The sequence below is a fragment of the Hippoglossus stenolepis genome, chromosome 5, assembly GCF_022539355.2.
Source record: "Hippoglossus stenolepis isolate QCI-W04-F060 chromosome 5, HSTE1.2, whole genome shotgun sequence".
In the NCBI taxonomy this organism is placed as follows: domain Eukaryota; kingdom Metazoa; phylum Chordata; class Actinopteri; order Pleuronectiformes; family Pleuronectidae; genus Hippoglossus; species Hippoglossus stenolepis.
Genome location: NC_061487.1, coordinates 5307234 through 5414317, shown reverse-complemented (window position 1 = coordinate 5414317; position 107084 = coordinate 5307234). Strand labels below are relative to the sequence as shown.

Genomic DNA, 107084 nt, shown 5'->3' with positions numbered 1-107084 from the left:
CGGAAATGAACTTTACAGCTATTTGCAGTGTGGACTTTTTTCCACCCATGTAATATAAGCTGTAAATAATTAGGAGCTGAATTTCCTTTTCCAATTTATGTTGTATTGATTTATTATTACCATGCTATACATTATATGCACACAATATTAAACTGACTAATTGTTAAGTGTTTTTTTTTCTTTTTTATAAAACACAAACTCTTTCACTGAATAATGTTGCATGAATATTCAAAACAATAAAATATTCCTACACAAGGTCCCTGGTATTTGTATAGAATCCATTTGAACATTAATTTGAAATTATTGGACATTTCGTTTTCCTGCTACACCTCTACAGTGTGAGACTGAGGACATGTGAGCTCCAGTGAAGAAATTCTGTCCGTTTCCATTGAGCTGGAGGAAAATCCACTGCATCGTTCTGTCAGAGCATATAATTAAATGTGTAGTCTGCCATCTTGTGCAAAAAGTGGGTATTACACCTACACCCCTGCTGCTTTAATCGCATCTGCAACGTTATAACGAAAATAACTCCTCTCTCTCCCATCGGGATCAATACAGGATTGTTTTGTCTCATCTTAATCAGTAGAAGTGGACATTTTTAAATTCCTTGGCTCCATGTTTGTCTTTGTCTTACACATTCTTGGAGCTATGGCATTCAGCACCTGGTTTGGTATAGATTCTGCTGTTTACTCTCCCTGGTTCGGGCAGTCCTGTGGGGAAAAGGGACAAAGATGACAACAGAATGAGACACATGTTATCTTTGGTCAGATAAAATCTATAAATCTTGGTCGTTATACCCAGTCTATAACCCTAACCCTCTGCCTGGACAGTTACCAGGACAAGCTTCCTGCTCAGACGGACTATATTAAGACACGAGTCAATACAAATTTCATCAAGTGAACAAATAAAGGATAACTAGATTAATATTTTTGGTTAATCCCTTTTGTTGACCACTTGTTGTATTTTGGACCCGCTAAGTATCAACACAGGTCTTTCATAAAAGTGCATCATGCTGTCAGTTGACCAGCAGATGGCAGAGCAGCACCACTGATCACCTCTGAACAGTTCTCTGAAGATGAACAGTGACAGTTTGTATAGAAAGTGAAAACTTACCTTAAAACTCTCACAGCAGAAATGGTCTGATCCACCAGAGGCGAATATGTCCCTCTATACCGAAGTCAAGAAGTCATATTATATAGACTTCATCTGTCCATCCATTCAGGGTGTAATAATCCATCCATTATGTATACCACTTTTACTTAGAGGACTGCAGGACATTGGCTAAGAAGGGGGTACACCCTGGACAGGTGGCCAGGGTATTGCATGACCAACATACATAGACAAACAGCCATTCACACTCACACCTATATGGATAATTTAGAGTCTCCACTTAACCCAACCCCAATCTGCACGTTTTTGGACAGAAGCTAGAGTATCCGAGAAAAACTCCTACAGACACGAGGAGAACATGAAAACAGAAAGACCCGTGGGAACCTTCTTGCTGGTGGCGACAGTGCTAACACCGCACTGCCGCTGTAGCAAAATATCTGTTTACTTCAATGGTACCTAAAGCAACCCCCCACCTGTGAACCCCTGCATTTGTTTAACACAAAATTGTTCCAGTCTGAATACCCACTAATGATTGAGGAGCAAATATGAAAAAAATCAAAGATTTGGTTCCATCCACACATCCTGATTTCAGCTCAGAAATACAATAAATCCTGAATTCAGAAATCTAGATAAACTGAGCCTGGTTTCTCCCCATCTCAGCACAGATGACGCAGGTTATGAAAGTGGTTTGTTGCCAGGAGCAAGTAGTGGTGGTGAAGGTTGTTTGTCAAGAGCTTCAGATGTTTTAATACGTCTTCTTAGCAGAGCTAAATGGATCAGATATCGATAAACCCATAAACCCAGACCAGGGCTAGCAGCAAAGTAGTGAGTTTACATTGTTGTTGTGTTCCACCACTGGAGACAGAACTTGCAGAGTAAGGAAGAGCGGTAAATTAACAGCTGTTGATTCTAACGCTGGCAATATAGCTCCTATAACAGCCCATGACCTGTACTGATATTGAGAATTGCAACCTGAATGTGTGCCAAACAGAATTCACTTCATGTATTGTTTGCGTCCATATACATTTCAACACTTAGTCACTTTTTAGTCTTTTATTTTGAAAAATTACTTTTAGTAAAAGTACCCTCACATGTCAGTCAGCAGGTCTCTAAACGTTTGTAGCAACATTTTATTTACATTTATTATCCCTCTACAATATATAAATAATACAAAAATATAAAAAAAAACTGTTCTTGCAGGACACTGGTTTGACGGTGACCTCCGACCTGCAGGGGCTCAGGCGGGGTCAGGTTCAGACCATGTGGAGGGTCTGATGACGGCGGTGTTGCAGATCTGGTAGCAGGTTTGGTTCTGTCCCTCGTCATCCGTTGCTTGGTACGCTGTCAGACACAAATTGAGCCACGGACGCCCACCTGATGACACACAAACACAAGAGTCACCCACACCACTCAACACTAACATCTGCAAAAAACACAAACACAAAAACACTTTCCAGCCAGACGCTGCGTTATAACCATTAGAGATTCAGATCCGAGGTTCTGGAACACGGTACCCAAGGGAAATATGGCAGGCTGAGTCGGTAGCTTCTTTTAAATCAAAACTTAAAACTTACTTTTATCGTGCCGCATTCCCTGATTTTACCAAACTCTAGGTTTGATTCTAGTAATGGGTGGTCATACTTTTCTGTCACATGTTTTGTCTTCTCATTGTTTTATTCCTGTGTTTTTGTGTTATTTTCTCCGAGTTTTACTTGAGGAAATATTTTAAATTATTTAAGCACTCTGTAACTTGTGCAATATATTATCATTATTATTCACTTCAGCTGAAGTCGTAGCAGAGAATAAAAACTGCTGCTGTTCATTCTGGTTTCTTCTTATTTCTATTTTTATTGTTGTTTTCAGAATATTTATTTTCTTAACCCACAGAAATGATGTGTAACAAGTAACTGGATGTTACAACTGTGTGTGAAGCTGCTGTTGCACTTAAGTTTTACACCTTTAAACTCTGTGAGAGTTTGTCAGAGGTACCTTCACTGCCCCCTGGTGGACAAAGGGCATCCATGGTTTGATGGATGCTTTTCTGAGCCTCCTGATTGGCTGCTGCTTCCTCCGCTTTCACGCTGAAGAACAACTCCTAATAATACACACAAGACATGAGAATAGAACAAAAGTGAACCAGTCAGACCATTAGCACACATTAAGTTTGTTAACATTTTACCTTGAAAATCACCTGCTCTTTATTTGTTCGTATGGTGAGTTCGTAGGAATATGACTCATCAGATTCAAGATATGCTACTATCTTAGAAATATGTGTAAAAGACGTGCATAAACATGATGGATGTTTTCTACTGGTGCTGGATCAGAATATGGAAAGCCCTTGATCCAATGCTTTTGATCCAATAATTATACAATATGCTGTATGTTAAAATATTTTAACATGTCCTAACAATAATTACATAATTATGAGAAGTAATTTATATAATTATTTATATATTGCTTCAAAGTAATGAAATATATGATCCATTAGTGTAAAACTTGATTTGAAAAGCAGCAGACTAATTTCTCGCCTCTCCTATGACAGGTCTGGACCAAACGTAAATTCTGTTCGTACCTGTAAGGTAACTCAAAGTACCATTGGTGAATGAGACAAATTCTCCAAAATCCAGATCTTGCATAGGGACACATTATGTCCTCTCTGATCCAAAAGTTTCAGATTCTTTTCTTTTCTGAGAGTTTAATGATGAAAACTAGTTTCTTTTCTCTGAATTCCTGACGGTATTTGAATATAGCCTGTGTCTTCAGTAAGAACGGATGGCTGGTGCCAACACAGCCGTTACTCATCATTACATAACTTTTCTTCTTCTTTTGTTTCATCTGCTGTTCTGTGAACTTTCCCTTAATTTTAGAGAACTTTAGAACTTTAGAACAAAGCAGACGACATATTACAGAAGTAACATGAACACAAACTGTACTAAAATGCTTATGTGACACATTTTAGTTAAAGTGCAGACAGAGGAGCTAGGAAAATCTTCTCCCTTCTCCTTGTGATGTGATTCGGAGCATGCAGGATGCTTAATGTGATCTGAAACTCACGGCGTCTCTCCACAGGAAGACCTCCAGCGTGTCAGTGGCGTCCTGCAGCTTGAGCTTCATCAGCAGGACGTACTGGAGCAGCTGGACACCAAGAGCTGCAGAGCAGAGACATTAACACGGTGTGATTTATTTCAGAGAGAGAGCTGCAGCTCCAACAGACCTGAGATCAGCCAGGAGCCTTTGAGAACTTTTATAACCTGCTGAATCAGGGAAAAAAGTCAAACGACACAAATATAAAACTCAGAGTGAGGGTGAAAAAAGGGTCACACACATTAATCTTGTGGTTCCTGCAGATATGAGCTGTGACTGTCTCAGTTGCAGAATGATAATGTCTTAGGGCTGCACTTAACAAGCATTTTTACTCATTATTATTAAACACAATTTACCATCAGTCTAAGGGGGCATCTTTAAATGACTGGTTTTGTCTGTCCAGACCAAAACCTAAAGATATTCAGTTTACGATGATATAAAACAGAAGAGCTGAAAATCCTTCAAATAAAATAGCTGCAACCAGAGGATCGATTTTAGATTTGGCTTCATTTGACAAAAGTGTTGCTGTTTCAATTTGTTTTATTTGTGAAAAGTATCATCTGAACATGACGTTTACTTTCGTTAAAGTTACAATAATTAGATTTTTTTGTTCCTTTAGGGAAGAGAGAACAAACTGAAAACACAACATCGGCATGACTGGGAGTGAGGGCTGCTTCCTGTGTGTCCAGAGATTCTGACCAAACTCTGTCTCACCTTCTGCGATGATCTTCTCATCGATCGCCTCGACTCCTTCAGCAAACGGCTCCCTCACTGTTGCCCTCGAGCACCGCTCACACCTGAAACACAGACAGGACCTAATGAAGAATGAGCTGGAAACCTTTCAGGCCTCTGCATCGTCTCTGGTTCACAACAGAAACTCTACTTTGGCTTTAGAACAAACTTTATCTCAACAACATCCCAACAGATTGAACAAAGACCCTGCAGCTCAGTTTGTTGTATCATACGTAAGAGATCTTCTCTTTGTGATGAAGCTGTTTCCACGAACTGCTTTCTCAAAGGTCAAGAATCCACTATCAATGTCTACTTCTGAACATGGAAGAGAAGTCACCATGTGCTCAGAAAATTTCACGAGGACTGGGAGAAATCTTTGACCTGAAAGCTGCTCAACAACAACGGTGAGTTACTGGTGGTGAGACAGTTCTTGTCGGTCTCTGAAGAGAATAATTAACTTTCAAGCTTTCAAGTGCACTTTCTATAGCCCGACGCGAATCGCAAGTGTCTTTGTTAGTTTCGGTCGGGATAATCGGGAATGGGAAATTCACGAGAATACCATCTCAAGTTGGAACAACAAATCGGAAAGTCAGTGAAAATATTACTTACACGAGTTGCCGAGTAGTCATTGCTTATGAACCAGAAAACATTATTTTACAATCAGAATTAAATAGTAGCCTGTAATGTGGACTTTTTAAATGTTACGCTTTTGTCATTTGCAAACTGCACGTCCATCTCTCACAAGCCCAAACACGAAACCTTTTAGCCAATGCAGACTTCTCTATACAACAGTCATACATTGTTTATCAAGATGTTGTTAAAACACTCTTAATACATAAATGCAATACATATTGTTTACAGCATCCATGTTTTTTCTTCCACATGGTGGAAAATTTGCTGTTTTGAGTAAGTGGAAAGTGAAGTCAGTAGCTCGGTATTTTAAGGTTCATTATTAACACAGTAATTTACACCTATGCTGGCAGGTGTATAATGAGTGTTCTCTCTGCTTGTTAGTAAGATGAGCTGCTTGTGCATTGAGTGACGCACTTCCCACCATTATAACAACAATCCAACAAGATGCTAAAGGGAAAAGGAGACGAAGTACAACCGCTCGGAACCACGCAACTGTGTCAGTGACCGTTTTTTCCCACAGTGAAGCTAACAAAATGGATTTAGACACTTGGACACAAATGCACGTGCATCATGAACTTAAATCTCAATGTGTGTTGTTCAACCCCCAGAGTCCTTTATTTATCTTGGTCAAAACTACTTGTGTTTCTGCCACACAATTACTCACAGATCATATTATCTGATTATACAGATCTTGAGTCAATAGTAAACATGAAGGTAACTGCAGTCAGTGTGATCACAGACAGCAATCCCTTCAACAGTGAGTCATGCACAGGGTTCTGCAGGTAAGCCAAGATAACAGAGGTTCATAATGTGCTGAGCAGAGGGGGGAAGTAACAACGTACAAATACTTTACTTGGGTATTTATTTTTCTGATGACCCTTTCCTTCTATTCCCTAAATTTTAAACTCAAATATCAGCACTTTCTACCTCTTACATTTTCAAAACTGGCTTGTTGCTTTCGTTTTAATGCATTTGATGGAGATTATAAATTAATTGAAAATATTTAAAGGGATCCCTATCCAACAATCTATTTTCCACAGATTTATCTTGAATGGAGTTTTTAACTTAGTTAATATATATAAAAATCAGTCATCTTCAACAAGAAAAAAACAAAGATGGCTGACATAGCTCCTCATTAATGATTTGTTTAGCAGTGGAAACCAAATAAAACAAATGTCATTGAAGCTCGTCTCTGACCCGTAGTATCTCTTTCTGCCCCTGAACAGGAAAGGTGCAGACATGTCAAGCAGAGCCAGGTGACCGCCTGACGGCCTCACGGGGATGATGTTCTTGTACCCGACTGCCAGTCGACATGTTTCCTCCAGAGTCGAACCTGCAAAACACCACGTCTGTCACCAGGTGCCTGCTACGGGATAAAAACCTGACTGTCTTGTGTCTTTTTGTGAGTTTGATGGCAGCACAAAAAATAGACCATCTTCTTTCATCTGATTAAACATCAAATGTTTTATATGCAGAACTGTTAATTAAAAAACACCAAATCAAGGCAAATAAAAGTAGTTAACGATTCAATGATACCCCTGAGGAAGATGAGCTCTTTGGTTTTGCCCTCAGACATGAGCTGGGTGGACAGGTGAACACTCAGAGCTCGCTTCTGAGATCCTGCAGAGTCTGCGGGGACGTCAACCTTCCCAGAGAGCAAGCACGGTGGGGGACTCCAGGATTCAGGGTTCCTGGAAGCCTTCGAAAAGACACCAGCTACCAGTTCATCATCTGGGACGTCCAGCCTGAGAGCAGAGTGTAGAATCAGAGGGAAATCTGATATTTACACACTTAGAATGGTTAAAAGGTTTGTATATATACAAATATTCGATAAACCTCAAAACTTCTGGAACATAATTACTGGCTGCTACAAATGTCTACATGTTTGTACTATATATTAAAATTAATGTGACTGTTTCATCTAACTGAGCAGAGCTGCACCAGTGGATCAGGGAAAAATAGCTTTTTAAATGGCTGCATATGCACAGGAAACAATTAACTGATACTGTGATACTCAGTGACTCTGTGTGTGTGTGTGTGTGTGTGTGTGTGTGTGTGTGTGTGTGTGTGTGTGTGTGTGTGTGTGCTCTTGCGTACATAGATGTGCATTTGCTGCAGTAGAGTTTCAGAGCCTGGTGGAGTCTGTGCGGCTCGTAGGATCTCAGCTGGACTGTGACGTGGTGAATTTGACCCGGATCAGACCGGTTCAGCTCGGACAGCGTCACTGGCTGCAAGTCGTGACTGCAGCTTCTCTCTGACCAGGACACCAAAAACCATCCAGTTAATAGACATATAGACACAAACAGAGTGAAAGTTTTATGAAGTTTTTGATGCCATGTGGAAAGGTACACCTGGGAAACACAGCCTGTAACGACGGCCCATGTTACACTTCTAAAACAAACATGTTCGAGGCTAAAATTATAATTTACCATACAACAAAGGGAAATGGTTTGGATGATGCACTGATGTAAAATTACACAATTAGCAGTAAAAGGCAAAACATCTTTCAAACTACTTTTAGAAGTAACCACAATGTTGTCTAAAATTATGGTTTCAGTTTGACTGAGTGAAGTTAATGTTAAATATAAGTTAAATAATTCTTAAAGGTGACATGTTTGTTAAAATGTTTAAATTTATACTTATAAGGTTGTGAACTTGGGTCTCAAGACGTAAAGAAACAGAAAAAAATAAAATGCCTCCATACTGCTACTATGGTGTCATCCAAGTGTTTGTAAGCCCCGACATTCAAATTAGACTCGAAACGAGGTCATTAACACCAAGTTTTCAGCCTAAATGTCCTCTGTTATCCTCCTGAAACCGCGATCACGTGTGGATCACAGCTGACATTTAGGCATTTTAAGTTTTTTTCTTCTGTTTAATAAGTAGTCACCATTTACTTCCATTTTATTGGATTTGGCTGCAACACAGTTTACCCCTGAAACTCCAAAAGTGTTATGCTGACATTTTACCCAACCCTCCATCGGCATAGTGGTGAGTAAATAATGAGTGAATTTTCATTTTTGGGTGAACTATCTATGTTATATATAAGCCATTGATTACTATAGCCTAAATTATCAGAAATATTGCGTAGCTGTATGTAAAGTCGACTGCTGCTCTCTTTTCTCTCTCTCTCTGTCTCTCTCTTGTGAACACACATCACACAGAGATACAGAAAACCGACTCAGCTGACCCGCTACAGTTTGGATTTTTGATTTGATTTGTTGAAATAACGCCACAATATCAACACTGATCACCACATAATAATCAATATTTTTCTTAAATCAGTCAAATCTTTCGTCATACCTGGGGAATCATTCATAAATCAGCCTGTCTCTCGTGCTGACACACACCCACACACGCACTCAACACAAACAAACAGTGTTGACGAACACATGTGTTAAACTAGCTTGGGTAAAAACAAAATAATTAGTCAATTTAGTTAATGTGTGGAGATTCAGTGAGCAGTGCGTGATCACAGATATAGTGATAAACCGTTTAAATGAATCAAAAAGCTTGGAACAGAATCGCTCCTATACAAATGCTAATTTGGTCATAGTGCTAACAGTGTTCATTTTTCAGTCTTTTCAAGATTGGACTGTAAAAAAAATATGTGTTTACCGGCTCTGTCAGTAATGCTCCTCTGCACTGTACAAGTATTCCTGATCTCCAGGAGTTGCACATAGCTGTCCTTGGGCAAATGGATTTCAACAACGTGCTGCTTGTTTAACACAATGCTCTCAGGTAATGACCCATGTGGAATCAAATATTGATTCTACTTCACTATGTGTTGAGTATTGTTTATTTCTTGTGTCATTTTTAATTGTTCCACCATGTCTTTTGCTTCCCTGTGTTGTCTGGTGTTTAAGATTATACTTTTAGGGAGTGCTGCATACAAGATTTGGCTTCTTTCCTCCCTATTTATGCTCTGCTATTGGATGTCTAGAATATTGAATTTGTTAAGCATCATTAAAGTCCCTCAAATCTATAAACTCTGAGAAACAACTGTATGCACACAGATAAAATGTTACAAGTGCAGTTTACTATCAGTGCATTGATCTACACAGGCTATTAATGTGTCTGCAGAGGAGGTCGGCACTTTAAATATATTCTAAACTGAAAGAAAAAGACAATAAGTGACACTTAATCAGATTAAATATGAACAAACCACTAATCCTCAAAAGCTTCTCACACTTTGTCTATTTGTTGAGTAAGACATTGAGCGTCTGCATTGTTGTTTCTTACCTGTGCTGCACTCGGCTCTTTCACCTTCTGAAAACACAAACAGACAAACCATAAAGGACTGAACCAGACACACAAATATACAAATCAATAAGCAATAATAAATAATAAACACACTGTCTACCATTGAGTTGCTCATGTTGAGGGAAAAATATTTTTGTATCACTTGATCTTCATATAGGAAGGCTTAATACAAGGACAGCTGGCTCTGCTGTTTAACTCTGAAAGTAAAAAGTAGAAACGTCTTCTTCCTTGTTAAAATATTATTTTACATCGAGGATGTAATAATCAAAGCAGATGAAGGCAAACATATATCAAAGCCATATGCAAAACCAAAAATCTGAGAATATGTAAGTAAATAAATAATTCTGAAATTAGATCTCTTTGAATCTGAGATGTGAGAAAGAATTCTTGAAATCTCAAAATAACAACAACAATAATAATGACACAGCTTGATTTCATTCATTCAAATCTTTTTTAAATCCTTTTCTTCACATAACGACTCTGGTATCTTAGATTTTAAGTAGGTTTTAAAAAAGAAGAACATTTGTACACTGCCCCCGAAGAAACTGTGTCACAAATATTTTGTCTTCTCAGAGTTACACAACAACAACAACAGACATGTGGCCTGCAGGTCTGGACACAGAGCTTTTTAAAAAAGAGTAGTTTTTAAAGCTACAGCTATTTGTACGTGGAAACCTTCAGGTCACGCATTTAATGGATGCAGCTCCCTGCTGATTCAGTACATCCATCTTTTATTCCACCCATCTCTCCATCCATCCTTTCTTCAGCAGAGAGACTGGTTGTCTCTTGTCTCCTGCTTTACCTCTTCAGCTCCTGCACATCAGGCTGTTTTCTGGCTTCTGGCAAAGATGCTTTTCATTTCATCAAAGACTTTTGAGCAGCCACTACTCTCATCATTATTTCACGTTATTATTTTCGTCACGCAGTCAAAATATTTAGGTTTTTCTTCCAGTCATCTGTAAGAAGACACTATGAAAGAGAGTCATTGTAGAAAACTAGACTTTTCAGCAGCCATACTGGCAGCTCTGTGAGGTTGTACAACTACACCGGTGCTTTGGGATAATTGCACAGTGCTATTGTAATAGAGCTCAGCAGTGGAGCAGATTCTCTGAACTTTCTCCGAAGGTGGTGCATATGTGAACGCAAATGTCCGAATCAGAGCCTCCAGATTATCTGCAGACTTTCTGCACCTGACCCCATAGTATAATAATGATGTGAGTACTCAACAGGGGATCCCCCGCTGGAAAAAAAAGAAAGAAAACAAATATCTGCCGGTGAAAAAGCGGAGCCACACTCGTAGAATAACCAAGTGATCTCAGCAGAAGAATCAATATGTTACTTCCTGCCTCTGCCTGCTGCACCTGGCTGCTCAACCTTTCACCTGAATAATGCGGGGGATTTGTTGCTGTTCTGAATGCTTCTTTGCAGAGAACTTCCCACTGCATTGTGCATGTGTGAAAATCAAACTGCGGATAAAGTCCGGAGCGAACTCTCAGGACTTTATTCGCAGGTCATGTCTAAAAACGGCTAGAGAGAGAGAGAGAAGAGGAGGAAAACTGTCTGTACCTATACAGTGCTCTGTCAAACCTAGAGACTCTGGCGGAGTGCTCCAGATCTCCAACAACTCCGAGTCGCTCAGTGCACCCTCGTCGTTGTCGCTTGGGAAGGCCTCAAGGGCTCTACACATACATTAGGAAGGAGAACAAAATGATGTCATGTTATGGGAGCACCACTCACATTCCAGTAAACTGAATCAAATACTTTGGTACGTTTCCATCAAAATATCGCCATTAAAAATGTATTATTTCACTATACTTCAAACCAAAAGTTTTAAACTGTTGATTTTTCAAATCCAAATCTATAATCTTCAAAAACAAAAGCATTCTTTTAGAGTCAGGTTTGAAATTTGTGCCAGGTAAAATACACTTTTTTATATTATATTGAAACAAATCTTTTCTCCAATAATCACTGAGTGCATTCTGACAAAATGTGTCAACTCGCACACGCCTGGTCTACACCAACAGCTGGATGAAGTCATTTTCTACAATGACTTGATTTTTAGCCTCAGTAAAATACTGAATGTCCCTGTTGTACCTCTTCAGCTCCTGCACGTCGGTGCTGTTTTCTGGAAGGACCCGAATCCCCCTTCCGTACGCCGTCCCACCGTGCAGATGAAAAGCCAGGTGATCCACCTCCTCTGATTGGCTGCTGGTGAGGCCAGGTACCTTACTGGACCCTGAAATTGCTCGCAGGTTGTAGATCCTCAGAAAGTCTCCGGGCTGATGGGACAAACAATAAAGTTAAAGACACAAAATAAATCTACAAAAAAGTTAAGAAATTAAAGGTAAATCAATCTGACAGTTCAAGTTTCGCGCTGAAAAAATATAATTTTAGTGCCTAAAAGATCAAGTTAAATAAAATTGAATGTGCATTATGACATAATGGAGTATTATTTCAAAGAGTGGTTCAACCCAGGTTTACAAAGCGCTTCCCAAATTGTCTCTCATTCAATCAGCACAGCTGCCATGTAAGCTGCCAGTAGCCATCAGCAACAATTTGTGGCTCAGTGTCTCGCTCACTGATCCTGACGTGTCCCACATTAACCGCAGGTCGAACCTCTAACCCTGCGTTTAATGGAGCACCTGCTCAACCCCCCCCCACCCGTCGCCACCACCACAGTGAGACACAACAGATGAATGTGTTGTCTGGCCCTCGGTGTTTTCAGACTGTTGCAAAGGTAATGGAGGAAAAAACCTTTTATTGTGATAAACTGTGTACAAGAGTACACCATTCATTTTCTATCAAACTTTCATGAAGTTGGAGGACATTTGAGAAATAGATTTTTTTGTTTACATTTTGAGGAGAGAGCGCAAACTGTCGAAACAACCCCAAAATGTTGTGTTTCTCATTTGTCTCGAATGTCTCCCTTTTCTCTCACTCAGGTCATATCCTTTTGTCTTATTCATCCCACGTAAGATGAAAGGAGGAGCTGTGAGGAGAAGATGCAAAGTGAAAGGAAATGAGACGAACTTTCCTCCGACTGAAGCAACTGAAGTCTGTTTCTTGTGAAGTGAGCTGGATCGGTCTGCAGGTGTTAAGAGCTTGTTATGCATTGTGGTTTATATTTGCACAGCTAATGTGAGGTAAGTAATAATGATGCAGCAGTGCAGTGATGGCCTCAAATGACAAAAGTGAATCTAAATTAAATAAACATGTATACATTCATTAAAAATGTAAAATGCATTTGTATTGTGAACAGATCCTTTAAACCACAGTTTGACAACCTCGACAATGAAAGCCAACAAGGCTTTATTGATTTTTCAATTAACTGCATTTGCATTTATTGATCCTCTTTGTAAATGTACAATGTAATTATCCAGTTGATAATGAGAATGTTTCATAATTTATTACTTTGGGCTATTTGACTTTGCAGAACTTTTACAGGTGAAAAACCTACACAACACACTAGAGGAAAGAAAAACTGAAAAAAACACAATATGTCTACATAAAATCATTATGAAGTTTCATGACATAATTGGTTTTCAAGACGGAGTCCGGAAACAAAAGGATTACAGATGGATGGAAATACCAATCAGTATATCCTGCAGCATTATATGCCATGGGATGAAAATTGTGACAGAATCATACATTTTGTGCCATAAAGGGAGCATGAAGACATAACAAGGAACGCCTTTCACATTACACTTGTAGTTATAGTTTAAATAAATCTCTAATATTTTGGACCCCCATGTATGTGAAAAACAAAACCAGCAGCTCCTGAAATCAGCTCCTCTCTGACACAGTGGGAGCAACTGAACATGCTGCAGACAGATTTATCCCAAAACTCCATCACACTGTTGCAGGTGTTCCTATTTTTCTGCTTGGTCCATATGAACATCATCAGGTTTTAATGAATCAGCAGATGGCGATGTTGCACCAAACCTACAGTCAGCGCTGTGACAATGATTCAGAGGCTGCTCAAAGGACTTGGTTTTGAGGTTTTGTCATTTTCATTATTTTTTTCCAGCCTGTCAGTTCTCCGTCACGACGAGCCTGCAGCCCAGAGAAATCTGTTCTCACTCTCATCATCAGCGAACGCTTCACTGAACTGTCAGAGGGACTCACTCTGTTCGCTGAGGCCTTTATACTGTTTTTACATGGCAGGGTTTAGTCAATACGAGCCATAGATATACACATATATATATGACCTTTAATTGCATTATGGATGGAGAGCAGAGGAATGTCACAGAAAGAGAATCCTCTATAAGCTGCGGCTTCTTGTAAATCAATTTTCTCAGTTAACCGTGGTGAACTTTGAGTCAGTGTCAGGGTGGATTAACTAGCTCAGCTGCTGAGGCCTGTGCTCCTCTTACGGTCCACATGAAAAGCGGCGAAATGAACTGGGAGGACTGGAGAGCCGCAAACACTTCCATGGAAGCATTTTATTATCTGGAATTATCCTTTAAACTGGAAAGATTTCCACATAACTGGATGTTACTTTGGAACTGACAGAGAAGAGAGGTTCTGAAATTTAAATCAGTTCAATAACTGAAAAAATGAAGAAATTAACCTAGTTTTGCTTCTCCTCTGTGCCGTGATCTGAGAACAAAATATAAAACAATGGACAGATCGCCAGGTTATTTAGACAAAGCTCCTGAACTCAAATGAAATGTTACCGTTGCTCTAGCCATTTTCAGACATGAACGCCAGAAAAATTCCAGACAATGGGGTGCAGACTCATTTTCATCCCGAGATATTTGGAATGTGTGTATGTATGTAACATACAATTCTTTTTGTTTTTTCAGTTTAGCATTCTTTACGTGTTCGAAACATCATCAACACACCCACTCAATCGCAGTGAATCCTCCGGAGAATCCCCTGCTGTTTCCTCACATGGGCTCACTTGGACATTACACAGTGTTTTCACAAGGGGGCTGGCACAAGAATGGAGAATGTCACGAGCCTGAGATTTGATGATTTGTGTTCTCATATGTACATATGTAAGTGAGTATAAACACAAGAACTGACATGTGGGCAGCGCACATCCACAGTTGAACATGTCTAAACTCAAGCGACTAAATAAACACATCGGCAAAACATTTTCCAAAAAGGAGGGAAAATAAAGAAATATAAAACTCAAGAATGTCAGGAAATGAAGCAGCCTCAGTCAGCCACTCCATCCCTCAGCCGCACACACACACATCACCTATCATTTCAAAACATCCCACCGTGTCTACTCAATCCAGTCAAAAGAGAGGAGGATTTTTGTCATGCAAGATTTAAATATTTTGACCCTTGAAGGGAATATCTGATTAATAACTCCTTCATTCTCATTTAAACTAGGATTAACGAATTATGGTTGTATGCTTCTGCAAACAATGCAAAGTTTCGGGCAAAGTTGCAGAAATTCCCTTTAGGCATTTGTAAGAGAATTGTGTATTACTTATATTATGCAAGACCCAAGTTATGTTTCACAGATGGTTGAAATGAGAGGTCTTAAAGCCTCTACAAAAATGCTTTACGTCCGAAGTTGCCATCCTGTCTGTGGTGCTGTGATAAGGTGAACCTTCAGTCTCCACTCTCATGAGGATAATGGGCAATTTGACGTGACTAGACCGCGTTCTGTTCCCACCCATTTAGTATAATACTGAAATACTTCTATTGTACTTTAAGTATTTTGGTTTGACTGTACGTTAGACCAAGAAACTTCTCTGTTAACAGATCCATGTTGCTCTCCAACTGAGACTCATCAATATCATTCTTTAAATCATCCCTTTTAAACACTGATTAGTAATCAAGCCATCTTTTTTGCAAGAGACGTGGAGTTGGCGAGGAACAGACTTGGGAGCGGTGGTCTGTTAAGGTTAGTCTTCAGCCTAGTGCGTAGCCTGGCTTGTTTCCTCTCACTCCGCCTAAACAGAGACTTTCCCAACCTGACATAAATCGTTGCTCTGACTTCGCAGATAATCTGTCCCGGTGACCGACATTGAGAATAGTTTATTTTAAAAAAGGCAGCAATATAAAAATAAGACTGTTTCATAACCAGTTAAATTCTCCTTGCAGGGGCTTTAATTTATTTAAGTGTATATATGCTTTCATTTGAGCTCCCTTCATCTTCAGCAGCCCTTCCTAAGTACATGGGGAAACATTCTAATTGAATATGAATCATTAAATCTGCAATTTTAACTGCGGCAGGAAGCACACAATGAGGCCAAACAGACAATATTTTTTGTTTTTAGAATCCCAGTCCCTGCCTGGATATATTTAGTCTCTGGAGAACTGGATGTTTAGCAGAATGAGACAGGAGAAATCCACTCTGAGTACCTCGAGTCTGGCTGTGTTTCACGGAGCTACACAAGAGTTTAGCTGTATTCATGGTTTGAGTTTGGGTACACAGGTGTAGGGAGAACTGAGAGAGTGACTAATGCTTAAAGATGGTGAGAAAACAGAGGACAGACGGCAGGGGCAAATAAAGGCGGTGCCATGTGGCGTTGGCTCTGGCCAAGCGTGATTATAGCGAAGAGACATTCAGCCGTATGAAGCAGCTCTAAGTTTAAATCAGAACGTGACTCATCTGAACAGAGTCGCTTTCTGAGGATGATTTTGTAAAGAACAAATTGGAGCATCTTTGTTTTCAGTGATTTGTATAAGATGAGTTGGGAAGATCATTAAACACAGCCTGCTACTGTTTTAATAGTGAGTGGACATGACATGAGAGACAAACTGGACTCCCAGGTCTCCATGTACAGACAGAAACAGATTCCCTGGTGTTCAGACAGTTTCCTTCATCAATTCACCTACAAAGTTAATGAAATTGTGCTAGAAATGTCTACTCTGCTTCAAGACGATAACACACTCTCAGATGTCCACATAGAGATGATAATGGACTACCAGATGTCCACACATGGAGGTCTTTTCCAAAACGAAATGGGTTTCTCACTGCTCACATCAACGGAACCGATGTTTAATGTTGGGCTAATTGAAGAACACTTCTGCAGGATGAGTCCAAGTTAATGTTTGTGCAAAATGTGAAAGGATTCCCCCAAGGCATTCACAAGGCAAATTAGCTTTGTACTGTCACAGTGACCTTGACCTTTGACCACTAAAATCTAATCGGTTCATTCTCGAGTCCAAGTGAATGTTTGTAACAAATTTGAGGAAATTCTTTCAAGGTGCTCTTGAGATATCATGTTCACAAGAATGGGACAGATGAACAAACAGAAGGATTGATTGACAACATAAAAACATAATGCTTGCAGGCTCTGGCTATCGCTGGCCCGGAGGCATAGCCATGAACTGTACATAAAGATGGACGACATGATTGCTCCCCAAAAGATAAAACAAAGCGCCCCGATTGCCCCCTAGTGGTTGGCTGTAGTACAGGTCATAAACATAGCCTCCTCCATGTTAGCAGATGGGACATGGACCAAATTAAAACGTCCATGTACACCTCAAAACAATTTAAAGTGCTTATTTATCCAGTAAGTGTTGTTGTAATTACTTATTTTATACTATGAAAACAGGGTGAAATATTATGATTGACAGCTGAGATTGACTCGTGACTGGTCGACCATGTGTATTGGTTGGACAAGTCATTATGAGTGTAAATTAACGAGAGCAGGTTAATACTGTTTTGGATAAAGAGGAATGTGACCATGGCTGTCTATACCAAATTATGTATACTTTTCACTGCTGGTGGCAACTTTGCCAAAGCTCAGAAGTCAGTGTGTCCTAGGTACATCAGGAGGTGGTGTGAAAATGTGTTTTTCAGTCAGCCAGCCCTATCTCGATGACAGCTGGTTCATCCACACTGGTACAAAGAAGCGAGACAACATCTCTGCTGTACTGGCCTCTCTTCACAGGTTATCACTGACTCTATATATATAGATATATATATGTTTTTACAGAACTGCATGGACTGGCAGCCGCTCACGTCTCTAAACTGCTCTACCCCTGTTCCACCTCCAGACCCATCATCTGCTGAACAATCACTGCTCTACATTACATGCACCAAGGTAAAATCAATAAGGGTTTTCACTTGTTGGCCCAAGTCACGACAGAGGAGATTATGTTTTAACCCGTGTCTGTTTGTTTATGTTGGTTGGTTGATGTTCGTGTCTGTTTGTTTGCAAGATTACACACAAAGAATTTAAAGATTACCTGGAAACTTGGTGGAAGGAGGCGGTTTGGGTCAGGGATGACACCATTAGACCATTTGATGGGAATCCAGATAAGGGGCCGATCCAGGAATCTTTTTTCCACTTTCTTTAACATTGTGAGATAGGGTACCTTTCAAACATTTGACCATTTCCCAAGGGACCAAATCATTGATCTTGGTGAAGAAAATCATGGAACATTTATGGAACTTACATCTATGAGGCTGTGAAATTTAGTGCAGCTTGATTTGAGGGGACTGTTGGGCCTCGGCGGAATAGTTTGCTATTGACTATTAGATAATCCCTCTCATCCGATAACATTAAAACCAGTCAAAATAATTTGTATCCTTTCAACAGCCAACATGTTAACATGTCTGACAACTTTAATTGTTAGTATTCTATTTGTTCTCTGTGCAGTGCTATTTGGTTAGGAATTTGTTTAGATTTTATAGGCTTTTATTAGTTAATCCATATCTTCTTATTTTTCTCTGTTTATATGATTTATTTGAATGTATTATCAATTCACTTATCCCATGATTTAATCTGTAAAGCACTTCAGTAAAAAACATTTGGTTAATGTTTATTGGTTTTAAATGTAAACCTATAAACTGACTTGACTTAAGGTATCACAAATAACATTTATTTGGTATCAACAAGTAGACATAGGTGACATATTGACAGTTTTTAATATGTAACTGCATGTGATTGGAGCCACTAAATCCATCTACAGTCCATATACAAAAATCCATCTACAGTAGGGCTTGGTATTTGTATATCAACTGTCAATTTCTTGACTTCCTGTCTTACTAATGTAAAATGAATTTACACTCTGTATTACCTAGCTCAGGAGAAAAGAGAAAATCACCACGTCTCCATCATTACCACGTTGACATAGCAACCAGCAGTAGGGGAATCAGTGATATTGTTACAGCTTTGTGACTCTTCGACCAATCAGATCATTCAGCTGAAACTACACTTTGTATAATGGGCCATTGTTACTATCAGCATGTGCACAGGGTGCGTCCAGGGGCCGTAGGACACAACTCAGAGAGCAATCAGCCTGTATGACAGAAAATGGCTCCCTGCAGCTTCCCCTGAAAATAAAAAATATATTTTTTAAAAGAGATGGAGGGAGCAAAGTGGAGCAGCCTGTGGCGGCTTCTGTAAGTACTTGATCTGTATGAAAACTAAACACTCCACCGTCCACCCTCCGCCCGACAGCCAAGACGCTGCTGTCTCATGGTATTAGTGCTGCTTGGCTGCTCAGTGAAAAGAGATTCCTTAAAATTCTGAAGATTGCCTTTGGGCTTCCACGGCTTCTCGTTGAGCTGAGGCTCAATAAAGTCACCAAAAAACTTGTGCTCTCGCTGAGAAGAAGAAACATTCATTTCACAGCAGAGTCTTTATGGAGCAGCAGGAAATGGGCTTTAAAAGGCAGACATATACAGACTTATTCAACAGGCGGGCACTTTGTACAGGAAAAATCTACTTGATGGGGAAGAAGGGATGTGACTGGCGGAAATACACAAAATTTCAGATTAAAAACCTCAACTACACTCTCAGATATTAAAATACTTTGAACTCTTTTCAAAGAGTCTAAAATACTGTGTATTTCTAAAGCAAAATTTTATTCTGAGAAGGTCCTTTACATTATCTTAATTTGGTGTTTTAGCAGTAAATTGTATATCAATTTTACCCAAAACAAACAAAAGTTTAACACGTTTTTTTAAGCTGGGGCCATTAAATGAGTTGTTTTCTTCTTAAATGTATGATACTTCAACTATCATTGGCATTCAGTGAAACATGACATGATATGTATATCATATACACTCACCGGCCACTTTATTAGCCACATCTGTTCAATTGCTTGTTAACACAAATAGCTAATCAGCCAATCACATGGCAGCAACTCAATACATTTAGGCATCTAGACGTGGTGAAGACGACTTGCTTAAGTTCAAACCGAGCATCAGAATGGGGAAGAAAGGGGATTTAAGTGACTTTGAACGTGGCATGGTTGTTCGTGCCAGACGGGCTGGTCTGAGTATTTCCAAAACTGCTGATCTACTGGGATTTTCACGCACAACCATCTCTAGGGAATGGTCCGAAAAAGAGAAAATACCAAAAATGCCCTTTTGATGTCAGAGGTCAGAGGAGAATGGGCAGAGTGGTTCGAGATGATAGAAAGGCAACAGTAACTCAAATAACCACTCGTTACAACCAAGGTTTGCAGAATACCATCTCTGAATGCACAACACGTCGAACCTTGAAGCAGATGGGCTACAGCAGCAGAAGACCACACCGGGTGCCACTCCTGTCAGCTAAGAACAGGAAACTGAGGCTACAATTCACACAGGCTCACCAAAATTGGACAATAGAAGATTGGAAAAACGTTTCCTGGTCTGATGAGTCTCAATTTCAGCTGCGACATTCAGATGGTAGGGTCAGAATTTGGCGTAAACAACATGAAAGCATGGATCCATCCTGCCTTGTATCAACGGTTCAGGCTGGTGGTGGTGGTGTAATGGTGTGGGGGATATTTTCTTGGCACACTTTGGGCCCTGAGTACCAATTGAGCATCGTTTAAACGCCACGCCGTGTTGAATCTATGCTACGAAGAATTAAGGCAGTTCTGAAGGCAAAAGGGTGTCCAACCCGGTGCTAGCAAGGTGTACCTAATAAAGTGGCTGGTGAGTGTATATAACACTAATACTTCCTGCTTTTAATTTTAGCAGCTTTTAGCGTTACTGGCTACCACTAAATATATGTTATGTTATAATGTATAGAATAATACAGTTGAATGATCTTGCTTCTGACAGAGTTTAGCCCACTCTCCCTTAAACATCAGTCACTTATTTAATCTATGCAAGTATTGTTCTATTTCACTGATTAATGACAATTTCATCTAAAGCAAATTACTGGATTATCATGTACAATAGATAGCAATTTGCAAAAAATATTTTTTTAAGTTTAAACAACATGAAACCAGCTTTATATATCGGCCATTTGGCTCAAACTAATATCGGCCATAGAAAAACTCACCTCGGCCGACCACTACTCAATATGGCTTAGCCCCTGGTTTATGCGAGACTGTTCAGAGAGGATCTGTGTTGCTCCTTTTCCCTCTTCATGAATAAAAGGCTGCCAGAGAAACCCAAGCCCTTCAGCGAGGTTGAAACTGGTGAACAAACTTTGACCATTTGATTGTACACGAGCATAACATTCATTTTCTTGTTCAAAAGGTTATTCAAAGTAAGACGCATCTGACCCAGGAAAATGCTGGAAAATAAAACCCAAAAAATGTGTAAACTCTGCTCCTCAGATTAGACACCCCACTCCCACTCCCACCCATAAATCTGTCGAAAGCTGTATCATCTAAATAAATGATCTGTACATAGGACGAAGACAGACGAGAGCTGTGTAATGAAGCGTCAGTGTGAATGTGGATCTGATCTCTCGCTTGTGTGAGTGAGGCTTTGCTGCCTTTTCAAGCGCCAGGAGAAGCAGCGTTTCTGTTGCGGTCGGCGGTTATCGGGTGGGGGAGGGCGTTTCAGGCCTGCGGCCCGGTATAAAGTCTCATTTTCCTCATAGCTTTTTTCACTAAACAGGAAACCGTGTGGGAGTAAAGAGCATGCCACATTAGAGCTGGACCCTCCCCCAAAAAACATTCAATGACATGAAAATGTGCACTTGGTCGACCGTGAGTGTTAAAAATGAGATAATGAGCGGAAGCTGTCGGAGCTAAGCACAGACTGAGGAGATCACGGGGACATCGTGAATATAATAATAATGGTTCAAACTTCCTTCACAATGTTTCTGGATGTATCCATTTAAGAAAAATAAAAATAATCAGCTCTGAACTAGAAGGATGCTGTTCGAGCACATACCTCTAATGCCCTATCTCGCCATGTCAAAGGAGCGTTTCCCATATTCTAATTTGTCCTGCCACAGTTTCATAATGAAGAAAAGAAAAGGAAATTCCCATACGCGAGATTGCTAACTTGATCTTTTGCTCCACTTCTGCATCGTATAGCTGTGTGCACTGTTATTTGCAGCACTATTTGCCGCATACTCGCTTACGCTATCATCCATGAAGTTATAACTGTCCATGCAGACAGTCGGACCTCATAGTTTCAGTATAATAATAAAAACAATAGTAATACTGTTTAAGCTATTTTTTGTTAGTTTATGCTTCTGTTATGAAGGTTCTGAGCACCAGGTGATATTATGGTTAGGGGGGCATAGGCAGCCAGATACCGGGAGAGGTTCATGGTTCATGGTAAAAACGTGATGCCTGTCTGGACAATGGACTTATTCCCTCCATAAGATTTACTCCATTGGCTTTTTGAATTTGAATTTTTATTCTTTAGTTTTTTCTAATCAAGTTAAAGGACAAATCACCATTATGGTAACATTTTAACATGCTTACAATATGAGGACATTAGAAGAAATGTTTCAAATATACATTTACTTTACACACAAACACACATAATATACACAAAGACACAAACGTGTATGTTATTTTTGTTGTTATATTATTATTAGTCTGTTTGTTGTACAATGTTATGGTCATGTCTGCCGATAAAGCTTCATTGACTTGAACATAAAACTGGTTTTTGATCACATAACTATTATGTTGATAAGTGCTCACTTATCATTCACCTCACGACCGCACAAGAAAGTTCTGATTTGCCACAGAGGGCAGGAGGGATACACACAGGCTACCTACCAGAAGTGCCAAGGTAACATTAGTGTCCATAAAAGCTGGCCAGCATTACTCGTGTGCTAACTTTAGCATCTGTGCGCTGCCTGCAACAGGCAGATCTTTTCCTCCTGTGTAACGGTTGTGTTTTCTCTAAAGCTACAGTGCAGTCTAAAGGAATATAAATGATACATCACTGTGTCTGACTGCTTCACACGGCTTCTTTCTTAAAGTTGCAGTCGTGTGTTAAGAAACTCTGCTGTTAAATGGTTCACATACTACACCTGACATGGATAGACATTGCTGTCAGGCATCACAGGGTACGGGGACCCTGTCCTCAGTGGAGGTAGACCCAAACTTCCTCTATGGACATGTAGACTAAGCCCTCACAGGATTCAAGCATAGAATGGACTGTGTTTATATGGTGCTTTTCTCGTTTTAACAACCCCTTTACAATAGGTGTGACCTAGACCCATTCATACCGTGCTTTTATATTCAGCGCTTTTCTATCATATATCATTCACACACTGCCAGCCCAGCCAACAGGGGCATATTAGGTTAGGTGTGTTTCCCAAGGACAAATAGGCATTATATCAAGTAGTATTATGTTACTTACTGCCATTGGTAATTTATGCATTACATTATACTCGATAATGGGCGATACAAATTTTACAACTTTACTTTTATTGAATAACACTTAAGTCATATTCAAATCCTTGGCCGAGGTTCTCTACATTGCACAAGGTCACATTTTTCAAAACCAACCTTTGCCTGTAACTCTCTAGATTGAACGGCTTCACTCTGACAGTGGAAGCAAAAGTGTTTGGATTAATCACAGTTGAAAATTCAGAGCAGCCTGCTTGAAGGTAGAAGTTATTCCAAATATGAAAACACTTCTTTTGGATATGTTGCTTTTTTCCAAATTATTTTTCTAATCATTAGCGGAATGAAACCAGCTTGCATTGCATGCTAGCTAATGCACTGTAAGAAGAAAACATCTTCATGTTTAATAAAGCACCACCAATATACAGAAAAAATATCTAATGGAGATTTAATTTAATTAAAGATATGTTTTTCATGGAGCAGAAGCTGTGGAATGTGGATTTTAGTTTTGGCTTTATTTTAAAGTGTAAATTTACTGTTGAAAAAGTGATTAATCGATGTATTCTTTCTATTATTTTATATAATTTATTTTAAAACCATGCAATACGAATATGTGTTATTGTGTGTACCCCTGAGGTTAAATAAAGATGCTGAATGTATTTCCTTCATGGTATTAGATCTAAATATTTAAAATAAAGAAAATGTTATGACAATACTTTTGTCCATATTGCTAGGCCCGGCTGGGATTCAGACTAAACACGTGCAGGTTCAGAAGGAAGAGAAAGTTAGATGAGTGCAGAGGTAACCAGGTAAACATTTGAGTGCAAACAGTCTTCTGAGACAGAAAGAGAATAACTGCAGGAGGGATGGAGGGGAAGATAAATGGATAAATGAGAAATGGTAGAGTCAAGAGAAACTGAAAATGAGAGATGGATAAATCAATGGGCAGAGACAGGGAAAGTTAGGGAGACACAGTGTGGGGGCGAATAATGGCAAGACACTCTGAAGCCTGAAACAGGCGAGGGGAAGAAAGACCCCAGAAACCAGGATTTCATCTGAGTTAAGTTTACAGGCCAAAGATACTCAAATCAGAATTCAGGTCTTTGGGGTAGAAAGACTGCCGGGGTCACCCACTACTTCTGATTTCCTCTGTCAGGAAAAGGTCTAATTGTGATCTTAAAACTAATCGGTGAAGCTCTGAGGCCTGTGACATTAAAAGCTCAGTAAAATGATACAGTGTGAAATGCCCACAGAGTATTCTGAACCTTCAGGGCCTATGCAGAGAAAAAAAATGTTAAGTGGATAGTGGGAGATAATGATGTCAGAGATTAATCGATTATCACTTCAATTCCACTAAGAATTGAATTAATTAAAAACATTTACTGGCAGTAGCAAAGATGAGGACATGCAGAGTAAAGCTTATAGTTTATGCTGGCCATGTGTGTCCTTGTGTGCTGCAGTGTGCGTCAGAGATGACGTCACTTCGGCACGTGGCATCGTTTCCGCTGGTCATGCACCTCAAGATATAAACAGCACAACATGGATTGAGCAAGAGGCAAGTCTACCTCGGTCTCTCTATTCAGAAGAGAGGCAAAACGCTCGTACAAGCCACCTGGCATTAAAATGTTGGCCTAAATGCGTCATGTGATCAGATCTCATCTACTCATACATTTCTGTTCACGAAGACCAAGTTATGTTTTTTTTACCCTGACTACGTGTGTGTGTGTGTGTGTGTGTGTGTGTGTGTGTGTGTGTGTGTCGGCACGAGCGAGCGAAAGAGAGGTAGAGAGACGAGTCAAGAGAGTCTGAATGAATCTTGTGCAGCTGTGAAGAAAGATTTAACCAATTTCAGGAAAGTATTGATCGTTATGTGGTGATCAGTATTGAAAGTGTGGCGGTGGTCCCAAACAAATCAACAAGAAGAGAAACTCGTGAAACTGCAGCAGGTCAGAGGACGTCAGCTGAGTAGGGGGTTCTATGTGGCCTGGGATATGAGTTCACACTGCTAAAAGAATGTGGACACATATGGCCTAGACCACATTCCTTTAGCAGTGTGAACACAAATCCGTCCCCTCTTTTCCACCCACCTCTCCTCTCTTCTCTATTTTACCAACCGGTCGAGGCAGATGGTCGCCCAAATTGTTTCTGCAAGAGGTTTATTCCAGTTAAAGTGTTTAGTCGTTGTGGGAACTCTTGGGTTGCTGTATAATTTTCAAGGTCTCTGCCTTACTATGTAAAGTGCCTTGAGATAATGTATGTTAGGATTTGGCGCTATACAAATAAAGTTGAATTGTATTTAATTGTTCAGTCTCTTTTTAAAGCACGCCACGCATAGTTTTTTTTTAAAAATTTTTCACGAGTTCCCTGCCGCAAAGGTTAGAAAAGTGGAACTTCTTAAACTAGAAATCGTCAAGGTCCGGATATGATGATGTATTTTTATTCTTTCTCTCCTGATGATGTCTGTGCACAGATCTGCACCTCGGTCTGCCCCTAAGTGACCCCTATCATAGACTGTATGGTGGTTACACATGCATTTGCTGGCTAGCAGTAAGGGCCGCGCAGAATATAAAACGAAAAGACGTCCCTCAATTTTTAGTTTATTCTGAACCATCAGTAATGTGATTCAAATCATCTTTTGTAGTTTCAATTACTTTCCTGAATAATTGTGTGGGGTGTCTGGTGGATGGTTATAGTTAAAATGTTATAAAAAGCCAACATGACAAGGCTCAGTTAGAAAGTTGTTTGACCATTGGACCCAGGAAAATGGAAAATTCTGGATTTGCTACAATATTAAAAGCAGTGGCGAGTTTTGATGCTGCAGTTGATCTGCGTATTTCTGTAACTTCATTGAATCCATTGATGCAAAATAACAACTATGAGATGAACAAACTGTTCATGTGCACGGGGCCTCACAGCGCACAGTACAGTATTATCTACATGCTTTTCATCGGTTTCTAGGAGGAGTGACAGACTGACAGCTGAATGTGACATTTCGTTGCTTTGATTAAGTCTGCAGAAGTTTTCCTTCTCTCTTATGTACTATTCAAACAACTGTTTTATCCTGTGTGTTAAGTGTTTACTGAAGGAATCAATGACGGAGGAAGCAAGACACACTGACTGCAGTCCTCCTCCTCATGTTCTCAGCTTCTCTTTTCATCATAATGGGCTTCTTTCTCTGCTGATGGTCTTCTTCTCACAGAAACGCCTCATCCAATTTCACACAATATCACTGATGCATCATCGCAGGGGCCTGGTAATTGGGGGAAGTATTCCTATTCAAACAGTTCTTCAGTGGAGAGGCTTGCAGTGCATGTCACTGTGTGACTGTGAGGTGAATTGACAGATGCTTGTCAAACTAAATCCAATCAAAGTGACACTTCACCAATGATGTATCATCCTGAGCAGTAAGTGTTTTGAATGGATTCTTCTTTAGCATTTACAGTTCAGGTTAGCGTTTATGTGACCGTGTGGACCCTCCTGTCGGCCAAATGTGATCATAGTACTCTGAAAAAGGATCAGAACCACTGTGAGAAAAAAAAACTTGGTAAGTGAGCTGACTTAAACTAATATGATGATTCTAAATGCACAAAAAGACCGACGATAAGCTGAATATAACAGAGAGCTACTGTAGTATCAGTCAGGCTCCATTTTGCTTTGCGCTTCAGGCTAATGTTAGAATAGAGGCTAATATAAATATCTTACCATGCCCTCAGTAGCCATGGTGATCATTCATTAACATGCTGGAATCTAGCATGCAACATTTAGCATTTTCACATTTTAATGCTTTGAATAAATAATTAGCATGTGAGCTCTTTGGATAATAACAATTTATTATTATAAAATTTCAAATAATTGCCAATCCAATTGTAATAAAATGTAAAAAGTCATTTGATGTTAAAATAATAGATTTAGAAAACCTTTTCAACGTGAAGCTAGGGTGACTCTGCATTGTACTTCATGGGAGTGAAATTCATAGCAAGTAGGGTTGGGCACTGAAGTCATGTCTACTAACTTTAGTACTTTGGTTCTACAGAGTACTGATTCATGTTAAACTGTGCCAAATTTTGCCAGCTGAGCATAAAACTGGGTAAGAGTGTAAAAGAACATGGAGGGAAAGAGCGACACTAATGCCTGCTACACACTAGAGAATTATCAGCCTGATATCAGATCCGATTAGGCCCTACTGAAGATCGCGTTCCCGATTTGAGGCTAATCTGAACAGATTATCTGGCCGAATAGTCCTGCAGTGTGAGGCTTAATGTTACTGACTAAATCCCAGATTTTGACAAATACAAGTACACACAACACAAGCCTTTCTGCTTTGTATTGAGGAGCAGCAATTAAATCTAAATTTAACCTGACTTTATTATAATCTTGACACCTCAACTGACAGTTTTCACACACCTGGCAAATATTTTGCATCTCAATTGTCTCATGCTAGTATATTTCCTGTTTTCCCTTTTTTAGTTCACACAAAGCTCATTGGGTTTAACAGCTGTATATACGTGATCACAGGTCAAACCCACTGGTAACATATTCGGAGGAGAATGAGGAAAGATACTTAATGTAGAGTGGTTAACTGACCACATTACAGGACAATCCTCTTTGATGTGTTTCCCACAACAGACCTTTCACAAAGCTCATCAATCCAAGTGAGGATTTCCATGCGCTCCAGCTGACACGTTTGTCCCTGAGGGTCAAAAAACATATGGAGTCTGTAGAACACACAGTATATCTCTTTGGTGTAATTGGAATCAGTCAAGTCAAGTTGCACTTATACGCTGACGTGAGACGTCTTTTAGATCAAACCATATGAAAATCGATCCAGAACAAGATGTTACAATATATGGCCAACATCCTGATCCAGATACAAGCTTATCTACAAAAACCTACTCCTCACTGGTACACTCAAAAGACCTGATTCAAACAGTGATATTAAATAGGGTACTACAAGACGTGATCCTTAACAGAATACTCAAAAACCAGATCCCATCCCAAAACCAGATCTTAAATTGATGGTCCATCTGTCTATATGTGGAACGCATATCTCACAAACCGTTGTGTTGTTGACTTCACACATGCATGTGTATTCTTGGTGGTCATGGGAAGTGCAGTGCTGAGGTCTGGGTGATTGCGACCAGCACTCTGTAGCAGTCAGTGTGTTATGTGTAAATATTATGAACCAGTGTTCACTGTAATTAATTTCATTGAAAAACATTAATGTAATTGAAAGAAAAAATGTATTGGCTTATTGTCAAGTTCAATTAACACTGGTGAATCTATGAAGAAACATAATTACAACACATAAAACTACTTAGAATTCTATTTTTAATCAAATTGATTACTAATTTGCACTTCAAAAGGTTCAGTGTGTAAGATTAAGGTGAAAGGGATCTATTGGCAGAAATGAATATAAAATAATCCTAGTGATGTTTTCACTAGTGTGTTTCATCTAAATTATACAAATTGTTGTTTTCTATACCTGAGAATTGGCCCTTTATATTTAAATACTTTATATTTACATCGGGAGCGGGGCCTCTCTACGGACGCCACCATGTTTTTTACAGTAGCCCAGACTGGACAAACTAAACACCTTTTGAGTTTTTATAACAACTGAAGGCTACCACAGGCTTTCTTTCATGTTTGGAAGGGGAGGGTGAGAAGTATTCAGCTGCAACATGCAACTTCACCACTAGATGTCACTAAATTCTGCACACTGAACCTTTAATTTGTAGGGTATAATCTGGTTTCAGTTTCAACAAATTTCGGTGAGGATGTTGGGTCATAATAATATTATGATGCCTCAGTCTGTTCTGAAGACTCAGATCATGTAGACCAGGAAGGTGGTAAATCAGTCATAGACTTGTGCTGCTGCTCGTCAGTCTTGTGCAAGTTCACACTTAAAAAGAGCCAGCTCAAAGTTCAGTTCATAAAGATCAAAATGAACTAGTAATCAATCAATCATACTTTATTTGTATAGCCCACATTCACAGTTTATATAATATATAGAATTTGTCTTATAGGGCCAAACAAGGTGCAACATCCTCTGTCCTTAACCCTCAGCAAGAGTAAGGACAAAAAACTACCAACAAATCCTTTTAACAGGGAAGAAAACATGGAAACCTCAGAGAGAGCAACATGAAGGGGATCCCTCTCCCAGGACGGACAGGAGAGCAATATGTCACGTCTCGACATGTGGTATATATACAACATTCATGAGAAAAGACAGTGTCTAACATGAATGGAGAGGTGCATCATTGTTTAAAGTATTTATACAAAAGAAATGTTGGTTAGAGAGGAAGGGACCAGATATGACAATTGTAATGATAGAGGTATTGCCAATAATAGAGATGTACATGAGTAGGCATATTTTATTTTTAAGCAATCTAATTGCAATCTATCAATATAATTGACAAACCACCACAATCACGATCCATAACTCCATAATTTAGAATATTTTAATAAGTTCACAGTCCTAAAAATGAACAAGTTCAGTCCCACGAGAGAGCATAACACTCATGTTTATGTTCTGCAGCTGCAAACTAATCCAATCCTTCCAGAAATATGAGCATGTTCAATGAACGGCCAACTTTTGATTATATATAACACTGCTGCTCGATCTCTGCCTGGTTTGTCATGTTTCAGAACATTTCTTTTATCAGATTTCATCAAACAGAGGTACATATTTGATTTGCAACTCTTTTCCCAGAGCAATTTCCAAACAACACTATCAAAGTCAGCCTCACTTGTGTAACACAGTACAATACACATCTCTCCTCCAGCTTGGAGGCTTAAGTCAAGGTCAAGATATGTTTTGCTTTGCTCATAACATTTTACTGAGCTGTATTTGAACCACTGACCTCCAGATAATCTCGTTCAGTATTAGACTTAATTCTCATTACCTTGATTATTGTTTTAAGTGAAATAATGTCTTGATGAGGTGTATTTAAAGCATTTAGAAGTAGTTGAAGGTGGTTTGAGTAATGAAGCAGCTCTGTGTCATTATTTAGAGCTCTTTGATGCCTGGAGTGCTGGGGGCAGATGTGTCACGAGCACAGGGCACTTAAACAAGTAACAACAACTGACAGATAATCACTTCATACAGTGGTAATTAGACAATTAATGAGAAGAAACTAACTTCAATCAGGCAAATGTGAGGTTAATGAAGCAAATACTAAACAATACCAGTCATTTTCTATCAGCATTAAAAATGCAAACTTCACTGACAAATTCTCCACAGAAAGAAGAAGCTCCTGTTGTCTGTTCTCAAAACATTAAACTGAGCTATTAATATAAAAAAAAACTGAAATCCCTCCAGAATATTTCTCTTTGGTTTTGTGGATTTATGAGATGGGCTGTGTACAAACAAACAAAACACACACAAACAAAACACACACACACAAACGTTTGTACTTCTGTCTTAGTGAGGACACTCATTACATAATACATTCCCTAGACCCTTACCCTAACTATTCAAATGTATGTCCTCAGTTTCAGAAAAAGGCCCCACTCTGTAGGGCCTATGCTCAAAATGGTCCTCACAAATATACAGTGAGGACCAGGCCACGCACACACACACACACACACACACACACACACACACACACACACACACACACAGATAAGATGAACTAGGGCATTTGTTATGACATACATCAGCTTCAGTCAAGGAATGGTGAGCCAGGATGTGCTGAGATGTACAGTTCCCCATCAGTTCAAAAAGCATTGCCCGAGATTTCAAGCTATAAATTAAGTTATAGTTAAGACACAGACTTATGGAGAATTAGTCATAAAATGATAAATTGTTCTCATTTCTAATTTGTCATTCTTTCCAATTTGTTCAATTATGTCTGAAATATGATAACTCTTATGGGAGCATCTTTATGGGGATGAGCTGAAGTAAGTGCTGCTGGACTGGTGGAGGAAAATCCTCTTTATTTAAATGCTGTATATTTACACCGTTTACTATCCATTCATTTTTAATTTGGAACATAGCTGAATTTTGTAAATTTAGCCATGAAGAAACAAAAAGAGAGTTTGAAAGGCTGATTCAGTTACATTATTGAGTTGAATGGAGTTTATGGTCAAACTATATGTACAAATGCTGCATGGTAACAACAATGAATCTAGTACACACACACACACTAAAAATTCCCGACTCATTCTGGTGATATCCTAGGAGAGAGACTCAGCAATGTGTGGGTTAACATGAAAAAGGAAGAGCATCAGATAATATAATGTGTGTCACGGCACCAGTGTGTGCAGTCCTATAGCGCATGAGTCTTGCCCATAGCAGCCAATGCTTGCAATAAACAAAATCTGCCGTTTGTTGGAACTGATTTTGGCAGAATAACCAATATTGTTACTTTTGGACTAAAGACCCCATCTAATAACTGGCACAAAGTCATTGTGTCATCAAAGGTCTTTGCCATTCAACTGTCTTTGCTAGTTTCAAACAGACGGTTGTCGTTTTCTCATGCAGCACCCCCACGGTTTGAACAGCAATTGGGCCCATCTCGGTTCCCTTGGGAGTGTTGGTCATAAAATGATGCGTGGTCAGGCGCAATGTTGGTGCATTGATGTCGTTGGTGAACGAGGCGGGATATGTCCAACAGTGGTCACAAAAAGTGCGAATACAGTTTCTTTTTTTACGATGGACCGCTAATACAAAAAGATTAGCACAGCTGCTTCAGGATCAGAGCAGAGGAAGAGGTTGTTTTGTTGCGTGTCAGAGTCTCTATCCAATTGTGACCTGACCAGACTCCTGCTGACCTGCGCTCACTTTACACTTTAACAATAAAGAACACTAATCTGAAGTTTTTAGGACTTGAACAGTACTGAAGTTTACTTTGCGTTTGTTTGATTTGCTCCAGAGTTCATGAGACACGTTTTTATAAACATTGAAAAAAAGTCGAACATTTTGGGTGAACTGCTGAGCGCAAAAACACACAAATGCAGACAAACAAAATCCTAGGTGAAACACTGGAATATTAACCTAATACAATAGAAAGCTAAAAGCGTATCTAAATTATAATCATCCGATCCTGTTTACTGAGCTGGTAATATGTATCCTGTGCCAAATGTTAAATATTTATTCAAGAGCAATTTTTGTTAAGAGAGCCAGAGAGTCAATTTTATTTTTCATTAATTTAGGATATTTAATAATTTTAATTCTATTGAAATGTCAGACTGAATATTCTTTAGAATTAAGTTAATTGCTCTTTGACAGGGTGTACTTGCATGATTATGTTATAATATTATCACTATACCAGTTTTAAAATGGTTTCACACTAATGACAATATAATTTATTAATTTTTGCGTATTGCATCTTTTAAGAATGCAGAAGTTTGAGGTTTCCTTGTTCAGTTTACAGCTTTACTTCTCTGAGAATTTATTACATATGTAGGCAAAGTTGGTATTGTACAATGAGATATCCTGAACTGAATCAATATTCAAACAAATCAAATCGAACACAGCCCTAGCTAAGAAATTACCATTGCATATGGGAACTGTAAAGAAAACTTATAATAGGTGTATTTTTGCAGTGCCGAAAAAGTTCAGTAAAACATTTTGGGTGCACCTAAATTATGTGCTGGTGCACCTAAAGGAAAAAGAAGGGTTCCCCGGTAAAACCAATTTAAAAAGTTAGACTGGAGCCCTGTGTAGGGAGCTTCTTTTTTCCATTGTTAAACTAACAAAGTTAGATTCTGGTTGGACCCTTTCACGTATGGTTCCATGGTGTAACATTTTACGATGGGTTCTTGGTAAAACCCTTTGAATGGTTTCCAAATCAAACCTATAAAAAGGTTCAACTAAGAACCAAAAAGGGTTGTCCTATCGGAAAAAAACACTTTTATTTCTAGCACTGTAGTTTTAATTTTTTGCAAAGTTCTGAGATTTCCACCAATAGGGTGGGGGCCTTTTCCATCACCCTATCTCAAATTTGATTCAAAACAATGCTATGGCTTGTATTCAGCTAACTCAGACGCCTGCTGTGTTATTGTGGTTAATGCACTCAACAATCCTACATGAGCATCATATTTTTGTTTGTAAATAACAGAAAGGGATTGATCCATTGACTATTTTACATGTTGACCAACATTTTCTGTCATTCTCTGCTTCCAATGTAAAAATGTATGACAGTTGGTTGGGGGAAAAAAAATGTGAAGACACAGTGAGGGGTTTTCCCCTAAATTTGCAGATATTGAATAGACATAAAAAGCTATAAAAGGTACTTACTTCCAGAAAAACCTAAAGACAAAGAAAAGAATCCAAAGGTGGATCTCTAAAAAACATATCCCACTGCCCTTGACTGCATTATACACTGCTGTTGTAGCCACAATATCACAATGTTATGTTGCTCAGAGCATCTCTTGTAGTTCTGCATTGAGAAATACACTGACAAATAGACACACCTGAAAACATTGACTGAGATCTTCTGCTGAAGTCTGAGAGCTGGGCTGAAACCAAATATACCAAAAACCTCCTGCTTGCAAACACCCTAAACCTTGAGACCTCGAAGATCTGAGGCTGTTATAAACTGTCAGTGATGTAATATTATTATTTGATTATGTTATGTTATCTCTCTGTTCAAGTCAGGAGTGTCATGGCCCTTCAGTCAGCACTGGTAAAATAGATGGGCACTGAAACTGCTCAGAGGTCAATACACACTAGTTTATTATTAAACATATTCAGTCGTGTGTGAAAGAAAGAGAGCTGCTGAGGCTGTGTGGGATTAACTCTGCAGCAGGAGGTCAGGGAACATGGTCTCTATAGATGTAAGTTAGTCATTCCTCCAGTTACAGCACTGCTATTTGTGATTATTACAGGGGGGACGTCCTTGTAGGAAGAACTGAAAAGGACAAATAAGCTCCTGCTTTCCTGCCTCCGTCGACACAGCTCCACAGGCCACTCTGTACTGATTACCAACATATAAAAAATAGAAGGACAAAGACCTCAGACACCAAGAGCGACATAAAGAAAGACGAAAAGGCATTTATGGCTGTGAACGGAAGAATGCTTAGACATAATACTCTATCATTTGCAGTAAGAGAGCTTTTGTGCCGGAGGAGAAATTTGTAAAGACGATTTATTTGATGAACTGATGCAAGTGAGAGAATCATTCAATCAATGCGCTCTGTTTTTCTCTCTTCTTGTAGAAAAGGAGCTGACATTGGATAGAAATATTTCAAAAAAGAAAACACACTTAGTATTTCATACTTTGACAATTGACAATAACAGTGGGTTTGCATGGAACGGATGTTGGTCAAGTGTAACCTGTTCTTTGTTTGGGTTTTGGTTTGATTTCCCCTCTGCCAAATGGCAATAAATCAAAGACTGCATTTCAGCCAACTGTGTGTTCACGTTGTATAATGGTGAATCATGATGCAGATTTCAGTGCCTAAGTTCTGTACTGAAATAGTTGTCCTGCTTACCAGCAACATTAACTTCATTACACGTGGCTTGTTAACATAACTCTGGTGGCAACACACTCTCTACATTACTCTGACAGCACATAACGTTTGCCTGCAGTTAGCTAATAGCTACCTCAAATTTCAGCAGAAACGACAACAAAATGCCTAAAGCTAAATGGTAGAAAAGTGTGGCTGTATTTCACGTAGGGATTCCAACACTGATTCGAACATTTGCTGCACGTCCAAATGTTTGAATGCAAAGGAACACGACAAACGTAATGAAGCACCTGGTGACACACCAGATATTTGAAAACAGAGGGATGCTCTGTATTTGACTGGTTGCGTGACTCCATGACAAGCATATTATCCAGTAACATTGTAATAGTACTGATCTAACACAAGTATTGGAAAAAACCTGAAAAATATTCAACCCTATTGGACAAACTTCCAACTTAAATAATTTTATTATTGAGAATTGAGTGTAAATATTACAAAAGCTGCAAAATAACTGTGAAAAAAGTGTAGTGGCATAAATATGTTTAGAATGTAGTGTTTGTGTGTGTGTGTGTATGCTCTTGTAATTCAATGTGACTTTGTGACCGACGTAGTGTAATTTATGTCTCAGATACCTAGATACCTGATTAAAGATGCCTGTGCTTCCTTGCTACAGTCTCTTATACACACATGCACGGACACACAAACGCATTTCACAGCAAATTGAGAAAAATCATTCAAAATTGGTGTTAGATCCAATCTCACAGAAGCTGGTTGAATCTGAATCCCAGTGCAGAGATTCCTGACCAACACACACACGGTGGTTATTTAAAGTTATTATACATGTCCTGTGCAGAGAATAAAGTCAAACTCCCTCTGAGAGTATGTGCTGGGATCAGATTTGTTTTGATAGGTGGTCCAGGTTCGTGTTCTTGTTAGTGGATGTGTTTCCTTCTCTGTGAATCAGTTGTCTCTCCCCATGTTTATAGAGCCATATTGATTCATTCGCCAGACAGGCCAAAACTCATCCAGTGATTCAACCAGAGCAAACAAAGTAGTGAAAGTACAGGTTTGAACATGGTCTTAGGGATGTCACAGTGTTCCCTGAGCTCAGATAATAACTCGGTGAGTAGGATGTTATTAATTAAGACCAAAATGATGAACAAACGTATAAAAAGACAGACAGGGCTGAACAATTCTGCAGATACACGTTACAAACATAACTGTCGAATTTACCCCTGTAGCACCGCCCAGATACAGTTTGATGTGTGTGTGGGCATGTATTTGAAATACAGACACTTGTGTGTGTGTGTGTGTTTGTGTGTGTACTTGCTTGTGTGTGTCGGTAGTTGAATACATTTAGCCGTTCTACTTGGTAATTGCAATCTGTCGTGAGAGTAACCAGGTCCTCATCTGCGCAGAGTCCTTTCATCAAACTAAAAATCCCACAATTCCTACCAAACAGTCTACCTAGCTCTGTCAGAGACGTTACATATATATAGTCCCTGCTATAATGACAATGTTTATCCAAAAACATTACTTATTAATGTTTGGTATTTGTGTGCCTTGAGTGGAACAAGTCATTTGCTTGTCACATACCTGTTTAAGTGATTGAAATAGATATGATACAGGTTGTGGCCTGATATAAACTGTAAAGCCAAACCGCCATGAGGTGGAAGTGCATGATCACAGAATAAGTCAACAACATAATGTCTCAGACCTGGCATTTGATAATTATTTAGCAAAACTATTATGACGACAGCAATTATGCATCACACCAGAACACTAATACTCATAATAAATAACAAAGGTCCCGCATACTCACAGTTTGACTGACAGGGGAAGTGCAGCATGCACGGAAACAATGAGCACTGAGTTTGAAAAAAAACTTTTCACACACTGTGGCGAAAGTGATGTTTAGTGTGGAGAGGGTCTGTCTGTCCCCTACTCTACTGAGAGTGGAGTCAGCCAGTGCTAATTACTGTCTGAGCTGTAGCTGTACACAAGCTGAAGCAGCCTGAGGTTTGTGTTAACAGTCAGTGACATCCGGCCCTGCTCCTCTACATTTGATTGTTCGCAGGCTAGTGGAAAGTACTAACCTCCGAGCAGGGACTTCTTTTGGGACAGGACTGTAGTTTCTCCAGTCAAAACACCTAGTTTCTTGGAAAGGCCTTTGACCACTGAAATCTAACCAGTTCATCTTTAAATCCAAGTGACAACTGGTCAATATTTGAAGAATTTTAATAAAGGTAGACTTTTGCAAGATCATCGTGACCTTGACCTTTGACCACCAAAATCAAATCAGTTAATCTTTGAGTTGTTTGTAGATGTTTGTACCAAAATTAAAGAAATTCTCTCATGGAATTCTGGGATATTATGTTCACAAAAATGGGAAGGACAGAAGGACTGAAAACCCCAAAACATAATGCCTCCTGCCCCTGGCTGTCGCAAGCGGGATTGCATACAGATGCAGATAAATAAGAATATGATGTAGGGGGTTTTCCCTCTCTTTATTCAAGAGCATGCAGTGTTTCCCCGAGGATCGAGTTGTAGCAGCGGAGGTAAAGCACGCTTGCAAGCGAAAAAATTTGCTAACCCATTAAAAAAAATGAGAATAAAATTATTACCTATACATTACAGCATATTGCTAGCAAAGAACACACAAATAAAACCAAATTGCAAAAATCCTCCTTGTGTATCATACAAATACACAAATAGAACACACTATTGTAAGATAGAAAACTGATCACGCAAATGTTAACGTTCCTTTTTTCTGCGAGCGCCCCGTGCCGCCCCCGTCATGATGCCCATGTTGATCTTCGGTAATGGGGTTTTCCCTTCACCTGTGGCTGCTTCACTGTTTGTGTCGTTCAGTGTGAGTGATTGTGGGCAGGGCCGGCCCAGGGCGTGTGTGTGTGTGTGTGTGTGTGTGTGTGTGTGTGTGTGTGTGTGTGTGTGTGTGTGAGAGTGTAAACTCTGCCACGCTCTCAGACACAGAGAGGAGCGGCACAACTCGCTAAATGTCAGTGACAATGCGCAATTTATCGAGGTCCCCAAATTGTATGTACCAAACCAGAGTTATTATTTATATATTATATGATAGGTCGATATAGTAATAATTGCAACAGGTCTACTCTGTGCTTGTTATTATGAAAAAAGAAAAAAAGGTCAGCAGCGCCGGTCGTAATTCAGCACCGCCGCTGCTAAATGCATGTAGGGGAAACACTGGCATGGTCTTTCAGTTTGACAGCAGGACTTGTGTAAGGCTCTTTCTCAAAACCCTGAGCTCACACTCAATGATACCCAATTTGTGCTTCGATTTGCTCAGCTTGTGCTCAAACTGTGCTTCTGCACTCAGATGTTCAGTGCTCCAGCTTTACTTCTTCACCTCACACTTGTGCAAATTTTGACAGACTTGTTGCACAAAAGAGGTCAGAGGACAGAAGAAAAATCCAAGAGCAGTGGAGAAATCGGAGAGCAGACACATGCGCAGAGAAGCAGAGTGAGGAGAGGACCTGAAGCTGGAGCTTTGGAAGTGCAAGCAATAAAATATCTGAGTGCCAGCACACAGTTTGAGCACAAGGAGAGCAAATCTAAGCACAAGCAGGGGCTATTTGAGTGCCAGTGCAGGGTTTTAAGTGAAAGCATTTCAAAATTCAAACGTTAAGTCCTGCTCTCAAACTATAAGAATGCACCCATGAAGAAAGATAGAAAAAAAATGTATTTTAAAGTCTTATATAGATGCTTTTCTGTTGATATCACCTGAATTCACCTAATTTCTAATAGCAGGTGGTTCAAAGTGGGAATATATAACAAGACACAAACAAATTCAAAGTATGTGAATTTGGAGAAACTCTAAAGTCTGAGCCTTTCTCTCAATAAAGAGTCTTTTTTTTTGTATCTCTGCAGACGTTACAACAGAACTCTGAGTACACGTCTATATTAAACTCAGCATAGAGACAATCCTCTGAGCGATTGTGTAACTGACTGAGAGCCACCATCCATCACTGCAGCAGGTTCAAACAAACATCCAACAGAAAACCTGACTGTGTTGTGTTCCGGACTGATTCCTATCAGGGATGATTCTGTGTGCTGTCAGCAACTTTTAAATCAGGAACAATCCCTCCGTCTCACTCTGTAATCTGAGAAACCTCAGCAGACACGACCTGTTTTTATCCTTTATTGACTCAGAAAAGCTCAGAGCTTTCTTTCCCCACTTCTTACTTATCTACTTTAGTTTTTTACTTTAAAACTGTATTTTCGAGTTCATGACACAGTCACTACATGTCTGATACACGTTGAAATTCCATATACACTATTCTTATTTAAATATCTTTCAGCATTTCCATTTCAAATTCATTGGCAAGAAATTAACATCCCTTTAATACCAAGATATGAGCAAATGGGTTTCGTCTGAAATTAATGAGTATTTAACCCATGAAATCTGTGTCTGTCTGATTACATTTACTTCTTAGTGAACAATCAGTTATCAGAATTATTGTCTGAAATCCAATGCACGTGGACAGATGTTGACATTGTGATCTGACGCCAATTTTCCCTTGACGACGACTAGGTTTAGACCCTATGGTCTTCATCTGTGATTAAAGTATGACTTTGAAGTTGATCAAAGGAATCCTCCTTTGATCAACTTCAAAGTCATACTAGTGTTGTAGAATGAAACAGATCATAGCAAATTAGCTCACCTATTTAAGAGAAACATTTGTCAGTGGAACCAGACACGACGACCGTGAGCCAACGTCAGACACACGAGAAACTTCTCTCCAGTGACTTTCGACCATCACAAGACAAGAGAATACTCTACAAAAACTTTTGTACACAGCTACAGAAGAAAGTACTCTACAGAAACCTTCTTGCTACACTGCAGCACCTGTTAATCGACATGGAGGATCAAAAGCTCAGGAGATGACAACACAAGTGCAGCATGAAGAAAAGGCTCCGCCGAGCCCTCCAGGACTCGCAGAGGGAGAACCAGGAGCTGGCGGCTGAAAACGCCCGTCTGAAGGAGCTGGAGGCTGAAAACGCCTGGCTGAAGGAGGTGGAGGTACTAAACGGCCGACTGGAGGCTGAAAATGCCTTGCTGGAGGCTGAAAATGCCTTGCTGAGGGCTGAAAGCGCCCGTCTGGAGGAGCTAGAGGCTGAAAACGCCTGGCTGAAGGAGCTGGAGGTACTAAACGGCCGACTGGAGGCTGAAAATGCCTTGCTGAAGGCTGAAAATGCCCGGGTGAAAGACCTGGAGGCTGAAAACCAACGGCTGGAGAAGCTGAGGGCTGAAAACGCTGCTCTCAAAAAGCAGATCACCATGGAAAATATTTCCTGGGGAGAAGAGAGGAAGAAGGTGGTCGAGAAGTTGGAGTCTTCTGCCTCACTTCTGTTGAAGTCCAAAGACGACCTGACCGGCTTGATTCAGCTCATGGAGTCTGAAAAAGCCAAAAAGAAGGAGCTGGAGAAGGAGCTCAGAAACATGAACATGAGCTTTAAAGTAAAAGAGGAAGAGGTCGTCTCCCTCTTTAAAGTAGAAGAGGAAGAGGTCGTCTCCCCGAATGCAGACCTGAAGCTCCAGCAGGACAAGCTGCAGCACTACATCCTCAAAAATGAGGGCAGGTCCGAGGAAATAGAGGAGTCCCTAGAAAGGAAATCAAGCTGGAGGACGCCATAAAACTCCTGATCCAGCAGAACATTGTGCTTCAGGTACATTACACCAACTCATTCTGATTGAATAATATTGGATTGTTGATTTGTTTCCGATTCAGACTTTGAAAAAGAAAAGAGTGAAACTTATGTTGTCTCTGTGTTTTCAGGAACAGGCCTTGAAGACTGACAGCTACAAAGAGAGGGTCAAGAAGGAGAAAGAGGAGAAGAAAGAAAGGAAGAAGAGCGAGAAGGAGGAGAAGAAAGAAAGGAAGAAGGAGGAGAAGATGAAAAAGAAAAAAAGGAAGAAGGAGGAGAAGATGAAAAAGAAAGAAAGGAAGAAGAGAGAGAAGGAGAAGGAGGGAACGACGAGGAGGAGGTTCCCCTGTTTTCTCTTCAACTTCAAACCCTCCTAATCTCCTCTCCCATCCTTTCTCTCCCTCTGCCCTGTCAATCATCCCCTCATCCCAGCTCCCCCCACTCCCTTACACCTTAACCCCCTACCCTCCTTACCCTCTTCCCTCCCCTCCATCTACCTGTATGTGTTAGAAAATGAAAAAGAACGATCTATCAATAACAGTGACCTTTCCTCTGTCTAGTGATTCCAGAAAGCTCTGTCAGTATGTGACTTGTATATCTCAAGAACTGTTCTTCTTATCAGCTACACACATGTTTATTCAAAGGCCGATTGAAGACCAGTGTTTGTGATTGTTATGATTTTTATTTTAATAAACTTTGAATAAACAGACAACCAGCGCTGTGGCTGATGTTTGGTCCACAATCATCAACCCTGTACACCAGGGGGCCAGGGGGAGAATGTCCACCCACTCTGGAGGCTCTCACTGTGACATGTTCACAAATACACCACTTCTGGAGAAACTGCGGAGATCAGCAGCTAAGGAGATCCTAAAATTGTTTTTAGGCATCAGAAAAACTCAAAAAGGTTTTTGCTACTGTAGAGACATGGTGGTGCAACATAGCAGCCTTAGTGGGAGAGGACCAGCTCCCGATGAAATTATAACATCTTACACACTGGACCCTTTTAATAGTATTAAGTATTAGTAATTTTGTTTTTTAAACAACACACTGGACCTTTAAGGGCTGTGAGTGAGGAGCAGGACCTAGTTGCCTGGGTTAATGTGGGCGTGTCCTTGTTATTGCCACATCATCACGTGGTTTGAAGATGCTGGGCAGATGGTTAGGTGAAGCTTCTGTTTGTGATGATGATCATATAATCCACGTTCTCAGGGGGCTTTACTCACTCCTATAGAGGAACATGTTCTGTTTGTACACCTGCCTTTACACATCAAATAAAGAACATGGTTCCATCTACAGTATCTGTTTCATATAAAACATGATTAAATCCATGTTACATATAAAACATGATTAAATCCATGTGTTTATATAAACAGCCTCTCCTGCTGAAAACGCCCGTCTGGCGGAGCTGGAGGCTGATAACGCCTGGCTGAAGGAGCTTGAGAGAGTAAAGGCCCGACTGAAGGAGCTGGAGACTGAAAGGGCCTGTCTGGAGGAGCTACAGGCTGATAACGCCTGGATGAAGGAGCTTGACAGAATAAAGGCCCATCTGGAGGAGCTGGAGGCTGAAAATGTCCGTCGGAAGGAGCTAGAGGCTGAAAACGCCTGGCTGAAGGAGCTGAAGGAGCTGGAGGCTGAAAACGACCGTCTAGAGGACCTGGAGGTAGTAAGCGTCTGTCTGAAGGAGCTGGAGGCTGAAAGCGCTTGTCTGGAGGAGCTGGAGAAGAAAGAAAGGAAAAAGAGAGAGAAGGAGGAGAAGATGGAGACGAAAGAAAGGAAGAAGAAAGAGAAGGAGGAGAAGATGGAGAAGAAAGAAAGGGAGAAGGAGAAGAAGATGGAGAAGAAAGAAAGGAAGAAGGAGGAGAAGATGAAAAAGAAAGAAAGGAAGAAGATAGAGAAGGAGAGCGAGGGGACGACGGACAGGAGGCTCCCCTGTTTTCTCTTCAACTTCAACTCCTCCTAATCTCCTCTCCCATCCTTCGTCTCCCTCTGCCCTGTCAATCATCCCCTCATCCCAGCTCCCCTCACTCCCTTACACCTTAACCCCCTACCCTCCTTACCCTCTTCCCTCCCCTCCATCTACCTGTATGTGTAAGAAAATGAAAAAGAACGATCTATCAACAGTGACCTTTCCTCTGTCTAGTGATTCCAGAAAGCTCTGTCAGTATGTGACTTGTATATCTCAAGAACTGTTATCAGCTACACACGTTTATTCAAAGGCCGATTGAAGAGCAGTTTTTGTGACTGTTGTGATTTATTTTTTAATAAACTTTGAATAAACAGACAACCAGCGCTGTGGCTGATGTTTGGTCCACAATCAAAATGATGAAAACCAAACATTTATATGTAAAAAAAACTAAATATCTATTTATATTTTATTCCTTTGTATTTTAGCTGGAAAACACACCTTCTCTGCAGCACTATCCTTTTATTAGATTTAATTATATTATTTTTAAAGACACTGACAGACTATGTATCTACTTAACTAAGGTATGTTTACTTAGTTTTTCTGCTTATTATTCTGCATCAAAATATACAGAGGCTGTACATCACGTAATAACTCCGCTGCAGAGATCACATGGTTTTGTTGACACCTCATCGACACCGGTGTCGGCTATCCTCACAACAAACTCTCTTTACGTCTTCATACAGTCTATGGTTTAGACGTATATTCAAACTTTTTTTTTACGTTGAAATGTTTGCTGGGTAACTGATCTGTTTTCTCACACTGTGTGCACCGCTAAGTCTGGAAGAAGAAGGTTCTGCTTATTCCAGCACTATGTATCTGTTGTTTCTCCGCTCATATGTGACTGAAGTATGACTGAGAATTAGGAGATGTGACGTTTGATGCAAAATGAGTCAAGTGCACAGGTAGTAATTTGTACCTTGAGCATTACCATGGTGATAAAACATCTTTTTGGAAAATTTTGTTTTTCTAAGAGATCTCTGACCTTCAGCTGACTGGCGACCTCCACGTGGTTGTCGTAGACGAAAATGTTGGCGATGAGGTCCTCTTTCTTCTTGGAGAAGACGGTCGGCCCCTCTGTGACATTTGCCTCCAGTATCACCTTCAGCAGAGTGCGAGGACACTTGGTCCCGTCCCACACCTGACAAACACAAAACAGATGACTGGTGAGAATGTGCTGATCAGAACAGGAGACAGAGCTTATCAAACACTTGTACGTGATGGTCAAAAGCAAACTAGTGTGCAGGACCACACAGGTTGTGTTGGATCCACATGCTGCCAAAGTAAACAAATAAACAGGAAGCTGGAGCAATGGGACGTAAGAGACATTGTCAATGACGACAAGAGAGTGTTCATAACAACAGGCGCCTTTATGATAAAGACAAGGACAACTCATTCTCCAGTTGAGGATTCTCTGTACCGAGTGGAGCTTCACCGAACTTTGAACAAACAGGTGAACAGCTCTCAGTGCAGCAGCGGGGCGTGGCTTCAGGGTTCTGTGATCTTTACTTGCTGCAGCTCAAGTAGTGCAGGTCACTTTAGAAGTCCCCCAAAAGAAAGATGCAACCAGCATTACCACAGGTCAATCAAACATCTCATTCAACAAGTAGGTTTAGTTAATGCACTAGTATTCCTACTTCTAAAATACACACAGTGACCAGCAACACCTCCATTGTGTGGATGCAGAGAGAGACAGATACAGATCAGTCTGACGCAACATGAGAAAAGGAGAATAGTGATCATCTTGTGTTTTATTAATGCATATAATACAAAAACAACATTATCTGACTGGAAAGATCTCAGTAGAAGAAAATCTAAAATATGATTTGTATTTCTAAAAACTTGTCAGTTCATTCACTCAACAGAATAAAGACTGACGAAAAATGTTTTAGTGCTGTAATTTAGGGTTATTTTCATTGCTTAATGTGCTTTATTATTTTTAATTTATTTATTATTAATTATGTACAATGTTAAATAAGGATGAAAAGTTCAGATTAGTGACATCCTCAAATGTCTATCACAATAAAATAAAAACAGTTAAAAGTAGCAAATACTCCCTTTGGAGAAGATGAAACAATTTTCTTTTTCTGTTTTTGAATAAAAATAATAATTAAAAGGATTAATTTATCTACTTGAACTGTTTGACATTATTAGTGCGGTTATATCTGAGCATTGTAGTCACATTTGTTGTCACAAGTGAAATTGGGCTGATGTAAAGCAGTCGAGAGCAGGGCAGGTGGGGTGGGGTGCTTGAGTTGGGGGTATAACAATCTCTTCTCAATCTAAAAGCTTGTTATGATTTGGACAACACCCTCTCCTGGTTGTACGAGTGGTTGTGCAGCAGCCTGTTACAGCTCAGCCCAGCTTTAGGAATCAGTGAGAACAGCCTGGCAGCAGACCAGCAGATTCGCTGCCAAACCCTGTTCAAATTTATCTACTCTATCAGCCTCACTGGCAGGAACCCAGCCGTCACTTACAGCCTCATTTCTGTTTTCATCACTGAGGTAGAAGGTAAGATACACTGATACACAAGGTACCGAGATAAAATACACGAGTCCAAATCCCATTGAGGCCGTCAGACTGAAGTAGATTTACTACAAGACTGATGAAGACTGAAGGCAAACAGCTCCATTATTACGAAGGAAAAAATAATATCGACTTCTTTAGTTTCAAATCAAAGTAAGTGGAAATTTGCTTTAACAGGGAGCGTAGTCGGAGGAACAAGGAGAAACGTGGCAGCTACCTAAAAAGACAAGTTTCATTAACATCCACAATAAGAACAAAAACAGGTGAGAGTGGCTAATAAAAGAAGACAGGAGGAACAAATGGATGCAATCTGACAGTAAACAGCCTCCTGGGAAGCTTCTGGGATTCCCTTTTCTTTTTGTGTGTGTATGTTAGAAATGTCTCAGCATCACCACCATCACTGATGATGTTAACAGCGGCACTGCTGTCACATCATGTGGATGTAACCTCACGCTTTTTCAAGGAGGGTTAAGGGTTTGCATTTCCCATTAAACTGGGAACAAGTCCATTTATCAGCTTTTGACTTTGTCTTTCTGTCTGCATGTGGAATGCATATCTCCCGAACCATTCATATAATCAACTTTAATCTTGGCATGTCCATTCTTAGTCATCATGGGAAGTGCAGGGACAAGTTTGGTGCGATTTGGACATGCAATAGGTTCAATATTATAAAAGTGAATACATAAGCGCCCAGTGCTCTGTAACGATCTGTATGTGAGAGCTCTACAGCAGTAGAGCTTTTATTTTAAATGGTGGAATGAGTTCCCCATTGACATCCGGACAGCAGAAAGTTTACACATCTTCCGCCGCAAACTAAAAACACACCTCTTCCGACTATACCTTGAATAACATTTTTAAAACTAACAATTTAGTAGCACTTAAAATGGCACTTACTTATAGCACTTTGTAGTTTTGCTCTTTTGAAGAAATTGTACTTTCTCTATTCTTGTTGTTCTGGGTTTGTACCCTCATGGTTGAATGCACTTATTGTAAGTTGCTTTGGATAAAAGCGTCAGCTAAATGAAATGTAATGTAATGTAATTTTGAAAAGTTGTGAACTTGGGTCTGAAAATTGTCTTGATTGCTTAACAGACCTGTATGAAAAAATTAACCACTGCAGTAAATCATTCAAGCTTATATACAAACCGCAAACAAGAACAGTAATAATCATTTCATGAAAAACATTAACTATAAAATCTTCACTGCAGATAAAGCAGGTACAATAAACGCAAAGTTCACTCTGCACCATAGACTGTTTATAAAGAGCTCTGCACACAACGTCCAGCACACAAACAATAAAAAAGTGACAGTATATTGTAGAACTGTTTGAGGAGGACTCACTACTGACAAGGAATAATTCTGAAGTAGCTCCGGAGCATCAACATAGGACAAACAAACAGCACATTCCAAACAGGCAGGTTTAGAATGGGCACTGCAATATATAATTCCTTCTTTTTCTACTGTATTTTGGCAGTCTACACGCCGACGCTGCACTTTTTCTGCGTGATGTTATGACGCCAATTGAACTTCCTGGCATAGCACAAATAGATCTCATTTAGTACCTCAATGTACTTCCATGTTTTTCAACGTACACTGCTCAAAAAATGAAGGGAGCATTTACATCACAGATCAGATCTTGACGAACAAATTATACAAGTGGAAAATCTTTACTGATGTACATTGTATCATTTTTTGAGAGCAACATTACATAACTAAGGTCAATAGAAACCAAAATCCATCAACCCATTGAGGGCTGGATTCAAAACCACACCAAAAATCGAAGTAAAAAATTGAAATTACAGGCTGATCCAACATGCGTGAATTTCATCACAGCAACTCATAATGTGACTCATTAGTTTGTATGGCTTCCAGGTGCCTGTATGCACTCCTGACAACGTCTGGGCACTCTCCTGAATTTTTTTTCTCTATGTCACAAATGGCTTTTTATAGGGTTTACCTGGGTTTATAAATCTGCGTATATCCACTAACCTTGGTGTAAAAGAGGTATAAGTATAAGAACCCCACAGCCACAGTGACTCCAAACCTGACTGTGTTCAACTGTGCTTTGTCCACCTCCGCCTGCTAGTTCTGCAGCATGACTCTGCTTTACCACAGCAGTTCTGCCAAAGTCTGTTCTCCCTTCAGATAGTGTTGTCATTGTGTTAGAATAATGTAATCTGTCGCACCCCTGTGGTTGTTGTTAAGGTGTGCATTAGGTTCAGATTAAGGTAAGGGGAAAAACATAACACAGAAACAGGCTATGGAGCATTTCCAATAATTTGAAAAAAATATTTTGAACTATAGTGACCAACTCTGTACAGACATAGAAATACACAGATTCAGAAAACTCTGACATTAAATATCATCATCATAGCAAACATTGGTGAGAAACCATTCAGCAAGCAGACGGGCTGGAATCTTCTGCTCGACTGGTAGATCGATGGGACCTCATCTCATTTGTCATTCGTAACTTTCATAAGAATAAAAAACGCAACCTCAGCAGCTGTCCAGGATTAATCTATTATTATTAACAGTGAGAGTGCAGGGGGTGACCTGTTGTGTTCGTTAAAGGGATTTGAACTTAGACTCAGTTATCATTTTGCCTAGTAGAATTTCTTCAAGCACAATGATAAACTGTAACCCCACATAACATTATAAAAACAAATCTGTTTGTATATGTATACGTTACCCTCAGCAGGGTGCAGGTGGTGTCGATGGGGGCTTTGGCCAGCAGCTGGCAGGTCAAGTCGAAGTAAGCCTTGGGCTCAACGGCAGACAGTGGGATTGTGGGCACCGTGGGCAGGAGAGTCTGGCTGGCTGCCCAAGATCGCAGCCCCTCCACAGTGCTACGGACCTCCTGGTCAAAGTGGAAGGAGCGGCTGGACGTCCGTGGCTCCACAGCTGCACCCACTCCCCCGTCAAACGTCAAGACAGAGAAGCCGAACGTGTTGACGAGCGTGATGGAGTTGTTGAAGCACTGAGCCTGCAGAGAGACGTGGGATCATTTATAAGTGATCACTTTTCAGCTGGAATGTATACAATCAAGTTTGTTAAATTTCAAGGTAACAGGATATGGTGACTGAAGAAGCAGGCTGCACCTTGACTCTGTGCATGCGGACAATGTCTCCGATTTGAAAGATTTTGGGATGGTCGTCCAGCTTCTCACAGAAGAGTGTGCAGCCAATCTTCTCGTTGGACTGATCGGTGATTTTCAGGCTGGAGCAGTAGTCTGTGGGGAGAAAATCGAAATCAACAAAATAAATAGAAGCACAAGTCATAATATATTTTGTTGATAGTAATGAAGTAAAAATAAAAACTTTGGGAATACGTTGAGGAGCAGATCTGTGGTTGTCAATTGGATATACATATAGACTATAGGTCACAAGCTGGTTATATGTTTGCAAAACATCAGAACATATTTAAACTTGAAAATCTTTCCCCCCTTTCTAATCTTACTTTCTGACATAACCCAACTTGAATGGTTTTAGAAGATCTTGATTTTCAGGCAGTAAATATAATGTGTTAAAGACTGGTAGTACCACTACTTATACTACTACTACTAATACCACAGTAGAGTAACAGCACAATGTCATGAGAGAAATGTCAAAGATATGCACGGAAAAATTATCTCGGCCATGATTTCTTAATGACACAATTTCATTGATCCTGATAAATGTACATCGAAATTTTAAAGATTTTAAGAGTTTTTATGCATATGTGGCAATTGACGATGCCAATGGGGTCTCCCACACATCCAGAAACAAACATATTGCTTTTCAGTATGTTTTTATTCTTACCACATGTGAGAAAACATAACCCGAACTCTACTTAAACTTGCCAGCTTATTTCAGCTGGCACCTCGGCTTTGCAGCTCCGCTCAGTCTCTGTCTCATGTGTCTGTCTCCATGTGTCTCTCATGCTTATCCCTCTGGCAGCTCTGCTGCTGCCTTGTGAACCAGAGGATCAATCAGCCAACAGCCCTCAGCTACTCTGATTATTCCTCTGGTCCAGGTGGATGTGCTCTCTGAGCCTCCTCCATGCCCACAGTATAATTCATACTTTTTGTTTAACTATACCACCGTCAAAGATCTAGCATTGATTAGTCCCTAGTCCTCACAAATAACGCCAAAATAAACAAGTATGAATTTTCACATACACATCACAGCACGTGATGTGTATGTGAAAATTCCTTCTCGCAGCAAAACATTTTTGCTCATTAGCCAAATCAGTAAATATAAGGGCTTTTTTGATGGTTAAGATTAGGTTTAGAGGCAAGAGAATACATTATTTCACTGATTGCCTTCACTGTGCTTGTGAGTGTTTGGGTTTCCCCTTATGTCTGATCAGATGGATTTTTCTAATATCTCTGTTTACTTTAAGACGCCCGAGGGTCCCGAAAGACCAGGATGATGAAGTTTGGACAGTTTCCACATGAGACACTGCTTTCTCTTTATTACCTCCCCAACACGTACACACACAGTACACACTTCATCATCCTGTCCTGCATGGCTGCAGGTCAGCTCAGACTGAGCAGTCTGTTTAATGTCTTATCCTTTTGCTCTTTTGAGTGTTAACAGCTCACCACCTCCTGTTCCTCAGGTCAAACTGCTTCCTCTGCACTTCATGCTGATGTCAGAGTCAGTGTGTTCACAGGTAAATAAAGATAATGACTAAACAATGTTCTGGTGGTCCCTTTAGTTTAGGTCAGTGCAGTTTCTTCTTTAATGCTGACAGGTACTGACAAGTGGCCTGTTCCAACAAAAAGTCCATTATAACACCCAAACACCAGCATCTGACTTGGGTTTCTTGGGGGAATACATATAGGAGCAGTAGTTATTTGTAAGAAATCACAGCAAAGGTTGTTGTTTTTCACAGCACACTCAGTCATCATCAAGGTGAGAGGTAAAACATATGCTTTCTGAGGATGTGAGCTATATACCCTTCACATACTTGTAAGTGATCACACTGTACAACTAAACAAAATAATACTGGTAAAACAAGACTGTGGTGAAATGATTTGAACTGCAATTTTCTGATTCTCTCATAGGAATGTCACAGATGGCTCGCTGTCCCAGTGGCCACTACTCAGCTGAGTCCCTGTAGGGAGATCATTCCTCTCTCACTCCCGTTCCTCTCCCAGAACCATTTTCTTTGACAGTTTTCAGACTGTATTATTTGAACCCATCATATGTGACAGCTGTAATTTTGACAGATTTTCTCCCTTGTTCATTTCTGCTGTAAGACTTTGGGAGACTTGAAGACACTCATCTTGGATTTATTTCCTCTGTGGCCTCAAAACATGTCAGAGCAGCATCAAGAGACTCCTGCAAGTTATACTGGACTAAACAAACACAATTAAGGTTGATTGACTCAGAAAGAATCACACTAAGAAACACTGAGGCTACAATCCAGAATGCAACACACTGTAAGACAAACTGTGCTCTAGCGGTTATGCTGGTACTCACTCCATTTATAATGAATAGACTGTTTATTATAGAGAAGAAGATAAGATAATTTATTGTTATTTATTAGTCCCACAATGGGGAAATGTGCAGTATTACAGCAGCAAGAGTCAAAAATACATCAGCAAGTAATAAGTAACATGCAATACTTAAGTGTAAGGAATATAAAAAATAAATAGAAATATAGAAACATATGAATGTAATTAAACTAGGATATGCAGTGTAAAGACAGGACAGTGCAATGACAGGTAATTGATATATGTAATTGTTTAGTTTTGAATATCAGAAAAATCGTATTATATATTATTATTCAAAAAATATATATATTAAACAAAAAAATGTTGATTCATCAAAACAAACCTCTGATGCACACTGTGTGTGTGTGTGTGTGTGTGTGTGTGTGTGTGTGTGTGTGTGTGTGTGTTCTGACTCAGCACTGATCACTTCATGAAAGGTTCTCTATTCTTTTCTGCCAATCACATGTGACTCAAAGGAGGTGAAGTGGTTTATGTTTTATGTTCCAGGATGCATTTTCCAATAATAAGAATAATAAGATTAATAATAGTATCAATCATTCGTACATTTTTAAAAGCTTGCCCCGCAAAAAAATCTGTAACACTGCTGCAGAAGGTCTTAATGTCTCTGTCCGTGGTGCTGAAACGGTTGAAATGTTTTACTCTGTTTGGTTTGAACTGCTTTTCACATACTAACAAACTTGTTGCTATTTTAAGCAATATGAGAAGAAGACAATATTGAGAATATTGTTATTGAAATATGACATATTTTGTATTTTAGTTGTTGTAATATTTCATTTACACAGTTTCTTGGTTTAAAATAGTTTTTATACTGTTGACATTTTATTCAATGTATGTCTGACTTGCCTACTAAATATCAGCATTTTAGCATAGCTTTTGTGAGCATGTTAGCATGCCGATGTTTTGTTTTGTTTTTCTGGACTCTTTATTCTTTGGTCACATATTTTGACTATCCTTTGGGCTGAGGCTCACACTGACCTGTTCCCCTGCTCTTGAATGGCTGTTTGAAGAAGACCACCACTCCGTACACGTTGACGACTGATCCAGCCTTCAGGTCGCCCAGTCCCACATATGTATATTTGGGGGTCTTGGTATTCCTGGAAACCTAAGGATAACAAAAAAAGAATTTACAAAAAAGACTAGCAGTCGATGTCAGCATGCTATGCTACATGATGTATGCATTTGTATAAGAAGCGAAAAAGCAGTCTGGGGATGGGAGCAGACTATGATGGAGGACAGATCTAAAGTTTTACCTACTTGCTGAGTGACAATAAACATTTTTATGAGAGTTTTCTATTTAACCTTGGCGTCCAAACAAGCGTCATTTCTTGAAACCACTGAACAAAGCAACAGATTTTTCTATTGAGCCTTCTCAACCTCTTTCACCATTTCGTCAATCAGATGTGATTTTTGAAGAGAATAGCGATGATCTGAAAAATGAACATTTGCTCAAACAGCAGAAAACCGGAGAAAAAGTCTATCCAAACATTTATTTAAGAGAATTTTTTCTAGAGTACAGATCAAACTCACACGAGTCTTAAAACTTTCATCACAAGCTTATGAAAAACTCAAATCTCCTATATATTCTCAAACAATGTGTGTTCTTCTGTCTGTTGTGTCCGTTAATTTATTCTGTTTGAAAATGTTAAATCATAGCTACACCTCACTGGTGCTCCATATTATTAATCTGTTATTAACTTAATATTCTACTTCCTAGGGTTGTAAAGCAATTTGTATGCATATTTTATTATACAACTGAATTTTTAACAGATCATCTCTGCAGTGTCCTTACCCAGAATTCCGAGCTGACTTCCATGTTCGCTGCAAGCTGACAGTCAGACAGGCTTTAATAATCGATCATGTTTTTTTTACAGTTTTGCTTGACATGTGTAGACATTTTTTATTTGTGGAAACTGTCTACACAGTTATGATCTGTGTAAAGGAGTTTTTGACCATCCTTGGACATTACATCTGTACACTATTAGGAGAATTGAGCATGCCTCATTTCACAGATACTCCCTTCTCTCTTCACAGAACCTAAGGTCAGGTTATAGATAAAGGACCAACCAACAGTACATTGTAGTGTCTACGCTCATGGACTTTCATATCCTATTCAGATGCCCCAGACAGAGAGGCACCAACTCAACTCTTTTCTGCATTACATCAGTAGCAAGACATAAGGACCCAATGTGATTTAGGAATGCATACTTTAGGCTTAACTATCCAATAGGATGTGAACACCTACATGTAACATAGAGAGTGACAGCAATACTAGCCTTTCATGGATCTGCTGTTAGAATGGGGGATGCAAGTAGAGGGAGATATATGGGGATGCTGAGGGAGACATCTTCAGACTTGGAGGTGACAATAGCTCATGTTACTCTGTTAGCGTTTGCTTCACCTTCTGGTCTCCACTATATAAAATATAATTTTCACTATATTTCACCCATTCAAATCTAACCTTTTGCAACATTTAGTATTCAGGATTGTCCATAAGCTTTTATTTCAATCCAAAAAATGGAAGCTAGTAGCTTTATAACTTTAGCATGTTCCCACTCAACATTATTTCAAAACCTGCTGAGGTATGGGCAGTTCTCGAAAAAAAACACTGTTTGTCCATTAAAAAGGTTTTAGCGAGCATTGCTCGTTTCTCTCATGGGTCTCAAAATGACCAGACTGTCAAAACTGACAGGAGGGAGAAGGCCTGAAACCTCAGCAGCATGCATGTTACCTGTGGTTTGAGTCAGCAGGATACAGTAGGATCATTTGTACCAAAAAACTCATGGGACGAACACCTCTGATGTAATAAACTGGTGCCTACAGGGAGTTCATAACAAACATTGTGTGATTCTGGTATTTATTTGTGGAAAATGTCTACTAATAATTCAGTTTGATGTATCTCATCTAAAAACACAGCTTAAACCCTGTTGCTAGCATCATTTGTTTGAAACAGGAAATCAGCTCTTATTCTGTATCATAATATCAGTTTTAGCTCTAGGGGACTGAGTGTTGGAATTCTGCACTTTGGTTTAGTCCTGTTTGATTCGGCTTCTGTTTTTATCAAATGAATCAAATTTTTCTGTGATCTGATTTAATGAATAGGACAACCCTGATTTCAATAAAACCATGAGACATGATTGTGACGAGTCTTAGGCCAAATGTCAAGAATCAGCACAAAACAGTCAAGTGAATTACAAACCGTTGATGTTTCAATTTGTAATTGATATGACAAAGTTGTTATGTGATGTCAAAAAATATTTTATGAGGAAATAAAAAGCCAGAAATGTATGGGATATTTTCCCTCTCTTAATGCAAGTGTGTGGTCTTTTAGTTTAAGAGCAGGACTTATTGATTTCACATTCAGATTTTGTAATGCTTTCACTCAAAATACTGCGCTTACACTCAATACATTGCTTGTGCTAAGATTTGCTCTTCCTTTATTCAAACTATGTGCTTGCACTAAACTCTCCTTTTCATGCTCAAGCTGCTTCTTTGTGCACGTCTGCGCTCAGATTTCTACTCTGCTCTTTTTGTTTTTAATATTTCTAGTTTGTTTTTCTGTATGCAAATGTTTTGTGCAATATGTCTGTCAGATTCCCAAACCAATAGCGTACCAAGTGTAGTGTCCTGCCCTTGTTGAGGGTAATTTTGCTGTTCGTAATATTCCCATAAAATACAGGGAAAAGATTTGTACGTAAAAGTACTACACTGGTCAAAGGACAAAAACCCTGAGGATAAAATATAAGCTTCTGCACTTATAAGAGTAACTGAACAGCACATGTGGACACTAAGCAAATGCTAAAGTATCTTAATTTGATCTATTCGTATCATTGCATGGAACTTTCTTTTGTAGTACTATAGTATTGTAAACTATTCTCATAACACCTTTTTTTTCCACTTAGCTTCTACATGTCCTGCACATGCGGCTGATTTAGATTTCTACATTACAAAAACTATGAATATTATTAACTATGTATTTATAGAGGTTTGGAGACCCAAGTGTCAAACACTGTCGTGACTCCTCGCCTCATCATCACCACTGCAGAGACCAGGGGGTCTTGTGAGACCCTGATCCAGCCGAGGTGACTCTGGGACAGTCAGCCACTGACAAAAAGCGTCCTGACAGATACAAGACCTCAACAGCCCTACTCCCAGCAGCCTCTGCAGTTAACCAAGCCTCTAAATCTGACCTCAGAGGAGAGTGTGGCGCTTCTCTTTTTGGCCAAAGGGGATCTGGGGTCAGGAGGAGGCGACAGGCGGGACACCTGAGGGATGGAGACAGAGATGTGAACAAAAGTCTCAATGATGTGTTTTCAGTCAACAGTCACCGCAGCAGACAGACTGCAGATTCTACTGCTGCTGGAGGAAAAGCAGAAAAATTAAAAAGAAACAAAGGAGGAAGGAGAGTGGAATTATATTAGTAACATATGACTTTCTGATGAATATAATCAAAAACAATGTAGAACGACGGAGTTAAATCTAATCTGTCAACACAGATAATTTGTCACATGAGGCACTGGCTATCCTTAGCCTCTTAACCATTCAATTCAATTTTATTTGTATGGTGCCAAATCATAATATACATTAACCCAAGGCCCTTTAAATTGAAGGTCCAGACCTTAAAACTTTTTTACAGAGAAACCCAACAGTTCCCACAATGAGCAGCACTTTGGCGACTGTGGAGATAAAAGACTCCCTCATTAAATGGAAGAAACCTCTAACAGAACCAGTCTCAATTTGGGCGGCCATCTGCCTCGACCAGTTGGGGTGAGCTAGATGAACTCGATGAGTCTAAAACAAACCATTCAGGCTTGGTTTCTTATCCTTGGTATCCAGGATGATTTGATGTGAATTTATTCCACGCCAATACTTTTCTTATATCTAATAATCAGCATGGTAGTTGTTCTGAACCAATCAGACAAACTGTATATACATTGTAAATAATGTTTTTCGAAAAAACTTGTGACATGTAAAATGTCCAGAAATCAACAGATAAGTTCGTCTTTCTCGATTTGAGAAAACGTATTGTAGATGTAGTGATGGCTGAGCCTGCAGGTAAAACATGAGGAGGCTGTAAAATTCATCAGACGTGTCTCCAGTGGTGGAATGTAACAAAGTACATTTACTTTGTTACTGTACTTCAGTACATTTTAATGATATCGGTACTTTAGGTAGATTTATTTTCAGGTACTTTTCACTTTTACACCAAGACATATATCAGCAAATATCTGTACTTTCTACTCCACTACATTTTTATAATGCATTGTCTTACATTATTTTTTTAATTTTTAGAAGTAATCAACGAAGAGAGGGGAATTGGTTGACTGATCTAATCAGAATGGGCAGGTAACGTTAGACCCCACTTTCTGCAGCAGCAGTACTGCTGAAGAAACACCTCAAATAGACTTGAAAGAGGCACCGCCAACACTGATTTAAAATTATGTAGTAGCCCGTTTCATTAGGGAACAGGCTTCACTCAACAAGTACTTTTAATTTGAATACTTAAAGTATATTTAATGGACAGGGTGAAAGCATAACTTCCTTGGCAGAGGAAGTAACATCCAGGCAGTATTAATGTCTGTTCAAAGTGATGCTAAGTTTACCTTCTTTCCTTATTGTTGAGTAGTTTTAATTCGTCATTTTATGAACTCATCATAAATTATTGGTCTGAAAAGAGTCAAATCTTAATTTGAATCCTAACAAGCAGCTACAACTGTCAGATAAATGAAGTTGTAAAGTAAAATATTTCCCTCTAAAATTCAGCAGAGTAAAAATATAAAAGGGACATTTACTTCAGTAAAACACTAGTGCCTCAAAGTTGTACTTGAGTAGTCCTAGAGTAGACTACTAAAGCAGGGATCCTGTTCAAACTGTATATGCATACGTACTGTACATACATCAAACATAACTTGGATGTATACAAAAGTGCTCACATAAAGACAGGCTTCATCTCCTGACAGCAGCAGATTACAGTGGTGCAGGTTGTCCTCATGACCTGTGGAAGATTTGGCCACAGTGAAGCCAGAGGCCACCACCACGTCCTGAAGGAAAACACAAGATAATCAACAACAAGCTGAGAAACCACGGATTAAAACTGAGAGAACAAACACTGATAAATATACATTCTACTCCCCAGAGGGAGGACAGATTGAAGCAGCAGATGTTGCATCTGGGGAGACGTTAAATAAGACTTCACAACAAACCACTACTGGTGTGAAAAGTGGAGATTTCTTTTTGTTTGGCGTGCCAGCTGCCCCCAAGATGGCTTTAAAGCCTCCGCTCAGGGCTGACAAAGAGACAGCAGATAGTCTGAATAATCATGTTACGGAGACACAGCCTGACGAGACCTCTGTGATCTACAGCAAAGCACGGCGGCTCAGACAGCGATGACTTCCCTGCCCTCACCAAGGTTTATGGGGCTTTGGGTTCCATCAAGACAGCACTGTGGGGACACCAAAAACACCATGAGATGCTGCTGAGAGGAGGATTATCCCTGATGTGCTCACTGTCCCCACACAGATCACAGACAAAGTCACGGCTCTGTAAACAGCATCCTAGGTGCTGCTGTGTTCAGCTGAGACAGTATCAGAGCAGACCGAATCCAAACCGTGACAGCGAGCTGGAGCAACCACCATTCTGAGTCACTTTGTGTCAAACAACAGACCTGATGCATGAAGGAGCAAATTAACAAAGTGTGGAGCAGCACAAGCTCAGAATCTTCTTTCAAACTGTGACAGTGGAAACAAGTTGTGACCATGACACTGACACTGACCATAATCACCTTTTAAGGTTAACATAAGCTGCTTTCAGACATGCACTGAACTCCGGAGATACTCCTGACATTCTCAAGAAGGGCTGTATGTGTGCACACAAATGTCGGAGTGAGAGTCTCCGGACTTTCTGCAGACTTTCTCCAGCCAGGCCCCTTGTAAAAAGAGAGTTTTTGGTGATAATGGCCGATGCCAGTGTTGATGTGTCTGCCTGCTGCATCAACCCTCGCCAGATTTCTGTGTTGTTGTGAACGTGTCTGACCGGAGAACCTCCTGCGTTTTTCAAGTGTGAAAGGCAAAGTCCGGATCCAATTCTCCAGACATCCTCCGGAGGTCATGTCTGAAAACGACTATGGTGAACTTGTAAGCAAAAATGCTTAATTACACATCCAGCATTTACAAAGCAACAGTGTCAGTAACATAGAGTGGTGTTTGTGTCCACCTGATGAGTATTAGTCCAATAATCACTCTTGTTTAGCTCTGTTTATGATCTCCACCACTTTCTGAGGAAACTGTATGACTCTTAAGCAAGTAACTGCTCCATGATGTTTAACAACTTGACTGTGTCTGTTGTTTACAGAATATCTGCAAACTGGCAGTAAAATTGACACCAGGAGAGCAGTGAGAGTAAAAAACAACAGTAAATATACGGACCAGACAGCTGAACAATGAGCTGAAACTAAGAGAAACTATTTAAATAGAAACATGGTTTTCACATTGTCATTTGATAGACTCCTTATGTTAAATATTAAATAATATTTCACATCAAACTATAAAGCTGTAAACCTTAAAAGTTCAGTCCTGGTTGAGTTGGTGATACCTGTGGTTACCATGCCAACAGCGAGTGTGGTTTACTAGTTCAGGTCCCACAAGTCTTTGATTAGCTTGTTTCTCTCAGAAAAAAAGAACAGAATCTACTGGTGATGCCATATATTTCATTGCTTTTGTAAAGCTGCTCTGGTTGAACAAAGCAGTAACAGTAAGATGTTCCATTTGCATTAGAATTAACAGGGTTGTTACATTTCCCCTGAAACTAAAATATATGGTGTTTTTGCTCTTCAGGTTGTGGGTCCTCCTCCCTCTAGTGCTTGGCTGTATAAAAGAGGCAGAAGAATTTCAGGACCTCTTGGCAACTTTTGCATCCTGCTTACTTCCATAGTATTTGTGATTTTTTTGTCAGGGGCCAGATTAGTATAAGAAAGTCATCTATTTTGCTCTGACTCTGTTATTGTAAGTTACTTCCATCATTTGTATTTACTAGTAATTTGAACACACAGCCCACAAGCTCTTTTTGGGTGTGCACTGATGGGGAGGTTAAGGACTCAACTTTAATAATTTTTTATTAACTTATTTAAGTATTGTGGTTTAAGTTTTTATGGTTGGTTGGTTGGTTAGTTAGGGTTCATTGTTGTGGCATTTCTTTAAATTCAATTGTCTATATCTGCAAATAAAATAAAAAACATACAAAATAAATATTGTAAAATTGAACAAACACATTTCTCATAGTTCCACTTTAATCTGCTCTCTTCTAAACAAACTTGGGGCATAACACAATCGTGTTACATCTGTGACTTCAAGTTCTAGACCTTTACTGTCAATATACAACAATAATGCAATTACATTCTCATCGTTGTGTGACATGCACCCACATACGCACAAACATTCTTTAAACTGACAAAATCAGCTTTACTCATCCATGAGAATCACTGAATGTGTAGTTTCCTATGACGACCTCCTGCAAATAAAACCAATTTGAATCCAGCACAGGAACCATGACTATTCAAAAAATTTGATTTCATGAAAATCTCCAGGATTAGAACTTTATTTTCAGTGGATTATAGCTTGGAGTTTAATGTTGTTTCTTTCATTATTGTCCAACTCTACCTCCAAATAGAGTTATTTAGATTGTCTGCATAAACTGTCGGCATCAACTGGGCTCCTTTATTTTTTCAAATCACTTCCAATTCTTCAGGAGCTTAACACAGCACAGTGCATATTTTTTACAATACACAAAATGTAAATTAATTTAACGTTATGTAATTCTTCCTCCTTCTCCAGCTTCAAGGGACGTTTGTCTCTGACCTCCTCTCTTTAACAAGAACACTTTCTCTACATTCATATATTATGAAAAAATCTGGTAAATGGAAAATGAACTGTATTTATATAGGGTTTTTATAGTCTTATTGACCACTCAAAGCTATTTACACTAAATGCCATATATTCACCTATGCACATCCATACCGATGCCACAGCCATCAGGGGAATTTGGGTTCAGTATCTTGCACAAAGTAACTTCGACATGTGGACTAAAGGAGCTAGGGATTGAACCACCGCTCTACTTCCTGAGCTCAGTAAAAAATATAATATAATATAATATAATAATATAATACAAATTGTCCCAAGCTGGTTGTTTAGTTATGATAAGAAGCGAAATCGAAGCAGTGAGAAGGCAGTTAATTATACCTTGAAAAGAATTCAATTAAAATCCAAATTCACCTTTACACTCAAGGTGAATTGCTTCATTAAAAAAAATTATCCAATTAAAGCAAAAGAACCTTAAAAGACGTTTGTCTCGTAAGAAAGACACGTTTTGAAACTTAATCAGAATCATCATTATCTTCATCATACTGTAATCTTTCTCTCAATTCCTACTAAGTAAAACTGAATTTAGTTTCATATCTTTCAATTTAATTTCAAAATTTTGTTTCGCTCTGAAATGTAGAGTAAATAAAAACAAAAACTGAAAGTTTATCCTTAAACCGTCTACTTCTGGGAAATATTTGGCACATATATTCGATTTTCTCTCCTCTAAAATAAAATGGAGCTGTTTCGAAAATAATCATCTGTCCTGTTTCAGCAGTCGATAGCAGATGCACCACAAAAGCGAAATAAGAGAGGAAAATGTGATTTGGGGATTTTTTGGGATGTTATTTACTCAAAGATAAGCCTCAAATCAACTGAGGGTGGAATCACATTGAAAATCCAGGGTAATGTACAAGCATGTCATTTTCACTACTCTGTTTCTTTTATATTCATATTTACAGATCAACTTCTGTACATTTTCTCTTTTTTCTGCAAAGTCAAGGTCAATAACCAAAATTCTTCCAGTTTTCAAATTAAATTTTTCCAAGAAGAGGGATTATATTTGATTGAAATTAGTTGCAGTTATGTGCTCACCTTTGAAAAGTTCTTTGTGCTTTTTGCTTGAAAATTGCTCTATAAATTAAATTGTTATGATTATTATATCAGCGTTATGCAAGCGAAAGCGTCTATAGAGTATGTCGTAAACTACTGTTGCCCTCTTGGAATTACTGCTGTGGTAATTCATATTATACTAAATTTGTCAAGATAACAGGTAAACTTAGAGTTAGTATTAAACACAAATTGAAACCGAGATTGCTCAGCCAACGGGGGCCGTATTTATAAAGTATGATCAAATATATTCAATATAAAAAAGCCAGCTAATCCTGTCTCGAGCCTGAGCCTGTTTCAGATAAAAGACTGAGTCTGTCTGATGCTGAGAGAAGCAACCTTTTTTTAAATTGACAGTGCCAAGCAAACAAATTATTTACTGATTATTTACCCCTCTGCAAAGTATTGCGGGACATCGAAATTAAGTTGGAGTTGTCTGGGAAGGTGAAGACTGTGTAAACTTTAACACCAGCAGTGTTTGTTAACACTTAGGTGTCAGAGAAGAGAGTGAAAAAAACTTCTGACTGTAAATTAAGCTGCTTTCAGACGTGCACTGAACTCTAGAGATTCTCCGAGGCTTCTCCTGAAGACGATGTGCGAACGCAAATGTCCGGATTAGAGTCTCTGGATTATCTGCAGGCTTCCTACGCCTGGCCCCCTATTATAAAGTCCACAGAAAGTTGGGAGAATCCGATGTGAGAACAAAGTGGAGAATTCCCCACTGGATTTGCAGTGAGCGAGTGGTGACACTTCTAACACACATAACACTTGCATTAAGAGATGCTTTACACAACAACAAGTTCTTTACCGTCATTAAAATATCAGTTTATAAGTCGAACCTCATATATATATATAGTGACTGAGAGATCCTACCCCTTGACTGCCAGCTTTATCGAAGTCTTTGGCCAGTGATCCAAACAGAAGGATGTTAATGGACTGGTTCTGTAATGAGGTATTTTGCTGGGAGTCTTCTTCTGAAAAACAGATGCAAGAAAGGACAGGAGTCAGCATGGAGAATAAGATGAAGATCACGGGGTGCTGATCATGTATGCTAGATTCATATTTGTAACTACGGATTTGTTAACATTAACTCACAGAGATGGCACAAGACATGACAGGCAGTTCTGATGACCGTACAGTCCTACAGTAGGACTGAATCTAGATTGAAAACACATAACTGAGGCCTACGTAAGTCTACAAACACTACTCTGGGTATTTTTTTAAATATTTTGCTGTCCGGCTTTTTACAAAATATGACGATCAATAGAAACTCTGCAGAGTGTTGGCAAATCTTCACTTTGGAAGACCTTTGTAAACATCTCTGTTTAATGGCTGCCGCACACAAGAAAATGTTCAACTCTTGACCGATTTTAAAAACATGTGAGACCACAGACATGACAGATTTAACAGATTTTGAATCTTATAATGTTCAAAAAGCACACACTGGGCGATTTGGCCAGAACATCAGACCACACACTTGGGATCTCACAAAAACTTGCTAAATCTTCTTCTGCTTCTTCAGATTTTATAAAGCGGTATGCAAACAAATTTTAGGTGCATTAGCATGACCTTCTGACCTGGACTGTGGAACACTCGCGTGATTGAACGTGACTTCAGAAGGAAATAAAACAATAAAATCAAACATGTTTGATATTTATGATTCGGGATCGGGTAGGCTCTGACTAAATTGGTAGCATTATGATTATTTTGAGAACCCCTCACACTTTAGGATTATTTGGGCAGATAAACGGCACAGAGTGACCTCCAGTCAGGAACACCCCTGTATTTGTCGGGTCTAAAATTGGTCCGATTATCTTCTAGTGTGCAGTAGCATTTAGTGAAATAAAATACTGTTTGTGTGTGGACAAAAGGCCCAGACTCGGGAAAAGGTTACATCAAAATATCCCCATCAGTGTTTACAGGACACCAGTCCTATCTCCAGGAAAAAAACAACTCCATCTAATTTGGTAACAATGCATCGTAATGGACCAGCAGTTTTGTGTGGAGCTCCTCAAGGCTCAATTCTTGCATTTCTGTTAATTCATATTTACACACTTTAGTTATTTAATTAAAAAAAAAATCAGAATTGCCAAAATCATTTTAGTGGTTCTGTTTTGTTCTGACCACAGACAAAATACAGCATTTAGGGTATTCTCAATAACATACCAGCAAGTTAATGTAAGCATCTCTCTACAAAAACTTTAAAGACTTCAAAAATAGAAATAGCAGAAACTTTAGAGTGGGAGTCACAAACCTAACAAAGCACCAGGAGGTCAAGCCCTGTACTAAATCTGAAAGTGTCTATAACCCAATAATACAGATGAGGAGGACCTGTTCATCCTGCAGCTAAGGGACACAGCCAGGTGTCACAGAGTTTAAAGGAACACAAGGAAGAATGTCCCTGCCACAATAAGAGCATTGGTTCTCTGTGGCTCTTTAATCAGGCAGCTCAGAGATAAGAAAACCACAGACAAGACAACAATGAGACACACTAGCCTCCATCTGCTTCTACAATCCATACCAGCTTAAAAGCTTAACACACACACCGTTCTGACACATCCACACACACATAGCAAACACTATAAACTCTGCAGTAATGCAGAGCTTATAGTCTCTTAAGGCTACTAGTTTTACTGCAAATTTTCTATGTGACTGTATGATTGATCTCATTGTTTTCAGCAGCAACAGCCGACAATCCTTTATAAACCCACCGTACATGAGTAAGTGTTTTTATTAACTATCAAACGTTTCACTCTTAACCTAATGACAGCCCTGACTTTGAGAAAAAAAAATTATAATTAGACATGTCACCCTTCAGATTCATATAACCCCTCTCTAGTGTAAGTATAAACCAAAATAAGAGTTGTAATGCAATGTAACGCCATACAAAAAATAAGTGTCTAAATTAAACTGTGTTGATTTACTGTCTGAATAGTGATCAGGCCAAGTAGTAAACTGGGATTTAGGGCTATTGCGGATGGGTAGCACAAGCAGATTGGATTAGTTGTAAAAGAGAGCACAGGCCCAAATGTAGGCCGATGCAAAGGTCTAGGTTTGACCCTTAGGATCAAGTATTACGGACTTATATCCCTGACAATACAATTTAGACACATGAATATGTAAGAGATATTTTTTTAATTAGCCATCACAATATCAGAATTTCAAATATTATCGTGGCCAAAATAAATCACAATAATGATATTATCACATTATCTGAATGTTTGAAATAACGATAATAATAATAATGATAATAATAATAAGTCAGCTTCATCTTAAAATTGTTTATTGTACGTTTTATCTTTTGTGGCAGATGAATTAGGCTGAAAATGCAACAAAAGGCTAGTAAATACTAATACCTACTAGGGTTATGAGTGTACATGATGATGCCATTGATGATCAGAGCGATCATAGACCAAATTTTACATTCATTTATCAAATTATTTGTAATAGCAGTGTTAAATTGATATTCAAATTAATTTGGCCCGCTATAGTTTTTTGTCTACATCCTAAATACAACAGATGCGACTCCTGCACACACATGGACACACACGGCTATGATTGCTTAATTTGTGTATTAAAGTCGATATTACAAATACAGAGAGGAGAGAGGAGAAAGAAGATTGCTGGCAGTCAATATGGACTACTCATGTAAGTGGATAACTTCAATGTTAACTCTTACGCTTAATGTTTGCTCCCTCAATACACATTAATATTGAAAAATATTTCCATATGTATATCTCAGAATAGCTATCCAGTGAATTTGTTCATGCTTCAACACGTTCTGTTGTGGAAATGTTTCCAAATGTTTTACCTTTGATGATCATTTTCAAGATGAAGTCGTCAGCTGCTAACGACATCAGCTGGCCTTTACAAATCACTTTCCCCTGGAGAAAAACAAAACCAAAAACAATAAACTCAGAGGCAAACTGAGGAGCATTTAGTTCTGACTGAAGCTCTGCGCGGTTTGACTGTGAGCCTGTCACCGGATCAAAGCCACGTCAGAAAAGTGAGTCGTGCTGATGAGTGCCTCAGGGAAATGAGCTGCAAGACAGACGGTGGATTATTCTGCTGCTTTAGTTTTCATAAATATATACTGGCAGAAAACTAATCAAGAACAACAAAACAGCCTTACTTAATGGAAAAAATTAATTAGTTGGATGTAAACAGATGGTGGCAGGTGACAGATGAATAAAAAAAGGGAATAACTCATGAGCTCTACATGGTGAGCTACACAAAAAATGGTGAATGAAGATGTAAGTCATAAGTCTTTATAAATTCTATGCACAATGAGTATTTAGGCAAAAAGCCAAAACCAATAAAGAGAAAGATACCTGCCAGCTGAACCAGTAATCCAAAAAGACAATTTATTGCAAATTAACTTAATGGTATAATAAAACACACTCGGCTATTGCTCAATATAAGATGATCAAATTCAAACTATTAAAAATATTTGCAACATGAAACTCAGGTTACTAATTAATTCAATATTGCAATTAAGTGTTTTAACATCTGACAAAGGCGTAATGCTGAAAATGTTTTATTGTCCTGAAAGGGATAGTTCACCCAAAAAGATCCAAAGATTCCCTCATCATCTACTCACTACTATGCAGATGGATGGAGGGGTGGGTGAAGTGTTTGAGTCCATAAAACACTTTTGGAGTTTCAGGGGTAAACAGTTTTGCAGCCAAATACCATTGAAATAAATGGTGACCACTTCTTTAAAACAGAAAAAAATACAGAAAAAAATACAGAAAATGTCTCCATACTGCTTCTGTGGTCTCCGGAAGTCCCAACATTCAAATTTGTTTTTGGCCTAAATGTCCTCTGTTATCCTCAGCCCGAAGCCGCTTTGACGTTCACGCTCAAACTGCCCAACCTCTTGACTCAGTTTCATCTCTACAATGCTATCAGCGATGTCTGATTGTTCACTTTCCTCCATGTTGTTTCCCCTTGTTATTAGCAGATGTGCCTCTTCTCCACAGTTGAGTCTCACTCTCTTGTCTGTTTTGTCTTAATTTGTCTTTTCCGTTGTGTTACATATGTTTTGCGTTATATGCACTGATAGATATAAAACAAGGAATTATCTTTTCTGTGTTATTGTCCATTTAGGTTTAAATCTATCTTGATGTTGGGAGGGAGTAGAAAGTACAGATATTTGTGTTAAAATGTAGACAGTAAAGGTATTGTCAGAAAAATACAGTACATGCACCTGAAATATCTAATTAAGTACTGAAACAAAGTATTTATTCTTCTTTTACTTCCTACCTCTGTTTAATCGGATGAACAGACAACCCAAAAACATGAAAACTCAAGCTACTATCCCTGTTGCAGAGCCCTAATAATGAAAAGTCTCCGATCATAGTACTGCTGTGAGCAAACCTTGACTGATTTGTTGGAGTAGTCCGTCTTGGTGGTGATGAGTGGGATGGGAATCCTGGTTTGGTCTGTTGGTACCTGAGCGTGGGGCCCCGCCCTCTCTGACAGCACATAGACAGGCATGACGTCAAGGTGACCTGGAGAAGTGAATCAAAAAATGCAATTTAATTCTTTTCCAACAAAAGATGCAGACACATAAGCTGTATCTCAGTTCAGAGGCTGCATCCTTCAGAGTCCACATCCGAACACTGATTAAGTCACAGCGGTCCAACTAGACTGTCCCATTTCGAAGGGTGCTTCAAATAAAGCTGACAAATGCTACCTTCCTTCCCCGATAACTGAAAGCTCCAACGGATGGATCCTTCCCAGCCCGACCTATCCCAGGATTTATTGCACTTTGCTGACAAACCGTAGAGGAAATGGCGCTGGTAATTGAGACTTTAAATGCTTGAGTATTACCCTTCAACTCAACCAAACACCTACCATTATACATGGATTAAAACTTTCTTGTCATGTTAAACAGCTCTATTGCGAGGCAACAGCAAAAAGGGCGTGACAACCTGGTGATGCTGATCACTGCCGCTGTAGACCAGACGGTCTCATTTGGGTTTGGCCTTTCCAGTCCACGTGGCTCATGAAGAACACCTCATTCGTGGACTGACTAGACAGTGTACTCAGTAGGAGCATAGCAGGAGGGTTAAAGTCTTTGAGGCGTTTCAGAGAGAAACGTAGGAAAGCGTTGGCCATGTTCCCAGCAGGTAGAAAGTTGCTTCCTGTCAGAGCTCGTTAGTTTGATTTCGGGCAGATTTGACTGCCCGAGTCCCTCTGTGGTACCTCTTTGACCGAGGACGGCAGAGCAGGAACAGCCTGGGAGGCAGACGAGCTGTTCACTCTACCGTACAGTCAGCCGCTCAGTCAGGCAGAAAACCCAGCCAGAAAAAAAAGAAAAAAAAAGAATCAAACAAACCTCTCTGATTTAGACCAAAGGGGAGCAACCAGAGGCCTGAATTACAGCAGGTTGAGTGATTCATTCATGAGTTCAGAGCTGGCCTGTGTGAAGGTACCATATAATTTCTGGGTCTGACCTACAAGTCACATCGTCAACTCACTGTGGCTGAAAACTTCACAAACCTCACAGGTCTGCACCTACAACCTGCAGGCCATCACCCCAGACAATAGAGCTGCAGCCCAGATGGATTTCAACACTCTAAACATCAAAATATGTCTTTTCTGGTCAAACTGATTCATGTTGCACACAAATAAAAACAGACAAAAACAGCACATTCCTTTTAGCATCTGCACACAAATGTTCTACAAAAACTGCTGAGGATCAACATGTGATATTAATCATGACATATCAGATTCATAATGTGTTTGTTCAGTTAGTCAAATCTAATTTTGTCCATTCTCGACTGCATGTTACAGTAAAGAGTTAAACGCATCACAACTTAAGAAAAGCAGACAAAACCGACAAAATGCAAGCAAAAACTCTTGATGTTCATCTTTTTCACAATTTGTCACATTTAGGAATTTCAACCTGAAGAAATTCATAGATGCATTATAATAAATACTGAAAGTCACAAAAAATAAAAAAGGAAAAGAGTTACAACACAAAATATATAGTATATCATTAGGGTCAATAGGGTTAAGTTAAACTGATGAGAACATCCTAAAGTGTGTTTTCTGTAACCTATCAATGTAGACGGAAAATTGTGATAAATCTGACAACAATCAAGATTAATATTCTCTTTAATTTCTGATCTGATCTCTTTCTTTCTCTAAATGTTCTACTTAATATCAATCATGAATAGGTTATACTAAGCAGAGCCACACATTTCTACAAAGGGCTGGGCGATATGGAAAAAAATCTTATCACAATACTTTTTTTCACATCAAGCGATATCGATATATATATATATCGCGATATAAATCAAATGAGCGCCACTGCACTGAGGCGCATGAACAAGTGACTCTGCTCCTCTGATGTTTTCTAATCACTCACACGTAGAACTGATCTATATATAAACCTGCTGAATTTATATTTATGTTCCTGGATAAACGGGGCGTCGCTTTGAGTCATAATCTGCGGGAAAAACTTCTGTCTGCAGGAGTTTGTGGGTCAGTGTGAGTGTGTGTCTGCTCGTCTCTGTCTCTCCTCACACACGAACTGATAATCACATGTATTTAGTTATTAATCGATGATGTCGGATCATGACTCTGAATAGTTCTGGTCACTTGAACCCGGATGTCCTGACTGTGCGCGTCATGTTACGTCTCGGGTTGTGTAGTAGTTTTAAACGTGTCTCTCAAACTCTAGAGTGAATCAAACAAACTCAAAGTAAATGCCAGTCCTGTCTGTGTCCTAATAACTTGTGATCCGTGATGGTGTTTAGTGTAACAGTGTAAAGTGAGCGCAGGTCAGAGGGGGAGTGAGGAGGAAACAGACTCCGACAGAGACTCTGAAACAGGACGAGCGGACCTTTAATGAGCGTCTGTCCAGAAGCAGATGTGGTTATAATTATTCAGCGGTGGAAAACCACTAAAACAATGAACGTAGTGGAAAACAAGAATTGATTATGTTCTGTCACTGCATCGATGCAGAGTCGTCCACCTCTCTGCAGGAGCCCAAACATTAACATGTGTGCTGCTGCTCCTACACTCTGTGCTGTGTGTGCGTCAACCAACTTGATGTGGCTGTAACTCTATTCCAGCCACGTGATTGGTTCGCGCTGCACTATACTCATTATTATTGACTGTTCGTGTTGTCTGTCAAAACATGGATGGAATGAGTTCTGTCAAAGTTATATCGACCATGTCTTATATTTCTATAGAGGAAAAGTTATATCGCAATAACTATCTTTATCGTTTTTTTAATCACCCAGCCCTATTTTTACATGGATAGAATCAGATAAATCTAAAAGCATCAGAGGGGCAATGCATATCCTACATGTATTATATTTACATCAATCATGCAGTGCTAACCTTTTTGATACCGTAATCATGCCATGTCCTGACACCATATGATGACAAATGATTGGTTTATCTAAATAAGCTGTATATCGTCTCTCTAATCTTAGATCTCCGCTTTAACGGGAGAAAATCAATGAACAGGTTCATTTTGATAATTGTGCTGCCACTGTAATATCATTACGTTATTACTACCAGCAAAATGAATGCCCTCATCGTTCAAACATTATATTGTCAGGATGAAGAGTACAAGCAGTCCAAACTATCCCCCCCCAAAATTTCACACTGAAATCAAATAAAACCATGGCCCCATTTGACCAAAACCACCTCTTTTGGTCAGACTAAATTGTTGTCATTGGTCCAGACCCTGCAGAGGCACCATTCACACACCTGTTATTTTGGTCCAGACTAAACAGAAAAGTCAGAGGGTCCAGACCAAACAGGGTAGGTAAAGATGCACCATTAGTAAACTTCCATTAGCCACTGCCATTCGCATTAGGGCTCTCACTGTCATACTGTCACAATCACATGTAGTACTGTTAAATCCTCCATGAGACTCCCTAAAGGCAGATTTACAGTTTTATCCAACTTTGCCAATAAAAACTTTCCTGCCATGCAACATCTTGATGATGCCATGACAGCGGCCCACCTGTGTAAAAAATCCTGACAGAACTTTGTCCATACATGCAGCAAGCTTACCTGTAGCCTGCTGCAACTGCTTTGTTGTTAGCTTCAGTAAATGAAGCCAACAAACCCTACAAACACACTCACGACAACAAAACCACCACCAAACCCCCACAGAGCAGCAACTTTATCAGAAACCACCAGACGGCCGTAAACTGTCCACCTATCCCCGTGGTGGGAAAGTGGCTGATCCCTGCCAAATGTTTGCCGACTCACACCTCGTGAAGTTGGAGGCCTCCCTGTTCCTCTGAGCGTCACCGAAACCCATCGCTCTGCTGCTGCGGGACGCTCATTAACTCAGAAGGCAACTCAAGTTCATCCCAACATTAGTCATGAGGAACAGAGAGGCTGAGAGGAACAGAGGATAGATCTCCAAACAGCAGCTCGCTGCTGCAGCATGGGCACAGTGCAGCAGTTAGGACTGCAGACAAACATGGCTGCTGGGATGGGACGACACTCAGTGGTCTCACAGACAGAAATATTAACGATCCCTCGTCCCCCCAGAAGACAGTGTGACCTCCTGAGGGATGACTGAGCCAAACACAGCATCTCTGCCAGCACAATACAGTGAGTCACTTCTAGTTGTGGCTTCACGATCATTCATAAATGTGTCTTAAAATGCTACAAAATAAGGCTGATAACTATTACTCAATTAAGTGACCATCAAATCAAAAAAACCTCTGGTATTGGATTGTTTTTATTCATATATTAAGCAAAAATATAAGTCTCTGCTTCTCCAGTGAGGAGTTGCTATAAATATGTTTTGTTTTTTTTTTAAATCACAGTAAAGCATGAAGACATGAGAAAATGTCAAACTAAATAAATGTTTTCTTCAAGGCTGTGTGCCTTATGTTTAGCAGCCTAACATTGAAAATCCAGTGATCAAGACTGGGAAAAATCCAAATGTGAAAAAAACAATTTAGCAATGAATTTATTAATTCTAAACGTGCAGGATGCGGCGTGAAATTGATTTGCAGACTAGATCTGGTACCATAAATCAGGAGAACAGTGTTAATTCTACAAAAGCGCTGACAACTAAGCTCTTAGCAGGGTGCCTATGACAAATTGCACACCTCTTCTTTTTTAGCTTTGGTTCCTCCCGACAATAATCATGTGTATGCACTCTCATTCCTTTTAGAAGCTGCAATCGTTTTCCAGTCTATGGACAAATGACTAAATCAACAAAGACAGAAAAGGTTTGAACATTGGACATGTTTTGGTTTCTTCAACTTGCTTCTTTGTTTCTTCTTGTCATTAAACTTGTTGGCGGTCAGGTAGCTGCTGTGTCACTACAGGGTTTTCCTTATAATAGTACAGGGCTAGCAGTCCAACCAATGAGAACCTAAAATAATTACATAAAAACATCCATTCATTTGGAAATAAACTATAATTTGAGCATCTGTGCACTGCTGTGTGGGGCAGTTCCAAAATGACAGTGAACCTCTGTGTGAACCTCTTCGCCGCGAGTGACTTTTGCCACAATGCGAGTCCTTTATTTAAAGCGTGGGTGCTTATGAATCCCACTAATTGTCATGGTAAAAGAAGATAAAGTGTAGCGATGAATCATGCTCACTGCTCATGATGTGCTATTTTCGCAAATGCCATAAGGTACACGTCTTCTTTTTTTTCAATATTTGATGGAATTATTGCATTTATGTTTGTTTCATGTATCATTCAGATAAGTGTCATGGGTCTGCACATTCACAGGTAAAAAAAAGTCAATAGACTAATTAAAACTAAAGGACAACACTCCAGGTCACTGCACATGAGCTCTCTCTAACTCCCTGTATCTGTCCTCTGAGACAAAAATCTAAATTTTATACTTGCATGTTTAACTTTTGTTTTATAGTCTCCAATTTTCCAAAGTATACTCATTAATTATGGACAGAGGTGAACAGCACGCAGCCCAGTGTTGGCCAAAACCTGAAGGTTCATTTCTACAACATAAAACCTTCAGCTGCCACAGATGTACGCTCCAGCAGTTTCAACTTTTCAGAGAAAAATAAAAAAAAACACACACAGCTCAGCAGGTGATTTCCGGGGGTTTTTATCAGGTCAGGAGCAGCTTGCGAGAGTCGAGCGGAGGGAGTGTGTCAGGGGAGAGCAGCTCTGCAGCGCTCATAGAAAGCCATTTATTAAAAGCCATTTAAAAGTACACTTCAACACTGAGTCACAGACTCTCTGTGGACGAGAGCAGACAAACACACTGAACAGAAAGACAGAAAGATGGACCCTCGTGTTTAATTTGTCTCATATCTACCACTACACTTCAAAAAGTAAACGGTGAATTTGGTTTTAAAGCCACTTGTTGCCGTTACTTCCGGCTCCTTGCACTATTCAAGCATGTAGCCTGGTTCCACACCTCTGAATCACTGTCTGCAGTTTAAACCTGATCTAGTTAATATCTAGATCAGGGGTCTTCAACACGTCGCTCCGATCCGCAAGCTACCGGTAGCTCACCAATAGGTTCACAGACTGTGTTAAAAAACCCGACGACAATAAATGCACCTCTTCCCACTTCAATTCAATCAAACACATAGATGTCCCACCCCCTCCAATACAAAATAATAAGATAGGCTTATCAGCTGTCAATAAAAAGGTGATAGTCCTGTCAACGTCTGAACCCAACCAATCACAGCAGCGAAGCAGCAAACTTGTTACGTTGCACGCCATCTGAGCTAAAGTATTGTGATGTCCTCCTCCACACAGAGATCAGGTGGCTGAGCAGAGGTAAGATACTGCAACGCTTTTTTATCCTTGCTGAAAGAAATCAAGGCTCATGGATCAAGAGAGGAGGACACTGCCCTCTTGTCTGATGCTAAGTGGCTGCTTGATCTTGCTTTCCTGACATATATGACAGAGAAACTTAATCACCTGAACTCACAGTTACAAGGCAAAGACAAAACCAACTCTGACATGATCAGGGTTGTGAAGGCTTTTAAAGCAAAACTGTAATTTTGCCTCCAGCAACTGAAAAATAAAAGACTGCAACACTTCCCATCAGTGGTAAACATTTTGAAAAGCCATGCAGATCATGTGTTGGATGTACATAAGTATTGTGACCTCTTGGCCAGGCTAGGGCAGGAGTTTGAGGATAGGTTCAATGATTTAGATCAGCTGGAACCCTGTGTGGTATTCATTGCAAACCCCTTCATGGAGGTAGACCTCACAGAGCTTTCAGAGAAGATGACTGAACTGTTCAGTGTCAAGCCTGAGGAGATGGAAATGGAGGTTATAAATCTCCAAAATCATGTTCAGCTTAAGTCTCAGCAACACTCACAACATTTCTGGAGCCTTGTAGACCCAGAAAACTATAAGAATATTCACCAAGCAGTAGGGCTGAACGATTAATTGCATTTGCGATAAAATCGTGATATGATAAAACGCGATTTTCTAACCGCAACGTGCGCGATTACAACGTGCAAAAGAGAGTAGGGCACTGGGCTGCATCAACATTTCATGCTGCCCTTTAACCTGTTACAATGGCCTCTGGCTCAACGGAACAGTCAGAAACTGACACAACTGAGACTTTAGTCACGAAGAGGAACAGCACGTCGGTGGTGTGGAATTATTTTGGCTTAAAAAAAGATGATGCTGCGCAGTGTAAGGTGTTGTGCAGAGCATGCCGTGCTACCGTTGCTACTTCACGGGGTAACACTACAAACTTGTTCCAGCACTTAAAAAAATACCATAAAACCATGTACGACAGTTGTATGGCCAAAATGCCGAGCACCAGTGTGCCGACAAGCCAAATACCTCAAGACAGGGATCACTGACCGAAATGTTTGATAGTGTCAGTCCATATGACCGCAATTCAAAACGGCACGGGGAAATCACTCGGGCGATAACCGAGTTCATAGCTAAAGATATGGTGCCTCTCAGCACAGTGACCAAGCCTGGGTTCACGGCATTGATAAATACGCTTGATAAACGGTACAGTATACCCTCCCGTACATACTTCAGTCAGACTGCCATACCGGAGCTGTACAAAAAGTGCAAAGAGAAAGTCGCCGCGGAGCATAAAACGGTGGAGTTTTTTGCTACTACTACTGATATGTGGTCAAGCCGCACATCTGAGCCTTACCAGAGTCTTACAGTCCATTTTATTGATGAAGATTTCAACCTCAAAGCTCGCTGCCTACAAGCTGCGTACTTCCCAGATGACCACACAGGGGAAAATATTGCAGCCGGCCTGAGAGAGGGGCTTGCCAGCTGGGATCTCCACGAGGAGAAACACGTCTGCATCACGACGGACAACGCGTCAAATATGGTGCTGGCTGCACGGCTTAATGAATGGACGATGTGTTGGTCATATTTAAATCATTCATTACGTTTTGTTGGGGAAAAAAAGAGGATAACATTTTTTAAAAATCGCATATTAAATCGCAATCGCAATATTGGGGAAAAAAAATCGCAATTAGATTATTTTCCCAAATCGTTCAGCCCTACCAAGCAGCACTGAAAATTGCTGCTTTATTTGGCTCTACATACCTTTGTGAATCAGCTTTTTGTGACATGAATGTCTTGAAATCTAAATTCCGAACAAGACTGACAAATGAACATTTAAACGACTCTATTAGAGTGAACCTAAGTGGGTATACTCCAGCATAAAACTCTATGGTGGTGTCCATTCAGTGCCAGTCATCTCACTAACTGTAAAAAAGAGTGAATGTACTTATTTTACACGTGTACCATAAGATGCTTTTAAGGTGGTGATGAAGTTGGTGATAATATGACAGAAGTATGAGGACACAGAAACTGTAGAATTCAGTTTTTTCATTGGTATGAGGATACAGAAAAGTTAAAGAAAATAATAAAGTAACTTACGTTTTCCATAATTAGTGAAAAATAGTCTCAGTTCTTGGACCTTGATGTGAAGTTAAACATTTTTATAAGCTTTGTGATATTTAATAAATGTAATGCTTTCGGTATTGCAATTTCACACATGTACATGAAGTGGCTTAATTCAGCTGAAGAGCGCTTTGTGAATAAATGTAAGTGATGTGATGCAAGTAGCTCTCGGCCCCTTTAATTTTTTCAAAGTAGCTCAGAGATGAAGAAAGGTTGGAGACTCCTGATCTAGATGGAACTGCTACACACAATGTGAAAGATGCTGCTTGTAATGATACGCCCAGAGAAATGTGACCAACTTTGCAGCTGGTCTAAGCTCTATGCAGCCTATCTTTCAGCTCATGGTCTTTGCTTGAAGGCACATTTACTGAATGGTTCAGTCTCAGGGCAAAAAAGCCTGGAAAAAAGCATTTAAATAGCAAATGCACCTGCTCCCATCTGATCACCCATGGGTGTGTTGATTTAAAAATGAATATCTTGCAGTGAAAAGTGATGGACCAACAAAAACCTTGTCTGAAGTCGATGGCTCAATTATGCAAATTGCCATTACAGCACATTGGTGGTTGCAAAACACATATATTCCTTCTCCCCTGACAAATCTGCCATTACAATAACAATCCACTCAGGTGCGAGTTCTGCTGGCCTTTAAAAGGGAATGGGAGATTGCACTTGTAACAGAGGGTTACTCATGTGGGTTCCCCCGGCACTAATCATGTGACAGAGGATTCAGTTTTAGTTTTTTTAATTTCTGCATACAGTACCCACATACAGTCGTACTCCTGTGATCTCTGCAGCCCGGCTGCCTTTACGCACGGCTCTGCTAAAACCATCGCAGCAGGATCTCCGTGGACCGCCAACCCTTTTCCTGTGTGCAGCATCTCTCCCCTTCAGTCCAGCCACAACTGCTTTTAAATGGAGAGCGAGATTAGCCAACCCCATATAGCTGTGCCAATCAACTCACCAGGCACTGCGCCTGCTGAGCCAGCTCTGCAAACCTCTCTCCTACAGCTAAATGCCCGATCCACGCCCACCTCTAAAGCACTGAGATTGATTTACTGCATGTTGCTTCCCGAAACACAAAAGACTAATTCAGAGATGAAGTACAACCCCTCTGATCCACTGACTTGGTGCAACAACCTTTTCCCCCCACCGCTAAACTAATAAAAGTGGATTTGGTCATGTCCTGAAAACACTTGCTCCATGTGCTTTAGACCATGAGCTCAGATTGTTAAAATAGATCCCTTAATGTTTCCAGCAGCAGAAGGCTTTTTCTAACAAAACAAGCTCTGATGCACAAACTGTCCACAGACACAGTGAGAGACCAGCTGGCGAAGAAAGTGAAACATCAAGCAGCTAAAACGTTTTTCGGTAAAGTTGTAAACATGCTAAGAATTTGTTGTGCTGCCTTTAAGTTGAAAAAAAAAATAAAAAAATCACGTGGAGATGACATATTCCCCCTGCAAACCCAAAATAACAAAGGCTCCAGTCCACTACCTGATTAACATAATTGGGAAGTTTCATGAAAAAATCTAAATTGTTTTTGAGTTTCTCTTCTGAAAACAAAAATCTAACTCACGTACGCATGTTTTTAGCTGATCCTGTTTTATCGTATTGCTGAAGTGGTGACAGCAAATTAAATTTCTAACTGTGATGGTGTCTTGTTGAAGCTCCATTAATTGTGAACCAGAATGAACACATGATACTGATTTCCACATTGTTTCATCTGATTCATCATCGGAAGGGACTTTAAATATTCCGCATTTCAGAAGTACTGGAGGACGTACAATAATAAGTACTGTCTGTGCTGGAGAGATATGTTTTTATCCGTGTCTTATCTCCTGACCCGCGGCTTGAAAACAAAGATCTGAAAGGTTTTTATTTTCATGCAGACTGCAGGAGTTTCCTCGGCAGCGGGAATCAGACAAATCCTCCCAGAGGGATGAGAAACATGAACCTTATTTCACCCGCAGCAACTGATAAGAAGAAGCTGACACAAGTTCAATTAATACAAATATCACAGCGGTATATAGAGGAACAACACAACAGTCAGCTGTTTATCACAACAACACGATGGACAGCACACTGATGATTTAGCTTCACTCAGGGAGTTTTCACACACTGGACCAAGGTTCAAACATAACTATTTATGGCATGCCAATGTCCAGTTGACACCCACATCATGCAATCACTCAAATATACTTTACTTTCACTTTAGTTTCCTAATATTTGTATAACATTCTCTAACTCCCAGGGAATGCCATCACTGTTGTGATGTTGTATGCAGCAGAGGAATTACAATAAAGACTTTTGAATCTATACATTAAACGTTTTTTACAGGTATTCTTTGTATGCAAGACATGAATTAATCCATGCTGCCAAACCTCAGCCAATCAGGATGGAGCAAGGCGGATGGAGAAACGAACATGTCAAACAGAGTGATGGCCAAGTGAAGTTGCTGGCACATGGGCTTTTTTGTGTGTGTTTTTGTTTTTCTTCTCTGACAAACTGAGACTGTGTCAAAATCACCAATTTCCACTCTGCTTGTTCAGCCGACACCCGAGCTCCACATTGGCATTATCTTTGTCTCTATTAAGGGAGCAGCTCAACAGAAGCAGAACCAAAAGAAAAAACAAAAAAGATAGATCTGGAGACAGACGGTTGATGACACTTCTAACACATGACAGACGCAAAAATGAAAAAAGACAAAAAGAGGGTTAGGGTACAAATATCTCCCGGTGAAAAAGGGTTGCCATGCACGAGAGTTCGTGGGATAAGAGCTGATGACGGTGTCAGGGTGCTGTAAACCGCCCACATTGACTCTGCTCGAGGTTTCTTCCAGTCAAAGAGGGAGTTTTTTTCCTCGCCAAGGTGCTGCTCTTTGTGAGAACAGTTTATTTAATTTTTTTTTTTAATTTTTAAAAAGGTCTTGACCTTCTATGTAAAGTGCCTCGATATAATATATATAATAATTTGGCGCTATACAAATAAAAGTGAATTGAATTGTAGACATGCCTCCGGCCACTGGCTTTCACTTGCACGGAGGCATACAACTACTGTGTAAAATATCTAAATGAAAACTTTCTTAATAAATCTATCCATTATTTAATGCTTCAGTAAAGTGGTAATATACCTTGTTCTCATTTTCTAAATCACAATACCTGCAAACCATGCTGCTTTACGAGATGTAATCTTTCCTATACTTTCTTACTTACTGGTTTACAACATCCAGGCATTAGCTCATGGTGGGGGGTTGCTACCTGCTGAGGAAGCAGCCACAGCTTCAGCTTCATCACATCTCAAGACTAAACAAATCTGGCATACATAACAAATAATATTAAGTTTAACTGACTAATACTTAAAGTCAGTATGAACAGTGTCAATTTGCTTTCAGACTAAATTCTCTTTTACCACTCCAAGCAAAAAAAAAAGTTCAAATACACAAGATGAAAAAGGGGCAGGCAATCTGTTATGCAGCAGGGTCAAAGCTGAGAAATATCACTATGCCACAGCCAGATGAAAGTCCAGTGTGCTCACTCCCTCATACAGATGTTCAGCAGGAGGTCGCCTGGGTCGTGCATTGTGTAATCCATCCCAGTCAGCTGCCACCACTTCAAAGGCAGGAGGGCGCACTCGACTTTTAACTCTCACATGCGAGTGGAGACAGGAGGAGTAAACCTCTTAGAGTTCATGAATATTCGTCCACAGGTCAACACAGGATGAGCATGAGAGGGGAATCCAGGAGCTGACCAGTCGGCCAACCAAGACAAAGGCCCTGTTCATACCATTAACGTCTATCTCGACAGATCAGATAGTTTGCACCTAGTATTAGAATGTGTCTCAATGGCCCTGTTCAGACCTGGTATTAATACATGTCCAAAGAGATCCAATCACAAATGGACAGTGTTAAGTAAGTCTGTTTAAATCTGGTACTAAAATGTATTCCGAGTGACTGCTTGTGGTTGTTCACTCTCACGGAACTGAATGACGCTCGCGTTTTACAGCACCGTAGAATGAAAGACGTAATTTGCTCCGAACAAAATGTTACACTTTTAGAGTGAATATTCAGCCAAGACATGCAACTTCACCACTAGGTGTCACTAAATTCTACACACTGAAACTTTAAATGGGAGGGAACAGAGAGCAGTCTAGGTCACATCAAGAAGCCCATTATCCTCCGAATGCAGACAGGATGACAACTAACACAAAACATTAAACATCTAGTCTTTAGAGCAGTTCTGCAGAAAACTTCAGACCCCTCAGGCCAACCATCTGTGAAGCATAACTAGGGTCACTGACAATATTAAAGGGATTAAAAATAGTAGTAGTATTGTGACACATTCCCTGACAATGACTGTCCACTGACAACGTGTTTGAGAGTGTGAGCAATTAAGACTGTGTAAAACTAGTGTAAAAACATTTTCAATTATGAAACTTGAATGGGCCAGAGGATGTCTGTTATGTAAGCAGCCCTTCTGATTGTTTTCACGAGTGTGTTTCATCTAAATTATACAACTAGTTTTTTTATTTACCCTAGAATGGGCCCTTTATATTGAAATACTTTATATTTACATCATGGGGGGTCCTCTCTATGAAGGCCACCATGTTTCTTGTAGTAGCCCAGACTGAACAAACTAAACACCCTTTGAGTTTTTATGAATACTGAAGGTTACCAAAGGTTCTCTTTCATGTTTGGAAGGGGAGGATGAGTCGAGGGGTATTCAGCTGCAACATGCAACTTCACCACTTTCTGTCACTAAATTCTACAGACTGCAACTATAAATGTGTCCTCAATGTGTCTGCGATTGAATATTGATGCCAGGTCTGAACAGGGCCTAAGACTAATTCTTAACATAATGTAACTCTCTCTGTCTCACTGCCCTGATGCACCCGGTCTCCTAAAGACATTGTACAAAGTCAGTGATTGATTAATAGACTGCTGAGCTGAATCAGACAGATCCTGACATCAGTGTACAACTATCTAGATTACAAATAAACCAATCTACTTTCTCCTAATCTGCAATGAATGGCAGGAGAAAGTAGAGTTGAGGGATGTGTGCTGAATTGGATATGTCAATATGTGAAACATTGCATTTTCGAGGGACAATCGTTTAGGTTTGTTTCGTTAGTTTAACCAATCACATTAGAGCAGGCTCTTGTTGCCCGCAGGTTAACAGTCCATCTGGAGAGCAAAAGAGGCAGAACAAATTGACCGAAATGCATCAGATATCAGCTTTTGAATTTTTCTGCATCTCATATGTAGATAACTGTTAGAAGAGATTAGACAAAATGTTGTGTGAACGTAAAACATCTACAAAAAGTATCACTGTTTGTGTTTTGTGTGGAGAACCATTCGAAATATGTGATAAAATAAACTAGTAGGACTGTAAACAGTGTGCAATGAACAGAAGATGGTGTCTTGGCCCAGATATCTGCCATCTCCACCGAAAGCCTCAATATATTGGCCGTTGCCCCCAGAGGCTTATTCATCGTCTGACGATAGTCGATTGGCTTTGAGATTGGAGAGTAAGCAAATTATACAGCAACCGAAAGCTACAACGAGCTGTTCTACACTACATTATGGCATATTAAAGTCAATAGCCTAACCCTAGGGGGAAACGATATGAACACCTTGGTAAAGTTAACTTCATCAAGGGCTATTAGGGTAACATTTAAAACTGCACAATTCCAGTTTGTAACACAGGCTTCTGTTTCTGTTTTTTCTAAAACAATCACAATAAAGGAAGTGGAATAAATCCAATCAGGCAATCATGTGACAGCAGTGCAAAGCATAACATCAGACAGATACAGCTCAGGAGCTCCAGGCAATGCCGAATCAGGAAAAATGTGACCTGAGTGACTCAGTGAACGAGACAGAATCGGTGATGCCAGTACAATATTAGAACATTATTAGCAGGGTAAAGACATTTGCGTTTAACGAGTATTTCTAAAACTGCTCATCTCCAGGGATTTTCAGTCAAACCAGTCTCTAGAGTTTACTCAGAAATGATGCCAGAAACAAAAATACCATCAGAGCAGCCGTTATGTGGACAGAAAGGTGTGGTTGATGAGACGGGTCAGAGGAGACTGACCAGACCAGCTGGCAAAGTTTTAATGTCCTGCCATCCGGGCTGACAGCCAGCGGTATCGCAAATTCTGGGCAAGTGATGGTATAATCTTAAAAGCTGATGATGGCATATCATATGTCACTTTAACTGGAGGTATGTCTCTGCTGTTCCACTGTCATTTGGCATAATAAAATGTCATCATCAGAGTGTGTCAGTATCATTCAGGCCACTGCTCTCTGTTGGTACAGCTGGGTAACACATGTCACTTGTGCTCTGACACATGCCACTTTTCACTGACAGGATATCACGGGAAGATTATACCCTCACATTACAATGAGGAACCAGTCAATGTAGGCAGCTCACACTCCTGTGTGATACAATTTAAGTAAGGATGCTTTCAAAACAAATACTTGACATGCTTCACTTGAAATCAGTCATTATCCTCTCTTGGCATTTAAAAAATAAATAAATCTGGTTTTATAGAACAATGTCATGGCTTTTAACATGCACTGTATATTTTCTATCATAAATTGTTGACATTAATTATATATTCTTATGGCCGTGTGTGTGTGTGTGTAAAATCTGCTCACAGGTGAACAGATGTCAGTTTGTCTGTTCACACCTAACATTAGAATGTGTCTCCACATGTGTCTCCTGCCTTGTGATCAGAGCTCACTTCCACGCTCTATATTGCTGTTTTCAGACATGACCTCCAGGTCCGGACTTTCTCAAAAAGTGTTTGAAGGGTTTTTTAGCATGTCAGACTCTATAGAAGTATCTACTGTCAATGTGTGTGTGTAAGAGAGAGATTATTTAATTGTATTTGAAAGTATTGTTTTCCTTCATTGCTTCTCATCCTGACTAGGACTTCCTGGGAGAAGAGATATTATATAGCAATCAAATAATGCACTGTCTTTATTTATCATTATATTTCATCAAAGTGCTGTATCTAAATAAAAAGAGCCTCAGTTCTCCTCAGTGCACCTGCACCGTTTTTAAGGTCTCTGAAGGGTACATTGTTCCAAGGCTCGTGGAGAACTAGCCACAGTTCCCCTGTGGATAACTCTGTCAGTGTCATCAGTCTGTTTACGTGATCTCAGCAACAAAGCACCAGACAGGGTATATTTAAAGTACATTTTACACTAAAAGGGCTGGTGGCGAGTAGGATCTGGCAGCAACATACCATAGCCAATACAAGTGTTGCAAGCCAGTGCAGAATTGGCATAGAACACTGAATCTCTGACACTGTGCAGCTTGATTTCGAAAACATGCATCAGCTCCTGCAGTAAATATCAATGAGCAGCGACAACAGCAGCATGTACGTCTTCATTTCCTTCTGTACATGTACTGATAACTTCGTTTTACTTTACTTCAGTTGTCTGCAGCAGCTTCCCTGTTAGCTTGTTAGCCTGCTAGCCAACTTTAGCAAACACTGAGGTACCAGGGAGAGGGGCTTAGCTATTCCCCGGTTTATCAGTAACACTGACGACAGGTGAACACGTTAAACCGACCAAACACGAGGGTGGAGTGAGCGACTGAATCAAGAGAACGATGCACAGCGAGCAGACGATGTTCTGTGTTGCTGTATAACAGGCTGTTCAACCAAACTCCGCTTCCAAACCCTTTCAAACTAATATTTAAACTTTCTCCCAGGGTCGCCAGTGGAGGAGGCGAGCATGGTTATGGGGGGACAAGGAAGCCTGCGCGAGCCAAAACACGCGAATCATGGGATGTGTCATTGTGTCGAGGTAAACAATGCAGTAGATAAAAGTGAGAAACTTACAGCTGCACGAAGTGGTTTCCCCCGCTTGGTTTCGAATTGACTGTTGCTGCACTGCGCATGCGCGAGGTTTCTTCTTCTTCTTCGTCTTCGTCTTCGTCTTCTTCTTCTTCTTTTTCTTCTTCTTCTGTATTCGCAAAACACCGCCATTTATGGGGAAAAGACATGGACTGTATGGGAACACATGATAAATTAATAATTGAATGGTTTATATAGTAATCTAAGGTAACAGTGAATCCCCAAAATAAATAAAACAATCTTGTTTGAGCTAATTAGTAAAAAAGAAACGTTGATTTTTAGCTTATTTTTTTTACATTTGTTTTCTAAACCTTTGGTTGAGATGATTCTTTCAGTGATTGCATTTTAATATACATCATCTGTTTGACCTGCTGCCCTCTGGCAGACCTGACAAACAGACTGAAAAACTGATTTTACCCCACAGCCATAAGAGAACTGAACTCTGTTTAATATTTCTTTTACATGGAGTATATTTCACTACATGTACAAATACAGATTTACCGCACTGTTTTTCATATTTAAATTCTACCTCACGCCACTATTTTTTTATTGCACCTTTTTTACCTGTTTATGCTGTTTCCTCTTATTGTTGTTTTTTCTTATTTTTTCTATTTATACTATGCACCTTAAGGATTGCTGCTAAATTCCGTTGTACACTGTGCAATGACAATGATTCTATTCTATTCTAGTCAATGACACTTTTAAAGGGATAGTTCACCCAAAAATGTAGATTCACTCATTATCTCCTCACATCAATGCCGATAGAGGGGTGTTTGATTTCCGACATTCATATTCGACTCGAAACGGCGTCATTGACACCGTGTTTTCAGCCTAAATGTCCTCTGATATCCTCCTCTGGGATGCATTCACATACCCACGGGCACACCGGAAAACCACCCAGTCCCCTCTGGATAATGTCAGAATGAGCTCATATAAGAATGATGATGTTTCTAACAAGCAAAAGTAATACAAAAAGTTTACAAATATCTGAACGAAAAAGAGGAGTCATACACAAAGAAGGGGCAGACAAAGATGTCAAGAGAGCTTTTGGTGATACAAGCTGACACCGGTGTTGATTTGCTGTAAACTAAAACACGTGATCTAAGCAGCAGAATGAATACATGACATCCTGCCTCCTGCATGCTGTGCCAACCCTCCCTGCTGCGTTTTTCACTCTGTAGAAAGTCTGAGTTATTGTCTGAAAAGGACTTCACGCTTTTAGGTCCCAGGTCTTGTACCTTGAACTTCATAAGAACTGTGTGGTTTCCACTATACACTGTTTATTTCAGCTGCTTTCAAGTTATATCTAATAACAAACGTATATATATGAAAGCTGGCACTGAAGCCGACAAATGCTGACATCTCTTTCAATTCAATTTGTCTCTCACACTACGACTATAATATTCAAACTCCTTTCAGTTCAGGAAATTCAGTATCCGACTTAAATTTCCTTCAATGCTTCATCTTATAGTGCAGTCTCATCTGTTAATGTCAAATCAGTCATGGCCAAAGCACGGTCACAATTGAAACCACATATTCCAGTGGTAGAGAAACAAGAATATTCTACTTATGTACAAGTTTGAAGTACTCATACTTTACATTCAAGCTACTTTGTACTTCTACTTCACAACAATTTCAAGGGAAATGTTTTCACCCCACTACATGACATAATTTCTGACAGAATATCTTTCTGTATGAAACACATGATAAACTTGTCCATCATTATTGATTAAACTGTACAATGATTAGCAATCATTTTGTGTCAATATGTTAAGTTATTATCGCGATATCTTTCTGCAGATCAATCTGGATCAATCAGCATCATTTATTCTTGGGGCAGAAACCACAACTTTCCTCTCATCAAACAGTAGCTCCGCTCCGAACCAGCGCCGGTTTCATATCCATGCGACATTATCGATGGAAACCTCAGGTACTCTTACAACCAGATTAGAGACTATTTAATTAAACTGAAAAATGCCAGACGCTCACTGAGCCTGTGATAGAGAGTATAATTCCGCAGCTGTATTAGCAGGAGGCTCATTACTCAGCACTAATGGGTTTCTCCTGCAGAGACACCGCACAGCAGCAGGCCTAAGCTTCTGCTCCTGCTTTATGTTTTTAATCAAGCGTACTCTGCTGTGAAGAGAAATAAACAATAAACTACATACATGAAGCTGTCCTCCAGATGGAAAACAACAACTTCCATATTGCTCTATGTAGCCTGTTGCTGCCTAGGAGGGGTGGTGTTAGCTCCCCCTGATGGATTCTGATCACAGTGATCTCAGGATTATTCGGCACTGCAGAAACTGTATCATTTCTCCAGGGCTAGGTTTGTGCTAAAACTTTGGGTAAAGCCCCCCTGTCTATATACTCAGCTTGGGAACTCAGCTTGGTTCTGGTAAAGCTGTAGAATTTATTTTATTAGAGACTGTGGGCCTCCCCACTCACCCGCCTAAATTTAGTATCTTACATTATTATGTTATTGATCCCATAAGCTCTCAAAAAAGGAATTAGTCTAATATTGCTCTTTGATATAACCTCAGGTGACATCAAATAAATCAAAACACTTCGTCCACAGGCTTCATTAGATTCTCACTCAGGGAAAGTGGAAAAAAATTACATTCCCCCCAAAACCAGTGTATCTCCTTGGGCCTGTCTCCCCCTATTTGGAAACCTCTGCTCAGGTCTAATTTAAATCTAGTCTTGTCCAATCCAATCATATCTGATCTATCTTTTCCTTCATCTAATGCAACCTAATAAAACTGAACAAATAAACAAACAACAACAACAACAACAATACAGCAGACAAAGGCTCTATGGCCAACACTCAAGTAATCCAGTGAAAATAACATGGAGGTCAGAGGCGGGTTATCCAAGCATCAACATCAGACATCCAGCATCCTCCGGGGCAAAGGAAGAGGGGGAGAAGGAGGAAGAGAGGAATGACAAGGAGCAGGTGAATTACTCGTCCTGTCCACCCCACAGATGAGCTTCCACCACATCGGTGGGTTTGGGGCGAGGCCCTGAGGAGCATGATGTTATATGGTGTTGGTACAGACAGCGATCAGTGGACATGTCAACCCATCACCGAGAAGGAAACATAACCTGAGCCCTGTGCGGTGGTCACAGCTGTTCATTAAACTGACAGCAGCCCAGTGTAAAACAAGCAAAGTACTACAGGTTCATGTCAACATGTTTCTACCTAGAAATTGAATTCAACCATTTCTCTTTGGTTCCAGGCTTCATATAGTCCAATCAAAATATATAATTTAGCATGTGAGATCAAGATGTTAAAGTGGACATGGTCCAGATATGATATGATTTAGTCTTATGATATGCTGCACTGACTGACATGAGGTGACAGTCAGTGCTATAAGTCCTGTACTCCATATAAAAATATTGGTTTTGTGTTGTATCAGCAACATATAGCCTGTAACTAAATATCTTTATATGCAACCAGTTTGGTGTCTCAAAGTACAAAATCAGTTGTTTCTGTTGTCGTGATCATTTCTACTGCTCATACTGGCTATTGGGAGATCATTGAATTGATTTTAATATGTGCTACTGAAAGATAGAATCCACATTTTTGTGTTCCATGATAAATAATGAAGATGATAATGAAGATGTTTCATAAAGATTTCTGTCTTTTTAAGTTGCAGTGGAACGATATTCACCAAAAAGACAGAGCTTCAAACTAACCCTGTGTACAAAAAACTCTAACTTTGCACTGTATTACTTTATTAGAATACCATGTTCCACAGATAATATTCTGATGTATGAATGCTAGATGTTTTGGGCTACAGCTGCTTGATTATTATTCATTGTAAAATGAGGACAAATTTTGTTTGGCGGAAATTAAGTTCTTCATCTTGTGGTGTCGTACATGAGTTTTGTTCAGTCCCACGAGTGTGAACAACACTCACGTTCACAGATCCATTCACTTCACCATTCACCAAAATATGAGCATGTTCAATGAGTGGCATTCTTTTAGCGCATTAATCCACAACACTGACAACAGTTATGTCAAATCCAGAGAGACAGCAGCAGCTAGTAGTAAAATGTTTATATCCTCCATTGCTCAGATTGTTGTCTGTTTTTACTGTATGTCTGTTTGTGTAATTACACTGAGCGCAATTCTTGTATGTGTACACATACATGGCAAATGAAGTTGATTCAGATTCTGCTCTTCTAGTGACTGACCTCTACATGGTTATTGTAGCAGCCCATGCAGATATTGAAAAGCAGTGTCTGAACCCACACATCTGATCTGGTCAATTGTAAATTAAAGTCCTTCCTAAAGATCAGAGCAATTTAGCAAAAAATGATTTCCTTGCAGTGTGAATAACATGAGATTAACTAGAGATACAATGTGTGTGGTCATATCTGCTGCTTTTCGTTATCCACCACATGCACTGGAAGAACAACAGGAAGGGATCTTTCAAAAGCCTTGTTCAAAAACTCTGGTTGAAAAGTTTTGTTCTCAGACGCGACTGACATCCATCAGTGAAATGACATTTGAAAAGCTGAGGTGGAGGTAATTGATCGCAGAATGATTACATGAGCTAACAGTGAAATTGCAAATACAATTTTTATGGAGTTAATTGCTGTGGGCTCAGAGTGTGAGAGAGAGAGACTTCAGCAGTGGATCATTTCCTTGATCAACGATAATGTGAATAAGCACGTTTGGAGCCTGAGAACAGCACAACGTTGACAGATGAAGGTCTGGATAATTACAGACGCAAAGAGTCAGACAAGATCTCAAATCTAATCAAGCAGAGAGAAACTCCAGCTCAGGGACAGCCAATCTGAGGAGTGTGATACATTCACTGGAGAGCAAGTGAAACCACAACCACTGCTAACCTGCCCACATTATTCATGTAATGTGCAACAGATGAAGTTTAAAATACTTGCACTAAATCCCAGTGTGACATATATATTCATTGAGACAACTAACACAGAAAATCAGAGCTGTTTATTGCCCAATAAGTCGGAAAGAGATTCAACATGACACAAACCCAATTCACTCAGTTTTGGTGAATGTGGTGAGAGGAACATAGTGAAGCACTGTGCAGCTCCTCACTGTCATAACAGCCAATTTAACCGTCTGGATTTCTGGAGTGAGAAACCATCTTGCCACACTCTGAGCTTTTTGGGTTTTGGCCAAACCACAAGCAAGCAGAATCCTAAGTGGGAGGAACTATGGCAGCCATAGGAGTGGCTTAGATGTGACAACAGCGTTAAAACCAACACTATGCAAATCTCACTAAGCGGCCCTGTTTAGTCATTAGTGATGATAAAAACTCTGGAATCTCATTTGCTTTCTAATTTGACATCTTTGTTGGTGTCCTCTATGTCTGCGACACCTCTTTTTCCCCCTGAGATTTGCATTCTTTTCTTTTTTTTAGTTTTGCATCCCTCGCCTGACATCAACGTGCCCTCTCGTTCACGATGAATCCTCTGGAGAATCTCCTGCAGTTTTCTCATAGGAGTTAACGCAGACATTAGAGTTTTAGCAAGGGGCTGGCAGGCGAAACTTTTAACCCAGACATCTGTGTTCTCACATACAGCCCCTCCAGAGAATGTCAAAAGATTATCTGGAGTTCAGTGCATGTCTAAAAGCAGCTTCGATTATCTTGATGACTTTAATGGATGGAGCATATTATGATAAAGCTGTGTGATGACTGCAGTGATCCTCCACACTATCATCATTGATGGTTCAACAAGTCATTTGGCAAGTTGTGATTTGTGAATATGGGCTTTACAAATAAAATTGGATTGGTTGATTATACTGTTGCTGCTGCAGTTCGTCCAAACAGAGGCTTACTTTGTGAAGGCCTCAGAGTGAACACAGTGATGATTAACAAGCTCGAGGAGTTTCCACTGCAAACAGGAACTAAAGCATTTTAAGCAGAACAAAAAGTACAGTACTTCGACTGCTGCTGCACTGACCCAAATACAATATAGACAGATATACTGGAGTTGGAGGAGGAGAAGAAGAAATTATATTTCTTTCTCTTTCGGTACAGAGAGCTGTTAATTTCAATCGAATTCCACTTCATGGTCAGGCTTCCTTCTAGCAACTGTGACACAGCTAACAATACAACCAGTGGCTGTTTAAAGACAGACCTTGAGCTCAGCAGACCTATACCTCTGAACTTCATGGTAAAGTGGTGACCATTACCACTCTCAGCCCGTCTCCCATGGCTTCTGCTCTGTCAACACACTGTCCTCAGAGAATCATTATTCTGACCAGGACCAGAGGTGGAGCTACACAGAGGAGACGGATCATTAAGGTGCACGAGAGTGTGAGTGGGTCAGTGACAGCGTGTTCGACAGCAGAGTGTTGTGTAGAGGCTTCTGGGTAGACAGGGATGGTTAGTTAAATGTCTTTCAAGTCTCCAGAGTGTTGGCCAGTGAGACAGTGGAGAGCTGAACAGCCACTGATAACCTCACCAGGTTGAGTCTGTTGTACAGGTTTCATGTTGCTGAATGTTCAATCAATTGCCTTACCTTCATTTATACAGTAAGCCGACCAGTAACACTGGCCAGATAAAATCTCTCTCTGACTCTGACCAGTGGCTGGTTTGGTGACCTGGAGCCTGTACCACAAAGCTGATTAAGATGTAGATCTGTTGAGTCCGTGTTAATTGACTTGTGTGAGCATTCATGTCCGCATACATAAAGGGGGCGTGTTCAGCAGCGCAAACCCGTGCACCGTATTTCCCAGAGGAAGAGTGCACATTCATTCTGATACTGAGATATCAAATAAAACAGTGAAACAGCGAACGATGTCAGCAGATTCAATTATTGACTGAGTACATTCATAAGAGACGCAATTCTTTTTATATGTACTGTAGAATCTCAATATCGTATGGTTGACATGTAAGTGCACGTTAATATATGAAAACAGTGAGGATACTTGTATTATAGTCTACACATGCACTATTTAGAATGAATTTAGACAGTCTTTCTAAAGCACTGAGGCAATAAGATTGACTGTGTATAATGCTGTTGTGTAAGTATTTACTTCAATTTTTTCACACAGTTTTTCTAAATTGCTAAACTGAAACTGAATCCATTTGATCTTCATCAACATCAGAGCAAAGGTTTTCTCTTATCAATGTGTTCACACTTTTTCATTGGGTTCACACATTTGACCACAGATCTCATACAAAGACCCACACTCTATTGATTTAACTGTGCTAAACAAAAGGAAAAGAAGCTCCTTCTTCAGTAATCAGACTTGCTCCACCCATAAAAAGTGTTGCCTCTGTATTAATCGATCCGAACATGGACTTAAGAGGTCTAAGGTCATATAAATAGAACAAAAAATACAAAATTCACTAATGCATAAACTGAACCTTATTCACTGTCCACATACGTTCAGACTTCAGGTCTCACATGTCACAGTTCATGAACATAAACACCTCCACACAAGAATCTAATAAATGCAACTTTATTTTAACTTTGTAATTGTGTTTAAAGGTGTAGGTGTAGAAGCAGCAGGGTTACATCTCGTATAAAATTATCCCTGAAGAAAAAATACAGTTCAAACTATAATGTATAAAATGCTACAGGAACAAATGAGTCTGACTCATAGCTGTAATTTTTTGTTTCACATGTCTGTCTTATGTACAGTTCACATGTCTGTTGTACAGTTCAGGGGGAAACTACTCAGTTTTTAACAAAATTAAACATCTCTTATGTCTTAATTACTGTAAAAAACAGCATTGCTTTGAAATGATTGATGATGATGATGAAGATGATGATGATGATAGATAATCTCCCCCATGTTCTCATGAGGCTTAAAAAGCATCAATACATTTTTTTTATTTTCTGTATGCAGACCTGCCACTACACATATTAAAATATCGATCAAGTATTTTTATGTTCCAGATGAGCTGCCATCACATAAAAACAGTTAATACACAACACATGCATTCAGCAGTTTAGAGAAAGTAAGTACGACCTGTGAACTGCACAGCAGTATTATTGATCTGATATTGATCACATGTTTAGCATCACCGATAAACACATAAAGTGTGTGTCGAGAAAATGTCTGGTCCAAGAAGTTGTCAAATAAAATGAATTCACTCAGATGTGAATCTATATGTGTCATAGAGAACATGATCGAGGGAGATCCACAGATTCTGATAATCTTTAAACTCCGTCTATGGCTCCAGCTTCTCACAATCCTCACTCAGATGTCGATTGGCGCTCCGAATGTGCAGCATTGTCTTCAACTGGATTGTGTGAGTGGGGTGTTGCTTGTGCAGGACAACACCAAGTTACCACAAACAAAAACTGCTTGGAGCAGGGTCCTTTGCACCGGTCAACCACATAGTTACTCCAGACTTCACAAAGTTACCCTTGATAAGCCAGTATCCTCGCTTCATAGTACAGGCCCCTGCTTACTTGGGTTGCTCTTGTTGATGTTGGGGTATAATGCACCCATTAGTGATTGACAGTGGGTGAGATGAAAGTGAGATAAGTTTAAAAGCTCAGTTTATTTCATACAAATACTAAAACTATGGAGGAGCATACTAAAATGAAGGGGAAGTATCTATGTGCTTGTGGCAATATTCCAATGGTGGTAGGAAACAGTCGCTGTCCTAATCGCAGTGGAGGAGGCCAAAGGCAGCTGAACCACAGCTTGGTTTCTTCCTCACAGTTCTTAGATTAAATATTCAACATCACTTGATTATAGTCTCTACTAAACCATCTCTGAGGACATGGCTGGCAACTCCTCCAGCCTTCGTAGCAGCCAACTCGGTCTAGAGAGGCTGTGGTCCCTGGCCCGCTCACAGAGGAACACATGAGGAAATGATCCAACCAATCACTGGAATCTTACAGGCACGCAGCATGGATTAGGTGACAGCTCTTTCAATATTCATATATTTACTTAAGTCTGACCTGCATAACATACCTGCACACAGAGGAACACAAGGAAATGAGAGAGCACATAGTTGTTGCAGATGGATTAAATAAACTCCGGAGTGGAGGCGGACACAGCTGCCTTCAAACATCACCCAAATCACAGCCAATAGTTGCGTTCACGATGGACTTGGACTGTCGGTGGCTGCAGTGGGGGAGTAAAAAAACACTTACGTCAAGTCAGCCACTTTTTACTTCGTAGTGTAGATTCCCAGCTCTATTTGTAATTGTACAGAAACTAAATAAAGACCCCCCCCCAAAAAAAAAAAAGAAATCCCTTTTTAAATCACAAACGCCACATCATTATCTGGTTCCGAACCAAATGTTGCCTAATCAGATCTCTGAGTTATTTGTTGAGAATATCTCCAAAATGTCAAAGAATGCCCTACCTTAAAATATTAAAGAAAGGGAAAAGGATTCCTGGAGCCACCTTTCCAAAGGTTCATGAGTACTTCCCTAACCCCCCATACCCTAACTTTTAATACAATTGATTCTATAGTTTTTATGTAATCCCAAAAGACGGACAAACAACAATTGTGGGTTTTTGATTGTGGAACCATCAGTGTGTACATAACCTGGGAGGGCCATTTGATGGGTCCAGACAGTCTGCAAAACATATTCACCCACCGTATCTCTGGGTGGGATGCAGGAATATGGACTGTGTGCTCACCACACTGTGGAAACAGATGAGTTTGTTTGGGCAGCTCCATCATCAGCACCATTACAGAAGCTGCAGTGTTTGTTTAGTTGTTTAATTAAAGTTGTGTGCAACAGCGACGCTCCTCCACGGCTGATAAGACTTGAGGAGATACGTTGTTTGCCCAAACACACTTATTGGGTTTCACGTAAAAGATGAAAACCGCTCAGCTCAAACAGGATCTCAATTATCATACTTCAACAGTGGAGCTGCACTGCAAGAGAAAAATGGTTCATTAATGGAATTGTTCTGGTGTAAACATTTGATTAAAGACTCTTTGCATTCTCCTCTGCAGCCCGATAAGTTAAATTTATGAAGTACTTTAACTTAATGAATCCTGGAAGAGGTTTCACACCAACTAGATTTGAATGATCCAGGAGCTTGTTCTTCAGTCAAAACATTTAAATAACTAAGAAAACTCCAGGAGAGGTGTCTGGAATTTAACAATTATTCATCATGAAATATTTTGCAATTACATCAGAGCTGCTGCACACAAAGCAAATCAGTTTGGCATTTTGTGTAATGACTGAATGTGCTGAATCCTACTCTCCTTCGCCCTTTGGATCTCAGATTCAGAATTTAAAGCAGAAATAGTGGAGAGGTTTATTGACGGCTATGAGGCGGCTGTGGCTCAGCGGGTAGAGCGGGTCGTCCTCTAAACAGATGGTCAGCGGCTTGATCCCAGTCTTCCCCATTTTGCATGCGGAAGTGTCCTTGGGCAAGATGCTTAACCCCAAATTGCCCCTGACGGCTGTGCCATTCTGTACTCCAGGATGTCCAAGACACACATCTCCTCACACCTCACAGTTGTGTGTACAAACAGAAGAAGAACCTGAGTGGAAGCATGTCAGGTCTTTTCATGTCTAGAATTTAATATCTAAAAATGATTAAGCTTCCAAAATCTGCAAGACTTCAAACGTTACTTCTTTTCATGTTTTCACCTCAGGGTTTCCAGATTCCTCAGTGGGTACATTAATCTTTATGAAGCCTAAATATTCTGTCCATAACTGAAAAGAACTTGTGAAACAGGAACCCGGGGAGCAGTAGTGGTATGCTCACTGTAAAGAAAACTGAATGAGATCATCACTTATGCATTAAATCACAGTTTTATATGAGCTGTTGTAAAAAACGAGGGAAGACATTTTCCTGCGCCTGTAGAGAGATATGAAAGAACTCCACTGTACTGCAGAGAAAGCTCCTCCATAACCTGCAGGTAACCCCCAGGAAACATTTCAGCTGCATAGATGTTCATGTTTGATTTGATTCCTTCAACGTGCTCAACTGCATTTGCCTCTCTGCACTGTGTTGTAAACTCGTAGTCTCTGCCTCCGCAGTGACCCAGTCTCGTCTGCATTAATATTTCACGTTGCCTAAAAACTTTAAATGGGCGAGTGGCGTGCCAATCTGTAATTCCAACACGCTGAATAATTGATGCTGCTGGAACCTGATGCACTGCAGAGCCGCAGCGGCTGCTCCTCTGGAGGAAATTTACATCCGCTCAGCTACTGATCTACATTTCCCATCAGGCCTCAAGAGCACAGACAAACAGAGAGAGAGAGATACATGAATAGTATCATGCTAATTCTTTGTTCCAGTGTAATGTGTCTGACTGTTGATAAAGAAGACAGATTTCAGTAGCCTGCACAGTAACTACAAAACATCACCGAACAGCATGTTCTGTTTTTCAACAAATCTCGTGCAGACCAAACCAACAATGAATTGGTCTTAAAAATATTGTTTGTACATCTAAAGCCTGATATATCTAATTCCTCTGAGCCATCAGTGAGCAACACTGACATGTTCCTTTATCACCATTAACACACACCCTCCTGCTCCAAATGTAGATTAATCCACTGCTGAAAATATTCCCCAACTAATGCACTCAACTACTGTCCAGCTGTGAACACAAACTAATCGGCCTTTTAAAATGAAACCATACATTTATTAGCTGTTTTTTTTTTTTACATTTGTCTTCAGCAGAAAACAATGGGCTTATTGCAAAGTGCCAGTGACAGGGCAATAAGATCACAAAGTATTAAGTGAGTGGACTAATGTTGCACCTCCTCAGCCACAGGTTCATATGTTTTAAAATACACAGGGTCAGAAAGCTGCTTTGTATTAAAACAGAAAGGGATTTAGTAAAATAAGTCTCCAACTGTACACTTCGCATACGCACACCAAATTGTTAGAATGAAAACAAAGGCACCAATGGCTAATTACTAATTGCTTGATGTTTTTTTGTCATTTTTCAAATCTCCACCTTGGTGTACAATAAAGATATATTCTATTCTATTCTGTTCTATTCTGACTCATCAAATGAATAGAGCCAAATCAGCTGCTGCAGAAGAACGTGTTAGTGTCCTAAATCAAACACACCCTCCATAGTGGGGCATGCTGGTGCTTAATGCTGGGATACTAAATTCATCTCTACTGTCAATGAGGTGTGCACCAACTGTATGCTGTTTTCCATCCCTTTAGCTAATTTAGCAGCACTAGTGGAGTGAAACCAGACACAATGAGTGCTGGTTATATTTTACAGTGAGACCCTGTGCTGAAAGACTCACAGAGTGGTGTTCCGACATACTTGTGTAAGTCAAGTCAACTCAATGCCATTTATACAGCACATTTAAAAACAGGGGTTGACTTAAAGTGTTTTAAACTGTCACTGTACTGCGGAGAGCATCAACAACTTCTGTTACCTAGCAACAAAGTGTTATGTCTGTGTTTGCAGCCGCTGTGGAGTTAAATTATTTATGACATGTCTGCATTTTCTGCTGCTTTATGCTGCTGTTAATTCATTAAGAAGGGGCAGGCTATTTGGTTTACTGTATCCGTAATATTGCTACATAAAGTTTATGGACACCTGCTGATGTGTTTGGGTGTTTTTATTATTTTGCACCACATTCTGCAAACTCCAAAATGATCAGTTAGTCATCAACTTTCATCATGAAGGAGCATTTGTTGCAGCGCTGTTGCATTAGACTGCTTAGCTGTACCTAATAAATTGACAACCTCATATTTGTAATTTTTTGTTGTATACTATAAGAGTTTATCTTTTAGTGGTTGCTTTTGCAGCAGCTCTCACCTGGTAAAGGAGTATATGCATTGAGACACCAACACATAAAGTATACCAGGCCGTCCAAAGATGTTTAATTCAATGGTTTTCAGTATATAACAGGTTTTTAGCCCTCCACCTTTTGAAAATGTAACAGAGAAACGTTTAGTCCGAGTACCTTTTTACTCACTTACTTTGTACTTTTATCTGACTACATATTTACACCAGTATCTTTCCTTACACTTGAGTAGATTGTTTTTTTTGAGTAACGGTACTTTTTACTTTTAACAAAATGTCCTAGTGCTCTTCCAGCCCTAGATTTAACGTATTGACGGAAAACTGCAGTTTTTCCCCCAGAGGTGCAGAAAATGTGCAACGCTTCAGGGGGTTTCAACGGGCTCTGAACTGAGACACAAACTCCTAAAGTGCTTTCATCACTCCAGGGACAAACAGGATTTCACAGCTTTCTGCAGCGAATCCTGCCGCCTGGGACTGAAAATGTCTTTCTGCTGTGAAATACCTGTAACAGTAGCTGATTTAAAAAAACCTGTCCTAAAAAACAGACTCTGGGTATTCAGACTACGATGGGCTAATGCATTTGTCAAACATTCCAAAGTACATACCAAACTTTTAACTTCTTTGCAACAACACATATCATCAAAAAATGCTGTCTGTTGATATTCAGTTCAACTTTGTCTCTTTTGAACAATGCAATAAATTCAACATAATGACGTGAATCTAATATCTGTTTGAGTTATGGCATACTAGTCAACACTGACTTGGTCAATGGAAAATCACAAAAGCAAGAGTGGTTATAACAGAGATGTGATGTTTTGGAGTTGAATGTAACAACAACCACTGTGAGTTTTATTCTCTCTCTCGCTCCACTTTTAAGGGTTGTGTGGTGGGGAGGTCATCTGCCGGTCACAAGGCTGACATCACAACAAAAACTCATGCTCATGTTCACACCTACAGCAAATTCAGAGTCATGTTTGGGCAGTGGGAGGAAGCCACAGCAGATCCACAGAGACATGGGGGCAAGAAAAACCAAAAGAAAACCCCAAAGTAGGTTTCAAACCCAGAATCTTCTTACTGTGAGGCAACTGATTTAAACCACTGCACCACCAGCAGTGTAACCCATTAATTATATAGACAGTGGTGGCCTGCCAAAGTCAAATTTATCCTTCCATAGCTCAAAATGAACCAAAGCATTTATACCACTTCTCATAATGACATATGAGATCTCTAACTTCAACTATGGTACATAATGTTTTTACCCTCCACACTGACAGTCAGACCTCATAGTTTCAGCTGCATTGTGGCTAACAAACACTGACGGAAACACTGGCCATGAATAAACAAATTGATATAATGCTGGCTTTCTACAAACAAGTGACAAACCTGCTGTACAGCCTGGAATAGCTTAACGTAGAAAAAATGAGGTCGAGAAGTTAAGCTTTAGCTCAGCCCGACTGCAGGATATATTCTGCAGTGCCTGTCTCTTCAGAGTTTTAGTTTCCTCTAAACACTCAAGGTATTGGACTAACATTTCCAGTACAAGGAAATTTGCTTTTGCTCTTAGGACAAATGACATAGGATTTCTACTTTTAAAACATTTAGCTTATTATTTAAGTAATTAACTACTCCATTATGAGCTATTAATGTCTTTTATATGTTTGTTTTTTTAAAATCCTTTATATCCATTATCAACCCTTTACACAGAACCCTGTTTCTATGTGTTGTGTCTTTCATTGCTGAGTGCTACTGTCAAAATGTAGCCTTGCAACTGTACCAAAACAAATCTAAAGGTACATTTGCTATGATACTACACGCATCCAGATCATCTGAAATGGGCCCTAAATTTCGCCACATTGTTTTCATGTGGAATTGCTCGATTAAAGGTTCACAGTGTAAGATTTAGTGGCATCTAGTGGTGGTGTTGCAGATTGCCACCACATGAATACCCCTCACCTCAACCTACCCTTGCATGCCAAAGACTGGATATAAAGATTGACAATGTGGCTCCACTTAATGAATGAAGGCAAAATATTCCAGATACAAACACTGCCATCTTGCCCATTACTGCCAGAGTGGAGTAGCAATAATTTTAATATAGTCCGATAACTAATTAAAACAAAACTTTAAGATACATCAGTGTGAAAAACTGTATATGATGTGTACTGTGACTTTTTAGTCCATGTCCCATCCACTAACATGGAGGACCTGGGATTTATGAGCTATACTGCATCACTTGGCTTCACTTTGGGGTAGCCATTATATTGTCCATTTTTGAGAATGTATGCGAATCTACAGTGAATCTACATTTTATTGTGTTTTTTAAATGTTATCCTAACCCTTTAGCCTTTCCTTCATCTGCCTGCATGAAGCCTTTGAAAGTTGTCCTGCTGTCTATTTATGTCTGGACACTGACTGTATAGTCACAATGCACTGAGTTTCTTCGGAAATTGACCAAAGGACACGATTGAAGAGCCACCTTTCAAGAGATCCCCAGACACAGAGAGAAAACACATACAAACTCATGCACTGCATAAATAAGCGCTCACAATCTGAGCCACCCACAGACAATTACACTGTAATTACAGAGGTCATAATCGCTCTCTGCAGGAGGTTCAGGTGGTCTGTCTTTAAAGGAAATATTTTTTAATCTGCAGCTTGAATACGAGAGAGAAAACCCTGCAGACTGTTGCTCTGCACCCCAGTGTGTCACAAGTACACAATCAACAACAGAACCAAGTCAGATTCAGGAGATGGAAGGTCAGAGCTCACACCTGCATGGAACACAACTGAGCCACATGAGAAAAAATGGTTAATTAATCTTTTTTTTTAGGTCAGGTGTATAGGTACACTCTAGACTTGACCTCTATGGGTATTCTGGAGCAGTGGTTTATGAGCAGGTCCCCCTTTTATTTGTATGGAAAATGTAATTGTTTCAAAACTCACCAGGGCACATTTAAGATTCTTTTCATAAATTAGCTGTACCTGTCATTTGTGCACATTAATTAATATTTGTGCAAGTGCTACATTTGCTATTTAAATTACTGGCACCATTTTCTTTTTAAATTCTAGTTAAAAAATGTGCCTGCATCTTCAATATTTAGCACCTAAAATTGTATGATCCGTTAAAATGATGTAGAAGAGTCCAGATTCTCCAGGAGAAATAAACTTACTGAAAATCCATCCAAAGTGATTCATGTGTTCACCCTATCAGAGGTCCAGTGTCCTTGAGGAGTTACAGGACTTTCCCTGTCCTCTCCTTTCTCTCTGAAAACAGACCAATTTCCGTTGTGTCATGATGGTCATAATTATTTTGACACTCCAAATTGAATTTCCTACTTTTGCCTGGCTCTGGGGTTTTTTTCGTCAGAAGACTTATTGAAGTGTCACTCTGAGTGGCGCCACTGCACATTTATTTTCCTATTATTCCAGCTGATAAATATTTTGATGTCCCTGTTTTGTTGTGGCGGCATGCAAGTGTCTCTTGAAAGTCACAGAAAGAGAGGAAACGCTCTGCCATGCACTGTTTTTCAGCCACACTTCAAATCAGACTCAAATTAGACTCATTTTGGCACAAGTGTTGCACTGTTGACATCTGGTCTCATTACTAACAGCACACGATGTTATCATTTTGTCGAATGAGATACGTACTTCTTTTTCATCAACTGTCAAATCCAGCAGGTACAAGGAAGCTGCTGTTCAATCTCTACCATATAGACATAAAGAGAAAGCACCATCTTCTTATGACAAATGAACAATGTTCAGCAGGCAGAAGATGATTTCCCCTCTTTTACTGTTAGTATTAGTGAAGAGGGTTTAAAATAAATATGTCATTATGCTGCTATTAAGGCTTAAAAACTAGTTTCTGGACATGTCTCAGCCAATCACATGTCGGTGGCAACTCTACAAAGAAGTCTCTGAACCAAAGGCCTCATTTAATTGGCTGGTCGATTTGCTTGCTGGCTGGTTGATTGGGTATCTGGTTTATTGATTATTGGATGATTACCTGGTTGGTTGGATGGATTGGTTAGTTGGATGGTTGGATACTTAGCTGGTTGATTGGATGCCTGGTTTATTGCTTAGTTGGGTGCATATTGAATGTTTAATTTATTGGTTAGGTAGCTGGATGGATGATTACCTAGTTAGCTGGATGTCAGATTTATTGGTTAGTTTGATGATTGGATGTCTGGTTTATCGGTTAGTTGGATGATGATCACCTGCGTGGCTGGATGGTTGGATAATTACCTGGTTGGTTGGATGTTTAAGTTATTGGTTAAGTGGTAGGATGGGTTATTAGGTTGGTTGTGTGGTTTATTGGTTAGTTGGATGATAAGTTGTAAGGCTTGATGTTTGGTTTATTGATGGATGATTAGCTGATTAGTTCGATGTTTGGTTTATTGGTGTCTTGATTGGCTGGTTTGGCTGGTCAGTGGTTTGTATTACCTGTTGGTTGCCTTAGATTTTGTAGTTGGTTACCAGGTGGCAACATACTGCATCATGCTGTAGGCCTCATGTTGTGGTATGACCATCTGAACGATGTGGTAATTGAATCACTGAGTATGACACTTTGCTGACTGACTGGTCAAAAAAAAGCCCAAATTGAGTGGAATCCTGCACTGTTCATGGCTGCAATGATTGATTATTCAGAGTATGTGTGTGTAAACTGATATATTTAAACAGGTATATTAAGTGGTCTCAAGTCCATGTATATTCTGATATGGGGCAATAAATATAAAACAGTATTGAAATGAAAAGTTTACCATCTGGCATGCATGGCATCTGACAGGATGATCTTGTCGTCATGACAATATCAGCGTGAGCTTACATACAGACATGCATTTCTTTCTGAGTGTACAGCTGGATGAGCTTTATGCCTGATGGCAGCCGGAAAAATTCCAGCTGTAAACCTGAACTTTTCAAAGCGTACATCATCAATTGTGTGATGTGTAGCTCCCTCCAGTGAAAGTGTAGTGTTGTGATATCTGGTTCTGTTACAGCCTGTGATGGTTGTCAGGGCTAATAAAGTAGATTAGATGAGGGCTGAGAGCTTGAAGAGGAGGATTTCTTCCGACTTCTTGCTGCATGTGACACAATTGTATTTACAAAGAGGTGCGTGTGATTTTTATGTACCCAGACAAGATGATGGGGTTCAGCCGCTCCATCTCAGCGCGAAGTGACGTTTGAAAACAACATGTCGGATGACAGCGGGAGACAACTGGTGAGTAACAGCTGAGCTAAAGGCTCCCGCGCGTCTCCACGACTCATCTGCGCTGACAGATTCAGGACGGCAACATTGCAGCGCAGCGCAATCTGCATCAGCAAGAGACAGGACAAAACCACAACTGTATGTGTTATTGTGAGATTGAAAAGTTCAGTTTCTGAATAAGCATTTTTTCATAATCTGAATTTTGCTGATATAGTAAATGTACATAAATGCGTCCTGGTGACCTGTTAATTCTAAAGTGGTTGGGTTCATAAGCACAAAAACTAGACAACAGATTCATGTATTTCCCCCGACTTTTCTATGGAAAAGAGGAAAGGAGGACAACTAGCTGAAGTAACGACATTTGCTGAATTATAACTGTTATGGAAAGGCCGGAGAAGCCAGCGCCGTTATGTGTGTTGGAGGTATCTTGCTTTATAAATGTGAGAATTGTTTCACAGAGAGCAACTCACAGGCACATGCAAACAGAGACGTTTTGATTAGCAGTGTGACTTCATTCTCTGCTCAATCATTTTGTATTGTTGCTCTTTTTAACACCTGGTAACACTGACATGCTTCTTTAACTGCACGTAGCCTTCACATTGCACATTTACTTATCGTAAGTTCTTCCAGAGCAATCTGTAAATGTTTGCCTGTTTCTGGTTGTGTGTCATCCTCCAAACGTTTCCTTGCTAAAACACATCTGTCCTCCTCTTGCTAGCAGCTCCGCATTTGCATATTAAGCCAACTTGTCTCCTTACTTTTTAGAAAAAGGCCCTGAGACAGAGTATATTTAGAAACTCAAATCCTGCTCGGCCCATGTACAAAAAAATCCACTGAATGGCTGGATTTTCTGTGGGGTAACATAACAGCAATGAGTCAGTGTCGTCTCCCTGGGACTACTCAGATCCTCCGCTGGATTTCTAGACAAACATGTGTCTTTCTTGGGTCTGTTTAGTTCCATTGCAAATTTGATTTCTAAATTTACAGATAAAATTACAGATTCACATGTTAAGGAGGATAAAAACACAAGGGGAAGTGCATTGCAAGCACAAGCTTTGTTACACTGTGAACTGACCCCCTCAGAGGCCATTCTTCAGGGCCGATATAAAACGGATACAAAACATGAACAATGGTTTTCTGTAAACTAGAAATAAAAACAAAAAATGTGAAATCTGTTTTATTTGTTGTTGTTGTTGTTGTTGTTTGTTTTAAATGTAACACTTAGCAAGAGGAGATTCTCTGGAGCAGCAGGAGGTTCTCCTTAGGATTCTCTTTGAGAAAGTGGATGTTTTGATGACATTTCTAACACACAAAGGACGCAAAACTGAAAAAAACGAAAAGAAAACAAATAGCTCAGGATGCCATACACGTAGAAGAAACAGACGATGTCAAGGAAGCTTTAGAAGACGACGGCAGACGCCGTTGTCGACGCGCCATAAACAAATACTTGATTTCTGAAGTACAATTCAAACATTACATGCTGCCTGCTGCACCACCCACCAACTGAACGCTCAAGAGATTTCCTAGTTGTTGTGAACACATCTGACATCAGAATCTCCTGCTGCGTTGTTCATATGTAAAGCTCTGGAGAAAGTCTGGACCCAATTGTGCAGACATTGTCCTAAATTCGTGTCTGACAACCGCTCAGGATCAATCAGTGCCAATTTTTCTTTGTGCAACAAAAGGTTTGAAATGACCAAAAACACCCCCATTACCACACTCAAACATTATAGACATGCAAATTTGTCTTTAATGGTCCTGAGCTGCTGCTGCTGATTTTATACTCTCAGACTTTCAATATAGCCAAACAAATACACTTTTGACTTTTGTATCCACAGTTTGTACAGTGGACATGCTTTAACTCTAATTTGCTTTACAGAAAAAACTGATTTCACAGCCACAAAAGCCATATTTCCTGATATAACAATAGATTTCATCATTTTGGGTTGTCTATCCACATCATGTGTTTTTCTCAGCTTCTGCCTCATTCTGAATGCATTACACCAAGAACACAGATCCCCTGTTAGAAAGTTCACCTGTAAACCAAGATGCACTTCACTGATTCTTTTCTATCGCTTCTGTCTTATTTGTGTTCCCTCCATTGCCAGTCTCCTGAGGACAGAAAACAGGCTGGAAAGACGGCAGAACAGAATCTTTTTGTGTGTTTCTGTTGAAACAATCAAAACTCACTAGATCACTGCAGAGCGCTAAAACAAGTGGCACACATCAACTTCCTCATCATGGCTGTCACGAAGTCAGGTCGAGCCATCCCTGAGCCTGAAGACTGTTTCCCCCCGGGTGGAGAGTTTGTAAAGTCATTTTCTTTCACTGAATCACAAATACACACATACAAAAGTTGGTATGACAATAGAAAGACTTAACAGCCTGTTTTTGCTTCAACATGTTTTATTTATTTTTGTTACTTTTAAGATTTCTCTTAACATCTTAGCTGGAATCACATTGTGTAGCATCCTGTTCCTGTTTTGTTTTTACACTTTTTTGTTGGCTCCCAGTCATTTTAACCATTATTCACTTGTTTAGTTTGCTGTCCCTGTACTTTTCTGTTAAGACACCCCTTGAAATAGTCCACCCTTCCTTATTCCCTAAAGATAGTTGTATTAACCTTGTGTTCATCTATCCCAGCATTTTCCTTGTGTAGCTTCCATGTGTTTGAACTTTGCATTTGTTTTGGGACCTTTTGCCTGTCTATAGCGTGTTTGTGGACTGACGTCTTGTGTCTGATCATTTGGACTGTGAATAACACCTTTTGTCTTAAACCCTGGCCTTCTGAATGAGAGTACCCTGCCATTGTCACGTAATGCAGACATGGCTGGGTACTATACAGGGCAAGTAGGTGCTGCAGCACAGGAGAAGTGACATATGAGACAAACCAACAATGATTTCAGTTTGGCCGTAGCATTACCATATCATGTGACTGAAAGCTCTGGCGAGGATCTGCCTGGAAGAGCTGCCAACAGGTGAGTGGTTGTTTGGATGATGCGGAACAAGTGCGTAGGACAATCTGCTGGGAGCTTCCTCAGTCGATGCTTCGGTGACTTGGTGTTTTAATTTCTAACTTACAGAATTTCCACTCCATTATGCAAATATTGAAAATGGAGTAGAAACAGGTAGATGACAACATACCTACTGTCAAATAGCCTCTAGTGAGGCTGTGCTGTTACAAAGTGGTTACAGGATAGAGAAGGAAGGAGAAAATACCAGAGCACAGATGGAAAAAGGGCATAACGTTTGCTGGCTCTAACATATTTAAAGTGCATCTTCCACTGTTATGAAGATATTATGAGTTGGTTCATTAAGATCAAGAAAATGTGTATTAACATGTACTTAAGGAGAGTAGTGCAACCAAGTAGTGCTCGGTTGTGAGGTTGTTTTTATATATTTTTTATTTTCCTGGTTCGTGATTTGAACCTCGTCTACTGAAACCCACTGTGCACTTCATCCTCTTAGCTCAGACTGTGCAGCATTTTCAGGAGCGAGCTCCTGATACTGACATATGCAGACAGATGGCAGGATGGCAAGGCAGCAAACAAAACTAAACCTACAGCTATTAGCAATGACACTGTCCTTGGTTCTTAAGCTGGTTTCTATCCCCCCACAATCCTCGTAGTGTATTTGTAAATAAACACGCTGCCTCAGAGTGACGCTGTAATGAAGAAAAATCAAGCATTCCCCTTCACAGCCAAAGCTAACAGTATATACTGTGGTGTGTGTGTGTAACAGGAAAGTATGTGGATCATTAATTTCAAAGTGTTGAAGATGGGTCATCTGCGCCTGCAGGGGCCCCAGGGGGCCACCGCTAATTATAGCCTCTGCCCAGGAGGGAGATGATGAAGAGGAGGCTGCTGGAGAGAAAGAGTGTACGCGTGTGTCGGTATTCATATTTGCTTGGCTGATTGTGTCTCTATGGGCACGTGTGTATGAACAAGCTTGTGTTTGTGTGTGTCATGTGTACTCAGCACCTGTGTATATTTTTAGTTACCGACTACTGAAGTGCTAGTTGTACTGCGAATCACCTGCATCTCACCATAAACAGTATCATTACATCACAGTGCATGAAAATAGCTACTTTGAAGACTACAGCTCTGTAGACTTTAGGTCTGTAGACAGACTCTGTGAGGTGGAGTTCATTGCTTGTAACACATTTACAATGAAAATGCTAATAAGCTCATTTGTAGCAGGTATGTTCAAATTAATATTTGATAATTAGCACCGAAAACAAAGTAGAGCAGGGGCTGATAGAAATGTCATGACTGCAGCAGGTAGGCTACTTGATGAAGCAATAACCACATTTAATGTTTGACTTGCTAATGGCAGTAGATGTCAGGGGATAACCAAAGCGATTACAGCTCATCCTGAGGGGAACATGTAAAGGTGAGTTTTATGGTTGCAACAAAAAAGTCAGAGGATCAAACTCTCCAGACGGGAATTTCACGTCAATTCATCAAAGAGTTGCTGAGATAATTCAGTCTGAGGTGAAACTGTGGAGCAGCTGACTGACATTGTATAAAACTGTACCACTAACACAGCTAAGACGATGTACAGGTGATGAGGAATGCATCAGCCGCAATGAGAAACCTGAATATGTGGATATAAACCAGGTTAATGTCACATGTTAACACTTGATCACAGTTGGAGTAGTGTTCCTCATTATGACCTCAGTCATTAGATTATATTCATATATTAAATTACAAATGTGATAGGACTGCAGGTAATATAAGATTGTCACAACTACTTTATAAACGGATAATATGTCAAGGTTGTGTATTCAGCTTGTTCCGCGGGCCCCTAGTGACTAAAAACTGTTACTTCAGTTTTAAATGACAGTAAAAGGTCTTTTTGCAAGGTTTTTTTTATATCTCAAATATTACAGCTATAAAGAGCCATGGTTTACAGAAACATTTGACTAAAAGCCAGTCCATAAATCCAGGAGACACTTCATGGAACAGTCTGATGTGTTTCTGTTGTCGAACAATAGAGAAATCAGCTGCTGCACTTCCCCACTGTCTTCAGCCTAATGTTTATGTATGAGTTGGCTTTTTAGCAAAAGTCAATTTGTCAAAATAGTTTTTTTCATTGTGCAGTTTATAAATAGTCAACGCAGTGAGATGCAAACAGCAGATTTCACATGCTAATCATCCACCTGATTTACATGTTAATAACGCAGAAGAATTACAGCGACTGATCTGTGACCAGCCTTATCTGAATATGAATATGTTCAATCTGCAAGAATGAAACAGCCAGAAAGCAGTGAGCGGAGTGGACATGTGCGGAGGCATTATGCTGAGAAAATGTCAATGTGTTTTTAAAAAATAAAATAAAACGTGGAGTGTGATAACAGTTTAGTTTGGAGAGACGATGGTGAGGCATTAAGAGACAAGCTGTGATTCCATGCACGAGTGCAGTTTTATTTTTATAACTTGAAGATGACTGGTAGTTTCCGGGCAGTTTAAAGAGCAGAGCTGCGAGTCTCTCTCTGCTGTACATTCTCCTGCACTTTCATCACAGATGGCATTTTGGGTTCAGCAAAAAGTTCAGTTTTTTCCCCCACAGTCGGCTTAGGTCATGAATCAAGAGTATGAAATGCAAAGCTCAGCACTTTAATTCACTTCTCCAGCTCCATATCCGAAAAGTTCTCAGCTCAGGTCTATTTTAAAAATCACTGGATACTTAGACACACTGACTGATAACAACAATTTGAATTATTTGCTGCTAATGTTGATTCTGATGGACAATGATGATCCAATCTACTGTTAACCTCAGTGAATTAGTCTGTGTAGTTAGACTTTCATGCCTTTTTAAATAATTCCACTACATTAAGTAATATTTAATATGTAATATAGAATCCAACACATTTTACATTGCTCTTAGCTCAAGACAACAATAGGAGTCTTTTGAGCATGATGGTTGAAAATGAGAGCAGTTGTTAAACTCCTATTTTTAGGATGACGGGATGATGTTAGGGAGTGTTCTGAGGGGAGAACAACGTTTGGTTTGTTTGTTTTTTAAAGGAGCTTAGACACTTTTTGGGAACGTTCCTCCTCACATTACAAAAACAGCCTTGTAGAAAATGAGCTCTGTGGTAGCTGCATTATTCAAAGAGCTTCTGCACTGGCGCCAGTTAAAGCCTGGATTTCCACTCAACAGTTGTTTGTTATGGGTTATTTTAATGGCTTCAAGCCAAATTGAAGCAATAGCCTGTATACTCTAATAAGAAATCAATAAATGCCTACTATTCACAGAGGAACAGCAATAACTAAATACATCCGATGGACAGCTCTAAGTCAGTGTGTTCACAAGTGTCCTAATTTTTCTGCTCTGTATGAAAAAACACATTTATGTCCAGCATTTCTGACGGTCTGACTAAACAGATGTGTTTGTTGTCAAGGTGTGTGTGTGTGTGTGTGTGTGTGTTGGTGCAAGCTGGAGATATAACGCAGTCAGGAGGGGCTGAGTGAATCAATGCGCTGCACACATCTCTACTATGGAATAAGATTGTATCCATTTGAAATAAATATAAATCATCATGTGGTGGTCAGTAGTGATATTTGGGGGATGTCCACGAATCAACGTGTGGACACTGAGAAGAGTAAAAAATATTTTTGATTTATTTTGAAACTGCAGCAGGTCAGAGGGTGGGAGCTGAGTAGGCTGCCCCCTATTTGAATTATTATTATTGTTATTATTAGTTCAATCTGACTAGTCAGTGCCACAGAAAACAACTGGTTTCTCAAACTCCAGTGGAATCACTGTATTAGGCTGTCGTTACAATATGTAAAAAAAATATGGTGAAAACTGGATGGGCTGGGAGGCAAGGTGATGCTGGTTACCATGTGATGCCTAGTTTTTAACTAGGATTTGAAGGTGGTCAAAATCACAGGAAAGTCTAATAACCCCAACACACCTGATTGATTGATTGATTGATTGATTAATTGATTGATTGATTGATACTGACAATAATCCATCAATTCATTGACCTTCAGTTATGCTTCAAAATGTTTATTCTTATCAATGCTGCTAAAACCTTTATCTTGATGATGTTCTCCTTTACACTTGACATCTATTGCACTTCTGTCCGTCCTGGGAGAGG

The 107084-nt window shown here is 39.8% G+C and overlaps 1 protein-coding gene across 1 annotated transcript; it reads right to left on the bottom strand.

The window, feature by feature from the left end:
• Positions 1-2148: 2148 nt before the first annotated feature.
• On the bottom strand, positions 2149-82144 carry pot1 (protection of telomeres 1 homolog). The gene is made up of 20 exons (XM_035157113.2): positions 82055-82144; positions 65708-65841; positions 64140-64212; positions 61202-61302; positions 56300-56407; positions 54557-54631; positions 51345-51471; positions 47968-48098; positions 47559-47852; positions 43329-43484; positions 11917-12101; positions 11389-11501; positions 9802-9828; positions 7657-7813; positions 7096-7304; positions 6757-6892; positions 4909-4991; positions 4165-4259; positions 3100-3205; positions 2149-2484 (listed from the first exon to the last, which is right to left on the bottom strand). Exons 2-20 carry the CDS (start codon positions 65825-65827, stop codon positions 2348-2350), a joined length of 2433 nt encoding a protein of 810 aa, XP_035013004.2. The 5' UTR covers positions 65828-65841; positions 82055-82144; the 3' UTR covers positions 2149-2347.
• Positions 82145-107084: the final 24940 nt, after the last annotated feature.

Bases quoted from the DNA above. Each gene is read 5' to 3' on its own strand.
- pot1 (XM_035157113.2), bottom strand. From the start codon at position 65,827: ATGCCTGTCTATGTGCTGTCAGAGAGGGCGGGGCCCCACGCTCAGGTA. The intron at 43,485-47,558 runs GTAACGTATACA...TGTGTTTGTCAG, and splicing joins CCACCTGCACCCTGCTGAGG to GTGTGGGACGGGACCAAGTG. The intron at 3,206-4,164 runs GTGAGTTTCAGA...GTGTATTATTAG, and splicing joins TCTTCCTGTGGAGAGACGCC to GAGTTGTTCTTCAGCGTGAA.